Source organism: Lytechinus pictus, chromosome 2, assembly GCF_037042905.1.
Source record: "Lytechinus pictus isolate F3 Inbred chromosome 2, Lp3.0, whole genome shotgun sequence".
NCBI lineage: Eukaryota > Metazoa > Echinodermata > Echinoidea > Temnopleuroida > Toxopneustidae > Lytechinus > Lytechinus pictus.
Genome location: NC_087246.1, coordinates 11,090,190 through 11,234,368, shown reverse-complemented (window position 1 = coordinate 11,234,368; position 144,179 = coordinate 11,090,190). Strand labels below are relative to the sequence as shown.

The window sequence follows — 144,179 nt, the reverse complement described above, 5'->3', positions numbered from 1 at the left end:
ACAACATGAGAGAAAGAAAAAAATCATCCCAAAATTCTAATAAATAAGTAAGAGGAAATATATTAAAAAATGGAATATGAAAGGATGTCACGAGAGGGAAAGAAAAAACGGCAAAAAGAAACGGGGAAATGAAGTAAAATAGAATGAGCTAAAAGGTTAGGGTAAAAGTTGAATTTGAAAATGAAGAAAAGGGAAATTAAAGGGGAAAAAAAAGAATACCTTGGGTGCTGCCTATGAAGAATAATACACGCAGCAACCCCAATGAAATTTTAAGGGGTGCTTCAGCTCCCCCAGCAGGCTAAATTGTGGAAAGGGCTTGGAAACAAGATGCTGACATATGTTTTATAAATTAAGGCAGGAAGTTATCCAAAAACAGTTCATTGTTACACATCGTGTAATCAATTATCTTCCTCAGATCGTGTAATCGATTGTCTTCATCATCATCATCATCATCATCATCATCATCATCATCATGGTCATCACCATCATTATCCTCTTTCGTCTCCAGTCTAGTCTTTATCCTGCGATTCGTTTTTAACGTGATGTCGCCCTCTAGTGTACGAGCTATGTGCAATAATGTCAATAATGAATGAAATATTTCTGCACACTTTTTCGCGATATATTTCTCACGGATCGGATCCAAAGCGGTCACATGACATGACACACGGACAACCACCATTTCTTCAGACTACAAACACAAGGTAAAACAAATTGGAAATTGTTGATAATAATTGTTGCTATTATAATTGTGGTCGAGAAGCTTTGACAACCATTCTTTGATGTACGGCAGACTTGTTTGTGGAGCTCGTCTCTCGGTCAAGGACCCGGAGCACACGGGTAAGATGCATTTCGAGTAGGCGTTCGTCAGCGATGTAAACACTGTCTGCTGCAACTGCATACCGTATGATTCAGCGAAGTGCAAGCTGCTGCTGCATACATGCTGTTGCATACAGTCTGGTCTCCATTCAAACTCGTTGCTTGCGTGTAAATCTTAGACATGTAATTGTAAGATTACTAGTATGACAATTTGGGTGAATGTGTGTTGGTATTTACATTTTATGTCCATTGAAAATGCCAAGATTAATGTATTTTCAATATTGCCTTAATATAAAACTTGAAATAAAAGTACTGTTTGATTCGACTAGTGCTGTAGCCGAACCGCCGAACCGAACGGTAGTTCGCCGAACATGGCACTTCCGAACCGAACAGAACCGAACCGAACACTAAGACTTGGTTCGGAAGTTCGGCAAAAAAAAAAAAAACGGCTTTCAGCTAATAAATTTATAAGTTTACACCCTTTCTAATCATTATATTTGCGCATTCTCTATTTAATCTTCTTTGCAATTGTATGTTGGAAGTATGCGCTTATTTTGCGGTTACTAGATTTTGTTTTCATTTTCATGTTGACATTGTGGTTTTTACGGCCCTGATTAAGAAAGGAGATCCGATGAATGATGTTGCGCGAGCTTGCGCTATAATCATTTTACTGGCTTTCATCATCTCTCGCTCTGTGGCCGAATCGCCGAAGCATGGTAAAGAAAACCAAAACTGTATGAGTGTTCATTGGTTAAATCTAATTATCTAAAATATTGTTGTTTTTAGGTGGCGAACAAGATTCTTGTTTGAAAATCTTCAAAGTATTTTGAATGAACGAGCTCAATAAACTGAAAGTGAAAGATGAAGTACCATTAATATTACGAATTACGATACGATGTGATTAAGATCGTAACTCGTGTATTGTTCCGGCGGAGAATAAAGATCTGATTGAGGTGATTGACATTATTATTGAGGTGTCGGCTCGATACTGTCTAGTTTTCATGATTTTAGAGAGAAGTAAAGAGTTTTGAAAACGAGAGATCCAGTGAAAGTGGGAAATAAAGTGAGTGACTGTTAGAGATGGAAAGGAGAGACGCAAAACAAATAATATAGAAATGAGATGAGGTGAAGTTATCTTTTTTATTATTAACAATCAGATGAAAATAAAAATCAAACACTCATGAATGATTACGGTATAGCATATAGCAAGATCCCCTTCCCCTCGTTGACAAGTTGAATGAAGAAAAAGCCATGCGGAAACATTCATCTCTTGGGGGAAAATGACCCCCAATCTTTACTTTTTTTTCCCCTTTCTTATCAACTTCTCAAATTAACCATAAACAATTCGATGATAACTCTACTCCCCCTGTCCCATTACAGTCGTAAAACTTTGCATCCCACTTGGTCTGTATGTTCATGGTCGAATGAAATCTGACCAATGAAATCACAGAAATCTCGGGAATTGCTCTTCAATCAGTGAGCTGAGTTTCGCGAGCAGACAAAGCACGTGGCTGCATGTACCGATGCGACAATCAGCGACATGCGATTGGTGGTTTAGTTCACCCATCGAGCCAATTAGCGAAAGGCGCATTACATAAGCACGCTTTCTTCGACACGCCCCTGGCCCTACTATGCCTACAGTTCAGTGCACTGGCGCTGGTCGCCTCGTATGTGATGCAATTGCCAATCACGTTTGGCCGGACTGTATATATAAATATTCATGAGCTCAGAGTCCCGCTACAAGCCTAGCCTAGCCTAGCTGGTACGAGTGCGCGCGAGCGCGAGCGCGAGCGCGAGCGTAGTTTAATTTGGCAAGTATCCAAAGTGTGGTCCAGGTATGGACGACTAGGAAGAGTCGCCATTTTAGAACTGTGAGTTACCCAATAAATCTGTCATCAGATAATCAAATTCGAGATAACAGTTGATTCGTTGAGCGCTATAACTTTCATAGTTTCATGTCAACAAGATAGAGATAAAATGGTTTGATGTGACAGAGGTACACGCGAGCACATGCAGTCAATCAAGTACAAATTGTCTACCGGTACGCTACGTATACCTGAATGAGCTATAGCTTTATCAGTCTATCATTACCGAACCCCGAACCGAACCAATGTTCGGCAAATTTCTGCCGAACCTTGCCGAACCGAACCGAACCCGAACATGGCGCCTGACTTGCAGCACTAGACTAGATTCGACTGAGCCTGAGGCAGTAACCCAGACTAGCCTGGCCCTGGAGGCTTCTGGGCCTGGAGAGTAAAATTATTTCTACTATACGTAGGCTTACTCCCCATGAAGCCTGGTACGGCAAAGCATAGGCCCACACGCACCAAGTATTTTGGAGACAACAATGTTGCTCCAAAATACTTGATTTGTTTAACTTATCACACAATTCTGTAAATGGATAAGAAGTTCATTTCCCCCCATTAGGCACTTAAAACCTTATTTTTACACAAAAAATAATACAAAAATTAAGAAAAATCATGTAAGAAGATGAGCAGATACTCACAGATGATCTTGTCGCCATATTTACGTCTTTGTTCGTAGCCTAGTTACAAGACGCGTATAAGAGAGGGCGACGATATCATAAGCAGTGCCATTTTAAGTAAAATAAAAAATACTTCAATCGGCCGATTAATATCATGAATTGTAAAATACTTGCATTAGCCAATAAATATTATAAAATATAATATTTATTGGCTAATGCACAATGTACTCAACTACTCATATCGCATAAGCAGCTAGTTCACTCAATGTTCCTGTCTCCAAATTGGTGATTCAACTCACCTTTATTTCTTATTAATGTTATAAATTCATTGCCAATTCCAAAAGATTGCAAACTCAATTGGAAATACCTCGGGTGATGGCTTGTGTACGCTACTACACACCGTTTATAGAAATTATGTAGTAAAACTGGTCATGGACTTTACCAAAATAATTATTTATTTAGGCAGGCTACCGGTACATTGTTTGAAATATTGTTCAATAGTAATTTTATTAATGGATTTTTTATAAGGTTTTTGAAGCATGCAGTGTCTTTAAATACCCAAATCCCAATGCTATAAAGTTTTGGGTATAGGCCTACATGTTTAAAAGTATAACATGCATCATTTAGACTATTCCCACTTTTTTGCTCTGCCATGTTTTATTCTCTTGTATAGCAATCATATGATCCATTGTAGATTCGGACACTCTATTCTCTAATATTGTGTAACATGTAACTAGATTCAGTCCTTGTACTGTACATGTACTATGGTTGGTAAAGTTGAAATGAAATCATTAAATTTTGAAATGATTTGGTGGGGCAGGTGACTGAGAAAAGCACATGTCAGACATGTAAGATTATTTAAGGATGTTGATACTTTATAAGATTGTACATGTATAATTCAATGAAACCTCTAATATCTGAAATTCTTTTTCAAATTAGTATCGAGCTAATGTTCTTTTCATCTTCTTGCTGAAAAGTACTATGTGTAATTTTGCATTAATCACAATACAGGATTCTGTAACAATGAATGATGTTTGTTTCAGTTACAGTTTTGAAACAGCTCATACTTCCTATTTACGTCAATTACGTGTCATGCACCTGTATACACTATACTTCCTATATGTTTGATTATGAAGGCTGTATTGGCTGGTTAATAAATAGGCTACTTCTTGTTCAGTGTTTTGAACAGATCGTTTGGCCTGCCCCCTCCTACCAGAGCTGTGCACCGCCAAAGAGTCTTTAAACCCCAAAACAAGACCACCACTGGACAGGACTCGTCTAGTGACCCGAGAAGAAGAAGTGTTTTGAACACGCGATCAACTTTATTTGCAAACCTTTACTCTGATGTTCTGTTGTAAAGGTGTAAAAGATTAACATTGCATCTCCACATGTGCATGGTGTGTTTTTGCTTACAGGTCTGTTTACCTGTGAAAATAGGCTGATGGAATAGGTACATGTAGAGAGAGTGATAGAGAGAGAAGGGAGAGAGAGAAAGAGAGGGGGAGAGAGGGATACCCCTTTCATTTTTACTGTGCTTTTCCCTAGCGAACTTCGCCAGTGAAGGGGAAAGTGTAGCCTACAGTATAATTTTCTTTTCGTTAGTTCTGCTGCTGCATGCAGGTGCCGTGCTGATCAGCTGATATGTGTTTACCAGCCACCATCTCCAAAACTTTATCTGATAAATTTAATTAGGTGTCTGCAACTACATGTATTTATTAAAAGGAAAGAATGCGATTAAAATTTAAGTAAAAAAAGCGCGCGCCTTCATTGACACCGGATCTGCACTTCCGCCCAAGCAAAACACTTCTCGATTTTCGCCGGGGAAGAGATGTCAGTGCAAAAGGGTACATTTTTTTCTTCGCCGGGGAGGTGAGGAATGCATGCCGGAGAAGTTCGCCAGGGAAAAATGAAGAGGCCAGTTTCAAAGGGGTATTAGAGAGAGCAAAATGGGAGATAGCAGAGAGAAAGAGATAGAGAAAGGGGGAGGGGGTAGGGGGGTAAGGGAGAGACAGGAAGAGAGGAAGGAAAGATGTATGAAAATGAGAACAGAAAAACAATTTACACACAAAAGTCTACTCTGAACCATGTCTTTCAGCAGGACCCCCCTCTGATCACCCTTTCTTTGCCAATCCTTCTATTTCATCATAATAATGAAAATTTCAAAGAAATTTGTTGTTAAAGACTTGTGTCAGACTTGGCTAAATGATGGGGTACGAACTTGTTTTCGTAAAGATGAAGGGAGAGAGAGAGGGAGGAAGATACGGAGAGGGAAAGTGTAAAGCCCCGTTTTAATAGACAGTGCCCTGGCAGAGGGCGGGTAGAAAAAGGGGTGGAATTCTGAGGCAATAAAACCATAGGTGGTAGCCTCCATGCTCCATCTTAACAGACACTCTCTTAAAATCCTACCCTGGTAAGGTTTCCATGGTAATGAATGCCCCCCCCCCTCCGAAAAACAGACGAAGGAGAACTAAAGGAAGAAAAAGGGGAGAAGTAAAAGAAAGGAGAGAGGGGGAAAGGAAAGAGGAAAAAAGAAAAAGTGAAGGAAAAGAAAGGAAGGGAGAGGGGAAAGGAAAGGGGGATACAGAAAAAGAGAAGGAAAAGAAAGGAATGGAAGATGGGGAAAGAAAAGGAAGGAAAAAGAGAATAAATACATGAAAGGGAGAAGGGAACGAAAAAAAGATAAGAGAGAGAAAAAGAGAAGGGAAAGGGAGAGACGGAAGAAATGGCAAAGGAGAGGGAGAGAAAAGAGAGGGGAGAGAGAGAACGAAACTAAGGGAAAGAAAAGAAGGGAAAAGAAAAGGGGAGTGAAAAGGAATGGAAGAAGAGAGAGGAAAGGAAAGGTGGGGGTGAAGGGAAGAAAAGGGATAAGGAAGGGAAGAGGAAATGAGGAAGAAAAAAGAATGAAGGGAAAGGGAGATATGAAATTTAAAAAAGGAAAGATAAAAAAGGGGAGAGATTAAGGGAAAGGAGAGAAAAGGGGGTAAAAAGATAAAGAGAAATGAGCGAGGAGAGAAAGAGAATAGATAGAAACATGCTTAAAAGAGGGAAAGAAAAGGAGAAGTATTTTTTGTTTGGTTTGGTTTTATTTACCGTATAAAAATCACAATAAAATACATTTCACAAGATATTAGATTAAATATAAATATGTACTGGTAAACATGCACATAAAAATATACGGATGGATCACTCTATTCAGAGCCATTGATATAATGGCTCTGTTTTTCCTAGAGGTCCAGTCAAGGTAACATGAGAAATAATGTGACACATATTATATAATGACACATTGATGATAACACGTATTTAAAATATTATTAATTAAAAAACAAAAATAAATACTACACAAAAGCGAGTGGTAAACAAAATAATAATTAATAATTAGACACAATTACACAATAACAGTCCTAAACCTTCCCTATTCCTAAGGATACCTTAAACCTTAACCCCCCGGTCAACCAAAAGTTTAAAGATCAAAGGTTTTTGTCCATTTATCAAGGTCAGTTTTAAATAAAGTGAGTGTTTTGGGTCTGCGAAGATTAAGTGGGAGTTCATTATATATTTTTGATCCACGATAAGAAAATGTGTTTTTTACGCCTAGTTTTCAGGGTTTCCCAATTTAAAAGTTCGTGAATTTGGAATATAGATGTGTGAGTGTAGGGACTTATTCCGAGAATTATACGCCCAGCCCTATTTTGGAGTGTTTGAAGTTGGTCCAGAAAGATGTTTGGACATGATTGCCATACGGTATCAGCGTAATCAAAATGAGGGAGAATAATTGGTTGATAGATTATATTGAGATAGGACTCGTTTAGTGAGTGCTTTAACCTGCCTAAAAAGCTTACAATTTTCCCTATTTTCTTGATTAGTTCGTTTAGGTGGAGGTCCCATTTCAATTTGGAGTCAACTGTCAATGATCATCCCTAAATATTTTATATGATTTACCTGATTTATAACATAATGTCCTATTTTCAAGTTCAAGTGACCTTGTTTATTAAGCATGGTGTTATTCCCAATCAACATACACTCATACAGTCTTACCAAGGATACACTCATACAGTCTTATCATAATTGATAAATAGCTTGTTTTCGGACATCCATTCCGAAAGAAAAAGGTAAATGAAAAGGGGAGAGAAAATGAGGAATAGAGAGAGATAAGGAGAAGGGAATGGGAGAGATGGAAGAAATAGCAAAGGAGAGGGAGAGAAAAGAAAGGGGAGAGGGAGAGAGAAAGAAAGGGGAGAGGGAGAGAGAAAGAAGAGAGGACGAAAAAGTAAGGGAAAGAAAAGGAGAAGGGAAAAGAAAAGGGGAGTGAAAAGGAAGGGAAGAAGAGGGGAAAGGAAAGGTGGGGGGGGGGGGGGGAAGGGAAGAAAAACGATAAGGAAGGGAAGAGAAAATGAGGAAGAAAAAAGAATGCAGGGAAAGGGAGATATGAAATTAAAAAAGAAACTAAAAAAGGGAAAAGAAGGGAAAGGAGAGAAAAGACATGAAAGAGGGGAAAAAAGCTAAAGAGAAGTGAAAGAGGAGAGAAAAGGAAGAGGATGGAGAGAAAAGAAGCAACATGCTTAAGAGAGGGAAAGAAAAAGAGGAGGGAAAAGAAGAGGGGAAGGAAATAAGGAATAGAGAGGGAAAAAAGAAAGGAATGGTAGAGTTGTTTTTCTACCTCGCTTCCACCCTGGTCTGAGCAGGCCAAAATTTGGAAAAATCCTTCCCTACACAGTCCTGCTTTTCTCCCAGTGGGAGCTTCTTAATAGGAAATGGGGATTTCTTTCGCCCTGCTTTTATTGGGGTAGGGCAGTCAGAAAAGTGTCTGTTAAGATGGGGTATGAGACTCAAACGTGTTTTTGGAAAAGGAGGAATACTCATGTTCAAAATGTTGACACCACAAAGCCTGGGCATTGCCCCAAGTTTCCTCGTACACGTGTTCAAGTGCACGTAATCGTCTCGCTTTACGCTGTCAGTTGGCTGTGTCTTTCCTTTCCTATGATCAAGTGTGTGTTTGTGTGTGTCCTTGCTAGGCCAGTTGAAAGTGGAACTCTCTGAATCATATCCACATTGAGGTTGGTCTCACCACACTTGTATCACCTTCAGTTAATTTGTGGTTTTTGATATGTCAAGATAAGCGTCCTGTTGTAGCTTCCAGTAGAACGATTATTTTGAAGAACCACTTTTCACAAGAGAAGTCCTACTTTTGATTATAAAAAAAAAATTGAAAAAAATGTGTATTAGGCCTTTTGTCTATTCCTAATAAGACCTACATGGATTTTATTTTCAAAGGGGATGAGGCCGGTATTTACATGTGCCAAAGTTTGCAGATAATCTGAATTTGACTTAATTTAGTATGCAAATTAGTGTCACTAAAGTAACTTAGGTGTATTGTGTATAATGTAGTTCTAAAATTTGTTTTATTTATCGCAAAGGAATTGCAATATTCTCCTCTTTCATTTAATAATAATAATAAAGCTACATTTCTATAGCGCATAATACACAAAGTCTCTATGCACTTGACATATACATGAATTAAATATCTCAACTTATAATATACAATATGAATAGATTACAAAAGGATTAAATGATTCAATGAGTATATAGCATGGCATAAACCATGCAATTTATGGTAAAACATATCTAACAATACAATAACTTACAAGATGTTAGTATATACTATATATACATGTAGTAAGAATTCTTAAGTTGCATTTCCCAAAAGTCAAATTGTTTTATTCATTGGAATTCATGGAATATCTGTAATCAAGAAATGAAGGTATTGATTGCCACACAGAATGTTCTTTTATCACTTCCTCTTTGCTTGTCATGAGCTTTTGTCTGATTCATTGTCTCTCCAGTTACATCATCAATTCAGTGGATTGTAAGCAAGGTCTACTGTTTTCATCAGTAGCAGTGCCCCTGAGTAATGCACAAGATGGATAAGGTATCTAATAACGAAAGCATCATAAAATGATGACACTGTGACTGTCAGAGTCATTAAACCTTCCCATCAATATTCAAATGTCAGATTTTATTGCCCAATCTTCTCCCTATCAAGTAGCAGCACCCATCTTCTTGCCATGTGCAATGCGCAAAGCATTGAAAGAGACAATAACAGAGAAAGACAAAGTGAGATACATTTAGGGTGAAAAAAATGGTTTTGATGAAAGAAATAAGTGCTCAATTTCGTCGATTTTGCAACATTTTTGAAGAATATCACAAATTTGTTCCTCAGTTCAATTAAAATACGTGTAGGATTAAAAGCAGTAATCAATATGGGGGATAATTCAATTTGTGGAACATAAAGTTAGTTCCAACTTTCCAAGTGACTATTCAGTAGGTCGATATGTCTTCACTGTCATCAGAAAACTGTATGCCAGTCAAAATGATTGATGCAATGTGTATGAATACGCATTAACCAGTATAGATTATTTTTCAAAAAAAAAAAAGAATTTGCATACATGTTATCTTGAATGGCTATACTTCAAGATGTTATAATGAATAGTGCTTTTATTTGATTTCTGTAAAATTAGATATTTGATCATTTCGTCCAATAGAATTTCTTTAAAAGTGTGAAAAATGTAATCATCGATATCATCGTTAACTTATCATCATCATCATCATTATCATCATCATCATCATCATCAATCATCATCATCACATTCACCATCATCCTCTGCCTTTGCCGGCACTAGGTGGTTTCAGACCGCCTCGAAGTTCGTCAGTTCCAGGTATTCTCTGATCGGGAAATTTACCCCGATCAGAAAATACCAGGTATTTTGGTAATGTGCAAGCAAACTACGCGTAATTTCCCCCGAAAGAAAATACCCGCTAAATAGTAGGTACTTGGCGAAATTACGAGAACTTTCGCGGGGATTTTTCCAAGGTCGCAGGTATTTTGGCAATGTGAAAGCAATTTACGGGAACTTTTAGCCTAGCGCGTCGTTGGGCGCGGGCGCCGTGGGTGGCTGCTGGGCTAGTGGTTTTAAATCTCGCGCCTTGCCTGCTTATTAGACCATACTGCGCATGCTCCTAACTACAGGAATTTATCTCGAAGGGTATATGTTTCGGGGCGATGTGAATGCAGGAATAATTAATGGGTATTTTTTAGCCTAAAAATGTTCTCGTAATTTAACGGGGATTCTTGTGATCGAGGCGGTTTGAAACCACCTACTGTGAATTATTGAACTTTCAGTTTTGTACGCAATCAGTGTCCTAAAAGCAACAGTAAACAAATAAGGACCACACATACATGTATACATGTACCGTTATCATAATACTATCCATTTTCTTGATGATCTGAGAACCATAATGTACAAAGCTTTATTCCATGGAGAGTTAACGAGATTAAAGCATTGATTGGTGTGGTACGTGTGTGTCATTAGCTATGCATTGTCTAGTGAATGATGCAGCGACACAGCCCACTTATTATTTTGGTAAATCAATTGATTGAATTAAGGGGGATCAAGACTAATATTTCATCTTTTTGAACCAAAAAGTTCATCACATCATTTTTGTCTCACGCTTTTCATTAAATTTAGTGTAAATTGTGTATTGCTTTTCATTTACAACTCCTTTTTACTTTTATTTCATGAAATGAAAAATTATGACATACTGTATACATGTACATACTGTACAAGGAATACTGAACATTTCTATTTTGATATTGGAGTGTCTTTTTGTACACTGAAAATAATGATAAATGCATTAATTGAGATATATGTACATCTGAAAATTCCAGTGAGATACCAACGTGGTATATTCTGCAGCTGCTACATGTACATGTAGCACATAAATTCACATTATCAAAACTTTGAATATCTATTTTCTGTATTAAATGTTTTGTTTTTTGGTCAAACATTTTTCGTTTACATAAAATTGAAACTAACTTAATATGTAGTTTGTGACTTTTGTTTGCATTATTTGTTCTGTTATACATACATGTATGCAAAATAATTAATAGTGTTCAAAGTTACAGAGATGGTATAGAGATAAGAGAGTAAGTAAATAAAACATGTTGTTGGTAGTCAGTCCATAATGGGCTACACTGCAGCAGGCTTTATTTGATTTATATCAGGGAATAATTTGCACTGAGCATTTTTTGATTTTTGGTCATCAAAGAAAAGCTCTCACACCTGTATTAAACTACATTTTGAATGGTCCTATGGAAAAATCTGCCACACTTAAGGCTTTTTGTGTAGCAGTCATTTAAATATGTGGAGCAACTTGAGATGCGATGCGATACTAAGAAATTTATCCAAAGAACATTAGGATGCATGTTTTAACTATAGGCCTACTGTATAGAGATGTGCTAAGAATCATACAGCGCAATGCCCCTGGCAGCAGAAACTTACCGGTATACTATTAAAGTGAGAGAGTTGATGTGCTGTAACAATCAATAGTTTGTTACTTATTTATAGAAAACTCACCTGCCTTGGTTATATTTCAATGGGATTATCCTCACATTTGTGTGATTAATCATTCAGACAGCTTTTTTTTTTTTTAATACCTGTACCATAAAAGGGGAGTATATAATACATGTACGTGTTACAAGCATCTTTAATAGTATAAAGATTCATTGATTTAATCTTTAAAAAATCAATGAAAAGTCAATAGCCTCATGAGTGAATATGAAGAATTAGCAAACTCAAATTCTTTTCAGAGATGTTTTTATCCATATAAATGCCAGCAAAACAGAATGAGATTAAACCCTACTTTATTTGAAATACTCAATCTTGATCAAATCATCAGTTTTGGTAACCCGTATTGACATTAATGTGTAGGCAAACACAGGCCGCTCTGTTGTTTTGTATAGGTACATATTGGCCTATGAATTATTAGTTTTGAAACAAGAAAATGCACAACTTGGTTTTGAAAGATGACCCATACACTGACAAACTAATTGTTATTTTTACTATTCTATTACCAGCAACAGACACCGCTCCATTTTGAATTATTTGACCACTTTCTTTTTTAGACCCTGTTGGTTACCTCCCTCACCTTCCTATTCTGTCTGGTTCTTCAAGCCTGACCATGGACTATTGTCCAGTGAGCACCTTGGATTGACAAAACTACCCCTTCCAGTGACTAGACACTCCGCAATACAAATGGAATGGCATTGTATTGTACTTGTTAAAAGATAAATAAAGCAGCTCTTACCCCCTACCATGCCCCATACTCTCTCTCTCTCTCTCTCCCCTTTCCATTACACCTCCCCTTTCATTTGCCTATCACTCATTTCCAAGAATTTCCACATCTTAGGGGTTTATTTCCAATTCATCTAATGCCACTTTGTCCAATTGCCAACTCATCTACTATCATTTGGTCTACCATCCTTTCGTCCACTCACCTCATGGTCTACTTTCATTTAGTCTCATGCCATTCCGTCTAATAACCAGTTGGTCCAATAGCCATTTAGTCCATATACCATCTGGTCTAATTGGACTAACTGTTAAATTGTGCAAAATGAATGAAAATGAAATGGATATTAGACCAACTGGTTATGTGACGAAATGGTCATAGATGAAATGGTGATTAGACGAATTGATGATTGGACCGAATGGTTGTTAGATGAAATGTTGGACAGAATGGCATTAGACTAAATAAAAGTAGACCATGTAGTGAGTGGACAGTTGGCAGTAGACGAATTGGCAATTTACCTTTGTATGCACTCTCAGGGTATTGTCCCCCCTTTCAGAAAATTGCTTACAAGTTGGCCCAGGGGCCCATTTCATAAACAAAACAGGAACATTGGAAGCTACATGTACGTAAATCATTCAACTTGATTGGCTGATACACCTGATAGTAAGCTGTTTTATATATTTTTTATTTTGTTTATTATGTTAACAATAATTGTTTATAAAATAGAACCATGGTATACACTAAATGGTGAAATTTTCAAAGCCCAGCTAAAGCAGTATTAACATTATAAACTATCAATGATATGAATTATAAACTACTCTCATTTAACATGCCATTTTATTTTGTATTCTCTGAAAATTTTCAAATTTAAAATTGTGCCCTCAATTGGTGATTTTTTTATTTTTTTTTCTTTTAAAATGGTCCTTTGAGCATTTACACATATCTGAAACATTTAGTAATTGGATATCAGAGAGCTGCAGAGTATAGACAATTATTATATCCTGAAATCATCATCCCATTCCATATCTTGGAATATGATTTATGAAAAATAAATGCAGATTTTGATTGGGAACCTATCAAAGTAAAATTTTCATGTAAATTTGCAAAATTTATCCTTTAACTCACATTTTCACTTTATGTCTTTTCACACCGTATTGTTATCCATATTCATACACATATTTATGTATTAAAGAAGTGAAATATTGGTAAATTTTATATGCATTTTGGGGAATTTACCAAAGCTAAAGAAATGCTTTAAATAATGTTGCAGGCCAAAATAGTGGACACATGCACTCTCCCCTTCTTTTTCTGTTACCCATCTTTTACTTTCTCTCACTTTTTACTCATTGTTTGTTTATAATTTTCTGTTGTATGCCTCTTCTGTTTTATTCACTCATCTTCTCAATTCTCTACATTCTGTTGCTATGACTATTTTACTGTGCTTAACGCTGAAAAATGTTCACACTGAAGATCACAAACACAGATAGGCACACGTGGGACAGTGTATTATTATTGCTGGAATAAAGACCCGACGGAAGTGACCGAATCCGCGCTTATTTTGCTTATTTCTCAGCAATTACACAATTTCTTCCAGAATCCTTTGGCACATATTTTTTATTCATACAAACAGACACTTGGGTGGTCATTATATTAGATTCTGTAAAAAGTCATTTTGAGATCGTTACCAAAACTGGAATTTATCTTTAAGTCATTTGCCTTTTACTTTTAATACTCTGGACTGTGGCTGATAAGTTCACATATTTTCTACATTTTCAACAGTGTCTAATTCTATGATTTACATGTATGTACAGCATATTTTTGTGCATATGATTTATGTAGGTCTTCATTCTTTTATGCATTAGGAGTAGAAACGAGAGCAAGTGGAGCTGACAATTGATTTCTACTTGTATTGTTAGATTAGAGGTTGTTGCACTGGAAAATAATTTACGCATGACCCCAAGGGTCATGTTCCTATTATTAGGTTTTCCTCTGTAATATTAAAGCTGTGTTCAGGCAGTTGCAGTATTTGCACGTAGGCATACAGGCCCAATGCAGATTTATCATTATTTTTTTCATAAGATGATAATGTTTGGTGAGGTACATGTAGGTTACACGTAGGTTATTTTCCTTGTATGCTGCTGATATGAATAAAGTATTGCTATTGTGTTTACCATTGAAAACATTCCTGACATAGTGGATGATAGAGGTAGGTGGTATTTGATAGAGTGGTTTTATGTTGGATATTTATTGTTCATATTAGAAGGATGTTCCAGAAAAAATACAAACTCAGGAATGGATGTATGTAGGAAACAAAACCAGACTCAGAGTTAGAGTAATGGAAAAAAATAAATAAAATAAAGAAAGAATAAATGAAGTACCATATAAGAGGAAAGGGCTGACTAAACAAATTATCAACTTCATAAAAAAAAGAGCAAAATATAGAGGAAGAATATGAAAAATAAGGAAAGGGCTGACCAAGCTAATTTTTAAAGTTTTGCATAAATTAACCACCCCAATATTATATTGGGATAAACAGAGGAAGACAATTACAGAGGGTATTGATCAGTATGAAAACAAACTACAGTAGTAGTCAAATCAACAGTGGGCTTTACTAGGTGTCTATGCAATTTTTGATAAGTTCGAGTCATTTGAGTTTTAAAGTTCTATTAATTTTCACTAGATTTTTATTTAATTTCTCAGCAATATCTAATATTAGTTCATATGAATGTGTGTGCTTGTAATGGATTTCCAGATCATTTGTAACTCTTTGTAAGGTGCAGCCCTGATCTGCTGGTGTAGAAGGAAAAAATATCTGCAGTCGTTGAATTGGAAACACTATCCTGATCAGTAAAATAACAGGTATTTTGCCATGGAATTAGATAAATGTTCCTGCAAATTCGTTGAACTAATAGAATCCTGACAAAGTTTGCAGGAATTTGTTTATAAGTCACAGAGATATCAGATACCCTTTTTACACACGCTAAAATTTCCTTAACCCCGTACTATAGGTGGGGCTAAATTGCCATTTAGCCCCACCTATAGTACGGGGTTAAGCTTAGCCCACTTTCTTTTTACACAGCATTTTTGCAAAGTGGGCTAACCCCACCTTTAGTACGGGATTATTTGGCCCTGCAAAAAAGCAGGGTTATCCCAGCAATTGCGGTGCTAAGAGCGATAGTACGGGGTTAAGATCGCTAGTGTAAAACGAAAGTGGGCTAAGCTTAACCCCGTACTATAGGTGGGGCTAAATGGCAATTTAGCCCCACCTATAGTACGGGGTTAAGGACATTTTAGCGTGTGTAAAAAGGTACGAGTGAAGTACTTGTACTACGAATGATCGACAAAAACCACTAGTCCGGGGTTAGCGAGTTTCGTGTGTAAAAAGCAAGCATTTCTTATCCGGGGTTAGCGATTACAATTTGGCATGTGTGAAAAGGAAAAAAAATAGTACGGGGTTAAGGATAGTACGGGGTTAGCGATAGTCCGGGGTTAAGAAAATCCTGTGTAAAAAGGGTAAGAGTAAAAACAAATTACCACAAAGAATGTTCATCCCTTGCTACTGTGTAGGAATGTAGGAGTCTCGTCCAGGCTCATATTCTCCAGGAACTTTCATGCTTCAGACAGGTTTGAATGTACAAAATAATCATCAAGTATATTAGACCTGATTACCGTTAAGTTCTTGTACAACAAGTAGGCCTACTTTATACTTTTCCTGGAAATGGGAGGTGTGAATAAGTTTTTTTTGGTGGTTTTTTATTTTCCGCTTTTAGTTCACCTCATTCTCTTGGGTGTTTTCCCTTCTGGCTTCAGACTTCATCATATCACTCCTATGTGTATTTCTCTACTTATTGTGCATATAATGATCTCTTCAACATGTTTTGCATGATATTTCTTTATGTGTATTCGAGGTCAAATGAGCAATTTGCATTAATTATTGCCTCAATACAAGAAGGGAATTAAAAATGGGTCGGAAGAAGATTTTATTTTTTTGTGGTAAAGTTGTGAACATAACAAAAGAATAGAGAAATGTCTGTATTCTACACTTAAAAATTCAAATGAAATACAGACTTCAAGTGGTCTGTGACCACAGTGAACTGTGTAATTCTGAGTGTAGTTGTATTAAAAAAATACATTTAGGCCTGCTACATATGCATACATGTATGAAGTAAAGGCTAACATTTATATAATTTATCACCTCTTTCCCTCTAACTACATGTATAATGTACATATTGGTAATTTCTGTGAAAATTATATACAGCTCCATACCACTATCATACAGCCCCATACCACTATCATACAGCCCCATACCACTATCATACAGCCTACAGGTTAAAATACCCACTCCATTCAGTAAATTCAGTAAACAAATTCAGTAAACAATGCAATTTCAGCGTCGTTGATCAAAAAACGATGCCAGGTCATATCCTCAACATGGGCCTACGTGCATGGCCAATTGGCCATAATAATATTCAAGCAGACCATGTAATACAAGAAATTGAAATCAATCACTTAATGATATGTCCAATGTCGGCCAATGAGAATATTTTCTTGGAAATCTCTAATTGCTGGCAAAGTAGCAAAGTTTTATTTTGATTGACCTTGAACTGTCATTTAGCAATAACAGTCAGATTGGCATTGAGACTAGGATGATTTCTTGGAATTCACCAATCATTTTACTATTCTATTACCAGCAACAGACACCGCTCCATTAATTTGTCACTAATTTGTAGGTGCAAACGCACTCGGGATTATTTATTCACGGCGTCAGACCATAATGCATCGATGCCTTGCTCGAGCAGGAATTTCTCTTCTTGCGATGGTGGAGACGGGGTTTCTTGAATCTCGAGATTAATCGCGAAGAGGGCCGATCAGGCTAAAATCTCGAGATTGAGCAAACTCGGGATGGTGCAGCACCGCCTTATGAACATATATTTATTGAATTTGAATTAAGTAAAATACCTCTGCCCCCTTCCCCAAGCAATTTCTTCAAGAATTATTACATGTACATGTCTATGCCAGTATTTTGTTTTGAATGAGATACCACCAATATGAAATTGTTGATGGTTATCCACAGAAGACATACCATTACTGTACATTTGATATACTAGGCCTGCAGTAAGAGATGTGGAAGAAATCTGGCTAAATTCATTATTGGAGAATGATGTGTGTGCAGATATGAAGTGTGTGTCGTGTGGTTAATTACCTGTTTTGTGTTCACAGATCTGATGGTGAGTGAATACCAAATGGTGTGACCTAGCAACTACTGCTGACTTGGAAGCAATAATATGAATGTACTTGAGTCTTGAGATCCATACTAAGGTACCTTTTTTACAGGGCTTGCTAACGTTTTGCGATGGTTTTGCAAGGACACAAATGTAAAAAAATGTTGGAGTCCAACATTTGTATTTTCTGCGACAAAAGTGAGAATATCGTGCACTTAAATGTTTGGAAGCTTCGACATTTGTTTGTGGGGGTTGCTTTGAGTCACCTTTCGTTTGGACAAAAGATTTAAAGATTTTAAAATTACTCATGAATGGAATGCAACCCCTGCAACAATTGGCGAAGCTTCCAAATATTTTGGTGCACATTTTCCGCACTTTTGTCCCATAAAATACAAATGTTGGACTTTTACACTTTTTTGACATTCTTGTCCTTGCAAACCCTTTGTAAAATGTTTGTAAACCCAGTGAAAACTGGTGCTTTAGGGTGTGCAAGAGAGGTGAAAAGTGAGGGAGAGAGAGAAACAGACTGACATATAGGGAAAGTTAGAAAATAAAATGACAGAGCGAGATGGAGGCAGGATGGGGAGGGAGACAGAGAAAGAGAGAAAGATCTACCTTTTTTTTTGGGGGGGGGGGGGACGATGATGAAAGTAGACTCTACACACATGTACTGTATATGCTTGCGATTTATTAAAAATCTAGAATAACTGAAAAAGCTACAAGTATATTTTGTTGATGTAGTACAATGGGCCTCAATGTATGATGAAGATCTTAATATTCATACCTATATTTCTTTCTCTCTCTCTCTTCCTTTCCTCATCTGAAATCAATAATGGACATTATCTTCTTATTCAGACCTATAAATACATACTATTCATTTGTTGTACATAGGCACTGTACATGTATGGCAGCGTATTGTTCCAGATTTCCAGCAATTTTTCTGCAACCTCTAGTTCATGGAAAATGTTTCATTAGTCTTGAATGATAGCCTTTGTACATGTGTATAAAATAGCCATTTTTGAAAAATTTATCTATCTAATAAAATGATACCTGTACCCCTTAATTCACAGGATTGATATTCTTAACCAAAAAATGAATATCTTTTTAACAAATAATTGGTTGCATGAACATGTTTATCAGATGTGGTTGATGATAGTCCATTGTATTTGACATGCAACAGGGAAGAGACCTGCACGTACATATACCTCCATGATGTAATGTAATACTGAAACTGTTGCTACAGTATGTACATGTAGCTTGCTTGTCAGTGGAATACCTTCATTCACAGTATGTTTCATAATGCATTTTTTGGCATTGCTAATTTATCTCATGTCTGAGGAAGTCTAAGTGATTATTTTCTAGTAAATTATTAAAGGAGCAAGTATAATTGATTTGTCATAAAAAGTTGCAGTAGGCCTATTTGCTTTTATAGATAAAGTGATCACAATTATATTTCTAATCTTACATGTACATGTACATGTTGGGAAAGAGTCTGAGCATGTAGACTACTATTCATTAGACTGTGTAATTAACATCGATTGTTGCCTAGTAATGGAGATGAATAATGTAGTGAATCAAATAGTGGAAATAAATCTCAATAATTGAGTTTGCAATCAAGAGATGCTTTCAGGATGATATTGTTATGATAAAAATATATACATGTGTGATGATATACATTATGTATTGTATGTTTCGTAAACAATTTAGTTGTTTGATACGTCTACATGATGTTTGCTCTTTTAATGAACCTTGGTTTTGTTTTGCATTTGAAACCATCAAATGAGGGAATTTTCCTCAAAGGAAAAAGCAAATCATTCTAATCTACAATGTCCATGTGCATGTAAATATTGGATTATCATATTGTGGTTGTATTAGAATGAGATAATATTGACTCTTGAAATCATTAAAGGAGAATCATTCACTTTGTATGATGGCTATGCTGTATTGTGTTCCACATGTAATACATGTAGTAGGCTTATATTGCATTGTGATTGAACGGTCTTTAAAAACAAATATAAGTTTGTTGATCAAGTGTACAGGAAAAGTTGAGGAAAAAACTTTGCATGGTTCTTTAAATGTGAACAGGACCTGATAGCCATTTTCAGGGAATTGTATAAAGTTTCATTTGATTTCTGATTTAATACCGAAACAGACCAAAGATCTGTAAATTCAAATGGCTGCTGAATTTACGGCCTTTACAGGTGAATCTGCATAAGGCAAATCTTTTGGTACTGCAGAAATCTGTTTGACTTATAATGCAATATTTGACTTAAAATTTAGATTAAACATATATTGCATTTTCTGTTCTGAAAAAATGCCTTGACTTAGAAAGTCAACATAGCTGAGTCTTCTCCTTTATTTCCATTTACTGCAGACACAAGGATCACTTGTTAGTAATGATGCTACCTTGTTTCAGACCTTCATTTTTTAGGAGCGCAATCGCGTCGGCACTCCAACCGCGCTCCTAAAAAGAATAAGGAGAACAAAATATCGCGCTCCAAAAAAAAAAAAAAAAAACCTTCACAAAAAGTTGCTGAAATTTCACATTTTACATCTTTATATTCATGAAATAGGCATCTATTTTCCATAATTCCTTGAAATCATTTTGATATAGTTGGAAGTTACCAAAAAAATGAAGAATATTCACCTCTTTCATGACTCTGATTTGATGTTAACGTATTGACCCAGGCCTAGTTTCACCACAGATTAATTAATAGCTACACAACTATTGCATTTACAATTTTAAGGAAAATATACAATTTATCATACATGTATTGTATTGAATTGATTTAAGCTCCTCAAGGAGAGCGATTCTGAGTAGCTCAATTGAGCTCCTCGAAAAAATAAGGAGAGCGATTTATTGAGCTCCACGAAATTATAAACGTGAAGGACTGTTTGTTTCTCATTAAATGCTCTTCATTATAGCCTTTGTAAAAGGAAACTTGTCCATGATTCATGATTACCATTTTCTGTTTTGGTTCATTTTCAAAACTGAATGATTGAGATTGGATGTACATGTAGGCATAGTGTATGAAGCCACTTTCCCCCCTTCTCCCTTGTTGTTTGTGTACATGTAGTACTATTTATGATGCGATACCAGGAAAAATATTCACTAATTATTTCTCCACCCGGAAATTACATAGGTCAATCCTCATCTATATACAGAACATATAACAAAAGTCCACAAAGGATTGGAATCCGAGTCATTTTATTTTTAACCCTTTGTTTTACCCATTTGATTTGTATAAGTATACTGTATGTTCACTGAGCACCTACAGTATTTCCAATCGTTAACAGGTTAAACTTGGTTGGACTTGGAATAGAGATGACTTTTGGCTGATGCCTTTCCAAGTCAAATTTGTCTCTGCATGGAAGAAAAAGAGAATCTCATAAATTTGCGTTATGTGGTAGAATGTATAATCAACCCTGAAATCAAGGCCTCTGTATTTTTCACCTTGGATAGCTAGCTCTGGTCAGCTTGTTGTACATGTATGAGGCGAGGAAAAAAGTCGGACAGAGGGAGAGAAAGAGGTAGAAAGGGAGAGAGAGAGAGAGCAGAGAGAAGAGGGGAAGGGGGTCTACTGATCATGGACATCACGTAGAGACCATCAGAAGTTCATTGCTACTCATCAATCATGAATCCTTCTGGGCTGAGCAAAATCGGACAGTACCTTGCAGGCTCTGGCAATATGATGTCTTATTAAAGGGACACTGTGCCCTAATATGATGAGTTCGAATTTGACTACAATGTACATTAACTCATTGAGCTAGTTTGGTTTGGTTTGGTTTGGTTCAATGACGCTAGTATGTTTTTGCATACCTGCAGTACATATTTTGGGGAAAAAAGTATTGAAAAGAATATAGGTCGAGTTGAAGCAAGGAGCTTTGGTTGAAGAGAGTGGTCAAGAGGTCAAGCATCTGATAAACACTGAACACTGAATATTTGAAATATCAGTGGTGGACTGGAAGTGTTGTGGTGGAGCAGTTCTGAGGGTTGTGTGTTTGAACCCCACCAAAGTCACTAAGGTCCTTCGGTTAGTTCAACACTTGGAAAATGTCTGTAAAACAACCTTCTAAGGCATCGCTCTGATGTGATAAATGCTGTATAAAATAACATGATTATTGATATTATGTACAGGTCTGAACTGCTTTTCTTACTATGGCTAAGGATTCATGTTAACTTTAAGAATAATTGGTGCATTGCAGGGGCTGTGGAACGGTTTTGAAAGTGGAGGGGCTGAGCCAAAAGTGGGGGGGGGGGGCTGACCATGCCAAAAATCACAATAAGATGGTCATTTTTATGTTTTTCTACACGGTTTTGGAAACCCCCCCCCCCCCCGGTTCCGCAACCAGTGCATTGGTATTAATAGGTTGAATCACTTAATGGTATCGTTGCATCAATAAGCGGGTGATACACCCCTTAAAAACAAACTTCATGTTTTTGCTTCTGAACTGTTTGATGTACAAGTGTGTACAATGGCTGTTTACGGGGCTCCTTGTACCAAGTTTGGTCTTTCAATGATCGAGAGGTTGGGGTTAACATGTTGTAAAGTGCAGGAGACTGAGTGTGAATATGATAAATAGGTGAGAGATGGGAGCTGGAGAAAAAGAGAGAAAAATAGTGGGAGAGGGAGGGTGGGAGAAAGGCACTTGAAATTAAAACAGAGCAAGGATAATGGAGGGAGGGGGGGGGGGGCTAAGCAAGTCATATTTATTTGGGTAAATTCCCTTATTTTCTTTCATAGTTCTATTCATTTCCCTCTAGATGTCTACTGACTTTTCCATTAAACTATATATTCACTGTATAAATGAGACTCACAACCAAATGAAAATGTATCACAAATCCAAACTACATGTTTTGATAGGTTGATAATAAAGTTGTGTTTGATTACATAGGAATTGAGTTTAATTTCAACTGTTTATGCAACAGGGCCCCACTCAGGATGCAGTTACTAACAGAATCATGATTTTTCTTGTATTTTACAATGTTCCACTTAATTGATTGAATGGCATAAGTGGCTTCAGTCTCTATTTTACTTTGATATGATACACATGTTAAATTTTATTATTATATTGCAGAACTGAAAGCTAAACTGAATGGTGAAAAACAATTTTTATCATCAGGTTACTGCCAGCTGAACAAAGTGCTATCTTTTAATAGTTAATAGATGATATTTGTTTTGGGATATCTTGTGTTGTACACATGTGTGTGTTGAAACCCAGATCTGCAGTGCTAGTCATCCTGGATGTGTAATCTTATAGATGTTTGTTCTTCTTGTGTATATTGCAGGTGTTTTCAAGTTTATCCTGAGGACAAGTAGGGCAAAGAGAGAAAAGTAAACAAGTGATATCCATCAAAGCTAAGGTCAAGGAGAAAAGGGTCACCTAAGAGGAGTCTCAAGGCTCTTGGGAGGACATCCAGACAGGATTTGACCTCAAGAGGTCAAGGGTCATCTTCAAGATTGGAGTTCAAGTTGGGATTACCACAGAGGAAGAGAGCGGCGTAAACTCCCAGCAACAGGTCGCCCCACTGCCATGTGAGCTGTGCTAGCATTGGCAAGCCAAGCGAGACACCAGGCATCGGGTTACCAAGTCTATTAATACAAGTGCCATGAGCAACATGTAAGGTGTTATGATCTCACACAAATCTTACGCTGATAAACTTAACAACTCGCCCGCTATCACCATCACTGTCGGCTGGCATCCGTGCTAATGATATGCCACTTTGTCTCACACGTTGTGTCAGAGCCATTTACGTGCCTCTAATGAACAGCTACTTTTGTCTGTCACGGCTCCAGCTCCAATCACCCTTCCCAGGCAGTCTTCTCAAGTTGGTTCGTTTTTCAAACTGACGGATTGAGGACGAGGTGTAGTTAATCACACATCTGCATCTCAGGTTAGAATACCCCTTGATTGGGGTTGCAAAGTATCATTTATACTATAGCCCACTAGAATGCAGTTGTAGCTAAGCCCTGCATTTGAACCTCTTCTTTGGTATTTTAGGTGTCCTATAAACAGTAATCTTAGGAGGGAATCATTTTATAATTTTTTTCTTGACTCATGACAATTTGGTATCCCCACTCCTCACTGTAAATCCTTTTTTTTATGACAAAAACGCAATTGCGAAGATGCTAACCTCTTGACTCTTAATCATAACCATGAATCAAAATTTGCAGCCCTCACCTCAAAAGGTTTGATATTGACTGGCAATTTCATGATTGAACTTGGAAAGAAATCAGATCTATTAAACAAACCATCATAATCTGTTCACCTAAAAAAAAACCAAACAAATTAACAAACAAGAAACAAAAGGAATTCCTACATTAAACATGAAAGCTTTATTTTAATTGGAAATGTTAACCCCCAAATAAATACATTTGAATTAAAATCACATCACAATTCCAGCCACAAAATCTTTACCCTTAGCCATTTTGTACATCTTATGTGTACCTTTACAATGGCTAATATGTAATTGATACTATCTCTCTTTACGGTAACCCTATAAACCCTTGAGAATACATGCAATACTCACTCTGTAAGTTTTGCAGGACATTGCTCAAATCTACATGTAGCATCTATTAAAAAGTAACAATATCTAATTTCTGTAATTCCACATGTACAACTTCCAAGTTGACAAACGAAAGCTAGATTATGTCTTTAAAGCAAATAGGATTGATCTACAGGTCTGCCATCTAGGTTAATTAGAGGCCTCAAAGTTGATCTTCATTAAAATAACTTACATACCAAAGAGGAGCGCTCTCTCTCGGGATGTAACATTGAGAACCTTTCTATATCATAGTTGTAATGTACACATATGTCAATCTGCAGGTTCATGTAATAGTCCGAACACTCTCAATTGGTTTACATCCTCTTGGTCTAAATAGTCGAGACTCGTCATGGTTTAATTTTGTCAACCACCAGAAAGGGGAGGTGGGGGGTGTAGTTGATACTCAAAAAATTTCTTCCAAGTACACTATTCTTCTATGCACATGGCCATAGACAGAAGGTCTCCATTTATTTAGATGAATATCACATATAACTGAATTTGATTTACACCATACATCAACAATTCAGTCGACAGCATTATAGGAAATTAATTCCATTGCTACAGAAACAGACAATACGAAAATAGACTGAAGATGATGAACTGTTTATGGATTATGCATGTAGTGGAAACTGAATTTTGTATTTTTTAAAAGGGCAACTATTCATCATAGTTTGGGGTGTGAGAAGTGTCTCAGCAAGCATTTGAACTTGATCTACTTATCTAGAAATTTATCTGCAAAGAAATATTTAATTTGATGATATAGAAATATAAGAGGTCCTTTGCTTGTTTATATATCAAAATTTGCTTAATACTTGTATGTACATGTAAATAATCTTATGAAAGTTTTGTTTTATTTATAAATTCTCATAAAAACTATGAATTATCTAGTGTGGGAAAAACTACTGGATCTAGGTTTGTACATACATGAATGTTTGTTTTTCTATCATTTTTTTCTTTATTCAATGTTTATTTATTCACATGAATTTTATTCTTATTTACTCATTCATTCATTTCATTCTATTTATTCATTCATGTTTTTATTTTTGCATTTGTTTTTATTTATTTTGTTTGGGGTGGGTGCTAAGGCAAACAAAGTAGCACTTCGTCTTCTGTAAATTACTTTGCCAACAAAAGTGTAATAACATTTTGGTGTGGGAAAATGATATCCAACATATTAAAATAATATATACCTTGATATTGAATGTAGAAAGTTCTTGCATTTTGTTTCAATTGACTTGTTTTTTTTGTTTTTTCAAATCAATTTATTTTCAAGTTTACTTCCAGTGCCAATTTAACGACTTTACTCGGTCTCCACATGACTTGTTTTTATCCTGGCACCCTCACCGTTCATATAATTTGTTTTATCATCTTTTTTTTTTCACAAACACTTTTCTCCTATAAATATTTACTGCCAGTGCTACAATATTCTGTGTTCAGGAGTAGAGAGGCCCCATGTTGTCTGACTATACATTCATCAATGCTGCAGTACCCTGTTATCCCAACGATCAGATGAATTTTTAAAAACTCAAAGTGTTCTTTATTCCAATTACATTTCAGAAATGTGAAAGAAAATATATGATGGTGTGAATAATTCAAGTAGTTTAGAAGCATTGATATTGGGCAATTTTGGTGGTCATTCACACTTGACATGGTCATCTAGTTGATTTGATTGGATGTCTATTCAAGTATTATCAAAGCTAATTTACTGGGAAAAAAAATACTGTGATGAGTAATAAATATAAAGTACTAGGCCTAAAGATATTTTAAAATTAACAGAACATGTAGCTACATGTACATGTATATTAAATAAAGGTAACCGGGGCCTGCGATTCGTGAAAATATATGTAGGCCTACACCAAAATAAAAGCTCTTACAGTAGGATGGGGGATCGGGTGTCCGGACACTTTATATTTTTGAAGCCTTCTTTTTTGTCTTTGGATTACACTAAAAATATGAATTCAATAGTTGTAATCATCTTCCATTTTGTTCTCCATAATATTTCCTTACATTTTGTACGAAAAATTGATGAAACTTCGCTTGTAAATTTTTCCAAATGACTTTCTAAAATTGATCGTCCGGACACACAACCTGTCCGGACACACAACAACTGGGTATACATGATCTGTATCTCTGTTGGGATTTCTGTGTGGTAATAAGGAATTCCGTATTAATCTTTTACTACATGTACACAAAAAATATGTAATGAGAAGATTTCAATGTTGCAAATATCTGATGTCTGTTGCCACATAGATTTATATCTTGAAGGTACATATAAATGATGCAATCAAGAGAGTAGATAATACAACCATAATTATGATGCAATGGCCCTTCTATCATGTGCTTTTTATGCTTAGTCACCTTCATTCAGATTGATGTAGCTACTAGGAATTTGCAAATTGAGAGAGGAGAGTCAAGTGATTCCTTAACAAGTAGGATATATCGTAGATAACTTGGCAAAAAATTGGCAATCTTCTGAGATTCTTGAATGGTTAGCCTGATATATATTGCATTTTTGTGTTCTTGTACACAAACATGTTTGTAAACAAATTCTGGTGGGTTTTTCATAAAGCTGTTTGTAAGTAAAGAGCGACTTAAAGAACGACTTGTGATCCTTTCTTGTGGTAAATGGTATACAACAAAATGTTCATTGGCGATGGTTTAGCGCATAAGATTGACCAGTCATTCTTATAGTCTCTGAACTTCCGATCAGCTTTTTGACCCCCCTCTGGTTTTAGACTGAGAGGCATTATTGTTAGCTACACTGTAGGATGGGGGGTCGGGTATCCGGACACTTTATATTTTTGAAGCCTTCTTTTTTGTCTTTGGATTACACAAGAAATATAAATTCAATAGCTGTAATCATCTTCTGTTTTGTTCTTTATAATATTTCCTAACATTTTGTACTAAAAATTGATGAACCTTCGCTTGTTAATTTTTCCGAATGACTTTCTAAAATTGATCGTCCGGACACACAACCTGTCCGGACACACAACAACTGGGTATACATGTCTGAGATTGTGTCTGATTTTGTTGAATTTGATTTATTTTTTACTCTTCTTCCATCTCCCTTCCTCTCATTCTCTGCAGTGTTGGCCATCCTCACCCTTGAGTAGCTGCTTTCTTGCAGACATCCTTTTCCACGGAGACTGGACGTAACCTGCTGCTGAGGGCAGCAGACGCATGTATGTGGCCGGCCTGGGTGCCCGTGCTCAAACGTAGAAAGAGAGGACCAGCTTATAGCGACCAGCAAGACGAGGGATCATGCAACAAGATGGGGGCAGGTGGGTCATTCTTGTAGGGTTCTTTTATTGGGGGTATTGAATTATTGGCGACAGGAATCAAGGCCCTGTCTTACCTAGCCTTGAGAGAAGGTTTCATGAACATAATTTGTGTTTTTCACTATACAAGGTAATAAACAAATATGGCTGACAAAGACCACTTTATGGTCACAAGCTCTCTGTATCCTGTGTCTTGTATCTTGTTAGCAGGGTAATGACAGAAGTATTTATTGCTCTATACTCAGTTACAAATTACAACAATCGACCAAACAAAATAATGGGCCCTTCTTGCTCCGCATTGTCCATAGTTGTATCCCCAAAGTTTGAACAAAACATGCAAGTTTTGTTTAAATTTATATCCTGGAGATAAATCTGCTATTTCTTAATTATTGAGTTATGAATTTTTTTTTAAAACTTGTCTTCAGATGTTAGGGTTTTCTCCACTGTGAAGAAAGCATGTGAATTCTTGTAGAAATCATAGGATTGATGGCCTCATAGGGGCTTGGTAATCAGGGAGGCATGTCATAAACATCTGACAAGTTGTCAGAATTTACTACTTTCCTCAGCTTTCATTGGTCGAGAAGCACAGGTACATGTATCTGCCTGTTACCATGGTAACTGTTGGATAAAACACCTGATGAGGCTTATCATGAAACACTCCAAGGATAATTCCTTAAAGAAGGACACTAGTTCATCCTCTTGGCTTGGGAATTCGAATATTTTTCAGCTCTCAGCTGATCAGAAATAGATGATATCACACAATTACTAAGTATTTGATTCTTAAAAATAGCAGTAATAGTAAAAGTAATATCTAACGCAGAAAAGGATTCAGATTTTATCACGAGGCAATAGTGTGTTGGAATACTCATAGACAGTTGTCTATGGGGGTACATGTTTTACGAGTTATAACCTACATGTCCTACATGTTTGTTTGACCACGCACTAGGTATTGCAAATTTGCAGTTAATATGCTGAATATTAGAATGATTTGAATTCCTTTTCCATTAAAATTTGAATGAATAATTTTGAATTTTCATTGGTTTTGACCTCATATTACCCAAACCCTGTGTCTGTTACAATCTTTAGGACTTTGAAAATGATGTCATTTGTGTGAATGCTAATATGGTCACGTAGGCAAGGGTTCAAAGTCATCAGATATAGCCTTGATGGTACGTCATGACTAATGTTTATTTAAATGATTTATCCATGTGGTTTTCAGGTTCTATTCGTATTTTGTCTCTGAATGGAGGATCATCACATCATTTACCTAGAAGTAGGCCTATTTGGTAGTATTCAGACTTGTTTAGAATTAAGAATGATTGTTTTCATTCATTTCAAACATGCAAATGCCAAGTATTCTCATTAAATTCAAATTGAATTTGTTAATTTTGTTTACTCTTCTCATTCAAAGAAATAAAATTTAAAAAAGAGATTCATTGAGAGTGCTGTGTGAAAAAAATAGTTTTAAATTAGTTTCAACTCTCAATATAATATTACATAATTCTAAAAGGGATTGTATATTTAAGTAAACAGGTCTATGGTGGCACTGCAGTTCGCGAATCATCCCTGGTGATGTCATTATCTTGGATAAATTGGAGATTTCAAACCAGATTTTCTTCTCTGCATTAATTATCCCACGTATACTGTTGGTTATCAACCCACACAGAAATAGCAGGTCTGCAATTATGCATTGTCTTGGGTTATTCAGAAGTTCAGATTCAGGTGAAAGTTGTGGTATTCATCGAGTAGTTGTTATTTATTCATTTTATTATACTCTTGGTGGGGCGATGTACATGTAGTCAACAAAATTAGATGGTGCATTGGGTAGTTGAAATGAGAGGGGTTAGGGAAGGATGGGTGCTTTTAGAGATGCTGCTACTTTTTTCAGTATTTTTTGCCATGAGCTTTTCCCTGAAAATGTGAAAATGTAAAAAAAGTATTATTGTTCCCCCCTTAGGGTAATTTTTTTTTTACCCAGCCAAATGTGATTTTTAACTGAAAATTTTGCAATGCCATTTATATTCTTGATATTACTTACCTTTACACTGGTACAAGGCGATAACCATGACAACACAAAAAAAAATCAACAACTATACTATAGGCCTACAATACTATCATCGATTTACAAGTGAAAAAAAAGTTTTGATTGCTCAAGATCTGTATTGGAGTTCTGTAGTCTTTATTAAGGCTCTTGTATTGTAATTTGTAATTGTAATTGTAATTTGTAAATTTGTAATGTAATTTGGCATTTTGGACACCATTGACAGGTACATGTAAATATAATTAATGATTCAGGGAATTTCTTTGAACTTTAATAATATAAATCATGGGGTAGAGATTGTAGAGTTTTTTTTTTTTTATCGTATATGTTTCTCATCGTAAATTTGGTGTTGTTTCATACATGCAGTAGTGGGCACAAAGTTTATCTATTGGATGCTGTTGGCAAAAAAGATGTTTGGCAAATTTGTAAAGAAACAGAATATTTGCCAGCTGTATAGACCCATTCAGTTTAGGTATTGTTTCTGGTGATAATTTACTACTGGGGGTTTAAGTATTCCTAACAAAGGATAATTCATGCAGATATGATACATCACTGACATAGCAACAGACCTAGCTCATTGCATAATCCATTGAAGCCCTTAGTTATCACCACCATTAATTACAGAATGAAGGTCCCATGGTTACATTGGTCTGAAGTCAATTTCCTCTGTAGGTGTGATGAATATATTTGAAATGACACCATATTTTCGCTGTATGACCTCATTTATGCTCTGCAGAGAATCAATCAATTACGGTATGTATCTGACAATACTGAGTATAAATTCATTGTTTAATTTATGCTGGTATAATAATCATTCCTGGCAAAACATGTTGTTTTCTTGGAGCATATCCAAGTTTTTTTGACCTGCATTCAGCATTCATTTTGTTATATGCATTTGTTTTTAATTGCTTTTCATTTTCTTGGAATAAAAGTATATAAATGACATCATAAAAAGAAAAATTACCGACAGGTTAATAGTTCCTGCTCTTCCATGATTTTTGTCTCGCCCCCAGAGGTGGAGGCGAAATTTAGGGATCCAAATGTCGTCCGTCGTCTGTCACGAATATTATGACACATAACTCCGCAACCGTAAGTCACTTTTCAACCAAACTTAGATGGTAGATGTACATAGGGGACCTACATGTTATGCTGCAGTCGGAGGTCACATGGTAAGGTCAAAGGTCATTTTCAGGTCAATGTTAAAGTTAACATACAAGACTCACAACAAATCTTATCCCAGTTATTTCACAATGAACTTTTGATACAATTCTGTTGCGTGCCCTTGCAAATCGCGATATTTCTGGTCATTTACACAAGTGGGTGAGACACAACATTGCTTATGCATTGTTTTCATAGTCTTCATTTTTCATTATCACAGCTTTATCATGTAACTTTTTTACGTTAAAAAAATCTCAAGTAATATGTACTTAGGTGAAGAGAGGGAAAAATGCTGTTGTAAGAAATGGACATCTACTTCGAGGATGTAAACACAAGCAATAATGAAACTTATAGCTCCTCTTTCTCATACACTGTAGTATTTTTTAATAACATTTATTTCTATGAAATATCTCTAGTAGCAATTAAAAAAAATTTAAGATTTATCATTTGAATTACATTGCATACTTGTACTTTGTCTCTCTGATGTTTTTTCTTTTGTATTTGGATGTTTGTTTCTGAACAAATTGATTCCCTTATCATGCTCCATGTCCTTATCTTCAACCCTGACCTTGTATTGTATACACTGTACCCAAGTGTAATACACTATCCTGTTTATTTCTTTCAAGTAATGTTCAGCATAATCAAGTTTATAATGTTATGTGATTTTAGTTCACCCATAATAGTATGAATTACAAAGGACCCCCACCCATGTAAAAAAAGAATGCTTGTGCACTCTAAAAACACAAAAGGAAAACGGATGGAAAATGGTGGAAAGGCCCTTTTAAATATGTTAAAGGGTGATTCACCCCTTTCTAGCCTTTTACTTTTAGAGTATGGTGCTGTATAAAATAAAGTAGTGGGATAGATGATATTATTGCATTTACCCAACATTCTGATTGCATGCAGGGGCAAGAGCCCAATATTCTACTTACCATTCTGAAACTGTTAATAGTAACCCAAGTCTAGTTTTTATTGAATATTTTTTTTGTTAGATTAAAATGTGGTTTTTATTGTCCTTTAAAAGTCTATTTCTGATGTTGTCTTTTCAAAAAATTACAATATGGTCACTGTTTTGCACTCCCTGAAATGGGCTCCCATGGCATGTTCCCATGTGCCCCCATAGATTTGGAACTGGATGGATTCTTATTTCCATGCCCACTCATACCCATTCTTGTACCCAATGAATATGGTCTCAATTGAGATAGATTAAAAGTTCCAATCATCTGTTGATTCCACATCATGAGTTTAAAGTTGATAAACTGGTATATGAACTTAGCTCTATCTCTCAGTTTGCACGGTTTCCAGAGTTTGCTTAATAGGTCTACCTTACCTGGAGTTCAAAGTCTTTATTTTGTCAGGGTTTGTGTCAATAGTCTTATTGACTTGTTTAGTCTGTTATTGTGCTCATATGTGACTCTGCTCATGTACCCTTTTCAAAGTCATTTAGTGCTTCCAGAGGTATAGTCAGGATTGGACCATATTGCTACTTCTCTCAACTTTACAGCTTTTGGAATTGATACTTGTGTGCTGATAGGATTTTTTTTCAGTGGACACCTAGAAATTATTTTAGCTGGTAAGACCTAATCTGCGATTGTTCATATAAGTCTACAGGGTAATTGACTTCATTTTTTATTTTTTAAGGTGTTTTTCGTATGTAATGGAGCTGTGGTTTTGGTAAAGGGCAGTATTGTTGGATAAACACAACTACTCAAAAAGTAGAATCTTATGAGGTCTGACCCGCAGTATTTCATTATTGAAATATGTTTATTAAATATAAAAAAAAAAACATTGAAAGAGCATTAGTTGCCTTTTTCTCTTTAAAAATAATCCAAAAACTTTAAGTCAGAACCTGCCATTAAACTTGTTGATGATGGTAGCTTTATAACTCTAGGTCATTGCAAACTGTAATCGCATACGTATGAGAGCTTATTCATTTGAAGGTGCAAGCCTCAAGGCTAGTGTTTTCTCACCATCTGTCCTAAAATATGGAATTTAATGTGATGATTTGTTAGAAATTCTTCATTGACAATTGGAGATTTGAACATTGCAAATACCTACATCTGACTAGCATATATATTGCACTTATTTAAAATACCTTGAAATATTTTGAAATTCATGAGTGTTCGGATACATCATGACCCACAAGGAAGATTAGTGAAAACCTCCAAAGTATCCTCACCAGCGGACCAAGATATGAATATTAAGATGGTTAATTTGATATTTTTTCATATCCATATCTCTGTGCTTTCTGTGGCTCTATTCACACCAGCCTGATTATAGAAAAATGTTACACATTCTCACCCACCTGAACTAAATGGTGAGCAACAACATAAGGATGCAAACTTATAAGTGCCTCACCGTATAAAAGCTTGTAATTTGCTATTTATTTCTGCAACCTTGATAAAAAGCTGTGCAAAAATTGTAGTAATTTGGGAAAAAAAGCACATACTTTTTTGTAAGGATTTATGTCTCGGTATATTACTTTGCTTTTCATATTTATAAAATATGAGGTTCTTTTCTGACTTGGCAGGTGTGAGTACTTCTTATTAGACAGCACCTTGGACTCATTCAATGATTGACCCATTTATACATGAACTTTGTATACAGGATGAACATTAGTCTTGTAAACAGTGTACAGTACTAGTATAACATCCAATCATTTGGGACATTGTACACATGAATATGGATTATATTTTTTATTCTTCACATTTTAAAATATTTTCCTTCATAATCAAGTCATCATGTACCTGACTGTATTCGCATCTTTGATAATGAATCACCCCACAGTCTGACATATACATGATAAAACAAGATTATTTCTGTGCATTCTTTATAGATGTATGAATCCATGTTTATATAATAAGATTATTGTATTAGACTTAAATACAGACACAGTGCTATCATCTTATCCTGAACAGTTTCCAATACCATTGTGAAAAGGGCCTTGTTCAGATGCACATGAATGGTTTCTCATCAAATGTGCACACCTTGAATTCGATTGGTCTTCTCGGGGAAGGCCATTTCCTATTCGGCATATTTAAAAAGGAAAAGTAAAAAAGAGCAACAAAAATGTATATTTACCCAAAGCAAATGAGAGAGGCATAGAGGGAATCAATCGTGGAATGATGATGAATATTTTTTTCAAGCAGTGGAGTGAACATGGCCTTTTAAAATCCAGCGTTAATAGGATTGAATATATGTTTATATATTTGCAGGGAACAGTGCCACTATCTGCGATAAGTTTCGCAGCAGTAGTTCCTCAGATCTCTCTCCTGGAAGCAGTGTAGATCAACATCCAGCCACACACAAAAGGTATGTTTCTACATTATCTTTTTTGTTTTTACCTTTTGCTGGCTATCTTTGAAATCATGATAAAAGAGAATTTTCATCCTACCCTCCATGTTTATTGGGAGGTGTACATGAAGAATAAGATTGTGCATAATTTATATTTGAATCAGATATTATTGTATTTGGGGGCGTCGTGGTCTAGTGGTTATGACTCTCGTCTTTCAATCAGAGGGACGTGGGTTGAAATTCCAGCCATAGCATGTTTTCGTTCAGCAAGAAATTTACCCACATTGTGCTGCACTCGACCCAGGTGAGGTGACTGGGTACCTGGTAGGATTTATTCCTTGAATGCTTTTAATATAGCACCTATATGGCGGCTCAGCTACAGCCGGGGTAATAATATGATACCAAGTATCAAGCGCAGTATATGCAATTATAGTATCTGCGCTATATAAATGGACCATATTATTATTATTATTATTTGTCTATCTTTTTGTTGAATAGGACACTTTTTTAGACATTGGGTTACTGCAGAAGCAAAACATCAATGACAGCTTTAACAATGTGAACTATCAAGCCTTTTAATGCACATCTTTTCGTTCATTAACTGTTTGAATGAAATTAAAAATATTGTGTGATGGCCTTTTCATATGAGCTGTAATAGCGGTTTATTACCTCATTACAGAATAATTTTGGACTTAGAAGACGTAAACAAGGAAAATTAAAGCAGTTGCACAGATATTTTGGTAAAGAAATCTTACTAATGAAGCAAACTACATGTAGATGACACAACTTTCACAATTTCATGAAGGATGATATTATACTTGTGCCTCAGGCATTCAAATACGTTTTTTTCTAAAAAAGGAAGAAATAAATAGATATTTTCTTTTCCCCATTGCTTCTGATCATTTCAAATTACCTCATGTACATATTCCAATGGTATTGATGTTCCTTTGGGAGACTTAATAGCTCCACTAGCATGTTTTACTGCCTCTGTATAAACTGTACAATGTATTTGATTTTAAATGTCACTGCTATAATGAAATTCACTATTGTTTTAAAGTTAGAAATTTCTGGGAATTGAATCTGATATCCAAAGATTGCATACTTCTTGCAATTCTGTAGAGAAAACCATTGATGCTGCATTTAGGTCGTTCCTTCCACTCTCCCTCTCTTGAACAAAGATCATTAGCATATCAAGGGATAGGCCAAGATTATTTATTGCAAGGGTTGAGTTGACCAGAAATCAGGTTATAAACAGTCGCCAAACCTTCTTTTGTGCAATGAAGTACTAGTAGTGATCAAAGAATGACTTCTCAAGCTGTGTTATGGTTAATGAACTCTGTTATCTCGAGGGTGAGAGTGTTTGTATATAGTATGCAGAATTTGTTTGAACTATTTGTTAAAAGCCATCTGTTGCACAGCTTTGAAAAATTCAAGCATCAAACCGCATATATACATGTACCTGTAGGCCTCCATGTACAATTTCTATCAATGAATAAATATGATGCACAATTGAAGCCCTGAAAAATACACTATAAAAGCAAAGCCATGTTCTTCATAATAGAAAAAAAATCCATAGTTTATAAAAAATTCATTGTTGATTTATGACAAATGCATAATTGCAGGGTTTTATGAATTTTTGCAGGCATTACATGTACAATTTTCCACTTGGAGAGTAGTTGATATGTGTACTATATAATATAGCCTACATGTTGCTATGTAGAACATAATTATGAATGTTTGTTTCTTTGGGTGTGTTTCACCAAGATATAGTTTTTCTAAAAACCTCATTTATTTCCCTGATACATGTAACGCATCATCACATTTATTAGTTATATCATACTCAGAGAATACTGAATTCAATGGAAGTTCTTGATGGTAATATTATCAATATTAAGATAAATGTATGATTTGCGTACATATGTAGTACCTGACAGTTGGAATGTATTATAATTAGAACTGTAACAAATATGATTTAAAAGGATATAGAGCAGTTGGTTACTCTGAAATATTCCTTATAATATATCATAATTTTTGGTACAAGAAAAAGATTTTCAATCTCTCAAGATCAGTTAACCATGTTATGTCTTAATATGCTACGCCTGTAATTTCTAATTTTTTTCTTTATGCTAATTTGAAATTTGTTTTTGTATCTGTTTTCAAGCCATGTTCTTTGTAATTAAAGAAGATTTGGTAGTAAAAAATCAGTATCTACATGTGTACCTTGATGAATTTAGCTAAATGAGATTGAGTAATGAGAGATACTGATTTGAAGTCATTGAAAAATGTTGATTATGTACCATAGAGTGTGCATGTTTATCTTAAAAGATTGGGAATCATCCAAATTACCAAATTATAAGAAATAAGATAGACATTCACACACAGATACTGGATTTTTTTTTGGCATGAACATTTACGCTGTTTTGGGTCATAGCTTTAAATTAAAGGCATCTTACATGTAAGAGGATACATGTATCTCTGGTGTGTACCTTTTACAGTACATGATATTGTGAAATATCATGAAAAAACATTAAAGAACACAATTATTCAATCTTCTGTACAGGAAATTCCCTGAAGATTTTTCAACCTGGAGTTCAATTACTTTATGTACTCAGTTTATTTATTTATTTCATTTTATTTATGCAGGGTGGCCCTTTCAGTATTCTAGGAACTGTTTTTCAGGGGGCCCTGTGAATTAATTGATTTGAATTATTCATTTGTTTTGAATTCTTTGAAAGGCTGCTAATCATGCAGAAGAATTTGTATGTTTGCTATATAAATGTAATTATAAAAATAATACAAGTGTAAACACCTTCTGGCTTCAAACAAACATTTATTTCTATTTTATAATGTGAAAGCATAGGGTCACAAGATTCTTGGCACCATAGAGACTGTTCTCACTACGTTCCTAAAATTAGTTTACTGGAAACTAGTTTAGTGGAAACTAGTTTAACGCGTAGTGAGAACGGTCGAAGCGGTCTTGGAAGCGATCTTCCAAACGATCTTCCAAACCAGTTTGGAAAACCACCTCGCGATGTAGTTTTCAAGATCGCTTTGCCTCGTTAAACTGGTTTTAGCGTAAGTGAGGACACAACCATTCTTCGGGAAGCGATCTTCACACATTTTGAGCGCGCTACTCCACACGACAGGTGTAGAATGCCCATGCTGCGGTTTCGAATTTCGCGCGAACGTGTCACCCCACTGAGAGCGTTTCCATAGCAACAAAAGTGCTTTACGTGAAGTGATTTTGAAAACCGCTTTCGTGTTATCAAGTGGGAACGCTAGCAAAGCGATCTTCCAAAGTGGTTTTTTGAATCGGTTTCCAGTAAACTAGTTTTAGAAAGTGTAATGAGAACGGCCTCTTAATCATACAGTTTGGATAGAAACTACCAGCAATCATTCATCCCTCCCCTAGATATGACTGAACTGCATCAATACTTTACAGTTATCATTAAATAGTGATTGTACTGGCAGTCCCTCAAAAAAAAATAAGGAAGAGAGAGGCAAAATAAGGCCCTGTTTTTATATTATATACCGTGCATTGTGATTAATGGGTCCGTGGGTCTTCGAAAAATACTGTACTCCACCACCATGTTACAAGTTGATCAAAATAAATTTGAAGCTCATCTGGCCCTACAGGCCAGGGCATGGTGTGTACCATTTGTTGTCCGCCCACAGTTTGTAAATGCTTCTTCTTCGTCATTTCATGACCAATTTCAATTCTTTTGCTTAATAAATTATAATAGCAGTAGGCGGGAATTCAAATCTACACCAAATTTTTAACTCATTATGCATGCTAATTTATGCACATTTTTCAAAAAGGTAAAAAAATGTAGTTTTCTCTATTTGTTGATCAATTCAAATGTTTTTAGTTCCATCTTTTAGAGTAACATGAGGTTTATCTCATTTAGCTCTAACAGAATTCTTTAAAATTTAGTAAAAAAATGAGGCCTTCCTCCATTGACATTTATATAACATTCATTTCCCTTTTACTACAGTGTAAAATAGGCTAAAATTAAAAATTGTATTTATTTGCCAGATGCTAAATGTTAGCACCAGATCAGATATGTGGTAGTTTTTATGACATTATTTTCTGATGTTTTATATTATATCTTGTCTTTATTCTTGCCTTTGAATATCACTGAAGTACACTATTCACAATCTAACAATGACTTTGAAAATTCATATCATTTTAATAGAGAAACTGCTACTCTATGTTTAAGGTAACTTACTAATTAATACAAGATTCATGATAATCATTTCATCATACTGAATATACAGTTATCATAATACAGTAACTATATTGTAAAAAACTAATTTGACAAAATGTATTTTTTTTTTCTATTTAGAACTTCTCTAGTTAGTACAATATGCAGGGCTTGAATGTCATCCAAGGTATTCAAGTGACTTGCAGTCTTCCTTGCTGTCATTTTAATTAGGAAATATAGAATTAAAAAAGAGGAATTTATCAATGCTTGCTTCTCTGGAAAGAATAAGTTTGAAGCTCACCTGGAAAAGAATTTTTTTTTAAATTTATTTATTTTTCAAAGAGTCCTATTTTTACAGTAATAACCTCCTATAAAAGATGTTTGAACAATCTATAAAACAAATGCTGGATACATCCCGACTGACTGGCTCATATCAGGCAAAATGGTCACACTCACAAGCTTCCGGGGGGGGGGGGGGGGTCGTCTTAGGGTATACTTATTGGAGGGTGTGAATAATGAACAGTCTAACCTTTGAAGGGTTAGGAGCATGATGGCAAATTAATGTGCTGATTTTTCAAGTTTATTACAGGCGGGCAGAATTATCCCATGATCCTTTAGGAAAGCTGGTGGTGTTCATGACGACCTACATACCGGGTTGTGAAATAATAATGATCTTCTTTGCCCACTTTTATTTTATTGCTAAGGGGGGGGGGGGCTACCCCCTCAGCCTCTATGATGATGACTTTGAATTTTACATATATCTTTGTGCCTTTGCCTTTTTACTTGACACTTGATTTAATTTTGCTGGAAAGTTGCTAGGGGCATTCACTCTCAAGCGTTTGGTGTTTTGAATTTACATTTGTTATTGGGAAACAGATGATTAGTTTTAATTATTAAATCATGATTTACTTGCTTGGTTTAATTGAAAGTGCTATAATCCTGTTTACAATGTATATATAGGAAAATATGATAGCAATGCACCGTGATATTTAATTATGATCAAGTAACACTGAAAACAAAATCATAAAAGTCTTCTACTTTTACCCAGCTCTAAGGATTGACAAAACCTTTTTATAGATTAGCTTCAATTGAATAAAAGGTTCCTTGGATTACAATTTACAATGGAAATAAGATGAAGAATAAATGTGATAGATATTCATAGTGATTGTAGTGCTGTGTTATGAAGTAAAGATAGCGCTTCAAAGGTTTTTCAACTACAATCTATTTATACTGAACTTCATCTGTACAGTGAGTTGATCTGGGTCCCGTAACACAAAGGTCAGCGATTGATCATACGCTTGATTTTCAAGATTGATTGTACATTGTAGTCAATGCAATCAATCATAGAAAATTGTTCTACGATCATTGCTAAGCTTTGTGTTACAGGCCCCAGATGTTATTGTAATAATCATTCCATTATAAAACAATTTTTTTCTGTGTACGAGATTTTTATACCTCTCCTCTGCCCACAGGATGGTTAGATGTCAGAGGCATAATGTTTTCAGGTTGTTACCCATTCTCATTTTTGTTGATAGCTTCAGAACTATATCGTCTGCGGCCATCTGAACCGTCGTATCAGTCAATTTTGGTCAAAAAAATTGATTTTGAGATATTTGCAGAAAATGAAAGTACAAGTCCTACTCTATTCATTACTAAATTTATAGGCAGCAATTTATTTTATTTTCTGACATATGAGAAGATTTTCACGGCGATGCCATACAAATTTTTAATAAAATGCGTAAATCCCATTGGAACACGTGTACTGTAACAGAGCGATATGATGTTTTGACTGACCGCGATTTCAATGCGCGCAGTCAACCAAACCGTCGTATCGGCACTGGGCACTTCATTGACTTTGCACGTGAAAAGTGATACAACGTTTTGACTGATCTCGTGCATTGAAATCCCGGTCAGTCAAAACGTATCGCTTTTTCCCTATGGCGATTTTGTACAGGGAAATCTAAGTCGCTCAAACCAAAATTACAAGCATGTAGCTCTTTTGCCATATTTTCTCGGATCCTTAAAGATACCAATGTCAAGCAATTTTCTTGGTCTTTCCAACCATGTATTTTTCAAGCAATGAATATGTTGTAAGGCTGGGGAACTAAGTGAAAATTATAGTAAACTTTGAAGTCGATTTTCTCTGAAATGGGTTTGCACCGTTGTATGTGTGATTCGACGGTTCGGATGAACGATTCAGATGACCGCCGACAATATGATGGATTACATGTAGCTTCATACTTAGTCCAAGTATGCATAAGAGTGGAAATAATATTAGGAGATTTAGGGTCACCATGTTATAGGTAGAAATGTCTTTGTTTTGACATTTAAGAAATCAGGTGTGTAACACCTTTCCGGTCTTGCCATTAAGGGAGGCATGAATTTTCATTTTAAGCAATCATGAATCCATTATATTGTATTATATTGATTATTTATAGCAAGTAGAATGTTAAATCATTATTGATATCTGATGACTAATATACTGCTTGTAGGTGTGATCAATATTTATATTGATTGCCAATATTCCTGCGATGGACTCTGTTTTAGCAAACAATTTAATGATATAAAATCTTTTTTCTTATTTCCTTCCAGTAACAGAAATGGGAAGCAAGTCTTGTCTGAAGGGCAAATTTCATTTGGTGTTACTCCCAAATCCTTAGCAGCCAAAGAGCAACATACAGCAGTGAGAAGAGAGAACGGAGACGGAATGGAAACAGAAGATGCATCCCATGTAGCGTTGCTTAGCGACCACACCAAGAGTACTCAGGAGGAAGAGGAGAAAATGGACACTATGGAATCAGAAACAAAAGTTGTTTTCACGGCGGGTGATGCGGACGACGACGATGATGACGATGACGTGACCCTGTCAGAATCCACGCCGAACTTTCAATCATGGCAGCAGCACCACGAGCTGGTGCGAGGTCGTCCATACCTGGCGTTGGACACTAGGATACGATCCCACAGCCAGTCAGAGGTGGAGGACTGTACATACCACCATGGGGTGCGACCTGTTAGCAGTGCCATGCCCATCGTGGATGTCACTGGTAGGCCCTTGAGCTGTGGGCCACGTGACATAACATCAACCAGTCCACGAGGAAGAATAGTTGTTAAAAGTATCAGTGCCGATAATCCCACCCAGATCCTTTCGTCACAAATGCTGTCTGTCCCCAACGGATCATCTTCAAGTGCTCCAAAGCAAGTGCCTGTATCGCGGCGGATCTACCCGTCGTTGCCCTACTCCCCTTATGGTTCACCGTCTGGATCCCCATGTGCCTCACCCCGCACCAAACGGCCACCTACCAAGGAGTCCAGAACCATCTCCATCCTAGACAAATTGGTTAGTATCTTGTACCTTCCTCACTCAAACTTCTCAGGACAAATTTGTCAATTGGATATCATCATAACCAGATAGACATGGTCTTCTGACACATATTAAGCTAGAGCTATTTCCAGTGCCACTGATAGCTTTAATTCAGCTGAAAACATTTTACCTTTTGAGTCCTCAGACTTCCTCTTTTAAAATTTATATTGTTTGTATATTGCACGGCCTCTCTGAAAACCAGCCATTGGCTGATCGAGGGCTTTTTACCGTGTTTAAATAAAATATATCAAATCAAATCAAAATTCATCCTTAGTGGCCTCAACATGTTTAGAGTGCTTAATATGCCAAAGAATAAAGAACAAGTTCTTTATATTTTTTTTGAAATTCTAAAGCAACTTCATAAAAAAAAAAAAAGATTTTCATGCATTTGTGATCTAAAGTAGATGTGAAAGTGTTAATACATTTTTTTTTAAATATGAAAGATTTTTTTTATAGAAGTGGTAGTATTATAACTTTATATCCTGATTATGTTTTAGAATATGACATTTTCATTCAATTTAGGGGATTCCATGTTTGTTAAAAGAAATGTTCAACAATTTGTTTTTTAAAGATGATGCTTGTTCTTAATTGTTTTCTTTTAAGGTGATGTTTGTTCTCAATTGTTTTTTTCAAGTGTTGTTCTGTCTAATCCAATACCTGTAAAATCGTTTAATGAAATGCAAGTGTCTTATGGACAGTTTTTGTTGAAATCATATGAGTTTTTCAATTGTTTTTATTACTTTATCTGTCAATGTATTAAAAAAAAAACATGAAACAGTTCTTAAATGCAGTAGTTTTTCTCCCATGGTCTTCTGCACCCACCCCTTGGTTTTATCCACTCAATAGTTCCCAGGCTTAGGCAAACAATTAATTTCACCTCTGCCTTGAGACAAACTAGATTTGAGAAATTTCTCCTAGAGTGCCCAACCAATTTCTATTTCGGGTAGGTCTCAGGTGGGACCTTGTCAACACTGTAGTACATGGCATTGAAATAACTTCCTCTATGGTTGGACCCATTATAGTGCATGCACACAAAATAATTCTTACCCAAAACTATTTTTTAAAGAAAAATTGTAAAGGAATCTATTACCTTATACAAAGGCATCACTTGCAAAAGTTACTCTTGTTCATTCGGATGATTTTTTTTTTTGCAAAGACTGGTGCAAAATATTAGAGTCTTTCTCACATATGTTGCAAATTTTGCATGATAAACCTTGTGTTGTCATATTTCTATTAACTCTTTGTATGCCATTATTGCACATATAGGCACCATGTTATACACTTAAGTACCATAAAGCTACAATATTTATGGGATGTTTGAGTTTAAAATGCAGCCTGTCATTCAAATCTAGTTGTGAACCCTATTCTACAAAGCTTAATTGATAGAATTTTGTACAAATAAAGAAATTGTGGTGGTGTAAACAGGGGCTGTTTCAAGATAGTGTGTTGTCTTGCTTGCTCTCCGTCTATGTGTGTTTGTCTGTTTTGATACATGTCTATTGTGTTCTGGCTGTTTCCTATCATGTCCTTACGTCTCTCTTTGTGACATGCTTTCAAAGTGTGGTATAATTTTGAAATGAACCATGCAATACATCCTTTGCAGATCTGCATTCATTCTGCTTTTATTTTTCTTGTTTATTTATTTGTATGACTGATCATTCCCCTTAAAGTGATTACCCTGGATTCAACTTCCTTTCTGAGATTTAAAAAAATTCTGTAGAAAAGGAATAGATGTGATTATTTTTATTTTGTGTATAACATACAATAAAACTGGAATCTCTGCTGTGATATATAATATATCTTACACTGGAAGAACACCCCAGACTTGTTCAACACCTTCGTAATCTAGAATAACAGTCTCCTTTCTTCTTTCTCTCATTGTCTTGAAATGTTACCAGAACTATGTGCAGCTGAATCAGTACCACTTGAAAGATGAGATCGGCAAGGGTTCTTATGGAGTAGTAAAGCTGGCCTATAACGAGGAAGACGATACACACTATGTAAGTAAAACAAATACACAACTCTGAATATTTCCTCCATTAAAGGGGGCACTTACATTCAATTGGCCTGAAAAGCCCTCCAGTCAAGCTTTTAGACAGGGTATCAGAAGTGGATGTCCTAATTGAGAAATCGGAGGGGGGGGGGGGCTGGAGGAGTTCTCATAGCCTTAGAGGATGTTGCAGGAAAGTTACTAGCAATCAGTCTCAAATGACGTTTGTACATTTTCAATTGATAGATCAAAATTGCAGAAAACAAGGTTATTTGGGCTTCTAACATAACAGCTCTTTATTAGTACTCTGTATCATTCTTTATTTTTATTGAATCAATACATTTTCTCTTGCAACAATTTTTCCAATGGAAATCTGCTCTCAGCTGTAGGTCACACTTACATGTAAAATATATAGTAACTCTAATCCTTAACCTCACTTTATTCTGAAATGAAACTTCACAACAACCCTATAGTTCCCCTATTATCTGTAGAGATATAAGACAGAAGCTATTGCTGGGAAAGCTTTAATGAACTATTAAAAAGTAATTCAATACTAATTTTCACTTCCCTTGTAAGATTTTTATCATTTGGAATGATGAGATCGAACAAGGGCATGAATGGTTTCCTTTAGTTTTGATTTAATTTTTGTTTACCTGTGGATGTGCACAAAATATTATGTTATGATCCAAATTACTGTGAAGTAAATTAGTTCTGATGTTCTTTTGCATCTACATGTAAATAGTAGAATAAAATTGTTGAATAAATTTGGAAGAAATGATATTTAATACACCACAATGTCAATATCACTTAAATATTTAAAGTATTCCATAAGTTGGTGATATAAAGAAACTTGAATAAACTTTCTTATCTACGGTATGACTTTTCCCCAATCTCCTTTTAATATTGCCACTCATTTTTTAAAAGAGCTGTGTTATCAGCAGACCTTTCCTTTAAGTATATTCATAAAAATGAGTATCCGGTGCAACATAGAATGCGGTCAAGTGTCCGCGATAGGCCGACATGCCCTTTCTCTCAGGAGCATTTCATGTGTAATTAGCTAATTGCAAATTGTCTGTCAATGCCAAATAAGGCTCACTTAACTAATGGCACCTTCTTTGCTTTCCAATATCACCCTGTTCACATGTGAAAGAAAAATTGTTGGCTTTGTCTAAAAACCCTTGTTTTGCCTGCTGTACATACATGTAGAGGTTGAAATAATTGTATAGCAAATAAAGTGCAATATTAATGTAACTTTGTTTATTTGAATGTTTTTTTAGGATGGTGTTTATCATTTATTTTATTTTTATTCACCTAGTACAATTTTTATATAAAACTGTACAAAGATCACATTAACATTTATAGATAAAAAAGCTTAATACAAGTATCACAACAACACAACAGGGGGGGGGGGGGTAACATGGTTGGTAGGAAATAGTAATTGTTACTTTGAGAATTCTGCTTGTTATTCTACAAAGAATGTTAAAGCAGGGGTAATAATATGCAGCACTTATGTGTATTTAGGATCTACATGTATTTATTTTTATCATTATTATTCATGAAATTGATAAATCATGCTAACTTAAATCATATACCCTATCCAAATTTGTCATTTTTTTATTTATGATACAAGCTTAGTTGTGAAGCAATTATACTTTTGGAAAAAATGATTAGTTATGATTGAATAAAAAAAAGTTTATGAATGAACTGTAAATTAAGTGTGGAATAATCCTGAAACATTGCTCAGTTATATGTTCATGAATTTGTATGTATTCATGGCATCAGAAATAGTGTGCAAAACTTTAGGTCATTACCAGCTGTATTCGCAATGTGAGACTTGCTGGGAACAATAATATGTTTTATATTCTGTTATGGATTGAAAAAGTGACCACAACTTCTGGATTTTAGGTATGTATCTTGGTCTTTCTCTTTTCAGGCAATGAAAATCCTATCCAAGAAGAAACTTATCAAGAAAGGAGGATTTGCAAGTGAGTAGACGGGTATAGGCTTAAAATGATGGTGGTTCTGATGATGAGAGAGAGATTATAAGATCATGGTGATGTTGATGATGATGAGGAGGAGGAGAGAGTGGTGATTGCAATGACAATGACAATAATAATAATATAGGTATATTTACCCAGGGTAGCCACTTCAGTTTCGAAAACTGTTCTACCAGCGGGCCCTGCTATTATTATTGATGGTAGTGACATCAGGCTGAATGAAAATAGCCTTAAATAACTTTGCCACCGTTTAGAATCTCTTTCTGAGGACAAATGCACGAAAGAGTGAACATTTGATGCAAGCCTTTATGTTGACAAGGGCATACAGATGCAGTAACTAGTTATTCAGTAGTTTTTTTTATTTAAGTCATTTTTGTAAACAAAATATTTTGGTGCTGAATATATTTTAAAATTGTTTATCTCCATGCCCTATCTATCTCTCTCTCCCTCCCTCTCTCTTTAGCCCTGTACACATTCCTGTATCTCTTATTATTTTTTGTTATAACCTATGCATATAGGTTATTTAAAAATTTTGGCTGTCCAATCTTCAGAATTATAGGAAGCAGTTAATGTCTGGCTTTAAGACAGGTGGATTATCATTCTAAAGCCCCACATGTCTGTGTGATGTCATGTCTATTTGATAAGCAAGAGTCAGAATGCTTGCCAAGTTGGCTGAAAGTGAAATTGACGAATTGAGGGATGTTCACTGTGGATTAACATTAATCTCAAACTTAGTCAAGGGAAACTCTTATTCAGTGTCTTGATATATTGATTGACACACCTTTCTGCCACTAATTACATGTCCTTATAAGAAATAGTGTTCAGTTATGGCATGACGCATTGTAAATCCACAAATAGTGTGCGTCATATTTGACAAGTCTTTAGACAATACCTTTAATTTTTATACTTTTGTTTTTCTGGTTCAAGAACATTAATTCTTGAAAATGAAATGTTTTGACAGTTACATAACACATTCTTCTTCAGATCTCCAACAATGCCATAAATTGTTTGTTCATATAAAGATGATGTATCTCAGCACATAATTTCCACATGTGATCAGCCAATCAGGCAGTGCATTTAAGGGTCAAACACCAGTGCTATTCATTATGGCTTTTAAATGTTAAAAGAGTTTACATTAACAAAAATGTAGAATCATAATGACTGCATTCTCATAAATTTCCGAGATATAAGGCAAAGATAATATGATTTAACATGTATGTATTTTGATTGATGGGGATATATCCAAATGAGAACAAAGTTTCAGTGAATCAAAGAACATGTAGGAATATTCATTCATAGAAACAATAAAATTCCTTTCTTTCTGTTATACCTACATGTATTTGCCCCCAAGAATTTTTTTAGATGCTTGGATATATAACTAAATTTGCATGAGAATTTCAAAGCAGAAAATGCTATAATGAAAATGTGAATAGAATGCAAAGGGGCTGTAATGGTGACACTCAAACACCCATTCTCTACATATGTTTTTGTTTTCAAAGTTCAAATCATGCCTTTGTAGATAGGACCCTAGGTTCAATTCACACATGTGAACAGCGCCTGCAGAGATTGAAATGCACAAGCCGCTCACTCGCACTCGGCCACTTATCGCCAGTCTGAGAATGTGACAGAGAGGATCTGTGTGTCTATGTGATTGGGCATGTGGCCAACCGATTAGGGATGTGTCACACATAATTCCATCTGAGATAGGGCCCCCATCCAGGCTCTGCCCTCTGATAACCCTCAATTGGTGTTAACCTTCACCATCACCAGTAGGAGAGGTCTTTCAAGGGACACTGGGGATACCCTTGACCAAGGATCTCTCTCTCTCTCTGCATTGGATATTAGACTCCTTAAACACGAACCATAGATTAAATACAATGGTGGGCTGATAGCTGAAAATAGTTCAGTATGGTTTTTAAGATCAAGAATGGCTCGAGGTTGTAGATGACATTTATTATCTTGTTGAAGAAGTAACATTCATTTAGAGGTGCAGTTCATTTTATGTCATGAATCTGTGATGTGTAAATTAAAGGATCCACAATCATATAAATCTAAAACATATTGCTTCATTCCATCCTTATTCTTCCAACTTCACTTTCTTCTGAACATAATCAGATGTCAAATATTTGTTTTACAACTACATGAATACTTTAATTTGTATCCTTAAATGGATTTAAACAACTGAACTCTTATTTCATCGACAAAGAAGATGTTTTTGGAATGCTCCTTCTCCCTCAAAAAGAAAAAGAAAGTAAAGAAACTGTTTTTATGTCCCAACTCCCCATTGTGAAAAGTTAAGTTTTGTCATCTTTAATATATCAATGCCTTCTTCACTCCAAACTCTTAATCAAACATCATTTTTACCATCTTCACCTCTTCCAAATCAAACCCAACCCTCCTCTTACCCCAGCACACTCGCTATCTCCATCATCCTACAATAATTAAATTAAACAAAATCATCCCAAGTATTTGAGCCTTTGCCATCTCTATCGACTCCTAGTGAGAAAAAGCTTCCCGAAGTCACCAAGAGAGAGAGAGAGAGAGAGAGAGGTTGGCATTTAGCTTTTGCCAGTGATCTCATTCACAAGATCAAATCATAACGAAAATTTATAAAAATTAATGTAAGCTTGTTGAAATTCAGGAGACTCACTGATATAAGTATGAATTTCAATTGGTGAATAATAGATTCTCAAAGGCTTTGATTAACTTGAAGAAATTACCAATTGTCATCAGACAATGAATAACTTATATATAGATCAGAAATTTCTTTTGCTTTGTAAGAGGTTTTTTTCTTCTTTTTGTTTTGTTATGAGTGTATTCCAGCTATTCCTTACACTTTTTTTACACATTTTTTGTTGTTGAATCGATATATTCAATTTAGGATGGACAGAACAATAAGAACAGTTTGATTGTTTATTATTGTTCGTCTAATACATGGAAAGAGGAATGTTATTATCTAGGTACTAGAAATTCAGATAAAACAACAATCATATGATAATAAGAAAACTTTAAAGATGATAGACGGCTTCACCTTCAAACATTTGTTGTTTTGATAAAACACATTACTGGTATAGATGTGTTGATTCCACACTTTCCCCTTTCTCTGCACATCCTTGCTTACATTTTCTCCTATGTACAACCCTGCTCTTTGAAATGAATTCAGAATCCCTTTTTAATTTGTTGTTTCATAATACACTGTTGATGCTCTTTGCTCTAGTTATCCACTGAACTTCCTGTCATAATTTGTCTGCGCATGCATGCCCACTTGGTTGTGGCTTTATGTAGGAGGGAGATTCGGGGATAACTCTTAAAATCATTGCATTGCCCGGCTTTGACCTTCCGTGCCTTGGAAGCATGCAAGCGGGATAGAAATCCACACTGTGATGTCCATATTCATGGATATTTGCCCAGTGAGGCAAGTGTGAGCCTGCAAAGGTAATGTGTGCCAAATTGAATTTGGGTCCGTAATCTTGCCCTCCGTGCATGTCATTCCAAATGTGGGTGATAAACTGTGCTCCTGTATTCTGCCGAATCTGTGTGGATGGATGGTGTGTAGAAGTCATCTCATGTCCTGAGCGAGCGAGAGAGAGGAAGAGAGACGGCGGAGGAGAAACGGGACATGAGGGTGTGTGTGAGAGAGAGATAGTGATATCGATAGAGAAAAGAGGCGTGAGGGAAGGGATCGATGGTAAGGGGGGCGATAGTGGGGGACAAGGAACTAGACACAGATATGGAGTACAAAATCTTGAGGCATTGGAGGAAACAATAATAATAGTGATGATAATTATGTGACTTATAAGTGCCAAATCCACTCAAAATGCCTAAAGTAGTCAAATGAAAAGGAAAAGGTTTTGAAAGACCCCCACAGAGATACAACGCATGAGCAAAGATCTTTCCTCCCAAGTTTTGACAACTTTGGGCATTACGAGGGAACTAAAATTGACGAGCTTTGGTATGTAATAATTGACCAAAAAAAGGTTGTACTGGGATGATGATCCATGCAATGAAAAGTAAACAACCAAATTTGAAAATTATCTAATCAGAGGCTTGTAACACAAATCTTAGCAATGATTTTTCTACGATTGATTCCATTAGCTACAATGTACTATCAATCGTGAAAATCAAGCGTACAATTCATCGCTAACCGTGTTGTAAACTGAGGGAGTAAAAACATACAGGTAAAGAGCTAGAGGAAGGGAAATGTAGAGAAAGGGGAGGGAAAGACCAAAAGTGATGTTGAATGAGAAGAAGATCGGAGGGAGAGAGAGAGAGAGAAAAAAAGAGGTATGGTAGTGACAGTGGGATGGGATGCTTTGAGTGTTATCTCTTTAGTTCTAGAGGTTCTATTTTAGGATTTAAAAACACTTCTTATAAGAGCATTAGAGGAAAGGAAACGGGGATAGAGATGGAAATAAGGGTCAAATGGAATGTAATAGAGGGGAAGGAAAGGGGCAGTGATAGAGAAGAGGAAGAGAACAAGAGGACAGAAATGTAAGTCATTAAAGAGAGAGAGAGAGAGAGAGAGAAGATAAAGGGAGAAAGAAGATAAAAGAGTAAAAAAATCAATAAAAGGGTATTATGTAAAAAGGGAAAGAGAAAAACTGTATGAAGGCAAAGTCAGGTAAGAGAAACAGAGAGAGAGAAAGAAAGAAAAGAAAAAAAATCAAATTTTCAACTAGACAGAGACAGAGAGAGAGAGATAGAGAGAAAGATAAAAATAAAGAAGTTCAATTCTCACTTGGAATTTCATAAAGACGAAGCTGGATTCTTGAAACCAAGTTTAGAAGAGGATACATGATATGATTTGCATAACTGACACCAATTGATTGTCCAACTTATTGAGATTTTATAACATTTCAGAATAACATTGGGTAGATGACAAGCTACAATAGACCTATTACAAGATCCACATAAAGAAAAAAACAACACATTATTACAAATCATTTCTTTTCAACCTGATACACTTAACTGACCATTTTGCATTTCATTGTGCTTTCATGAAGTGGCTGTGAGCAGATTATTTGCAGCATCCATTAATTGATCTTTGCCTTTAATACCAGAAGGGCACATGGGGCACTGCTGATCCATAATTTGCAGAAGGTGTTAAGTTGTCTGTTTGGCTTGTCTGTTGACATTTTGATGATGGATGTGACTGTCAGTGATAACAGACTTTGAGCTCAGTCACATGACCATTACACACAATGTGATGGCAGAATTAAAGGGACCAATCAATTTGGGATCAATAGACCAGTTTGTAGTTACTTCATGGGCAATTTTGGTCAAATGACCTTTCATTTCTTTTAAGATATTACGTAAGCATGCCTAACATAGCAGTATGAAGAAATTGAATAGACTAGGTGACTAGAATAGCACACCAATGAACACTCTATGAAGGTATTGTTGCATTTTTACTTTGAATGCATTTTATAGCACGTTGTACAATGTACTTGACGTTGTACAATGTACTTGGCAAACTGAAATACCAGTCGTTTGTTGACGCATTGTTTTTTGGGGGGATATAAATGAAAAACACGATGCAAAAGAATTTATGAATAATCAAGACATCAAAGTTGGTGCTTATCTCATTAAATTTTAAATCACCATGTCACCTAAGTACCAATGACCTTCCTCTGATCATGTGCAGAGTGGAACTACGAACTGGCTTATATGATGTGTTATATAATTATCAGTTTATTTATATAGACGATTATACTTTTTTTTGCATGAAAGTGATACTTGTCGTATAAAGCTTGTAGGGTAATCTGAATTCTTTTCTGGAATTTTCTTGGATAGGTTCTTGGAATCTTTAGTGAAGTATATATTTGTGGTATAAATAAACATAGTGAAACTTAAAATCAGACACTTTTTAACGATTGACAATATTTAATCAAATTAATTAGGTGTCAGTTTCACAGTGTGAAGGCAATGATGGTACAAGTTGGTCTTTATTTCTATTTTATTAGGATAATTTTCTGAAGTTGATGAAGTGTAAAGAAGGTGTAAAAATAAGAAAAAAACAATCCTATAACAAAATCTCTTACTTTGATGAGTATGAGTATTATAATATTTTATGTCTGAGGTATTTTGGTTTTACAATTTTGTTTGTTTTATATATATTCCTGCTACATGTAGTTGTACCATTTGTATTTTACGATAATGATATACTTCAGGCATGAGAATTATCCGATTTTTTCCCATCAAAATCTGTGGTCGCCGAGTTTGATGTGAATGTGATATAATATCTGGGGGGTAGCGAGTCACCGCGAGGCTGAATCCTTACCGGGCCGCGCCGGCGGGGAACGCACTGATATGATCGATCCGTTGCTGGCTACGCTAGCTCAAGCAGCAACACGCACGGAGCGCAAGACTGCACCGCGCACTACTACTACTTCGGTCGCACCACTGACATGAACGATGCGAGCGAAAATCGTGCGGTGGCTTTAATTCAGTCTCTAGTATCAAAATGGCGGCATCCACACCGAAGTTCGTTGATCGCGATGGGGGAAAAGCGGACCCGAAAGAGATAGATAAATCCGTCAAAAATAGATGGAACTGGTCGTGGTGTGACCATATAATTTTGGAAGGCACTTCTGATCAACATTTGGCCGGGGATTGTTTTCGTAAGCTGTACAATCCCGGTGAAGCTTGGTGCTTATGGTGCAATGACAGCATAAGGTATGGCAACAGAGGTCTTAAAACACTGCGTCAGCATGCCACTGGAGACAAACACAATTGGTACTCCAGAATGGCTTCCTATACCCCCTTTAAATGCTAAAACCCAGGAGCTTCAGGGGGCGCTGCCCCCTGAACCCCCGCTGGGGCGCTGCCCCTGGAACTCCGTCCGTAGGTTTAATTTCCTTTCAGATATTTTTCAAGAAAATCATTCTCATGCCTGATACTTATTCAACATGGCTTCAATGATCAAATTTGCTAGGATTCAATGAGTGGAATTGAATAAAAGATAGTGGGTCTGCTTAGAAATGTAAATGTTTTTGAGTTAAAACGACTAGACAGTACTTGCCTTGATGGCTTTAATTATTTGTCAGTGATTTGCCTATGCTTATAGTCAAGGAGTGTCCATTGATGCTAATTGTGAAGCTCTCAAACCAAAAACTAGCTTAAGAGGGAGAGCAATACCTAGATAGCAAGGAATAATCAGTAAGATCTACTACCCCTTGCCTCATTAAGTGTCTTAAGGCATGTGATTAGTCTAGCACCTCCCCTTTCAAGCCACTTTAAAAGCAGCATGTTGCCATGGCAACTATTGAACCTTTGTTAGGAATCCGGTCCAATGTCAGTGAGACATTATTCCTGTAATTTCTGGAGGAATAGATTGCTAAACATGGGATCCTTAATATCCAAGTAGACTTTTCTTTATGAAGCTGATGTTGATTACGGGACAGTCTAATGAGGCATTGTTGAAGGCAAAGGGCCTTATTAAAGGTACATGTTTTTGTTCACAGAGCTGAATGATGATTAGAAACAGAACAAGGAAAAACAAAAGAGAGTTTTTTTTTTTTTTTTTTTTTGGGGGGGGTACTGTAGTCCATGAAAGTATTGTCAGCTTTCAAGTAGAGCAGTCTTAACTTTGCCTCTCCTCATGTTTCAATAGCCAATAAAACTTACAGAATGATTTTATTTTTTTTTTATATTCTACTGCATTTTTATGTCAGATCCATCTGATATTGCTGATGTAATCTGTTTAAATTATTAGATAGTTGTTAATTTATCAAAATTTCAGGAATAATTCAAATAATTTTGCAACATTTATGTACCATTTACTAATTTAAGGTTAAGCTTAATATTATTATCCCTTATTAAGCATGGAAATCATCAGGTTCTTGATCAGTCAAGGAATTTCTACCTACTTATTTTCACCTGGGTGGGGAGTGGCAAATGTTGGTTAATGTCTTACAAACAAATGCGAGTGCTGTGTCTGGATCGGAACTTCAAACCTTGTGGTTCAAAGCCCAGATTATATCCACATTCCACAAAACTTTGTTCCTACCAATATCTTGAGTAAGTACAATATAAACTCGGTAGCCCATCAAGAAAATAAGCCATCTTCACCCACCCATAACTTATCACCAACACTTAATGTTACCTGGAATGATATCAGGCAGAATTGACTACCAATTTCAAGCTTGACAGATTTTGATTAAGCTTACAGGAGATGTTCTCTCGTAGACATAAAGAAAAATGGAATTAAATATTTATTCCTCCTTGTGAGGAGAGCACCCATCATCTACTCAAAAGTAGATAAAAGCAAAACCCTGCAAAGTACATGGCGGGGGATACGCAGCCTGCATTCATTGTGGCCAATATACCCATTAATATGGCTCATGTGCATCGTGAAAGTATTCAGTGCGTTTCGAAAAGCCGCTTGTCACAGGTATTTTCACAGCTGTTTTATTGCACATTACTAGATAATGTATTGAACTCATCAAGTATGTGTTACACTTTGTGAAGAGAGAGAGAAAGAAAGAAGATGCATTGCTGAACCTTTTCTGCCACGTCTAGCCTTGGGTTCAACTCGTGACATATATCTTAAGTCACCATATGCCTCAACATAATGTCCTATAGAGTTATGATTTCTGTGGCACAACCAAGGAATGAAACATTTTCAAAAGCAGCAAATTGCTTCTGATAGAATGAGGGGTATACTGTTTATTCCCTCGTGCATAATCACATATACCTGAAAGTTTTAGATAAAATGAAAATCCTACTAGCTTAACAAGTAACGCACAATTGAGGCCTGCTTTATGCTGTGCCTGAGTGCATCCAGCATGTAGAGTATGTGAATGAGCCAGATCAGGGACATGGAATACACCAATGTCTACCAAGAAAATTTCTAATGATATGTTTTACACTATTGAGACATGAATTTGCTATCATATCTCGATATATGAATGACCGTTTAGTTTGCAATACATTCATATCTTAATTAGATCCAGCAGGAAAACAAATTAATTTGAAAAAGAAAATTCTTTTGATTTTTTTCACCACGAAAGTCACAAGTTAAGATTAATTTTTGGACAGTCCCTTCCTATTCTCCTAAAAATGGATAAAGAAATTGCCCAATACATTTTGGAAGGTATAGTGAACTCGCTGAAATCTATGGAAAACATGTGTTACGGGACATCATTCAGTCTCAAAGAGATTAAACAAATGTCTTACTACATGTACCGCAGATGCTGAATATTCATTGGTATTATTTCCATGAATTTCGTGAATTCAACCACTAAAACAGATTTCTCTACCTCATATCTGTTTAGAAAATTATTCTTTAGATAAAGTTTGTAACACCTGATCAAACCAATTAAAATAATGAAAATAATTTGGGAATTTTCTGTTGTGATTCAATATCTTGATAAAATGTTACATGCTGATTCTTACCAACCCTCAGTAATACTATAAAGGAATGAACAAGTTTACAAATTCAAGAGATTTGATGGACAATATACCTATAAACAGGGTAAAAATTCAACAGAACAAAACAAACAATAATTGCAATATCTTCTAAAATCTATCTGCTATCAAACTTGATGAATTAGTAGACATATGTCCCCCCCCCCCCCCCCCCCCCCGGTGATAAACCATGATTCTAGACTGCCTCGGTTGGATTTTAAAAGATCTCCTGTTAACTTCTATTAGTTTTGTTAGGAAGCAAAGACATATTCTCAAACGATTATTTTGTAATCTCCATTTTGATACCACCAGGTATGTTACACTTGTCACAGCACATATTTGACCCTCATAGAGAATCTTGGAATTTGATAACATTAAAGGAGTGAATCATAATGTTTCATCCATTTGCTCAAGATATTGTTCTTCCTTTGGCAGATATACATGGAGAGATGCTTGATTTCATTCCTTTTTGGTTATCTTCATGTTGAAATGCTGTAGTCATATACGTTTGTTAATATCTGTGGTAGATTACCATGGTTTGACATTTTGAAGGGCTTTGTACCTGCAATACATGTTTTATGTTGTGTGTTTAAAGGTTACTTTAGATTTGATTTGAATCCTTAAAGATTAGTTTGTAATGTGAAATTGTTCAGACTCAAGTCTTGAAAGTTTCAATCTAAATCAATTGTTCAGATGGTCACAATGACTACATCTGATCTGGATTTTAAGTCTCTAAACTTGAGAGTCTAGTAGTCACTAATATTTTCAAAATTTCTTACAGGATTAAAAAATTGTGGATGTTTATATAATGTTAACATATATTCTCTTAAAGAAAATAGATAAAATGTCTGTACACAATTTATATCCCAAGTACATGTGTGGCTTAAACCTGCAGTGATGCTTTCATATCTTCCTTAGATCATAATCTCATTTTCGTTTTTTCATCTGTTCTTTAACGTTTTTTTTTTTTGCGTTATACAAAATACAGGTATCAAACAGCTATTTGTGAGCTTGAATGTATAAATCAAAATCAAGATATAAACAAATGCCATGAAGAATTGAAGCATGACATGGGCATTCATCCTGCAATATTTATATACTTTATTTGTGTTTAGTGTGATTGCTTACTTACAAATTGGAGTAAATTAATTTGGGAACATCTCTGATCTTATTTGATACATAAAATGTTGAAGTACACAGCTCTTTGTTATGGTTAAGAATTTTTTTTCATTTTCTTTAGTTAGAAACTGTTTTGTTTGTGCTAATTTCCCTATTGTAGTGGTCTGAACATGGATCTACCTCTTCAATAATACATGGGAAGAAAATGCTCTTTAGAACAAGATTCTCCAAGACACAGTCACAACTCATACATGTACATATTCATTTATGAGTCACTTCAGACAAAATGTTAAAAATGTAGTAGTTGGTCAAGCCTTAATAACGTACCTACCAACCATGAAAAGTACCATTTCACAACCATTCCCATCAAAATTTCCTACTTTTCTCAGCTAATGCAACAATCATCTACATCTGTATCTGTATAAAGATGAGATTGAACAGAGATGTGGATATAAGATGAAAATGTAATGAAGATTAAAATAAAGATTGCTGTATATGTCTTGACTTAGGATGACATTTGACAATCTTGCCTGTGGTAACCTACTTATGGTTGCCACTGACAACTTAGTATCTTTGCTAGGTCTGGCTTTGCACGACAGGTGTCCATGTATAAGTGACTGGTGGTGGAACATGTTGGATGTTCACATTTCCCACATATTTAATGTAGCAAGATGTTGTACTAACAGCTATTGTAGAATGCAGTATCACTCTTGAACTATCTTCATGTCTTTTTTCTATCGTTTTATTACTGTGTTTCTTCGTTGCATTCTTTATCTCTCTCCCCTTCTCTCTTTGTGTCTCATCTTTTTTCTTCCTCCCCTTCCTTTCCCTTCATCTCTCATGTTAGTTGTTTTTCTTTCTCTCTCTCCCCCTCTCTTTTCATTCATGTTTTTTTTTTTCTCTCTCTCCCTCTTTCTTCATCTGATGAAAAATTTAACAAAAGTTGCAGCTTCGTGAAGCCTACATACCTTTTACCTTTCCAGCTCTAAGCCAATGATCCAATGTGCATCCTTTAAGACAATAGCTAGGATATAAATTTGTTGATCATGTCAGAAGGAAAATCATTTGGTCACAGTCTCTGTCTTGCCTAATGATGCGATTATCAAGGAGAAGAACATAGATCACTATTTTTCATGGTTATACCCATAAAAAGATGTTTCAGTGTTCCAATGTACAACACTATGGACTATGAAGATGTGTGTAAATAATTCAGCTTATATCATGGCGTACACTAAGAAAAGTTGAATTATGAATGTGCACTTTTGGCAAATGGCACCTAATTGATGCGTGATAATGGGTTTGTACTATCATACAATCTCTTTTGAGAATATTGGCCAGTATGTTAAGCTTCCTAGGTTTCTTGTATGACAGATTTGTTACAAATGACTGCTACATAAAATTCATTTGAGATAATGAATACATTGTCATTGGAATTCTTGTATGGTCAGCTTTTAACCTACAAATTTCCAACATAAATATTTTTCATACAAAGCGACTGTTTTCTTTTAGATTATTTATAAAAAAATATGGGTTCAATGAAAATTGTTTTAAAAGCTACAGAATATATGTATGGACTAAAGCAAAAATTCTTCAAATTGATCATTTAGGAACGCAAAAATGTTTGGTTTAGGCTAACTATGAAATTAGAATATTCATTTTTGACATTATGCTGTTCCCTAAATAGTGGGTTTACATGGAGGTATAGATAGGTTTGCAGATTCATGATATTATTCTTACATGTACTTCATAAACTGTCAAGTCTTAACTCTTGAATAGATACATTTATGTATTAATGAGAGGAAAAGTATTTTCTATTTGTTCATGAGACTAATTTTTATTCCTTCATGCATAAGCGATTTAAAATTGATTGTGTAATCTTGATGATAATTTTTTAGATGATGACAGAGCAAAGCCTTGAAGTTTGAAAACCTCAAGTACTTGTTCATGGAGAGTTGCATGCATCAGTGTTATTGATACTATGTTTTTTTTTGTATGTTACAGAGCGCCCACCACCTCGAGGAGGGAAGCCTAACAAGGCACCTAAAACACCTCTTGATAGAGTTCATCAAGAGATTGCCATACTGAAGAAGCTGGACCATCCAAATGTTGTAAAACTTGTTGAGGTATAGTCATGATGTATGTTAATATTTTGGATGATTACATAATTCATTAAATGTGATCATGATATCCAGACATTAAAAGACATAAAGTCTTGTCCGCAAGTTTCACAAGACAAGGTATTTACATCTTTGCATGATCATACCAGCCCGATCAGTTCATGTGTGTGAAAGTTCAGATTGACAACACACTTTCTCTCTTATCTTTTCCCCTGGTTTCATGATAATGTATTATGTCTAAAGAAGAAAATCTTTAAAACTTAATGCATTTCAAATAAGCTTATAAATAGCTACTTAGGCAAAATGGAAAAATGATAAAAAAGGTAATTCATAATGAAATTGAAAATCAGTCAATATATTGAAAACGGAAATTGGCAGTGTTCCCATTATGCTTGTGAAATGCTGTAATGTTGATGTTGCTTTTAACTAATAATCTATCCTTGAATTTATGTTCTGCTCTTTGGGGATGCTTCGTATAAAGAATCTAGTGACTTGGTTAATGCAGTGGAAAGTATGCAATCATAATAAACACTGAAATCCTGCCTCTGTCCAATAATTGACACTTAGACAAGCAATTAAATCACACACGTACAACACCTGACAGCTTTGTCAATTGTAAATGCACTTTTTTTATATTACTTTTTGTGCTTGTTAAAGTGGCAACTGTAGCATATATATATATATATCCCTATGGCACCCTAGATAATCTACTTGGTTAATATAAAAGATATAGATAGACATTTGGTTATGCAGTAGCTGTTTGAAAAACAGTGTCTGACACACTTTGATTAAAATGTATATTGTTATCTTTTGTTGCTAGGTTTTGGATGACCCAAACACAGATTATCTCTACATGGTCTTTGAGCTTGTGGAGAAAGGGTAAGATAACTAATTTCTTTAACATGAACAAAAAGTAGGAGTTTTGTGTAATATGTGTTTATTTCTGTGTGTCAGCTTATATGTATCTGGCTCTTTCCTGTCATCTTTTCTATGTCCCTGTCTCCCTCCCCCTCTCTCCCTATCAATCTATCACCCCCTCTTACTCTATCTCCCCTTATTACCCCACCCTCTTGCTTGCTCTTTCTATCTCTGTCTCCCTGCCTTCCCCTTTGTTTACATTTGTATGTCTTTCATATAATAATATATATAACTTTATCTTTCACTTCCCAATTTATACTCCTCTCTTCAAACATTTCCTTCCTCCTTTGATTTTTCTTCTGTTCCCACACCTCAATCCCTCCATTGCATTTTCTTTCTTGATTTCTCAATCTGTCTGTCTCTCTTTTCTTTCACTCCTCTCTCCCTCGCTCTATCGTCTTCTCTCTTTCTCTGTCTCTTGACTCTCCTATATTCTATCTTTTCCAAACCTGAGATGAGATAATAGAATCAACGACTCCAGTGGAGTGTATATATGCTGCTCTCACCATCTACTGTATGTATACAGGAAAGAGGGTGAATTGGTGCAGGAAATCTCAGCCTAATCATTTTAAGAGTTTTGGTTTTCATCCATATCTGGCCCTGATCCATTCAGCAGCAGTCTTATTTCCTGCTCATGTCTCTATCCAACCAGTCTTAAAGGGATATGTCACCTTATTGAATAGCATCAATAATGATTTGTCTTAGTTGAAATGGAATGAAAATTGGAAATAGATCAGCTTTCACATTGCACATTTAAAGCCAAATTAATTTGCTCTGCACATAGGGAGAACTAATTAACTAAAATTATAAATGGCAAATAAAGATGGTGATTATGATGAGACTAGGGTATTTCTTTTTTTTCATTGTTGTCATTGCTGTGATTATTGTCAATGTCACGATTATTGCCCAAAGAAGATTATATTACCTTAGGCACAGTAGGGTGTCATAGAAACCTGATGAGTTTGATAGTGACAGTGATGATAGTTTCAACTCCCTAGTTTTCTGTGATACAAAATATGGAGGAAAAAACTGTAAAGAATTCAGAAAATACACAGAATTCGCAAAATTTCAAGGAAAACGTGTTTATTCAAGCCAAGAATTTTCAAATAACTAAAATTGCAGTGAAATCAGGAAAATTAAAGCAAAATCCAATAAACCAAACCATGCTTCAGAGTTCAGTGGAAATCAACCAATTAAAGATGTTTAACAGTGAACTGTGGGGACTTTACCTTAGTTCATTGAAGACAAGTTTACATGTTTGATGATGCATGATTTTGAAAAAAAAATTCCAAAAGAGGAAGTCTAATTAAACTACATATTATCGAATTCACAATACATTTGCTTTTGTCCAAGATTTCACCTACACAAATCAGTATTCTGAATGATCTCCTGGTGATATAGTTGTAATGAAAGGTTGTAGCTGCTCAGTAGAGCACTTTGTGTCATCTGAGAAGTTATCAGATCTGACAATCTTTCTTAGTTTTGATTAGATGAGTTGGTGTCTGACTGTAAATATGGTCACTGACGGATAAATCATACTTTTTGAGATAAAACATTTGGAGTGCTTTATGAAAGGACTGGTAAGATGTTTTATTTGACAATGTGTGTTAAGTCCAATGGTTACCAAAATATCAGTCGGATGCCTGTCCTTCTTAGCCAATCAAAATTAAGAGAAGTTATTAGATCTGAAAACTTTCCAGATGACAAAATGTTGATTGAATGCTTCCCAGATGCATTATGCACTAAATAGTCATGATTATTATTGTGTATGGTTATTATCCCTATGTCGATAAAGGTTAAGAATTTTTCGGTTTTAATTTTTATTTCTGATTTTGGCCTTTGTCCTTTGACCTATGCAGGCCTGTAATGGAGGTGCCTTCTGACAATCCTCTGAGCGAGATGTTGGCTTTGACCTACTTTAGGGATATCGTACAAGGCATGGAGTTCTGTAAGTACCGTCATCTCTCAGCCAAAAATATGGTGCAGATGTAGTCCTATATCAATTAAACATCCTAATAAACGCAATGCTCAAATATTAATTATCCAATTGTGATGATTGACACTGTCATTCAAGTTTTTAATTTCTAGCATTTCATGTGTGTAATATCAGAAGCACATGATGGCCTACTTTGCTGTGCAGTTAAAGAGATTTTGAACAATTTTGTGTAATAATAGTTCAAGTAACAGCTTGTTTTAATCCCTAACTGGGATATCCTTGCAATTTCCTGGCAGAACGATGACTCTGCGTACTAATTCTATAAAAGTAATAATGCAGTCGCTGAAGTTTGTAATGTTACTTTGAGTGTCTGCATGTCTAGTATGTACAATTTTGTTCCAACATACCTAAAGCATGTTGCACTGTTAGAATACCCTGTAGTATGCTACATCACCGCTAACACACTCATCTGTGGAATTCATTTTGAAATTCCCATTCAAACCAATGGTGATATTTCTCTGGGAAAGTCATATTTCAGGTTGCCTGTTCTGGATTTCATTTTTAGAGGAGCTCTAATTGCTACCATTACTAGACAGGTTTAGGCATGACTAACAAATGTACCATACCTGAAAACTATGTTACCTTTTTTGCAGAAAGTAATTACGAAGAATCATTTTGTTTTCATTCTTTGACAGTGCATTATCAAAAGGTGATCCATAGAGACATCAAACCTTCTAATCTACTCCTGGATGAAGACAATCATGTCAAGGTAAAATGCTCAATCATTTAGCTATGTTTACATGACAGGTTGTAGATAGTTTCTGTAATTAAAGTACCTTCAGAAAAAATATGATGTTAAGCATTATGTTGTTGGCTTATGGATTTTCACCTCTGTTTCAAATATTCTGATTAAACATTTATATCTTCCCAGAATTCGTTCTGGAAAAACCATACACAGAGGTACTATGGATCAGTAGAGAAGTGATAACAGGAATAGATGACCTTGGTTTGATATACATTGATGTGCTTTAGCCCATTGGTTAGACATTATAGTACAGGACTTTGACCCCAGAAAGGAATTTTATCTGTCAATCCTGAGGTTACCTAATTTCGCATTTGTGCTTTCTCAGCAGTCAGATAAAACCAACACCAATCAACTTTTATTTCATGTGGCTCATTTGTCTTTCAGATTGCAGATTTTGGAGTGAGTGACAAGTTTGAAGGGATTGATGCTCTTCTTTCAGACACCGTAGGTACACCAGCATTTATGGCTCCAGAGTCCTTGCTAGAGGAATCAAACAAGTATGGTGGACGAGCCTTGGATGTATGGGCTATGGGATGCACTCTTTACTGCTTTCTCTTTGGCCAGGTAAACCATGCAAGAAACAAGAAATCGACTTTGATTTCGCACACAACCTTTTTGAGAAGAAATTTCATTTAAATCCAATATTCAACAATATTCATTTTACAGGATTGGATGAAGAACAAATGAAGAGAAAACCAAGGAAAATGGTTATTGTAAATTAGAATCATGAATAGTTTCCCTCATCTTAAAAGGTGCTAAGTGTTGTGAACCTCAAACAAATTATGTAGTCGTCTGTTTTAAACAGATTTTATATTTTGATTTGCATTTAAAAGCAGTAAATATAGCAGGTGGGTGTTTCATAAAGCTGCTCGTAAAGTTACGAACGACTTTATACGCACGACTGGAACATGTTCTTAGGTCATAACTCAATCATATAGGGATATCACATAGCATAAGAAAGGATCACCAGTCGTGCGTAAAGTCATTCGTATCTTACGAACAGCTTTATGAAACTCCCTCCAGAATAGTACATATATATATATATGACCTATCAAAGTAAAATATTATTCTTGTTTTCCGTCGTTCTTGCAGGTGCCGTTTCAAGACAACTTTATCTTAGGCCTTCATAATAAGATTAGGACTCAACCTGTCATGTTCCCTGAAGAGTGAGTATAAATATCACCTGACTGATTTCCCAAACCATAAACACATTAATACTATTATTGATATTTTCTCTTGTCATAATGTTTCTTCATGCAGCTTTCTTATCTTCCTCTTTGTCTGTCCCCATCGACTCTCTAGCCATTTCTTCTTCCTTGTCTTCTCTCCACTTATTGATTCTTTCCACTCATTTCCCCTTTCTTTATCTTTCCTTCCTCTTCCTCTTTCTTACTCCCATCTCTCACTCTCTCTCTCTTTTTCTTTTTTTCTCTTTCCTACTCTGTTTCTCTCCTCTTCTTTGAAATCAATGTCTTTATTGTATATCTAAGAATAAAGTGCCAAGGGCAAACGTGTAGATTCTAACTTGACCCAATGTGAGTATCATATTTAGATGATTATTAAATTCTTGCCTCATGTTTTGCTCCATATGTGGTCATATTAGTTAAACATAGATGTCTAGTGTAAGAATTAAAATTATCAAATTCATTGAAAATTAATAAATTGTCTGAAAAGGTACCCCAGCTGTAGATAAAAATAAATATGTAGGACTTAAAAACAGAAGTTTTGGACCCGAATTCTCTGCCTGAAGGTATTGGCCGACCCCCCCCCCCCCCATCGTTTTTGCAGCAAACAGAAATTTTTAATGATAATGTTAATTACATGATTTTTGTATGATGTATACAAAAATAAACTGAAGGCTCTATGTAATCTCCATTTCTTACCCTTGTATTTGAGGGGGAGGGGGAGGATGTCTTTACTGTGAAATTCTTTTTTATTCCTGTGCTTACTATGTGTCCAATTAATTTGTTACTTAGAAAATGTTATTGATTGGGAAATTGAAAGTGTATTTTTGTATGAAAAGATTGAGAATTCACCCCCCCCAAAAAAAAAAAAAAAAAAAATGATAATAATAAATTCTCTCATTTAAGAACTAAACATTCTCTAAAAGAATTTCTTTAAAAAAATTACTGTACCAATCAAACATATTCTCTTTCTCTCTCCCTCTCCTTCTGGTTGTGACTGCCAGTATTGATGTTTCTGCGGAAGTAAAACATCTAATCACCAGAATGCTGGAGAAGGAACCACAGAAGAGGATAACACTACCTGAAATTAAGGTGATTATCAATTTCATCAGAATGTTTCATGGAAAAAGTAAAAGAAATGAAACAGACAAGTAATGACATGTTGTGACATGAGGAGATGGATTTATAGTATTGAAGTCCACTCAAATGTTCACAGTATCTTCCATGTGATCAGGGTCGGTTTCAGAAAACTTGTTATCAGTATAATATGTAATAATTGAATTCTATGACAAGATTTGCTTTCAGCTGATCATATGTCACCATCCCAGGAGCTTATAAATTGAGATGGTAACTTGTCTTTGATAGCAAAACCCAGATATATGGATAAACAAGCCTGTTTGAAATATCAAGAATGTATGAGGCAATCATATTTATCATCATCATCACCACCATCATCCCTATCATCATTATATCACTATTATCATTACTATCATTGCCTTCATTATTATCACATCACCACTACCGTCATTGTCATCGTCATCACTGCCATTATCATCACCACCACCAAAACCACCACCTCTACCACCACTACCAACACTGTCCCCATCATCATGATGACGATCATCATTTCTTCTATATTTTCTCTCTCTGTGATTGTAGGAAGATCCATGGGTAACCCAACATGGCTATGAACCTCTGATGTCCCAGGAAGAGAACTGTATACTAGTAGAAGTAACTCAGGATGAAGTAGATAGCTGTATCAAGCAACTACCAAAGATTGAAACACTTGTGAGTAACATCATCAGAATAATCTATAGACAGCTTTAGATCTGCAATGCATCTTCGATTGTCTCAAGTTTTTGTGACAATGCTACTTCTTCCGACCCCCCCCCCCCCCCATTTCCCCTCAACGTCCCATTTACTTAAATCTATGATGAATTACCTGTTAAACTGTTCACCTTCTGGAGTATTGTTGCATCATCACATTGTAGGGAGTGTACTGTGGACAGTTCAGATAATGGACGTACACATTTTTACAAAATTGGAATGCATTGAACCTTACACTACAACTTAGAATGCCAATATCTCAAATTATGTCTTCACATAATCTAAAATAACTCTGCCAAACAATGCATGAAAACAGAATGTTATTCCAAACAGGTAGATTCAATGTCATATAATTAAACTGCCTATTGTTTTGATCTGAGTGATGTAAATCATAACTCATTGTTAAAAACTTACTATAAAATATGGTGATTGGATGTATCCAGGATCGTATCACTTGTGCCCCATTGACATTTTGTCTACGATCAACGTATGGTGATTGTACTGGTGCATGATTTTCAAAGAATCTATGATTTTTTTCACTGCAGATTTATGCAAATATTTCAAACTCGTAGAATTGTAGCCCTTGAATACATCACAGCGCCACCATAAAGTATACAGGGATTGTACAATCAGCAAAAAAGGGCATATTGAGCGTACATCTTACGATCAGTAGGGGGTTATTATACGATAAGCGTAAGATATCTGTAGTACCTCTATATACATTAGTCTTTGGTTTTAGTAGCTTACAACAATTGTCAGTGAAAGTCAGGGAGATTCGCATGGTGAAACATTCCCCAAGATTTCATGCTCAGAAGTGATTCTATTCAATTAGCTGATTGAAGGTGAATAGTTAAATATGTATCAAACTGGAAATAGTTGGGTTATTCTTTTCATGTGTTTTCTTTTGTTTTAGATACTTGTGAAGAATATGCTGAAGACTAGATCCTTTCATAACCCTTATAGGAACTCTAGGAAAGGAAGATTTGCACTTTCATCACTTGGGTAAGATTTGCAGATACCATTTCTTACAAAATAGTTGCTAAGTTTGAGTTCAATTAATTGTTTGTTTCTTGTCAGACTCAGTCAATGCTATTCACGTTTGATTAAAACATGAGTCTAATTCCAAGTTGTCATGTTTTCAATTAATAGATCCATGACATCAATATCCAGTCAGTTTTCTTTTACATTTTATTATATTATTCTATCTAACAGCAATTGTATTTCTTATTTAAAAAACCATATATGAAATTTTCGCACTGCCCATCGACTGGTTTATTTTGCACAGAATACTTGTGTTATAAAAAGATATTATTTTAACAAGAAAAAAAAGCGGAGATGGTGAGGAATAAGCCTTACTTTATGCATGTACTACTGACGAGTTCAGGAATTATCAATTAATTCCCACCAAACAGCAATTTACCTTATACATTTTGTTTGTTAATAGTGCTTAAAATGTCATTTGATCTTTTATCTTTATTGCTCCAGTTCCAGTGTGGATAGTAAGATGGAAGCTACAGTCAAATAAACCTACATCTTATCTTATAGAATTGTAGAGACATTTGAGGATAAACTGGCAAAGACTGAGAATTTGACTCGAAAGTCTTGGAAGTTGAGTGATGTCTGCCAGGAGGAATAACCTGGCTGACATATTCTTCTGAGAGTGGAGTTTAAGGATATTTTTTTTTGGAAGGCTTGAATAGAAATATTGATTATGATAGGTGTGGAGTCGTGATCATCTGGCAAGTTGAAGGATATTGACAGAGGCCACAAGATTGAAAGGAGGAAAGACGAAGTGAACAACAGCTGAGTGTGGAAAAGAAGAAGAAGGAGCAGATATTTATCTCGCCTGCATAGTAGAGCAAGACTATAGGTGCCGCTTTTCTGACAGCCTAGCAGAGTCGTCAAAAGTGAAATCCTTACCTAAGGTTATGTTTTAAAATATCTACATAAATTTGAAGGGAGGAGGCCCTGTTTTATGAAACTTGATCATAAGCTCATTCAAGTAGCACTGATCACTTTGTACAAGTTGCAAGTCATATGATCAATGTCAAAGGCCATTCAGGGTCAATGAACTTTGATCATGTTGTGTTTCCTAGTCAAGGTCAATGAACTTAGGATTTTATTATCACATGAATGTTACCCCCCCCCCCCTCTTTTTGATAAAAATTACTCAGTCAGCACTGCAGCTATATTGAATTGTGTCATGCAGGTGAGATTGCCAGGGTCATTCCACCTGTTAATTGTCAATCTATGTCATCTGTGGAAGCTTCAAAGCTAGTAAAGACCTGACAGCATCTTTTCATGGAACAAATAGTTTCAATCACAATTTTTATAAGCTCTTGAAATCCTTGCATTTGTTTGGCTCAGAACAAATTAATCAATAGAAATCACGTATAAGATACTTTCTGAAACACTCCACTGACTGAAAAAACAGAACCTGCAATAAAAAAAGTTATTTTTTTGTCTCTGAATGGCTTTGAGAGATTCATGTGTTTCCAATAATACTGTAGTCTGTGGCTTACAGAAATAAGTGCATCATATCCAATTGTTTATTTCATCACTTTTCCCTTGTGAAATTGATTTTTAAATGTACATTGATTAAACTTGTATTCAGTTTTCTTCTTCAATGTGTGATGATTGATTTTGTAAGGTTGTGTGACATATCAGTAGATTTTTAGATTTCTGTATGTGGTTTGTTTGTATTTCCAGGTCATATTTTATTTCTCCATTCTTGTTATGAAGTTAAATTCATTTTTTACACTCCATTCCTGCTAACTTCCTATTCCTTCTCTCCAACTTCTGTCTCTCTTTTTTTCTTTTCTCTCTCATTACGCTAGTACCACTCCTATTTCACCCATTGCCCCCCTGTTTTTATCTGTCTCTTCTTATCGCCTTCTTCACACCTCTCCCAGTCTCTCACTTTTCCCCTCCTCTCCCCCTCTCTCTTTATCTTTCTTCCAAATGCCCTCCTTCATCTATTTCCGTCTATCATTTTCCTTTTCCCTTGACCATGGTACAGTACATTTAGACTAGCTACAATCTTAAACATGCTTTATGTTGGTAAGCTGAACAAAAAAAATGCAATACTCTGTTGGTATATATGTGTGAGAGATTTTCTGCAATCTGCATGATATTCTACAAGGAGGAGTGGATCATTCCAACAAAGTGTGTGTAGTAGAAGGCTGTATGTAGCACCTATTGCTTATATCAATCAGACCTTTTGTTTATAGTGAATGTGTCTCATAAAGTTGTTTTAATTATTGATGAGGCTTGCACTAAATGCTTGAACAATGTACGTTTAGAATCATCCTGTATTGCTGTACATATATTTGGTGTACAACTCAATGGCGATCTTTTTATGCTTGTATTAGTTAGGCAGGATAAAACAAATGACATCATGACATTTAAAGCAAAAGTGGTATGTTGAACACTTTCCTCAAAATTGTAATTGCCAAGTGTAAGAGGGATTTTATGTACATGTAAATTAGTAAATTAGGCCTGAAGTTGACATGCACATGGTAAAATTAGAAATAATATCAAAGCTTCACCCATTTTTTCTAAATTTTCACTTTTTTCCATATTTTCCATATTTTATATGATAATTATTTTGTAGTTATTTACCAGGTATCGAAATTTACCTTGCTGAAGGTATTGAATTTTTGCCAAACTTCCTTTAATTTTATAGTTTGAATTGATAAGCATTTCAGAACATGCTACTACACAACTCATTTTCTTTGTAGTTTTGATACATGCATATATACCTAGCTTATTTCGGTTGAACGATTCAGATAGATGTACATTTGTTTAAAGCTGGGATGGTGATATCCAAAGTATTTTTAGAGGGTAAAGAGATGCTAGTTCTTAGTATAGAATAAGCAGTATAAAGAAGTGGTGATATTGAAGTTGAAGAAAAAAAACTGTTGTTTAAGTCAAAGTGTATCTATCAACCATTGGTGTTTCATGTTTTTGAACCAATTTCTGATGAGAAATGACAGGAATTTTCAATTTGGAAAATATTAGATTGATTTATATCTTTCATTGTTTGATATTTGAATGCTGCAGGTTTATGTTACATGAAGAAAGTTAGGATGCCATTTGAGGGGCACTAACTAGTCAGCTGTCATAGATAATTGTCAATTTTATTAGATTTTGTATGATGGAAATTGACATTTTTTCAATCATTCTATGGATGTGACCTTTTTACAAATTAATAAGGCTGATGTATTTTGTTGGCTGTGTATACAAGTTTTGACAAAAGTTTGAATTTGGGAAATAGACAGAGGGGGATGCTTAAAAAAAGGAATAATATTTGAGTTAGATTACTCAAAGTGTAATTTTCCTCAACTTTTTCTCTTTCTTCAAATCAGAAGAAATGAATATTTGGGGATATTTGTCTAATGGCCAAATAAAAGAACAAAGATTTTCCCTTATGTTCTATGTGGTTTGGAATTAAAAATTGCATGTCTTGAAAGTTAACAGCATTTTATTCATCTTGGTATATTCATGTCTCCATATCAGAGTTTCAATGTCATGAGTGAAAAAAAAAATGTTTTGTTGTGTCGAGTCATGTTAATAAGTTTCTAAGTACTCATCAATATTATATAGCCCATTTCTTCAAAATGTTTATTGTAAATGTTACTTCTGAAAGACAGAGACCTGACTGAACTAATTTACCACACTATTTTGAAATGTACGCAGTATCAGGTTACTAATGTGGGTTTAAGGTCATTGTTGTGCTTGGGACATAACATGTGTCTGGATTTTGGTTCATTGGGTCACATATTGTTTGTGTGCTTTGTCTAAATGCCGTTAACTGTATTTACTAAAAGAGATTGTGAATTGTTTGTACTATATACATGTATATGATTTGGTGCCGCTGTCAGTATACAATATCCTCAATGAGGGCTTGGTCTAAGGCCAAAATCTTATACAATCTATTTTATGTGCCATTATTACTTTCCTTCAGGTCAAAGATTTTGTGTCATTAAAAAATTCTTTATTATATATAATTCTCTGTATCATGGAACGAACAATAGTCCTTAATGTATATACTGTATATTTGCATTCTTTTATCATAGAAGTAAAACAAATTGTTGTCATTCCTGTTTATATAATTTTTTTAAAGACAAATTATTGCATCATCATATACATCGTGCTTGTGTATATATGAATCTTTTCATAAAGGAAACTATGTGTATATGTAAGACTTTTGTAATTTGTTTGTTCTTTCACTTGCTGTATTTACAAGCAAGTTCGCTTTGGTTTAATGTATTTAAAATGATGTTTGAACAAAAAACACCTAGTCATTGTTTCAGAATAAGTTCAGTTGCCTGTGTCATGTTTTCCTGAAGTATTGAATAACCCATGGATATACAGGAAGCTTCTTTTGATTTCAGAAAGTTTAAGCTCCAGGTATTCAAAGAAAGATTGTGAATGACTTTTTTTTTGGAAGAGTAGAAAAGAAATAATGATTTTATTACCTTTTTTACTATTCATTAGGGCAAAATGAACTGAGTTCTTTAACATCCACTATTACATCAAATTGACATATGTGGGTTTATTTTACTGAAGTAAATTAAAACTAGTCTATTCATGTCAGTTAAACTGGTTGTTTTATTGAGCTTTTGCACTTGATATTATGTTGTTGGCAGCATTGGTGATACAAAATGTCAATGAAACTTTCTTTCTTAAATTACTTGAAGAGATTTTAATTCTGAAAGAAACACCTGTTTAACAGACTTTTTAAAAGAAACTGCTTCCTCCCCTTTAACTAAAAAGCCTCAAATTTTGAGAAAAAAAAATAGACTTTTGTGTCCAGTGACCAAAAAACATAAAACAAACGAAAAGAAATCAGATGAAAGGTCACTGTACTTAGTACTTAGCTGAAAGGGAAAATGTTTTTTTATGTTAGTCATCAAAATTGGTTAAAATTGATAGACTAGATTTAACGTGGCATGAGTTTTCATATTCTTATTTTGGCAAGAAATACATTGAAAAATTTCTTACTTTTATTCACACAGATGCCAAATGTTCACATTTTGCATTATTTTGATGTTTTTTTAATAAAAAGACTGCATGTCTCATGAAAAGTATCCCTTTCCCCTAAATATACGATTGTCTGTAAGAGCTCTCTATAAGAAAAGTTAAGGTTTCTACTCAAATACTTTTGTCACCCATCAAATTACTGCATACTTTAAAGACATTGGCATTCCTGCATTAATTTCAATTCCATGGTTATTTGTTTCATTTTGAAATATTTGGAAAATGTATATTTATGTGTCAGGCGATTTGTTTTTAAGAATTGGATTCAACTGATGGAGACACAAAATGTAGATTACAGAAGTATTAAAATGTAAAATAACTGAATAAGTGTAAATCAACTTGATATGTATTAATTTCAAAGCTTTTGGATTTGTATTACAATTGCATTACTAAAAAAGTTTATATTTAAAAAAGAAATTTCCAGGTTTGAAAATGTGGCGATTTCCTCAGTAAATTAAATAATCCAGCATTATCAGTTTGCGACTTGTTTCACAGAGACTTAAGTGTGATTTGAAGTTATGTTCAATTACGCAACAATGTGCACATGATATTTAATGCATAAACTCATTAGTTACAGAATGATCTGACCAATGTGGTAATTATGATATACCACTAAACTTGTAATTCAAGTATGATTTTGAAGTCATTTTTAACTCGGTGATCAAACACCCTGATATGTGTATGATGGATCCAATCACTATTTTTAGTGATGTCATCGTTAAATTTATTGTGCATTCACATTTTGTTTATAAACCATATTTCAAAATATTGTTCTTGGTCGCTATTGCTCTCTTCGTTTTACAATTTTTCTGAAGTCATGATTACAGTAGATATCAAGATGGCCATGGTACTAATTTTTGTATATTCACTTCATTTCAATTTTCTGAGGAATTCAAGCATTGTTTTTTTTTGTAGACAATAAACTGGGACTTATTCCAACTTATTTTCAAAAGACAAATGCATTCTGCAGTCATACTCTGAATAATTGTTGATTTAGAATGGCATCTTTTTAAAGGGAGAATGAGTTGCGGTTTAGAATATGGTGTATGCAGTATTCCACAATGTAGATTGTATATGTGTATGTTTGTGGAGAGGTAAACAAGCAGTGGGTGTATATGAAAATGGCGAAATGTGATAGAGAAAAGGCAAAGAAAGAAATATGTAGGAGAAATAGGGATACAATAAAAGGCAATGTTCAGTGTTGACTTTGATTTTAACAATTTGATTTGCAAGCTCCTTTGGGTTGTTTGTATCTGTGTTAGGTTGTAAAATGAATTCCTGCAAAAAAATGACCCTAAAAGTGTCAAATCATTTATAAGTGCTTCAAAAGTGAAAAATAAAGTGAGCAAAAGAAAAACCATCCCCAATATGTTACAATTAGAATGCACATCATTAACTTCAGTCACAGATTTCTTGAAAGTGTCTGTAAGAATTAGATGTTTTTTTTTTAATTCTTGGTTTTATTTCATTTTATTGTTTTTACCATGTGGACAATATTAAATAAAATACACCACAGTTGAATTTTTTAACAATATCCCTTTAGATTGTTTAACTTTAAAATAGATAGGCCTATGTTAAGAGAGTGGAGAGGGGCAGAGAGCAAAGGAGTGATGGATAGAAAGAAAAGGGATGGAGACGAAAGAGAAGGAGGGAGAGAGCTATTTAAGATGCCAGTAGAGATGACTCTAACTCAAAATGTGAGGACATTGTTTGGACTAATTCTTATTGCTCCAATGGAAAATCTGTACGGTGAGCCAAATATAAAACCTAACCACCAAAACTAACTAAACCGTAGTCCATATCTAAATTTGAACATTATTTTGAACTAAAAACTCTATCAAAACCCTAACTCATATCCCATGCCTTCTCAGATATTAAGACCGGAGTAAAAGTCGCAGGAGCATAATTTAATATACACCATAGTGAAATATGACCCCAAAGCATAGAGGTGGATCCACCTCGATGCTCCATAGACACGTACACGGGCCTGGGGAACTACCTAAGGGGATTTCCCAAATCCGAACAATGCGCCTTGCTGATCAGAAGTTCAACGCACTTTTAATATATTGTTTACAATTTAGGTTGCGTGAAGTTTATTATGACGTAACAGTAAAACCGATCGCATCACAACGACGTCACAAAAAACCAAACGCGCAAACAGCGTTTCACCAAAGTACGTGTGTTTTGTTTGAACAATATTTTGTAAGAATGTAAGCCTCTCAAGTGTATGACCAACTAGAAAGTTATAATCTACGATTGTACAAAGAAACAAATTTTAAGTTGTAAAAGGCATAAAGGTAAATCATATTGATTTGATATTTCCCCAATTGGACATACTGATAAAAATATTTGTTTTATATTTCAAGCTTTGTAATCTAAGACCTTATCCCAAGAGTTCATGTGTTTTAGCATCTTAACAACTCGGTTTGCTTGTCCAGTAGTTAACTGTCTTTAACAAAAATAGATCTAGAATAAAATAATAATAATAATAAAAAGACAGACAGCGATCGAGACCTCGCGTAATTCTATTGAATATAATGACATCTCATGTTGAAATTAAAGCATAATTAATGCTTTATGCGACCCTGTTATTGAGGAAGTTACCAGATTTGAATATAAACATGTGTTTTCCCCCTCGTAGGCCTATATTACTAACGCTTTTTCATATCTTCATTTCTCGTATTTATATCCACACATGTGTATATTTTGTGTGTGGGTGTTTTTTTTTTTTTTTTTTTTTTTTTTTTTTGGGGGGGGGGGCTTATTGAAAGAAAAAGAGACAGAAATAAAAACAAGTAGTGTCATGTTGTTTGGGTTGAAATTTTCGATGTTGAATTTAGATCGTCTTCCAGAACTGAGTTTGCACACGAAACAGATTGTGTATTATCTCTTTAAATGTAATATTTTAACATTATTTGACAAAATGCTTATGACAGAATAAAAATATTGGAGTACATAACGATGATGATGACAATGATAATGATTGTGATGAGAATTCATAAATTAATTAAAAAAACATTGTGATAAGAATGATTTCCTGGTGATCATTTCAATTCTTTAAATTTGGTCAAATAATACAGGATAACAGTACTGTGCGAGCAAATAATTTTGAAGGGTCACTAATGATATCATACATCACCCTCTTTTCTTTCTTTCTTCTTTTTTCTGTGTTTTTCCTGGTCATGAAAATATTGGGGGTTACATGGCCCCAAACCCCCCTCCTAATTAACTAATAAGTGGCAGTGTAATCTAATGAATTGATTCATGGTATACGTATCTGTGGTTGATTATTTTATTACTCACCAAAGTGACTTATATTTTTCCTCTTCATCTCTACTCTTTTCTTTGGGATGGCTATCCATTTAATTAAGAAATAGTTAAAAAGGGCAAGTAAAATGAAAGAACTACACTGCATACCACGCAGCTACATACAGTCGGTGTAACAATACAACTTCACCCTTCAAAGAAAAGGGAATACCGAAATACATAATGGTAAGTATGCATCCCTTTTTTGTTTGTTTATTATTCAACTGAGATTGTTTACATGTACTTTATAGCTTGATTGTTCAGCTCTGCTGAACAAAACTATCATAATATTGGAAAATCGGAAGTATTCAAATTCAAGAAGAATAATCTATGTCACTGTGTAGTCCATAACATTATGTGTTCTTTTGGTTTCGTGTGAATGTAAGACGACATGACTGTATAAACTCGGGTTTTATCGAAAACTCATGTTAATTAGAAAATCTTTGCATGAAATTTATAATTAATTCATATCTGTATTTCGATGAATATACACGTATGTTCTATTGTCATGTTCTGTATATTTCACACCTGATCATACCACATCGTAGATTTTAATATCAACCATATACTTTAATCACCATAGTACAACAGGTTACCTTTTCTCTAGATATCATTTTATGCAACTAATCTTCATGTTTTTGGTTGTTTCGTGTGTGTCTGCAGGACCATTCGATCATAGAGACCGCAGATTGCAGGCGACATGGCTACATCCTCACTGATAAAACACTGGGGTCAGGCACATTCGCAAAGGTCAAGCTGGCAAGGGTTATGGAGAGAAAGATATCGCAGACACCAAAATTAAGAGATGACTTAAGAACCAAAGGACATAATATGGTATTGGCAATGAATTAATGTAATTTAGATAGTGTAGCAAGGTGTAGTCTGCCAAAGGAATGACTAATATTTTATTTTGCAGCAATCGCAGAGCTTACTTTTATTCCTGTTTACATAAATAAATTAGGATTGGAAAGTAATCGTATCTCAATATGGGTAATGAATTATCTATAAGTTCGTCGGTTGAAATATATTGTGTTGGACTTTTTGTTTACATAGTACAAAGTAGTATTATCTTACCAAAATGGCAACATTGGACATTACGCGTTTGGGACCCCTTTTCACAAAAGTTTAGTATTTATATCGAAGCCCCTTAACCCCCATCTTTGTCTTCATTTCGTATATTATCTAGTCTGTTTTCTGATGATTTTGAATGGAAATTCGTATAATGAATGGAAATCTGTTGGCAATATGGGTAATGGATTCAAATAATTTGATTTTCATTACCGTTAACCTTGTTAAGCTTGCAAGTTTTTTAATAGGAAGCTACTAATGATTGTTCTGTTTTTCTCTTCTAGGTTGCAATAAAAATCATCTCTAAGAGGGATGCTCCGAGTGAGTACTTAAAGAAATTCATGCCAAGAGAGATAGATTCTATGAGAATACTGCACAAACATGCACACCTAGTAAGTCATCATTTGTATCTTTCATGGGTGTCGATTTGTGTTGTGAATCTAGATTATAATTGTTCAAGGGGGTGATATATTGTTAAGGATCGACACCAGTGGTATCTTTAAACTCATGCATGTCTCCATTTGGTTTTAAGATAAAATGCCCTGGAAGACAACTCCATCGATGGAAGGCTAGTTGATCTCCAAAGAGTTATCGTTTTAGTAAGGTGTCCTCTAGAGAATTCTCCTTTGAAAGGTGTCTGATCTAGTGGATTTTCGTCATGGTATGAGGGGATTTGTCCTTAAGGGGATTATGGTTGGTTTGTACAATCTAAACTCTAGAGGGTTCTATACTTGTCCCGTATTTGGAAACTTTAAAGGTTCCCTAAAAGGTTTTAAATTACAATACATCAAACAGTCACTTTGGAACCTTTTTAGGTTCTTTATAAAAACCATTTAAGGTTCTTGAGCACGTAAAAAACCCTTTTGGGAGCCCCTTTTCTCGAGGGACAAAAGGGTTCCTATTCGCACTTTTTTCTAAGAATGTACATGTATAATTATGTGAGAGAATATCAACATGACTATATATAGAGATCGTATTTTTATCACACTTGACCGAAATTATTTATCAAATTTCTACATTGTCAGATCCAACTTTACGAGTTTTTCCGAAGTGAACGAGGAGTTTATCTTGTTTTGGAATATGCTGCTAATGGTGATGTTCTGTCCTACATTAACGATAGCGTCATTGAGACAGGCATGGCGGTGAAGGAAGACAAGGCCAGACAACTTTTTCGTCAAATTGTGTCCGGGGTTACATTCTGTCACGATCGGAATGTGGTTCACAGGTATGAAGCATGGAGTGTGATTCAAAGTCCTTGTGTTATCGGGATTAGAGGGGTAATTCTCAAAACAATTTTTAACTGCGGTGAAGGGATGGAACGTTCGAAAAAAGGTCTTGTTCAGATTGCATACTCGTTTTAAGGATGAAATGTTATCTTTCTATGATGCAACGTCCTAAATGTAAATAAGAATGATAATCATGATAATTATATATATATATATATATATATTGTGATTATTTGTTGTTGTTGTTGTTTTTATTTGCTTATCAATTCAAATTTTATTTTATAATCAAACAATTAAAACAAAGACTATAGCAACGTTTAGTGTTCATATTTTTTGGTAAATATTGCTATCTTCATAAGATATGAAAATACTGGGTTATTTAAAATGTAGAGAAGCCATAAACAAATCCAATTACTGACTTTGTAACGCTTTGAACAATGTTTTAAGAATCAGGAACGACTATCTTCATAAGATATGAAAACAATGAATTGATTTGAAATGTATGTTGCAAACTCATAAGGTAGCAGGTAGCACAAATATTTTCACATACCATAAATGTTGATCTATTCATAAGAATTATGTAGGCCCCCACCACACTGGCGGATCCAAGGGGGCACAGCCAGCCCGTGCCCCCCCCCTTTTTTTTTGCTTGTCAAATTTGCATCGGGAAAATGTGCCTCCCTTTCGGAAAATCCTGGATCAGCCCCTGCCCCACCAGACCGAACATGAAGCGCGGCGCCATGGGGGAGCATTTCCAGAAAATTATTGTTCAAGCTATTTTTTTTCATTGTTTTTTAGGGATTTAAAATGCGAGAACGTTCTTTTAGATGAAAACTGGAACGTCAAAATATCAGGTAAATGAACGACAAATCAGAATTTTTTAATGATTTCGTAGCTTTTTAAAAATGGAAACTTCCTATTTGTCAGCTAAAGGGATCTTATACTATATGCAATGCAAAATACAAATTCGCCAATAACTAATCGGCACTCAAATGGATCGATTTGGTTTTGGGATGATCATGTAGTTTTTATTCACCGACTACATTGTTTGTAAAAGGGTTTCTTTAGTAAAATAAAATATTTGATCATAATATTGTCGTTATAATTTTTCTCCATGAATCATATTAATGTTTTAAAAATAAAATAGATCTACCGTTGGTCATTGGGTTAAATATACGACAATTTTTTAAGTTGACGTTCAAATTAACAGTCGATTTACAAAATGAATATGAGTGAGATGAAAAAAAAAATCTTATATACCTGATTATTCATAATGTTTACTGTCTATGTGTTGATAAGCAATTCCTGGAAAATATCGGAAGCTTCTCGGTAAAACTGATGAATCAATCAATCAACAGTGTGTGGACGGGATTTTGATACCCCCTGAAAATGTATGTAATCTTTGTTATCGCTGCTACCGATTGTGTCTTCTATCCCACCCCCCCCCCCCAAAAAAAAAATAAGAGTATAGTAAAGAAGTAATTTTCTCACGCTAATACTTCCCTCTCCTCTTATTTTCTCATCAGATTTTGGCTTTGCTTGTCGTTTTCCATCAAATCGTTGCAACATGTTATCGACTTTCTGTGGTTCTTATGCTTACGCTGCCCCGGAGATTCTAGCGGCTAAAAACTACGATGGGAAACTCGCTGATGTTTGGAGTCTGTAAGTGGAATCTTTATCTTCTTTTTATCAACGTACAAACTTAATGAAACACTCCAGGATTCAATCGAAGAAAATGTGTATTGTTTTCACAACACTAAGTATGGTTATGAACAATTGTATAACAAAAAAATAAAAATTTTCCTTTGAAATGATTGCCTAGAACTCGGGGATGAATTTTTTTGGTCAATTTGCTGATATTAAACGCAATGCTACCCATATCTTGAATCTTCATTTAGAAAGGTAACTTTGTAATCATTTTTTTTTTCCAACACATGCAGATGGTGCAGTAAAAATGATTAGCAAACAAATTTTCATAATCCATGATTTAGGCCTATCTGTCACCGTTATTTATACAATTTATACATAATATGAATGATATTTCTTTTCATCCCAAACTTAGTGGGATCATTCTATATGCCTTGGTGAACGGACGTCTTCCATTCAATGATCATAACCTCAACACACTCATGGATCAAACAAAAAAGAAAGTCAAATTTCAGCCTTGGGTTTCGAAAGGTAACACATGACTGTTACAATCTGAGTTAACAAGTATAATTATTATGTGCTTATTAACTTTGTGTGGCCTTCGAAGTACTCTATACCTAGTATATTTCAAATTCACCTATGCATCACCATTGGTTGTGTAGGCAAAATTGCTAATGTATATGTATTTTTCATTTTCATGCACTTTTTGCACAACATAGATCATAAGTATATGAAGTCCTCTGACCAACAACAATAGAAAACAATAATAAAAGAGAGAGGGGTTGGGGGAGAGATATATGATATCATATTTTGGCACACTCCCATACACCTTATTGTAATATTTCTCCTTAATTTTTGTCTGTGATCTTTAAGTTTAGGTCTATTTCTCTTTGACATTACTGTTCTAATGTCTAAATTTCTATATTCATCCCTCCAATTTCTTTTAATCTCTATCCCTCCTTCTCTCTATCTCAATCTCTCTTGTATCACGTTCATCCAGACTGTATCCATCTTATTAGGAGATTGTTACGCCAGAGACCACTCCTCCGAATGCGCACAAGTGAAATAGTTCACCATCCATGGGTTCGCCAAGAGCCTATATCTAATAGTTGGCATGACGGGGCGGCCGCGATGTACCAAAATGACCCCTCCTTTAATAAAGAACGAGTAAGTAAAATTAGCTATTTCCTCTTATGGTACTGATCGGATCTAAAGTAGGCCTCATCATAGCATAACCATACTCATGTGAATTATATTAATTCATCACTATCTTTCAAACTGATAACCATTATCATGATTATTATATATATATATATTTACTGCATTTTGACCCCAATAACATAAGGCATGAATCGAAATCATTGTCGTATCATCATGTGAAATGTCACCATGGTTAATTTGGATTATGATAACTGCAAATTATCCAGTAAATGTTTGAACTTTTCATGGGGAAATTACACAGTCGGGTAATCCTCTTCATCCCAGACAAACTTAGTGCATTATTTACAGCATTTTGACCCCAGGCAATATCTGGTCAATTGGTTTACTGAAAACTTCGAAGATAAATGTCCAATTCTTAATTATAGTACACATACCCACAATTATTTCAAGGAGTGCATGTGGGAGACCTTTAATTTCCATATAATTTACTTTGACAAGCCCCGCCCCCCCAGAAAAAACCCCACACACACACATATAAATATCCCACTCATTCTTACACATATGACAAGAAAAAAAATACACGTAAGCGCCAACCTCTAATTTCTTTCCAGTCTTTTATTCGATTTATGACGATGACGGAAAGCATGCATCAGCGACAGCGACAGGACCGTCGATCAACCATCCAAGACGCTCAGCAACAATCTATGAACACCTTAGCGATACCGAAGACGATTGAACCAACGAAAACGCCAACCATGACTTTGTCGATGGCGCCTCGGAAAGACCTTGTCCGAGGTAGATCGTCACCATCCAAGACACCGGTTCTTCTTGCTGATGGTCGGATTGTGAAAAGAGAGCTGAAGGGAACAAAGGGTAAAAGGGAATATCTTTTTATCGCTTTAAGATCTTGTTTGGGCTTTGATGAGGAAATTTCAGTGTATTTGAATGTAACAAAATACTGAGGCGATTTCGTATCGATTCAAGATTATCTTATACCATGGGTGGATCGAGGTTCAACACTATTTCCATTGGGGTAGGGGTAAGATATTGAACTAGGGCATAAGCTGTTTTGAGCAGGGGAGGTGCACACCCTGGGGAGGTGGAACTAAAGTTTGGAAAATCAACTGTTGAAAGCAGAAGAAGGGGTACAAATTTCGTTTTGCTTGCCAGTGTCAAAATTCCTCTGCCTCGGCGGGAGGATGTATGTGCACAAATTGCACCTCCCTACGCCATTGATAGAGCTGCAAAAAGAACACCATTAGAAATCCATTATTATGGATTGAAACAAGAATGCAATTTTTAATAGGAGTATTATGGGTACAGTCGTACAAAATAGACGCCTTATAAGAAATAGGCCTACTTAACAATGATTTTTTAACAGCAAAAATCATTTTAAACCGTTCACAAACGATTTCAATTGAAATGATGACCAAATCTTACCATCATTTTTCTCATTAGTGGACGAAAAGACGAGAACGGAGGAAGCTGAACGCTATGAGTACGGCCCAGAACATAACAAATATTATGGCAACAAGTTGGCTAACCTCAAGAGGAAATTAGCAGCGGCAAAGTCACCCTCGACTTCGCCCAACTACGCCAGCAACATGCGAAGCCGTATGAGGAATCTATATCGTCGCATTCTGGCTTCGAACCCACACGGTGAGCAGCTCTTCGACATGGAGAATGAGTCCGGGAGATATTTGGTGTCGAAGAAGTACGAACCTCACGACCGGGTTGACGATGTCGATGAAAAATACAACGATCAAGCAGCACGAGCTATAACGGGAAAACACCGAGACAAAGGGATATATATTCCGACTGAGGTAAAGATTGAAAAGATTTTTAAACAAAAATCAAATGAATTAATCAATTTTGTTCAAATAATCTTACGGGAAATCAAACAGAAATCTGCATGAATATTTAATATTGAACCTAATTATGTGCTATGACAACGGCTGAAGACATGGAACCCAGGGCCCGGTATGACATACAGTATTTAAAATCATAAACTTTACTCCATATCAAGGATTCAAAAATTTATGTTTTCGAGAAATATTCTCTAAAAGCTATTTTATTCATTAGTATTTTCAAATGACTTGTGCCGGTGGTAACATCTGTATCAGAACTAAAAATTTTCATTCTCCCATTGTTTTGTTTTAATCCTTTTTAAAGGCAAGTGTTGAAACCTTGAATGAGACAGCCTTTGATAGTATTATACCTGAGGATATCAACATCACCCCTCCACTTCCAGGAGAAGATACGGCCATACCAATCGCCACAGTTGCAGTCGCCAACAGACTCCAAACCAGCGGAAGTTGTCGTCAGTCTTCGGTGATACCGTCGACAACAGCCAAACGACTTCCGACGCCAGTTATCTCAAATGAACTGCAAGACGACAAGGACTTAAGTTTGTGCTCATCGAGCCCGCCTTGCAATGAAGGCGATAAGCCGAATGCGACGACGAAAACAATACCAAATAATGAGAAAATGTTGTCGAAAAGGAACATGGTGCCGAAATCGAAGCTAAAGAAGTCACGGCCAGCACGTTGCACCTTTGATGATCAAAGAAGCACTGGAAAACAGACCGTAATAGCAGCCATGAAAACAAGCGATTTATATTCGCATGTGCAGAATCTCCCTATGTTGAAGAAAGTGGCTGTTTAAACTAATGATAGTTTATCGTCTTAAACAAGAGCAACGTCAGTATTGGAAATATTTCAAGGCCCAATCAAGCCCCGGTTCCTACATTATTTTGGGACAAGATAATGCGTTATATAAAGCTCATTGAGAGTCGCATATGAAATGCATAAAATGTTGATGGGAATAACACCATGAACATGATGAAGAAAGTAAATGGTCCTAGAGGTAAAATGACTTGCCGTCAATGATGGTAAAACATGTACGGCAGTGAATTTAAAGGAAATGGATGTTGATAAGAGCTCATTCTAAATATTTTGGAAACATGTTCTTTAGATCACTACTATAAATACATATATAAAAAAATCAAATGAGAGAGGCGATGATGAGAAGGGTTTGTTTCCTTTAATTTTAGTTTGATTTTGGTAGCAGCCACTTTCTTACTGAACACACCCCTGTTGTTGGGTTGATTGTTGACGGATATAGGAAACACGCCATCTTGCGTCGAATTTAATGAGTTCGACTTACCGTACGTAGCTTCATCCAGTGAGGCTCTGACCCGGGGCTCTGATCTGTACACACTCTAATATGTTCAGATCAGTGGGCTCATCATTCTGTAGTGAAAATGAATTCGATGCTATATTATCCAAAGATATTAAACTAGAAAATTGTTCGATTTATTAGATTTACATAATTTTATCAACATTCGACAGTTAGGTAATGTAGGAATATTGCTAGTCATAGATTTTATATTTCAAGGAAATATAGTTGGGAACAAGCCATGAAACAAAGGATAACAATACCCCCACTTGCCATAACGTAAACTGACAAATAACTTCAAACGCATCAAGGTACCAGTACATATCAATAGAGAGTCTAATAAATCACTCAATATTACTGGTCATTTGCTTTTTTTTCTTGTCACTGATATAAAGATTAAGAAAATACAATAAAGGGAAATGAAATGAAAGAAGAAAAGACACCCACACATCACATGCTTTCTTACCTCTCCCCGTAGCCACTATAGCGTATGGGGGGGGGGGGGGGGGCAGACTGCCCCCCTGACGAGTCACAACTCATGCAGGGGACGTATCCCTGCCCCCCTGACGAGTCACAACTGGTATTAAATTCGTTTGTTTTGGGGTTGAAGACCTTTTTTTTTTTTTTTTTTTTTTGCTTGTCAAATTTTTTCGCCGACGAAATATCCTCCATGGGGCCCTGGGAACGATTTTTTTGACAGGGGGTGCTGATGTAAATTCAACAAGCCAAAAAAAAAAGGTTTCACCACAAAAAACAAAGTCATAACTAGATAAAAGTGGTTTCACTACAAAATGTATTTCATTTTGATTACATTTCTCCATTTTGTCACACCATAATTCCGGGGTGTTGCGGCCACCCATGGAGAATATTACATGCAGCACCCCCCGGAAAATGTTGGGTGCTTCAGCAACCCCTCTTTCCGGGACCATGCAATGGAACAGCATTACCCTTTTCTTCTCCTATCTTTAATACATTTTTATTACAGATAAGAGAGGGGAAAAGGGGGTTAGAATCTGCCGGTCAAAATCGTCACATTTTTCAAAGTAATGATAGCATATTATACAATTAAGTGCTATCCCTTTTCTTCAACATGATTTCTTATACTAAAATTTATCTCACTTTTTGGCTATTATAAGTGTATTTCTTCTATTTAGAAATATTTTTTTTACAAACAAAATTACATGATTCAATAAATACATGTACCTCTTCCCTACACCCCATTCAGCTCATGGCGCAGTAGAGAAAAAAAATGAGCATCTTTTTTATGACTGATACCGGCGTACTACTCCATTTTATTATCATTATTATTACGAAACTCTTCCCAATTCAATTCAAGTTAGTGCATCACTTGTCTTTATCCCTCAGCGAACAATGTTCACATGTCATTAATTACGATATTATGTTTCTCTCTCGAAGGAGCAAAACACTGAAAATCAGGCCAAAACAATACAAATCCCATTCTCGTTAATAATCTCAAAGTAGGCCTACATTTTCTTTGTCCGAGAAAAAAATGTTATTGTAATGACTGTTTAATAGTATTAAAACCAATTGAGAATATAGTTCTATTTATTTTGAAACGATGTACATTTTTTTTTCAAATATCATGATTAAGTTTCTTCCCCGGTTTCTTCCTTATTTCTTTTTGTTTCTTCTTCTGTTAAATGCAAAATGCCTTTTCTAATAAGGCGGAGTTAAAAAAAATGTTTGTGCAACCTGCAAGATATTTACCATCTTTAATATTTAGCTTGCATTTCCAATTTTATTTCAACAAACCGCCTCGGGACGTCGACGGGACCGCCTCATTTCTTGCGCTCATCTGCGCTGCATCATCGTGTGTTTATGGTTTATCCACTGTTTTGATGCATGCATGACGTCATATCTCATGCACTTTATTCTACTGCTGTCTGACCATCTCAGTTATCCGATCGACGGGTAGAACCTGGAATTTGGAACAAATTTTGACATGGAAAAGTAAGTTATTTTTTTTTAGCTTTTCATAACAAATGATTTGTAGTATTTCCTGTTACCCTGCCAATGCTGAAATTGAAATCATGTATGTTTTACCCGCGGCATTTGACATAGTTTAAGGGAAAAAAATTGAGTTGTATTTTAAATGCAGTCCCATATGTGACTTTTCTTGTAAGGTCAGATACTCGGATGGCCAGATCCAGACTGAGTGAGAGTGAGAAACAAGTTTTGATGTTTGTTTAAAAGGTTAACAAGTTAAATAACCCCAAAACATATAGGTTTTAGTGTATACAATTATTGTTTACATCATAATTCATATACATGTTTACAGTTCACGATATTCTTTTGTTATTTTCTTCTTTTGCTACTTTATTGTCTTTATAATATTTTTTCATTTTTTTATTTTCATTTTATTTCTTGTTTTTTTCTTTTCTTTTCTCTATTTTTTTTCTAGATCTATAATCTAGATTTACTTTTTCTTTTCCTTTTCCCCCCTTTCTTTCCTTTTTCTTTTTTCTTGTTCTTTGTCCTCTTGTTTTGTATTTTTTTTGTTCTGCATTTTGTTTTGATATCGAGAACATTTTTTCTGAAACTTTGTTGAAATATGCTTCAGCAAAGAAAACAGAAGTGAACTGGATTTGGGGCCTGAGTGAAAGATTAAAGAATGAAAATTGTGCAGGAAAGAAAAAAAAATGCATTGTTTAATAGTATACTATACTTTTATAGGCCTACATAGAATAAGGTCAATTTCATTAAATTCGCTTCCACAATCCCAAGATGCAAGTGCTACAATGTAGCCTTTTGCCAAGGTCTTCTGCTGTATTATAATCTGTAGTGAAATTTCAGGTTGGATAATGATATGATTGAGGCCGTATATTAGTGAAATGTAAGAAAAGGTAGCCCACAAACTTTTTTCACTTGTAACAAAGTTAGTTGCAGCAGTTATAGGCTACATAAGTTGTCAATCCATTTTTTTATCTTAAGTTAGACTGTTTAATGTTCGGTTTCCAAATTTAAATGGCAACATGAATCATGATTAAAAACATTATTACAAAACGAGGACTCTTAGAAAAAAAAAGTGTGTTCAATGTCTGTCATTCCCGGTCATAAAAGTATTTGTCTTTCCAATCATGATTCAAAGGAAAATTTAAACATCGAAAAAGATGCATACTTATAAACAAGATCAGCTCAGATTTTACGACCTTCAGCATCGCGAATGCGACATCAATTTTTGAAATGTCTTTGAAGGTCAAGTCCACCTTCAAAAAATGTTGATTTGAATAAATAGAGATAAATCAAACAAGCACAACATGAAAATATCATTAAAATCGGATGTAAAATAAGGAAGTTATGATACCGGTATTTTAAAGTTTTGCTTATTTTTCACAAAACAGTTATATATGCACACTCATTAATATGCGATGAGACAGTCAATGATGCCCCTCACTCACTCACTCACTCATTTTTATTTTTTTTTTGGAATTATACAATATTTCATTTTTTACCGATGTGACAAATTGCCAACTTGACTGAACCATAAAATGTTTAAACAATGGTATTTTTACAAATTCAGGAAGGAACAAAACTTTTTTTCACAGGACAAAGAGGAGAAAATTAGTATGTTATAATACAAAAGAAATATTAAGTCAGTGACATAATCGGTCACCTCATTTGCATACCAACCAAGATGTGCATATAATTGTTGAAATTAAGCGAAACTTCAAAATATCATAACTTTCTTTTCTTATTTTACATCCGATTTTGATGGCATTTTCAGTGTTATGCTTGTTGGATATTTTGTCTTTTTATTTGAATCAACTTTTTGTTAGGGTGGACTTGTCCTTTAATGGGGAACCCACAGAGCTGCCAACCAGTACGTTTTGGGCGTATTTACTACGTTCTTGCAACCAAAATACGACATTACGTTATTTCTTTAAATATTGCGATTTTTTATTTTTTTTTACAAAATCGTAATTTATTGAGAAAAATCATCTCTATATGTCTCTATTTCATAAAACTTACACAAATATGGTTATTGGATCAATGTAATTTCAGGTAACTTGTTTTGTTTGTCAATCATTTTGTTAAAACCAGTTTAAATGTTTTTTTTTTTCCATCTGCAAGAGCAGTGTGCATTTTAGATTGCATGCAGCTTGAGCGCCATGCATTTTATTATGAAATACATTTTTTTGGGGAAAATACATTTTTTAAAATCACAGAATACAATTTTTCATTCCCAGAGGTTGGCAGGTTTGAACCCAGCCTTGGTCATAAATGTTGTGTTGGAAAGGAGAAAAATAGATTAAACAGAATGGTGAAAATTTGAAAGAAATCAGACAAGCGATAAGAAAGTTATGGCTGCTTTGAATTTGAGATCTGTAAGACTATAGGTGGTTTCAAACCTCCTCGATCATAAGAATCCCCGTTAAATCACGAGAACTTTTTTAGGCTAAAAAATACCCATTAATTATTCCTGCATTCACACTGCCCCGAAACATAACCTTTGGGATATTATTCCTGAAGTTAGGAGCATGCGCAGTATGGTCTGATAAGCAGGCAAGGCGCGAGATTCAAAATCACTAGCTAAGCAGCCACCCACGGCGCCCGCGCCCAACTACACGCTGGGCTAAAAGTTGCCTAAATGCTTTCACATTGCCAAAATACCTGCGACCTTGGAAAAATCTCCGCGAAATTTCTCGTAATTTTGCCAAGTACCTACTATTTAGTGGGGATTTTCTGTTGGGGATATTACGCGTATTTGCTTTCACATTGCCAATATTACCTGGTATTTTCTGATCGGGTAAATTTCCCGATCAGAAAATACCTGGAACTGACAAACTTCGAGGCGGTCTGAAACCACCTAATGTAGATTTCAAATTAGAAACTGGTTAAAACGGGCAAGGACAACTTTCCCATAGGCCATGTACTTAATTATCAGGGATTTGTGGTTCTCTCCTAAGTACCCATTCCCCTGAGGCAGAAATCTAAATTATAACCCAGGTAGTGTATTGTTTTATGTCCTCATGAAATAAAAATACAATTTGAAGTATAACTTAAAAAAAGAAGACATTCTAGCAATTTTATGTATTAGAGTACATGGAAGAGTAGCCCTTGCCTTACATTTGCTGCCACATATGCGGCCAATTTGAAGTCTCCATGGGTATAGTGATTACCAATTTTTACACCTTTTAAATATTCATAACTTTCTTATTGTTTGTTTGATGTTGTTCAAACTTTCACCTATCAACTTGTCTGATTTTTCTTTTTCCTCTAAAAACAAGTTTTTATTTGGGTTGGATTCCCCTTTAAATTTGGTCTCGCAATGGAAGACTACACAAGCAGGTACCGGAATTGATCTTTCTTGTGATCGGTCAAATTGCGCACTTAAGATGTGCTAACGAAAGCGGAAATTTTATGATGATCGACAAATATATCTATAAATATTCGACACTGAACAGTGTACCGTTGATCGTGCTTGAGTTTTGTGTTTTGTAATTGAGTTTTCAATCATGAATCAAGTTGTTGTTTAAATTTGAAAATCAACATTGGACACACCCTTTATAGTGGAAAAGATTTTACATCTGTTTGTAATCAAATACATATGTACTCAAAATATGCAATGATATTTGCAGCTCTAGCAGCATGTTGTGATGTGTCCCTCAGTTTGGTGTTTTGTTTCTTTCATTAAACAATTATATAGGCATTTGTAATTGAAATATGAAACATTTGAAAGAGAAAGTCAGCTTGCTGTATATGTATAACATCAATAGATCACTCAAAGTTATTTTCTCACAAACTGAGCCTCAAGATAAACTTGGTCATCCAATTTCTACTTAATATTGTTCAAGCTTTTGTTTTGGGCTCAACTTCCCTTTTACATGTTTTGGGTATAATCTAGGCTTAAGCTTCTTAGTCAACTAATGTTGTTGCTCAATGGCCTATATATCGATTGCACAGTGTATAATTAATCACTTCCTTTATGAGAATGGTGCAGGATAAGATGAGTAACTCCCCCTGGTAGGTACAGAGTTTTTGGTATACATGTATGGACACCATACATGTATGCAACTTCACTGACTGATTTTTTTTATTTATTTGATTCCTTGTTTATTCATTCATTTTTCTTTATTATTTAGTTTTTATTGATTCATTTACATGTATTACTTTTAAAGGACAAGTCCACCCCGACAAAAAGTTGATTTGAATAAAAAAAGAAAAATCCATCAAGCAAAACACTGAAAACTTCATCAAAATCGGATGTAAAATAAGAAAGTTATGACATTTTAAAGTTTTGCTTAATTTCACAAAACAGTTACCGTATATAATTATGCACATTCTGGTTGGTATTCAAATGATGAGACTGATGACGTCATCCACTCACTATTTTTGTATTCTAAAAAAATACATGAAATATGAAATATTCGAATATTCTCCTCATTGTCAAGTGAAACAACGATTGATTCCTCCATGAACATGTGGAACTATCATTGCCTAAAACTATATGATTCAGTCAAGTTGGTCCCTAATTGTCAAATCTGTAAAAAATGAAAAAATTCAAACAATAAAAAACAAAAGAAATACATGTTGTGAGTGACGGACATCATTGACCGTCTCATTTGCATGTCACTGAATTGCGCATATCACTGTTTTGTGAAAAATAAGTGAATTTTTAAAATGTCATGTAACTTTCTTATTTTACATCAGATTTTGATGAAATTTTCAGCGTTATGCTAGTTTGATTTTTCTCTATTTATTGAAATCAACATTTTGCTGGGGTGGACTTGACCTTTATACTGTATTCATTAGGTGATGGATATTTCTTATTTATTCATTGTTCTATCCTTTTTTATATTTTTTCACTAATTCTTTCTCTAGTTATATACGGTATATTAATTTCAATTTACATGTCAATTTATGTATCTCGTAATACCACTCTTTCATGTTGTACAAAATATGAAGTTGATGTAAAATCTTCTGTTAATAATTAAAATAATGGGGATTTACCTTGGAATTAATATAAGTATTCAATTTTTCTTATTTGATAATTTCACTTTTTTGTAATTTATTGGTGCACATATTCCATAAGTCATTTGGTCATCAATGTTTTTTTTTTCAAAAGCTTTATAATATATTGTATACTTATGTTTTATTTGCAGAGTAGGCCTACATGTGGCTATAAATCTTTGAAATAGAGACTGTAGGTGGTTTTAAACCGCCTCGATCACAAGAATCCCTGTTAAATTACGAGAACTTTTTTAGGCTGAAAAATACCCATTAATTATTCCTGCATTCACACCGCCCTGAAACATACCCTTCGGGATAAGTTCCTGAAGTAGTTCCTGAAGTTACGAGCATGCGCAGTATGGTCTAATAAGCAGGCAAGGCGCGAGATTCAAAACCACTAGCCCAGCAGCCACCCATGGCGCCCGGACCCAACGACACGTTGGGCTAAAAGTTCCCGTAATTTGCTTTCACATCGCCAAAATACCTGCGACCTTGGAAAAATCCCCGCGAAAGTTCTCGTAATTTCGCCAAGTACCTACTATTTAGCGGGTATTTTCTTTCGGGGAAATTACGCGTAGTTTGCTTTCACATTACCAAAATACCTGGTATTTTCTAATCGGGGTAAATTTCCCGATCAGAGAATACCTGGAACTGACGAACTTCGAGGCGGTCTGAAACCACCTACTGTATACATGTACATACATGTATGGGTATCAATGTCATGAGTTGCAATCCAGAATCCAAATAAATTAGAAACATTTGATCTCGCTCTCATTACAATATGAGTGGTATGAATGGGATGCAGAAATAAATGAAGTTGTTAGTTTTGTATAAAAAGCCCATTAATTCAGCCAAACATCGCATTATTTTGGTAATTTTAAACATGATTTTTTTTTTAAAGTTTGAATTCTCTGTCAGTTGGAATAAAAGAATATCATGATTCGTAAGCCACATTTTGTGTGAAAGATTTGATCTAAGAAAGCAGGTAAGAAGTGAAACACTTTATTAACAAACGTAATAACACCACTGATAGTAGCCACTATTAATCTATTTGAAATGCCTGGTACAAATTTTCACAAAGAAAAAAATAAGTGACATTAATATTGGTCACTACATTTCTGTAAGATTGAATGTTAGAATTATAACCCAATTTCATTAAAAAATAATACTCAAACATGCATTTTTGTATTTATTTGATGCAATAGTGTCCACTTGAAGAGAAGAGAAAGAATAACATCCTGCAAGTTAAATGATTGTTTCCATATTATGTTAGTGACCTTGATATTTGAATCCATGGGATCAGTTGTTAACACTTTGCCTGGGTGTGACTACTGTCAAGTGATATCCAGCTTTGGATATAGGTTTCTATTTAAAACTCATGATCTGTGTTATATTATGCACATTAAAACATGAAAGCTACTTGGTTATAGTACACTTCAAACCGTAAAAAATCTGTCACTTGCTTATATGTCAAACATGAACCTACATTTTCAATATGTATGTACATGTATGTACAGTATGTCACATATGTAGGTCTAACACAATGGAGCGAAGTAAACTGAATGATGTATGTTACAGCCAGTATTCCAAAACCGTGTACAAAAACATAAGAATGACCATATGATTGTGATGTTTTGCATGGTCAGCCCCCCACTTTGAAAACCGTTCCGCGGCCCTTTAATTGTATCAATGTACCTTGTAATGGGGCCCCGATAACAAAAAGATTGGCAAGTACTGTAGTTTTCTTAAAATTGCTCAATTCTAATGAACAATTCTAGTGATCCATCAAACAATATGGACACAATAATGATCTTGATTGGCCATTGTCATTTTGTGATTAATTGCAAACCTTCGTGTAACAAAACTCAGCACGACTCCCTGCTGATATAGCGCCTGCAGAGTTGTCAATCTGAGGATGGAATTGTTTTTATATAGATTGAGATTGATGTTGTTTTCATGGTACGATGTCAATGCTGATACTCCCAATTCAAAAAGTCATAAGCAATGATTGACATAAACACATGGGATCAGACATGACCAGAGGGCTGTTGTGACTGCAGACTGAAAGAATTTAGGGTTTAGTTTCTGTACACCTTGATGAAATTCAAATTGACTAGTCTTGCAGAGGTTTCTTTTGTTGAGTACAGATTTTATTAAGTACTGTAATTGGAAATTCTTATATGAAACCATATGTAGCTTAATACTCTTTCGATGAGTTGTCTTGGCAATAAGTCCAAGCATGGATATAGACTGTATACAATGTACATGTACATGTAGACCTGCTGTATTACCTTTGATATTGTATATGGGCAATTCCATGGAAAATGTTCACTTTCGAGAAAAAATGAAGTTTCAGATTTCACTTAAGCAGTCAAATTTTCTTAAAAAGTAATCTATAAAGTTTCAATTTCAAATAGAAAAATCACAATATTGATAAAATTTTGTGGTTTTTTCCATCATCAAAAAAATAAAATAATAAATTGCAAAATCTAAAAAATGTGGCTATTTTTAAACAATTCATCTTTCCTGTCTCTACTAAAAGCAAATAAGGTCCCACAGGTCTCTTTTAACTTTTGTATAGATGATTAATGTTTAAATCAACAGAAAATCATTGTTATATTTCATGCCATTCATCAATTTTAGAGAAATTGATCTTCAGATTAATGTGATTTCTTTACCATTATCAGTGTCATGTCCGTTACGTTTTTCACTTAAAGTTTTCACAGCTTACAGGAAATTTGTCTGAAGGTACTGCAGATTCAGATTCTATGTTAGAATTAAACCCCCTACCATGTGTAGCAATCATTTTCCCTGACCACTTCTCATTTTCATAAACATGGCGTAACGGACATGACAATTCGCGTAACGGACATGACACCTAATATATGACAAAAGGCAGGATTCACAAAAAAAAAATATTAGGCTCAGTGTCACAGACTGTGGTCAGTCTCAATTGCTTGAGGATAGCTGGATGTAATAACTCCTAGAATCTGCATGTCATTCTAGCTATTTTTAGAAGTTGGTAAATGATGAAAGTTCAGCTCTTGTTCTGGTATATTTTTCTGAGAATTAACGGTATGCCACATAATATTAGGATAAGATGCAGCTAAATCTGGCAACATACTCAGATCACAATCTGCATCATTTGTGTTTGAACAATAATTGATTATCTTAGGTGTTTGCACTACAGTTTGGAGCATGATAAAACTCCAACTTGTGAATTCATGAGATCTTTGATGACATTGCTTCAAAGTATCTGACTTTCACCAACCCTCAACTTCTTCAGTGATGGCACTGGCTCACATTTAAAACAAGTTTGTAAATATTCAGATATCTGTGTTACATGATGTAGCTCTATGAATCTACAGTGGCACTTCTTAATATCACAAAGCAAAGAGGCTGTGGAAGGAATGTGGCGCGATCAATAAATTATGTCATCATAGTATTTTGGTCAGCCATAATCATGAATTGAATGATGTATCTTCGTTTGTACACAAGCAGCGCAGACAATACAATGAAATTAGATACAGCCACATTTGTCAGCAAGCAAGATCGTAAGATTTAGTACATCCAAGATTTGATGAAAGGATGATTATACCCAGGATCTTTATTTTGAATGAAAAAAATCTCAGAAGCGATTTACAAACATTCCGATTACCTTATAACTCGTACATAATCGATAATGAAAGACTGGTTTCCAGGTACTGCTATTAAAATTTAAAATACTTTTTAATATCATTTTTTTAATCTTAAAATTGACATTAATACTAGTACATATTCTTTATCATAAAATACATTTTATAATACAGGTGTATGTTCATCTTGGATTTAATCAGGTCTGGTACATTTTGTTTTCTTCTCACAAAAAACCTGATTTGCTCTTCTCAGTGTGCCTATGGTACTATTAAAGCATTGTATTCTATATAAAATTATCATGTGGGCTATAGCTATTAAATTAATAATACCTGCCAAAAGTGCCAATAATATCTACATTTTTTTCTTAAGAATGTTAGTAAAGGTACTTTGCTGTTACATAATTACATTCATTATTCATATTTCTTTCATTTTGCAACTAAGAAGTGCTGATGAAGTTCACTTCGGAAGGGTGTCATGTCCGTTACGCTAGTGTATATTGTCAAATAGTAAGCCATGAATAAAAAATAATCTTTACTATCAACTTTTTCTCTTTTAATTAGATGTGGCGGATGGTAGTAACTGGAAAATAATCATAAACTGTTGTTAACTGGTGTAAAAGAAATTTTTCCAAATATTTTTTTTTTTTATAAATATTGTACGCAAAGCCCCCCTCTCAAATTGCAAAATAATAGGAGATATTACAGATTACCAGTTATGATGTGTGTCTCTAACCTCTAGCCTTAACAAGTAACCAATTAGACTTGTACCATATCTTGTAATAAAATAATTATATTCGCTTACAAAAAGTGGACGAAACTGTCATGTCCGTTACGCTTCATGTGTCATGTCCGTTACGCTACATTTTGAGCTATGAATACAGAATGCACTGTAAAACTTTTGTTAAACACCATTTTATGGATAGAGCATGATCTTAAGGTTAAATTAACACCAGCGTCAGGTGCATGCAATCTAAGAATTCACAGGAATTTTGATAAGCAATAGGAGGTAAAAATGCTTCGTCCATTTCGTGTCATGTCCGTTACGCTGACAAAGAGTGCAATTTCTGCGCAACTGTTCAACGAAACGATTTGAAATTTCATGTTTATGTAACTGATACTTAAATGTGTCTGATAAGCTCAGTAGCAATTATCAAAAGACTGCTAATTCTACTGTATAAACCTTTGAATTACAAAAATTTGTCTGAACGTCATGTCCGTTACGCTGGAATTGCCCATATATTGCACATCCAGAGGCCCTTTTGGAGTCAATGACAACAAGGCAAAAATCTGAGCCACCTGTCTTTAAAGTCTTTTAAAGAAATATGAATAATTTGTAAAACTTACAAAGTACACAGAGCTCTGGATTTTTTTTGTTTAAATCTATATTTGGAGTTGTTCCTATTTTTACTGTGTCATACCCTGAACTAGAAACCATGCTGATGATAGGCCTGATACTATACATATATGTACACTGCAATCGACATTTTCCGAGCCAAGATATGAAATCAATTTCTTTTTTAGATGGCTGTTGGGAAGATGGAATTTTTGGCCAAGACCCAAGGGTGACTCATCTCAGACATTACATAGATCCTGTCATACATTGTTGTAGCTAGAAAATCACATTAAATTGTATTTTGGATCTTACAGAAGGCCTACTTTGTGACACATACATATTTTTAAAATATAAATTACAGATAAATACCAGTTTGTGGTAACAATCTCAAAATGAGTTCAAACAGAATCCAATGAAATGACCATCCAAGAGTTTTTATGTATAAATAACAAAAAAATTGTGCCAAATGGCTCCAGAAAAAAAAGTGTAATTGCTGAGAAATGAGCAAAATAAGCATGTAATTCCATAAAATGTCAGGTATTTTTCTAAACAATATTATTACACTGTCCCACATATATGCCTTATATGTTAGTGATCATCAGAATTACAGGTTTTCAGCTAAGATTTCATGGTTTCATAAAGATAAGTTCATTTTCAATGTACCAGAACTAGATCTATGAAAATATGGTGGCATTCAACCTTGATTTTAAAGACGTTCTCATGAAATAGTTGTTTGTTGCAACTCAGACTTTCTTTTACCTTTAAAGGAGTTGTTTCATGCCTTTCTAACAGTTTGAGGCAGACATTTTTTTTGCTACATTTTCCAGGGTACTTTTCTATTGAACGAGTTACAAAATAGTGCTTTATTAAATGACTGCTGAAGCAATGCAGGGTAGGAAATAATTGTTAATATTTTACGGGCTATTTTTTTTTCCACATTAGGGCAATTACAGAATTTCTGTGGGTCTTTCTTTCATTTTAAGGATAAATATCATTATTCTGTCATTGTTAGAATATTGAGTTCTAAATAATCCTGAATAATTTTTGTGCCAGATCTTGGGATGACTCTACGAACAATGGTTGCCCCAAAGCATGCAGCTTGGGAGAATTTTAGGGGTGATTTGGGCTGTTCTGTGGGCAAAATCGCCCGTCGCCCTCATGTAGTTTCTACGCCAGCCTCTTGTCGAGGCCCTGTTGGCTGCTTTCCGAGCGACAATGGCTAAGCAAGGGAGAGAGCAAAGCAGAGCGCCGCGAGACAGGCCTCTTGACATCTGGGCCGAATTTCACCGACTTTCTTTTGTTTTTATTGTTTTTACCAATATTCCGACCAAGAACTGGTCGGTGAAAATCATCAAATGAGAGCGCGGGCCGCTATGACGTCATATTGAATATTCATGAGCTCATCTTGAATGGCGACCCATGGATTCTTGGCGAAGAGTGACGACGAAATATCAAAGAGCATTGAATATGCCTCTAAAATGCTGAATATTGACCGATTTAAGGATTTGCAAGTCGATGAAATTAAGTCTGCACTGAAAGGACGAGATGTTTTTGTAAATCTACCCACAGGATATGGAAAAAAGGTAATATTTCATGCGATTCCACTATGCATCGATTATCGATCTCCGCTGTGCAGTGAGGGAATGCTGTCCAGTTGCTTCCCCTTGACTCGATCGAGTCTGACAAGCGGCTGACCAGTATCTCCCGGGAAGTTTCGGGGCGGTGATGGGTCTGTTACTACGGCCAGTACTAGTAGTAGCAGTAGTAGTACCACTACTTGTAGCACCACTACTTGTAGCATTTTGCTGGTTACTAGTGTAACCAGTGTAACTAGTGTAATCCCCTTTAGTGTCCCGCAATTAAATGAATCCCCTGCAGAATAGTGGACTACTATAGTATTCCGAAACCCCGGACGAAACAGCTTTGACATTTCATTGGTTTACTAGGCCTAGGTGACCGCCGGTAATATCATGACTCATGTATATTCATTAGGAACACGTTCCTCATGAATATATAATTCAGCTCAGAAGTCAAGAGGCCCTGGCTCACGCCAAGCCTAATTCGCTTTGCGAATTAGGAAATCCCTCGCTTCGCTCGGGAAGCAGCCACCAGGGCCTCGACAAGAGGCTATTCCTACGCTGAAGCATGGACCAAGTAGGTCCATGGCTGAAGCAATGTATCTTCAAATACCTTTGGCTAACACCCTGGGGAGGGGGCCACTTCCATTGATGAGTGGATACCATGCGTGACCAAAAAACATGTATAAAGGATCTATTTTTCAAGATAGGGCATGTTACGTACATAACATAAGAAGGATGTCAAAAACACTAAAATAATGAAAAAAAGGATATATATTTCGCTAGGAAAACTTTGAGTCTACAGTCCAATTTGCGAGGGTATTGAAAGACTAAAATACTTTATAAAGGATGTACTTTTTTTTAAGGGGTGCATTTTCAGAACATGGAAAATACTTGCTTAGGGTGCTTTTCGAAACCCCATGGTCATCCACTCGTCAATGGAAGAATGCCCTCGTCAATGGAAGTGCGCCCCCTTAACACCAGACACATCAACCAATTTATTTGCTGTTTTGCTTGGCTTGTAATTCACAATTTCCATGAATGACTGTTCCTTTTGTGGTTAATAATCAACCAATGAAATTATATGTGCATGTTATCAAGCTTTCATGATATGCAAGAATGGGAATGAGTGGGGGCAGATTGCAAAGGTTTTATCACCAATTCCTTTAGACTTCGGCAAGTATAAAGAGGTCCTAGATCTTGTTTACCTGCCAAGTTACTATAGGCTTAGAATGCATTTATAATGGAAGGAATTAAAATCGAAGTGACTAACTGGAGGGTTTGTTAAAGCTACAGCTATACACTCATTGGCAATTATTAACATGTTTAAAGGTTTATCCAGTTGGTTGATAATTGAAGAAGTTGTTTGTGGTGGAATGGTAATTCCTGTTTAATGTTTGCTATCTTGGGGGTGGTCTCTGTAGGTCTATCTGCACCAGCCCGATTTTTCAAATAATTGCGCTATTTCTGAACAATCTTGAGATTAATACTAAATAGGTTCATTATTGCGGACTGAAATAATCGCTAGAGGGTATTCATTTGTCTCGCAATCTACTATGGTCAACAAGGAAATTTGTGATCACTCTCGCAAAAAGTGTTCACTAGCTTTCTAGGAAATTCGTGATCACTTTCGCACAAAGTGTTTACTAGCTTACAAGTTCACGAGCTTTCGAGTGCCGCTGCAACTCTTTATCAAGTGACGAAAATTATCTGATAATGTAATGGAGACACAATCAAGTCAAAATAGCTCGCTATTTACAAATTATCCTGCTAATTCGGGAATATTTATTCTTGGCGTCACACTATAATGCATCGATGCCTCGCTCAAGCACGAATTGCTCTTCTTGCGCTGATGGAGATGGGGTTTCTTGAATAGATCTTGAGATTAATCCCGAAGAGGGCCGATCGAGCTAAAATCTTGAGATTGAGCAAACTTGGCCTGGTGCAGCACCGCTTTTAATCTTCAGAGGGTGTTCACATCTGTCAGACATTTTCGTCTGATTGGGAATTACTATACTGATGAGAAAGTACCAAGCATTTGCCAGTGTGAACAGCAAAGTGATATTCCTAAAAGAAAATACATGTACTAGTAAAATAATTGGTACTTTACAAAAATGCAATGAAATTTTGTAGGGATTTGTCAAGGTCATTAATGGGTGCAGTTTGAATATAAATTGTAAAAAAGGAGAGGCCAAGAGGAATGCTTCCTTGCATGTAATTGGCATGCACCTAGTACATACAAAAAAATATGGTTCAGAATTCAGATGGGTATGAATGCATGCCATATATTCAATCATTTGGGTATTTTGAAGCCTGAATGATTTGTTTGATTGATCATGGAGGTATAAATAGCCTAAATATATACCCCTTTCATAAACCCAATAAAACCTATCCTCCAATTAGCCGCCTAAGAGTAATGCGGATAATTCAATAAAAATTGCGTTCACAAACTCCGAAAATTATCCGCATTATTTTTACGAGCGCCCGTCCTGAAAAAGGCGGATAATCGTCATGACAACTGGACACGCCCCCTCCGATGCGGTTGTGTTGGAAAAGGGTGACCTTGTGACCGCACCATGGCAATTATCCGCATTATTTGGAAATACGTTCATAAACTCAAAATCTTGTCCCGATGCCGCTATTATGCGGATAATAGCAGCATCAGAATAATGCGGATAACTCTTGTCCTCCTCTGATTTTACGACCAAATTATGCTGCTATTAGCCGCATAATTGGGTTTTATTGGGTTTATGAAAGGGGTAATAGAGAGGTTTTTCATTTTCATTTTATAGCCACCAATCTTGTGCTTCAGTATATATAAAGGATCTCTCAAGTATGGAATTGGTAGTTTTAACAAAGTAGTGTCTTGCACTGCCAAGTTTTTTCTGTTGTTCATTTGATGAGTACCGGTAGTTGTGATTGCATGCCATTACATGTAGGTCTGCTTTTATTCACTGAGCATATCTAAGCTCATCTTTTTGATGTTGAGAGGATGCTCTGCAGTTATAACCATGTGAGTATACATGTAGTACTAAGGGTGTGTTCAGTGTCGATTATCAAATTCAAACAGCTACATGAATCATGATTGAAAACTAAAATTCAGAACACTGAACACTAACACGATCAGCGGTGCACCGTTCAGTGTAATATATGTTGATCGTCTTTAAATTTTCCGCTTTCGTTAGCGCAGCTTTAGTGCTCAGTTTGACCCATCACAAGAAAGGTCAGTTCTAGCACCTATTTGTGTAGGCTTCCACTGCGAGAGCAAATTCAAAGGCGTTTCAAAACGAGCTGACCGCGTTTATAAACGCATCTTTTTTTTACCTTTAAATTTTCCTCCTAATCGAGATTTGAAAGACAATTACTTTTATGACCGGGAATAGTGGATACTGAACACACCCTTTGTTTCTCATATCTGCATTTTGTAATCACGTTTTCAATCATAATCTGTGTTGCTGTTTAAATTTGGAAACCAACATTGAACACACCCTTATTTCATTTTGTGATCAGTAAAAAAAACCATGAGCACATCTAAGTCTTATTTTTGAGGTTAGATGTGCTCAAAACAAGAGTTTCAGAATCATTGAAATCTGTATCATTCTGCTTATATTTTTTTTAAGAATTTACAATAATAAATAGGCAATATACTAGAGTACAGTCCAAAAATGCACCCAAAGTGGAAATTATTGACGCTAATCATCAGATCACTGAGGTTAATGAAATGATCAAGGCCAATATGAGTACTAAAGGTGCCCTTTGAAGCTACATGTATACTTGTACATATGACGATTTCGAACTTTATTGCAAAAAATTTTTTGTGCTAGTAAAATCAAAAGTTTAGGGCTAGCAGCATTAAAAGGCTTCTACATTCTATGAGCCAGAAATCCATTAAAAAGGTCTGTAAAGATATTTCTGATTACCTTGTGATGTGCATTGTCAATCTGCATAACTTGGGGTGTATGCATGTCTTCACTATACCTGTTTGATTGCTCTTTGTAATGTTATACAGCTTAACAAGACTTCAAACCTCTCATTTCTTCTTTAGATTGCATTTAAATATTACTTAGCCTTCATTCGTATGTAATACAATGCTGGCTTACTGCCTCAAAAGCAAATAAAACCATTTTATTTTTTGTGATGTCACAGACAAGCAGCTTCTTCATACATATGTCATGTAATATAAATTCACAATAAAGCAAATTTCTCAAAGTAATGAAAGTGATTTTATTTGTGCAGTGGATATATCATCACACGCATCATTTCATATCCCCTACTGTATGGAAATATTGTTCCATTCAAAATTTTGAATCTATGAAAATTGTATTGCATGATACACATGGGAGAGCTGCTGGCATGCGACGTCAGAAAAAAAAAAAAAAAATCGATTTTCATGAAATCTTCATTAATATTTTGTGCTATATTTCTGCTTTCATTAAAACCAACTTATTAGGGTAAATCTCCCCTCAATAGACCTAGGGTGTGTTTAGGCTTCCATTGCGTAGATAGAATCAGCGTTTCCAAACATTGTTTCAAAACGCTGATCGTAAACGTGGTTCTGGGAGTGCTGTTTATTCTTAAATTTTTAAAGGGGAAATCAAGATCTCCATCTGGCTTTGGATCATAATTTTTGTTTAACAGGAAAGCGAGATCAGATTGGGCGCGACCTTTTTCGAAAGTTTACCTTTTCCGAGTGTTGTTATGGTCGACTAAACATCGAAAAATGTCTGATATTTAAGTAATTGCATGGAGCTACTTGACAGCCATAGAATTTCCACCATGGTGATGAAAATAAAGAATATTAAAGTATACATAAGGAAATAAGACATCTATTTGTTTATGCTACTGGGGCTTCTGGCTCAGCGATGTCTCATCATAACTCATGTTCCGGGATTTTTGTAAATCCCTCAACATTCATGGTGATCAAGGAGGTGATATCTCCTTGTGGTGATGGCAAATTATGTTGTTGTTTTATACAGCGCGTATCATTCAGTAGCATTTGTGCCATTAGAAGGGTATAGTGACAGTCTTAAATTAATAATCACAAATGCAAATGTACATTGGTCATTATTAGAACCAGGGAGATGAGAGATAATTCCGTGGAGGTAAGTAGAACCATGTGACTTTATTTGACCGCGGATTTTCATCTCACCGGAAGCATGTACCAAATGACCCTATTTAAACACGTTTAAGATCGCAGTCCTGTTTATACTTCCCCAGAAAGCCTGATTCTGGTCAAACAACGTTTAGAAACGCACCTTATTGTAAGTTTACAATCAGCGTTCTGAAATGTTGTTTAAATGAAAGTAAGCATGGATGCAACTGTTTTGGACTAATCACGTGTGAAAACGCTGATTCTGGCCTGAAAAGTGGAAGCATTAACAAGGCCCTAGGCTGCTCTAAATTTTTTTTTTGTAGTTTATTTCCTACCATGTATTTTGGATTAATTTACACTCCAGGGAATGCATCTTGAGTACCATGTTTTCTTGAGTTTTAGAGTAAAAGTTAATTAGGATCAAGATCTATGTGGTATTGTGTATTAGAAGCCTCAGAGATTTTAGTGGCTTTTTGATAAAGATATCAAGCCTTGCATGACTTCATGCCTTCAAGCTAATCTTTTCTCCTGTATTTGCATCTATTGAGGAAATAGTATCATTGTGAGATTTATTAGACCTTTTTTAAGAGATACCGCAATTGCAAAGTTCCCCAAACAAGTATAAAAGAAAATACAACGTACTTCTCCCTAGAATGTGATTATGGTAGTCGTTGGTGATTCGTACATGTATTTGCCAATTATATTTCACAGACAATATTAAGAGAAATCGTATGTAAAAAAAAATGGACAAGCTAACATCCTTGTTGCATGTTGTGAGTGTTCCTTCTGGATGGTGCTTTGAATATTTATGTTTCTTTTTGGGGGTCAAATTTTGTTGCCTTCAGAGAGAAGCTTGTATTATAAGAAGTGGTTTTAATCAAATTGACAGCAGTGCAATTTTTTTTCTTTAGAAAGGGATAACAAAAAAAGCGTGTAGATCTATTTCTTATAATTGATTAAAGGAGAATGAAACTCTTGGAGCAAGTTAGCTTTTGTGAAAGCAGAAAAATCAAAGAATAAGATCAACAAAAGTTTGAGTAAAATAGGACTAGCAATAGAAGAGTTAGGAGCATTTGAATGTCGAGATCACTAATGCTATGGAGATCCTCCCATTGGCAATGCGACCAAGATCGATGATGTCACAGATGAACAACTCTCCCCTTTTGGACACTGAAAATATACCCCAAAACATCTCTTTTTGCTCATTCTAATCATATGACAAACGATTCATCAATGATATAATGTTGTGAAACCTCTGTACATGTGAAACCTCGGTACTCTCTCATAAAGAGAACACCTCACCTTGTGATAGACTCTGTAAAAGTGAGAATATAAGTGAAATAAGTACTAAAGTAATGAGGGAGTTGTACGTGTGTGACATCACAGATCTTGGTCGCATTGCCAATAGGAGGATCTACATGGCATTAGTGATCTCAATATTCAAATGCTCATAACTTTCTTATTATTCATTCAATCTTCCTCAAACTTTCAACAATATGCTTCTTTGATTTTTCTCTTTGATATGGATTCAGCTGGTTTCAAGGGTTTCATTCTCCTTTAATTTTGCTCATATCAGTTGCCTATAACTGCATGCATCTACTTAGCCTTTCCCCTGTATTCAATCACAATCAACAGTGTCCAGATTCAGTCTAAAAAAAAGAAAAATACCTGTTTAAGCATGGACCCACCAGTTCATGACAAAAGGGAGTCAATAGGTGGTTTCAGACCGCCTCGAAGTTCGTCAGTTCCAGGTATTCTCTGATCGGGAAAGTTACCCCGATCAGAAAATACCTGGTATTTTGGTAATGTGAAAGCAAACTTCGCGTAATTTCCCCGAAAGAAAATACCCGCTAAATAGTAGGTACTTGGCGAAATTACGAGAACTTTCGCGGGGATTTTTCCAAGGTCGCAGGTATTTTGGCAATGTGAAAGCAATTTACGGGAACTTTTAGCCCAGCGTGCCGTTGGGCGCGGGCGCCGTGGGTGGCTGCTGGGCTAGTGGTTTTGAATCTCGCGCCTTGCCTGCTTATTAGACCATACTGCGCATGCTCCTAACTTCAGGAATTTATCCCGAAGGGTATGTTTCGGGGCGATGTGAATGCAGGAATAATTAATGGGTATTTTTTAGCCTAAAAATGTTCTCGTAATTTAACAGGGATTCTTGTGATCGAGGCGGTTTGAAACCGCCTAATGGGTCAATGACCCGACTACAGACAGTCCTGACCTGGTAACTTCCTGTATGATAGTGTAGGATCTTCCTATGGATAAGATAGTGGCAGGTTGTACCGGTGGTGGTGAAACATTCTTGGGAGGAAACATTGTGCATAAATGTGTTAACTTCCTTCCTGCCTCCAGTCCATATTCTAGTCTGCTGTAGATTTCAGTTGAATTCACACAATTATAAATCATTCAAAGATGTGTTGGCTTGGAGGTACATGTACATATGTATGTATGTATGTACGCCGTAACGGCATCAGAAAGTTTGTGAGAAGAATGAAGTTTATGTTGTAATATAAGGAAAAGATGCAGATGAAGCCCATGAAGGTGAAGTCTCACTTGATGGATCATGAAATGGGGAGGGGGAGTCTGGGATGGGGTACATGTACATGTACTATTATGCTTTTCACATTGCATTTCCTTAACCCCATACTATCCTTAGCCCCGGACTATCCTTAACCCCATACTATCTTTTTTTTGGATTCACACTCTTTCTTAACCCCATAACGCCTTAGCCCCGGACTATCCCACAGCTCATGAATATTGATGATTTTACCATACAGAGCGTGATTAACGTGCAATTTCGACTTCTGTGATTGGCTATTGCTTAGCCCAGTTTTGTTTCACACTGCATCTCTTAGCACCGCAATTGTGGTGTTAGCACCACAACATGCCGGCTAACCCTACAGATAGTACCGTACTATAGTACTGTACTATTTACCGTACTATTTACCGTGCTAGCCCACTTTGCTAAAATGTAGTGTGAAAATGAAGTGGGCTAAGCTTAACCCCGGGAAATTGGTGGGGCTAAGGCCCCCCCTTAGCCCCACCAATTTCCCGGGGTTTAGGAAAAAAGTACAGTGTGAAAAGCATATATGTAGCATTAGGGATAGTTTGACTTGGGAGTCTTACCCCAAAAATATTCTTGCTACATTGCATGCAAAATAGGAAAAAGATATATATATATATACATGTATATATTGACATCATGTCTCAGACATCTATGAAAACTTTTTGTGTGTGTTTGTAGTGGATATCATTATTCCCCGAGAATAAATAGCTACATGTACCCATCCAAGTACTATTTGTAGAAAATGTTTTTAGAATTTTTAGGAAATAAATCGGACAGTGTCATAGCCAGGAAAATACGATTGTGTGAACTAGTCAGTTAAATTTGATGAATGAGTTTGCTCTTGTGACAAAAGATTTCAGCCCTCATCACCAGGTGATTGCTTTCCTTTATTCTTTAGAATATGGCAGACATTATGAAGATACTGGCATCTGCCATCTTGGCTTCAGATCAGTAGCTTTCAGACCTACTCAATCCTCAGAATACCTGTGTAGGATTGTTAATTTGTCATTTACCTATTTTGTTTATTTCCTTTGACTTGTGTTTTCTTCAGGTGTTTTACATTTATGTTCTGTCTAGACTTTAGTTCATTTGCATTTCTTTTCAGTACTGCCCTTGCAGTCTGGACTTAGGTTATTTGAGTTTAATGATATTCAGTTGTCATTCATTCATTCTACTCTGAATGCCTTTCCTGTGTTTCTCTTGTCATCTTCATTCCTTCTCTATTCTCTCTTCAGGTGTTCCACTCATTCCATCCCTCACCTGATTCCTTAGTTTCTACTTCCATTATTACATAATCACCAGACATCTTTGTCATCTCATCTCATTCCTTATTGGTTTATCTTATGAATTGGGTTCTTACATTTTAGTTCGATCCATCTATTTTCTTTAGTTTGATTGGTTGCTATTTCTAATTTAAATATTTATGTAAATTATAGAATGATTTGATTTTAGCTGAGGCAAAGCAGCCCAAATATTAAAAAGTGCACTACCAGACTTCTTCGGTTTAAGTTCTCTTCATTTTGCGTCTGTTTCACTTATTCCCCCTTCAGCATGATTGATTGAGTTTGTTGATTTAGAACTTCATTTATTTTCTACCTCCAAACATATTATTTTCTCAACCTTACAACTGGTGGCAGCGTCGGTTCGACACCTTCACGCTATTCTTCAACTTTCCTCGGTTCCACGATTCAGTTTTGTCTGCATGCTCATCCTTTATCATCTGCTTTAGGAATAAACTTTTATGAACCTCGTCTGTCTTTTGGTCTACCCGGTGCTATCCAACAGCCATTCGTCTTTCTGCTCAACTTACCTGGTGAGTGATGACTCCTGTTTAGTCCTGAGTACATAAACCTGCAGTACCTGGTCGAAGTGAAACCGCAATCATCTCTGAACTATATCCCGAATACCTATATTTGTCTGCTACTGCCTCTTTATTCAGCCTGAAGACTCTCTTCACATCTTTAAGAGACTCTACTCCTTTCCACCTGAACATTTATTTTGCCACCATAACAATTTGCTGTGATTTCAGATCACTATGTCACGCAACTATTCTTCGGACACTAATGCCATGCTATCACGTCTAGATAGTTTGGAACGAGCCCTTCAACATCTTCAAGGCAATGTTACCCAACTTCAGGCATTGTTGTCCACATCTGCCCGATCATCTCCAACTCATGTTGCCGCCACGATGTGCAATAAGACAACACAGACAGAGCCGTCTCGTGTGTCTGCGCCAATGGACCTTGATAATCTCAACCACAAAGTAAGTGAATGTCAGAATGAGGACAGAAATATTTCAATGCTGAAATACTTCCTAGAACATGACATTAAACCCAAGACCAAGGAGATTGCTGATTTTGAGCCCCAAATGCGTCGACTTCTCTGGCAATACCAACGTTTCTTCCTGAAGGACGGCAAACTTTTCCGCAAACGAATGGCCTCTGATCGCATAACTGAACACCACCAATTCGTCGTTCCAGCAAACATGATTCCTGATGTCCTGAATACTTTCCATCCTCTGGATAATCACAGGACATTAGAATGCTCAATTTCCACCATCTCTGCGCACTTCTTCTGGCCTAGCATGAAGCGAGACACTACTCAATTCGCAAGAACATGCAGCGCTTGTCAACTAGCACAAAGTCACGAATCATCAGCCAAACTGGACCAGATGCCAGCATCAGCCATCCGCACCGCAGTTTGCGCCATAACCGAACTAACGAAAGATTTCATCAGACGCACAGATCCACCTAGAAGTTTGAGACGGAAACGACATCGCAAGAATCGGCACAACAACAACAACAACTTTCGCAAACCACCAGCAGATCTCCAACCACCACGTTCACCTCCGAGAGATTACCAGCCGCAATCTCCAGAGAACCCCTGGAAAGATCTCTCTCACATGCGCTCTTATTTCGCTCATCCAGACCATGACACATCCTCATCGCCAAGAGACTACCACCATTCGCGATCAACTCGTACGAGGGACCATCACTACTATCATTCGCCACCAAGATACCGAGATTACTCACCTTCAAGAGAACTGTATCCTGAGAACCATACCATCAACTCACCAGATAGATGGAGAGACTCTTATATCAACCCACCAGATAGATTCAGAGACTCATCTTCCAGGTATACTTACCAACATTCCTCTCATGAACATTTCCCAGTTTGAACAATTACTCTTGAAATGAGAAACCCTTTAGTGAACTCGGTGCTCATATGTCATTTGCAAACTCTTCAAAATGTCAAGTCTTAATGATCATTGGTATGATTTTCTGATTCTATATATATATATATATAAATGTGCAATTTTACAAGAAAACATTTTGCTTAAGAACCTTTTTTCAGAAGGTGCCAAGCATTTCATGTGCATTTACGTGTATTTTACTATGAAAACAAATATATTTTGAGATGTTATGTATGTTTTATGTTCTCAAAATGCTTCAATAAAACCTTTACAAGGGCATCATATATTAAAAAAAAAAAAATTGAACTTCAACTGAAAATTTCAATTTTTTTTATACAGTACATAAATAGTCATATACAAAATTTTGAATTTGCCCCCCCCCCACCAAAAACCATCAAAAACTATGTTTTATTGTCAAAATAATTCTCGTCTATTTTCACCTTCATTACAGCTCTTAAATCAAGTTTACTGAAGCATTCACTTTTGAAAAGTTTTGAAAACATTTTTGTGCTTACATGTATATCTCAAAGTTACAAAATTTCTTCTTTATGTCATTGATATGTTCATTGCATGCATAATGTTTGTGTTATAGAAAATCTGTTTATCATAAACCATTCTAAATGAATAGCAAAATTTATTAATCAATTGAAAATATGCTCTTAAACATATATGCCCCCTCCCCCCAAAAAAAAAAAAAATGTCTTCATGAACAAATATTTGTATAACCACAAGTTTATGAACTGATGCCAGCTGACATTTTGGGCATAAAATAATAGGAAAGTTTTGAAACATTTATTTTGCTGTTGGAATACATTTACTGTTAATAAAAGAGGTAAATTTTTACATATTCTTTTGTAATAGTAAATGATCTACTCTTAATATGTTCAAGATTATGATTGGAATTCAGGATCTTTCAAGTACTAGGCTTGAAAGTTTTATTGCATATCTCTCCAATATAAAGTCAAAATTCTAAAAATGTTCCTTCTCTATTTTGAAGTGTCTTTAAACAAAAAAATTGAAAAATGAACTTAAATAATATATATTTGGCAGACCCACTCTGTCATCTACATATAAATGTTATTTCAGAAAATATGGCATATATAAATTGGGAGTTTTTATCTGAATATATTAGCTAAATTTCATATTTTTTTTTAATTTGTTAAACTTCAGTAGTATTTTATCTTTATTAAGTACTGTTTTTATCTATTTGTCTTGTAGTGCTCTCATATGAGTTATTGTTCCATTTTGTTAGAATCCAGGAGATATCATAATTTTTCAGTCAGTAAAATGTGTTCGAGATTACTTTGCAATGAAAAAAAAAAATGCTCATTGATAAATTGAAAGGAAAAAAAATGCATTTCATTACAAATTCATCTTTAAAAAAAAAAAACTAAAGTTGATAGATAAAATTTTGTTTTCATTTTCTTTATTGGTGCATTGATGCATTACATAACATGCAATTACAAAATGAAATTAATATGGAAGAATTATTTGCATGTGCACCCCTCCTTTGGACTAAATAATTTTTTTTAAAAGGCAATATTTTCATTTTTTTAATGAAGTTACACATAATTTGAAATTGGTATACACATTACAACTTAATTAATTTATTGTTCTAAAAAAAAAAAAATCCTTTTTGGCTACTCAATGCAAATAAGTTTAAAATTCTTTTGGGTTTTTCAAATTTAATTTTTTTGGACACATTTGTAATAATATGTTGTAAATAATGAATTATGTGATTTTTGTTTGAATATTATGTAAATAATGTTAGATGTTAAAATTGTTAAAATCTGGTTTTGCAGAAACTGATATTCATTATAGTTCTTTGATTTGAAAATTGAGGACAATTTTTTGGAAGGAAAAAGTTTATGTAGGATTGTTAATTTGTCATTTACCTATTTTGTTTATTTCCTTTGACTTGTGTTTTCTTCAGGTGTTTTACATTTATGTTCTGTCTAGACTTTAGTTCATTTGCATTTCTTTTCAGTACTGCCCTTGCAGTCTGGACTTAGGTTATTTGAGTTTAATGATATTCAGTTGTCATTCATTCATTCTACTCTGAATGCCTTTCCTGTGTTTCTCTTGTCATCTTCATTCCTTCTCTATTCTCTCTTCAGGTGTTCCACTCATTCCATCCCTCACCTGATTCCTTAGTTTCTACTTCCATTATTACATAATCACCAGACATCTTTGTCATCTCATCTCATTCCTTATTGGTTTATCTTATGAATTGGGTTCTTACATTTTAGTTCGATCCATCTATTTTCTTTAGTTTGATTGGTTGCTATTTCTAATTTAAATATTTATGTAAATTATAGAATGATTTGATTTTAGCTGAGGCAAAGCAGCCCAAATATTAAAAAGTGCACTACCAGACTTCTTCGGTTTAAGTTCTCTTCATTTTGCGTCTGTTTCACTTATTCCCCCTTCAGCATGATTGATTGAGTTTGTTGATTTAGAACTTCATTTATTTTCTACCTCCAAACATATTATTTTCTCAACCTTACACCTGTATATTTACAAGAACTTGTTTCAGGCTTCTAATGCACCATATCCACTATGTAAAATTCTCTACGGGAAATGAAAAAATTTCTTGAACTTGTGAGAATGTGCAGTATTTTCTTACTAACACTAGCAGATGTGGAGCGTGGTTGAAACTTGCACCCATACCTACTTGTAATTACTTTTTACACAAAATACCTAAGATTTTGGGAAAGATCCCTACGAAAAGATCAACAATAATTCATTGATAATCTTCTTTCAAGCAAGTTGGTTATATATCCCATGTACAATTACTTGAGTTGCAAAAGTTTCTTAGTGCAAGCAGCTTATCTTCTTCAGCTGTATTCTTGCGAGGAGATGTATTGTGTAATCATGCAGACAATGATTTAGCAACTCATCCAAATTACTTTATTGGAGTTAATACCATTCTTTCTTCCAAGCAATCCCCTTTTTTCAAATGCATGGATGTGTAAAGCTGTCTATTCATATGTGTATTGTTTACTTTACTATTCTTAACTCATCCATGATTCTCTAATTGTGAAGTCTTTATCATGAGTCTTTCTATAAGAGGTAACTGAAGTCAATAATTACAAATTGGGATTTTAAGGGGGTTTATTAACTTCATTTGGAGGCTTGGGGCCTATGTGTATTTTGGCATTTTAAATGCACTGCTTTGTTAAAATTATTCTGGAAATTCTTTTCCTTCTCTTCCTTCGGAGGGGAGGATTTATTTCATAATAGTGCAAATAAAGTTCATTTTCTTTCAGTCATTATATTAGAAAATGAACATAAACACAAAGAGCCTGTGAGTTTTGTTAGAAGTTAATCATAAACACTTCATGCCTTCAATTGTTTTTTCAGCTGCAGGAGGCAAAAGGGAGTAGGAGTAGAAGAAGTCTTGGATCAAAATATACCTGTCAGTTTAGTAAGTATAATATTTTTTTATCAAGTTTCCAAGAAAGAAAGAAAGCAAGAGAGAGAAATGGATAGATCTAATTTATATGTGGAAGAGAGTGGAGAAAGATATGGCAATATGACGGGCAGAGAAAGGGAGGGAAAAGAGGGAGGGAGAAGGGGCAGAAGGAGAATAAAAATGGCTGGTCTAGGTGAAATGGCAAAGGTAAATATAATTCTGTATTCTGTATTTATAATGTTTCCTCAATTTCAATACTTCAATAAAAAAGATATAATCTTCAATCACATTAACTTCCTGTCTACATGATTAATGGATTCAGACAGGAATACTTGTGATATCCCCATGGTAACATTTTTGTTGAACTATCAATTTCAGGATCTGCTGTCTGAAACATTCAACCACTGACCAACTATTTATTTGTAACTCGAGCTGCCTGCTGGATTGCAAAAGCATCAATAATTGCAGATCACAAACTATTCTACTTGTAATTATGTAAAGTTGAATAATAAAAAAAATAATTGCCTTTTAATAGAATTGAGTGAATGAATGAAAGCAAGCAAGAAAGAATGCATCAGCGGAATGATAGTTCAGCTGTTAAGCTGATTCCAGCTATTTTTGCTTTTGATTGTCTGCTTGATTTAAATTTATCTTAGCTTTCTTCTGTACAAAGTTATGGGAGCTCTTTAATTTTAGCTTTTAACTGCTTTTTATTTTTGATCATTCACTCCCCTGATGGATGAATGAATGAAAGGCTCAATGACATAATGCCTGTATGAATGAACAAATGATAATGATAATAAAAATCATTATTTTTCAAAAATAAAGCAGGTAAGTACAATATGTCTTGAGATCAACTCTAGTAGAAATGTTGATATACTGTATTGGTAGTTATGATATATAGACCTGTATAGACATACAGTGTGCAAGTTTGCACTTGACATTGTTAGAGGAAACTGGCAGCAAGTATAGTCATTGTGTCCATAGCTGACGTACTTGATTCCCGGTCTGACCGACTTGGGGATATGCTTGAATTGTAATCTGATTTGACCAGACTTTGATAACTTGGGTGAAGATGAAGAGCCGTGAAAGCTTACATCTTTGGATAACATGTGATGTGATCACGCTCTTTTCTTGCCATTGATGTGAATCTCAGACACCTTGCTCTTATGCAAAGAGTTATTTGGTGGTGGTTCTACCCCTTTTGGAAAGTGTATCAGGTATGAAGAGTCAGATGTTTCACCCATAGCTGAAGTGATTCTTTATTTGGAGACATCATATTCACCAAGCTTGTGCATTGTAAGTGTAGAAATATTATGTATATTTGATTGTCATTAAATATAACATACAGTAGTGTTATGTTTTAGAAATGTCACTCTTGAAATAATTTTGTTGCGATTAGAACATTTACTGGAATTTATCTGCATGTTATGTTAATCTTTGCCTTTTTTTACCTCCAACCATAATAGAACTGAAAATGTATCATTCTGTTTTGCTGGTTAATTTGACTTACTTTTCTTAGAAGTCCTTGTGAATTATCGGCAGACTGGGTATCAAAAATGTTAATAGTGGTACATGTAGATCAAATATCTTGCTTGCCTTTATGCCATTATGCCATTATGCAAGTCTGGAAATCTCCTTTTAAAAGTTAGTTTATAAACATTGTTATTGATCTGTCAGGATGAATAAGATCCCTTATCCTACCTCCATGATAAAAATAACACAAAAATTGAATTTCCCTATTTGCCCCCCAAATTCCTTGTATTTGTTTTGTCTGGTTGTCTTAATTCATGTTTTCATGTCAGAGTCAGTTTAAGAGGCCTTGTTGATGATGAATGTCGGAATCTGCATCATTCTCATAATCTTTTTATAGAAATGCACCACTCACCCATTTGAGGAGACCCTTTGTTATCTTTATCCACATTTTAACATGGTAATTGATCATCACACAGCCTACACTGTGAGGATCTGAAAACAGTACTGTACATATACAGTTAATGTGGAGCGTTGTGGCCCAGTGGATTAGTCTTCGGACTTTGAAACAGAGGGTCGTGGGTTCGAATCCCAGCCATGGCGTAATTTCCTTCAGCAAGAAATTTATCCACACTGTGCTGCACTCAACCCAGGTGAGATGAATGGGTACCCGGTAGGAAGAAATTCCTTGAATGCTTTGAGCGCCTAGGCAGCCCAGGTAAAGCCGGGGTAATAATAATAGCAGGGCCCGCTGGGAGAACAGTTTTCGGAACTGAAGCGGCTTCCCTGGGTAAATATACCTGTATTATTATTATTATTATTATTATTAATGTCAGGGATTATTAGTTATTCCATCATAACAAAGACAAATAGTGTAGTGTACCGAAATAATAATTTGAATTTGATACAAATCATTTTTTTTAAATGATAGAAAAGGAGAAGGGAGTACAAAATGATTATCCCTGGACCCTGGTCCAGGGCTCGCAAAAAAAGAAACTTTTTACGCTGTTACCCAGAGCATGGAACAATTACAAAGTCTATGCATTCCTCTGGGCATTTTAATAAAGAAAATAATTCTATTTAATAGACATTTGGAAAGAAAAAATACTCAAGGTAATCCCAGGGGGGCCTCTTCCATTGACGAGTGGATACTATGCGCGACCATGGGGTTTTGAAAAGCACCCTAAACAAGTATTTTCCATATTCTGAAGATGCACCCCTTAACAAGTATTGGCATGTGAAACCCTACCCTTAACAAGCATTGGAAACGAAATGATACACTTGGTAAGTATTCCCTGAATGACCCCCTAAACAAGTACAGCAATATTTTAATTGTTATGTCACGGTCTGGGTGTCACAGACGTCGGGTTTACCTTTACCTTCATTCGGTTTAGTACGGCCCCACCTCCCACACCTCGTGCAAATCAGACTCTAAACACGTACTGTAGTGTTGGGGCAAAAAGTACATCCTTTATGAAACATTTTAGTATTTCTTATACCCTCGCAAATTTGACCGTAAACACATGGCTTTCCTTGCGAAATATGCCGGTATAGGCCTACCCTTTTTTCATTATTTTAGTGTTTTGACACCCTTATTATGTTACATATACATAACGTGCCCAATCTTGAAAAAGAGACCCTTTTTACATGTTTCTTTGGTCCCCCCCCCCTGGGAAGGGTATACAGTCAGCTATATGTATTAACTGTAACCATGGACCTGTCCATGATCAAACAGAAATAATAACTATTGGTTTGGCTTGAAGGTTGAATTTACACTCAAGTCACAATACATGCTTCATTTACATTAGCTCCTGTTATCCTGGATTTACTCTTTGATCTTTATGTACAGCTCAGATATTATGAATAGGGTCTATAATAGGTATTCAGCTGGAAATTTCGATTGTGTTTATCACTATTATTTCTACTCAAATGGCGGCTTTATTTAGGATTGGATGTGGGATTTGAAAGCCCCCATCTCTTTTATAATATTGAATAGGGATTGAGCATTTGAATGTTGTTTTGATGGATTTTAATGTGTTTATTGGGAAATCTGACTATGTTTGTCATCTGAGGTTTGGGATCAATTGTATGTTTAGCTTTCAGTATGTCATTGGAATACCCCTGGGAAGTTTTGTTGATAGTATCGGATTTGATCCAGAAAGGATGTGTTCTGATCTCTTCTAACCTTCTTTCAACCAATGCAGAGGAAAGACAGACTGGGCCACATAACACATAACTTTGAGATTGATTTGTAGAATTGATTGCCTATTATGACCTATTCTGAAAACCAATCCTATAATCAATCACTATAGTTGTTGTGTTACATGGTCCAAGCATGTTGTTGATGACAAGGTAGTGTTATCATGCAAGATGTCATGTTACCATGGTCATAAAGTTAATCTTTTTCTTTGTTGAAAATGCGGAAGTTACTCTGGAAATGAGAAGGAGCAGATATGAAATTAAAACAAAAACACAGAAGGAGGAAAATGACAGGATGATAAAGAGAGGGAGTGAAGGTGGTGAAAAGTTAGGAAGGATCAGGAGAAACATGGGAGCAAAAATAGAAGAGAGAAAGAAGGAGAGTGGCGAGCAAGGGAATGCAGGTGGGAGGGGGAGAAGGAATGGAAGAAATGAAAATTGATGAAAATGGGGTTAGAAGTGTGGACAAGGAAATTTAACAGAACACTTCAATTAAGAGGGAGAGTAGAAAGAAGGTTAAGATGAAGAAAAAGTGATGGAGAAAGGCAGGTGAAGGTAGATTATTCCCCCATAAAAAAAATCATTACTATTTGGCATGATCTTGAGAACTGGAAATAAACAAAACAGAAGATTTGGAGATGGAATGCACCATACTGACAGATTTAGGGCATGCTTTTTTTTTCAAGTTTAGTCAAGAGGCAGAAAGTAAAAAATAAGATATAAAGATTTACATTTAATCTGTCTGTATGGGTTGCAAACATCCAAGATTTTTTGGAGATAGGAGTGACAGTGATTGATGCAAGCAAGTCATTACTGTCCCTATAATTTAATGATCCCATTGAATCATACATGTAGCAAAAACTTCAGAACTGTCAGAATTCATTTTCAGGAAAAATAGTACATCTGTCAATGCAAAAAAACAAACAAACATTAAAGAGACATTCACCATTTAAAAAAAAGTAATCAGAAATACTAGCATTCACATACCGGCCACACACACACAGGAATGTACAGTACAAACCCATCCCTGAGTGTACACTCAAAATGGGCACAAATAGTGCAATCGTGTCCTGTGAATGTTAGATCTCCATTTCTATACTTTTTTTAGAGGCCTCATATTTATTTTTTTGTGTAAACTCCCTCAAAAGTGTAAGTTTCGTTATTTTTAAGGAAAATTTATGATAATTCCAACTTATATGATTAAAAAAAAAGAACCTGGCTGTTATTTTGAAAAACAAACCAACCTGGCCAATTGTTTTATAAGGAAAAAAAAAGGTGGCTTCCTTCCCTCTTTTTGCAGTGTTACCTTAACATGATTCCAATTAGTAAATTTCACAACTTGATCACATGCCCAAATTATGAGGTGTGATACTTTTTGTTAAGCACTTAGGGAATAACAGCAGATGTTACTATAAAAAATACAACAAATTGTGTGAATATGCAGGGTAAACACAATGGTATGATAACTATAGCCAAGCTCCATCCAAGAATCATTGATTATACATGTAGATAGTAGATTAAAGTAGTTACATGTATGCACATGTGTCAGAGACAAAAGTATCATAGGAAAAAATTCTGAATAAGCTGGTGTGGCATTTATCCGCTTTCTGCCAGACTGTCACTTCGCTCCTCGCCAAGTCTACCACTTTTTTCATTCATCATCGTTGGCAGGTACAGTATGTGTTCCATTACATATTTATATATTTTTTTACTGAAATCAATTCCCTGGTTGGTTATAATTTTAAGCAGTTATAGTGATGAGCACATCATATAAAATGATTAGAATAGTCCTTCTTTAATTCCTAACGACACAAATATTTGTTGACAGTGTAAATCCAATGAATTCTGTAATGTTGACATGTGACCTGGCTGTATTTGCACAATCTATTTACAAAGTAAATGACACCCCGTTGGTTACTCTATTTCATTGCAGGCCTTTAAACCACATGCGAACAACACCACAATGTTATGCATACTGTACATTAATATTGACAATTCTGTTATATGGAATAAAATAGTGTTCCTGTGGACTATATAATTTGATATCCAGCATGTATACATTTCTGCTTTAATGTTTAATCATTGTGTATAATCTATAATGTATGTTGGGGTAAAGCAAAGGCTTGTTTTTTCCTCTTGTGATTTGACTCTAATTATTCTTTTATCATTAGGCAAGCTAGATGTAGCCTACCATCATGCTCAGAATATACCAACAAGCAATAAAAGACAGAAAACAAGTTTATGCTTGTTATCTACAAGCGGAGCATAACCTTTGATTGGTCATTTGACCATTTAGTGTTATCACATTCAACGGTTGATTCCAAGCCCGGGGGGGCCACTTACATTGACGAGTGGATACCATGCACGACCAAAAAAACACGTAAAAGGATGTATTTTTCAAGTTAGGGCACGTTACGTATGTAACGTGATAAGGGTGTCAAAAACACAAAAATATTGAAAAAAGGGTATCTATTTCGCTCGGAAAAATATACGTGTTTAGGGTCAAATATGCGGGGATGATAAAACAAAATCAAAATGTTTTATAATGGATGTCCTTTTTGCCCCAACACTACGTGTTTAGAGTCCGATTTGCGCGAGGTGTGGAAGGTGGGGCCGTACTAAACCAAAATAATGGTGTGTAAAGGTAAAACCGACGGACCCGTGACATAAAAGCAGGGTAAGCCGGCTTATTGTGGTGCTAGCACCACAATTGCGGTGGTAAGAGATACAGTGTGAAACGAAACAGGGCTAAGCAAAAGTGGGGCTATGCATTAGCCAATCACAGAAGTCGAAATTGCACGTTAATCGCGCTCTGTATGGTAAAATCATCAATATATATGAGCTGTGTGATTGCCCGGGGTTAAGGCGTTAACCCCAGCTAAGCAAATAGTATGGGGTTAAGAAAGACAGTGTGAATCGAAAAAAAGATAGTATGGGGTTAAGGATAGTCCGGGGTTAAGGATAGTATGGGGTTAAGGAAATGCAGTGTGAAAAGCATAATAGTAACGTACTATTTACCATGCTAGCCCACTTTGCTAAAACGTAGTGTGAAAACGAAGTGGGCTAAGCTTAACCCCGGGAAATTGGTGGGGCTAAGGCCCCCCTTAGCCCCACCAATTTCCCGGGGTTAAGGAAAAAAAGTACAGTGTGAAAAGCATATTAAACTATTATTTTTACAGCCCAGAAATGAGAATGAGGATTTGTAAATCTATCAATGTTACCAAATCTCTTGTAATTAAATAAAATCCCTTGTAGTCCTTTAAATCTTTCCCTCTATCTGAATGTTCACAATAGTATCATGTTGATCATTCTAGCAGTGTAAATAATACTACATGAATGCTTTGGTTGGGGAGGGGGGATGTAGGTTGAGCATAGAGTATTAGCTGTTAGTCAGGGCTTGAGACCATGCATGCAGAGTTTTGTGGCCGGGTATTGTATGCTCTCCATGTTGCATTCGTGTGTATGCCAGCAGAGAGTAGGGGATGTTACTTTGGCAAGCTCTCAAGTTCTGCCTCTTGTCAGATCAGGGGAATTCAGTTCTAGGTAGTGTGAAGTTGTTCAGCATCAGCCAGGACGTGCCAAGGGTTTCAGAGATTTCTTTGAGGATCAGGTAATTGGGATTGACACCTTGGGCTGACCCGAACCTTTAATACAGTTAGAGAAAGATGCCAATGGTAAATACAGCTGTCTTTGAGATGGTGTAGGTGAGGGGGAATGAGGAGCTTGATAAAAATGCCTATTGCATACCATGTACATTACTGAATTGATATTTAAAAGAGAGGGCAACAAAGAAAAAGATAGAAATGGAGAGAAGAAGACGGGAACAAGGAGATATACATGTCTTAATATTTTTTTCTAGTTCTGTCTTTTCCATTTCCATCCTTTTACATTTCCTTGATGGGATAGAGACATTTCAGGGCAGTTTTCATATTCATAAACATCAACACATGATGGGATCGGACACTTTTGCTTTGGTATTTTTTTTTCACTGTTAGACAAACTTCAATGTTTAATGATCTATTGCTTGAATTCTCAAACCGTATCTCGGAAAAACATGGTCTAGTGGTTCTGACTCATCTTTCAAGGAGAGACATGGCTTAGCAAGAATTTGAATTATGCTCCACTCAACCAAGATGAGGTGAATGAATACCCAGCAGGATTAATTCCTTGAATGCACTAAGCTCTAAAAACAGCAGCCTGACTGAAACCCAGGTACATAATGATAATTGTTCGCCTCAGAATAGATTATAGTTGAATGGATGATAAAGGCCTATTTTCATTTCTAAAGCAAGGGCTAATAGCCTTTACTGCAGTTAAAGTAAGTAGCTTAATATAGTCCTCATCCTCTGATGTCAACTCCAAGTTTCTCTTTTCACCTTTTCTTAGATAACTGAGATGGGGAGAAAATACCAATGGTGAGCTGATGACGTACCTACCAAGTGTAAAGTCCTTTTCCAAGGTAACTGCTTGGAAGCACAGTGGAAGCCTCCATGGGACACAGGGGACCTACCAACCTCAAGCAGTTCCACTGCTGCCCTTTATACTCTGCCCCAGGATGAGGGTGCTCCTTCGATTACAAACATACACAGTGGCAATTGCTCTATCAAGCCTGATCTCAGTCACACTCCTCCTCTACACAGTCAGCAGTGGGGGAATCAGAGCAACTGTCAAGGGAGGATCATTGTTTTCAAACTACCATCAGATCAACCATCTGGAGCATGCAGTAGAGACACTGAAGAGCAAGCTCTCAGAGGCAGAAGCCTATGAGAAGGAACTCCTGGGGAAGATTGAGGACCTGCAGGAGCAGGCCAACTCTGAACATGCCAGCACCATTCAGGTTCGGGGGAATGATGAACGAAGTGGATGGGAAGGGGTTGGAGACTCACCTGGTAATGCCCGTGGTAATAATGGCAACCAGATCCAGCAGCAAATTTACAGCTGCAAGCACACAGACATCATCAAAGTTGGTAAGACGATTGGACAGGGCCACACCAAGGTTGTCCAGGAAGGGACATTGCTTGGCCGGAAGGTTGCAGTCAAGAGCGCCGGGATGCAAGTTAAAAGCGTGAAGGATTGTCTTGAACGGGGTATCTACCACAAAAAGGAGGACTGTCTCCTTCTAGCTATGTATAAAGTACTGAAAGAAGCCATGATCCTTCGTCAGGTCAGGCACCCAAACATAGTGAAGCTGATAGGACTATGTGCTCGTAGTGAAATTGGGAGTCCAAACATCAAGGAGAGGGGTATCACCTTGGTCGTAGAGCTAGGGAGACCTGTTCATCTTCATGAACTGGTTGAAGAATCTTGGGCAAGGAGAGTCAAAGTAAGTTTTCCTCTAATCTTGATCTTTGCGAATGATAAGTTCCTTTTTAGGGTGTGTTTAATGTTGATTTTCAAATTTAAACAGCAACAGGAATCATGATTGGAAACACAATTACAAAATACAGAACATAAACACAAACACAACCAGGAATGTACCGTTCAGTGTCAAAAACATAAAGCTGATTATTTGTTGATCCTCTTAATTTCTTGCTCTCGTTGGCGCAGCTTACTGCACAATTTGACCAATCTCAAAAAAGGCCAATTATGGCACATGTTTGTTTAGGCTTTTACTTCGGGAGAAAATTTAAAGACGTTTGAAAACTGAATCGTTGTCATTGTCGCATTTCACTGCATTCGCGATGCTGAAGGTCCTACAATCTGAGCTGATTGCGTTTCCAAATGAACCTTTTTCGGTGTTTAAATCTTCCTCCGAATCACGATCTGAAAGACGTTGACTTTAAAGGACAAGTCCACCAAGCATAACACTGAAAATTTCATCAAAATCGGATGTAGAATAAGAAAGTTATGATATTTTAAAATTTCGCTTAATTTCACAAAACAGTATATGCACATCCTGGCTGGTATGCAAATGAGGAGACTAAGATCTCATCCACTCACTATTACTTTTGTATTTTATTACATGAAGTATGAAACATTCTAATTTTCTCCTCATTGTCAAGTGATACAACGATTAATTCCTCCCTGAACATGTGGAATTAGTATTGTTTAATACTATATGGTTCAGTCAAATTGGTCCTGATTGTCAAATCCATAAAAAAATGAAATATTATATAATTCAAACAATACAAAACAAAAGAAATAGTGAGTGATGGACATCATCGACTGACTCACCTAGTTGTGCATATCACTGTTTTGTGAAAAATAAGCAAAAAATTTCATAACTTTCTTATTTTACATCAGATTTTGATGGAATTTTTCAGCACTATGCTAGTTTGATTTTTCTCTATTCAGGTCGGCATTTTCCTGGGGTGGACTTGACCTTTAATGTATGCGTCTTAGGGTTGGGGACATTGAACACACCCTTTGCTTCTCATTAATATCAACATTATGTAATTGTATTTTCAATCATGTTTCATGTTGCTCTTTAAAGTGAAAAATCAACATTGAACACACCCTTTTGCATGTTATTGTCCATAATTTCACAAAAATTCTTTGTCATTGTTTTAAAAATGTATATTTTTCAGTAAATAAATATATCTTTCCTTGAAAACTACATGTTCATGTAAGAACATGTAACTACAGTACCGTTCTTGGCAAGCACTGGTCCATGTTTGGATGATTTTGATGATGATCTTTTAACATGGACCTACTTCATTAATTACAGCGAAGGTAGCCTGGTTTGCTGCTGGAGATGTAGCTAAATGGATGAAGAGATTTCCAGCTCTTCTCGAACATGTGAATACTTGATTGCAAGTTCCTGTATTTCCATGAAACCATCATCATTTTCTGTTCTTTGAAGAACTGATTATTAAAAAAGAAATGTCCATGTTTGAAGTGCATGGATACCTGTATGTAGAACTGTCAAGTTTTAATCATTAATCTTAGATGAACAGTAACTGTTTTTGTCTCATTGCTTATTTCCCCTTCCGTCAAAATACAAAATTTTGTTTCCTTTAAAGTCAATTTGATTTGTGTTCCTTAACGTGACTGGCCTACAAATTTTGCTGACTAGTTGGGTTTAATCTACATACTGTGCAGATTTAATATGTTTGGATTCAAAACAATTTTGAACTAAATTTTTTTTTTCTCTTTTATTGGTTGTTAGTTTTTATGTCTGGTAAAATACCCAGGGGCTGAAAATATGTCAGGTGGATAAAAACGTTTTTTTTTTCTCACCTGCATAGCAGAGTGAGAATATAGGCACCACTGTCCGACGGCGGTAGCGTCAACATCAAATCTTAACCAAAGGTTAAGCTAATGAAATGACAGCATAACTTAGAAAGTAAATGGACTTAGAAAGTATCTGAACTTAGTTCATGAAACTTGGCCATAAGGGTAATCAAATATTACTGAACATCTTGCCTGAGTTTCAAGTCACATGATCAAGGTCAAAGGTCATTTAGGGTAAATGAACTTTGGCCAATTTGGGGGTATTCATTGAATTACCATCATAACTTAGAACCATCATAACTGAATATGAATGGTGTTTTTTTAAAATAATTACTTTATAGTAGTTTTCAAAGTCAGCACTGTTGCTATATTGAATCGCATAATGCAGGTGAGACTGCCAGAGGCACTCCACTTATTTTTAAAATCGACCATATTAGATTAAAAATAGCCTAAATTACTACATACTGTATGCTTGGTTCAAGGAGAAAATCTTGTTTTCATCTCCCTATTTGTTTGCAGAAGTTTAATAAAGATTGTATAGCACTGGCTCAACACTGTGAACTTCTGTTGACGTTAAGTCCGTAAATGGACATTAATTGATTCATGTTATTTTAGTTGAATGATATGCACTTTACATAATTTATTGTTTTTAGCAATGTTAAATAATTTATCATCATTCCTTCAAAATGGTTTTGATAAACATGTGGCCTACATGTCCATAAATTCATAGCTAAAAAAATTACTTCCCTTCTGGTGTATTAGATGGAAAATTGTTTCTTTCTCTACAATTTAGTCTCCATACCATCAGAGACTTTAATAGAATTATTGGAACTGGTCCAAGCTTAAATGAAAACCGATGCTGTCTGATGTAAGAGCAAAGGTACATTATTTCCTTCCATCAACAATCTGTCAAACACCAGGGAGAGTCATACAATCCCTCACCTAATTTGAAAACCTGTTACAGGTTAAATTCAATTTTCATTTTTGAAATGATGTGCCCTTTTCAAAAGTTTGTGCTCTGTATTTTTGTTATTGTAGATGTAAAATAGATTTACATGTAGCGTCATACAACCAGTAAGCAAAGATAAATAAATGCTTGCAAAAAGGAAAATGTTTTGATTTTTGCCTTGTCTGCTAGCAGAGCAAGACTATCTAGGTGCCGCTTTTCCGACGACGACCGTCAATATTGAATCTTAACCAAAGTTAAGTTTTTGAAATGTCATCATAACTTAGAAAGTATATGGACCTAGTTCATGAAACTTGGACATAAGGATAGAACATTCTGCTGAGTTTCAGGTCACATGACCAAGGTCAAAGGTCATTAAGGCTTATGAGGGTCAATGAACTAGACCATGTTGGGGGAATCAATATCGAATTCTTAACCAAGATTAAATTTTTGAAATATCGTCATAACTTTAAAAGTATATAGACCTAGTTCATGAAACTAAGACATAAGGGTAATGGTGTATCACTGAAGATTCTGCCTGAGTTTCAGGTCACATGACCAAGGTCAAAGGTCAATAAGGTCAACGATCTTTGGCAATGTTGGGGGTATCTGTGGAATTGTCATCATAACTTACAAATTTTATGGATCTCGTTCATGAAACTTGGACATAAGAGCAACCATGTATCCCTGAATATCCTGTGCATGTTTCAAGTCAAATGACCAAGATCAAAGGTAATTTAAGGTCAATGAACTTGTTGGAGGTATAATTAGTTGAATTGGCATTATAACTTAAAAAGTTTACGGATCTACATGTAGTTCATGAAACGTAGGCATAAGGATAATCAAGTATGAATGATTGTTTTGCACATGTTTTTTGGTCCCATGATCAAGGTCAAATGTCATTTAGGGTCAGTAAACATAGCATTTTATCATCATGTGAATGGTGTTTTTTATAAATGATTATTCATATTCGTTTTCAAAGTCAGCACTGCTGCTATATTGAATTGCATAATGCAGGCGAGACTGCCAGAGGCACTCCACTTGTTTATTGTTGATATTGATTTTTATTTGAATATTTTGACATTGAAATTTATATTTATTTGTACAATTTAATACTCAAGATTGTCATGACCTTTACTGTTACTAAATTTGGTGCATATTTTCTTCAAAATTTTATTTTTATTTTTTTTAAAGTTTAAATCAAAGATTGATATATATATTTTTATGCGATATAGAACACCAGTAAAACAAAACAGTTCCATCAAAATAAGATATTGATATATTTTGTTTTATAAGATATTTTTAATATCAAAGTTTGCTTATTCCAGGTTGCTTGAAGTTGCATGTACCTGTACATCTATTTCAACATGAACACATAATTTCCCTTTGTGATATAATTTACTTTTACAAAGATAACAAAATTTTACAGAGATAAATCTTGGCCCTTACCATATACATGTAGGAAGCCAGATGAACATTTTTGTACATATACATGTATTTTGCTAGCTTAAAGTTGTCATTTTAAAAAGTTGGAATCAGTCATAATCTTACTGAATGTGAAAATAAATAAAAATTAGATAAAAAAAAAGGATTTCTTATCTCTTTTTTGTTGTCATATATTTTATTTAAGACTTTCGATCAGAAGATATTTAAGCTAACATGATGTGGATTTATAGTCAAGGAGAGGGTTTATTTTAGAATTAAACTGAAGCATTTTCAATTCAATTCACTTTCAATAGTGTATACATAGTTCACATTTCCTTCACTGGCTTTTACATAAATTCTTATACCCTATTTTTGTTTACTCATTTATTTGTCACCTCCTCCCAGAGATATGCTTTAAGCAAGGGATAATCCGAATAACAAAAACTACAAATCCTAGAGCATAACAGACAAGTTTAATACCATCCTTGATGCTAAGCAAGTTAACATTCTTATGAAATCATCACAGAATTTGCCTCATTTATTTCCTGTGTTGAGTGATCCTAATTCAAATTCCACATTTTTTTTCCATTTCCAAGTTCAGGGGAAAATTGACATTTCCTTTCTAAAGCAACTTGTTCTTGTAAAAATTCAGGTACACTCACGCATGCTGGGTTGGAACTACAGTGTATTTGAGAGAGAACAGAAACAATTGGAATAATGTTTCTACTGTCATGGTGTGGAGTTTTTTTTTAATATGAAAAATATAGGCACTTTTCAAGTTGCTAAATATATTTGATTATTTAAAAATAAAAAGGAAATCCCACAAAATGTGTAGCAAATAGCAACAGTTATGATTTCTGGTGTTCCCCTTAAAGTACCCCCTTGCCCCTACCATTTGTGTACTGTATAACGCACAAAGTAAGTTCCCCTTCCTTCCTGCTTCCCTATTCCTGGTTTCCTCTAAAACTGGTGTCAAACGGGGTCATAGTTTTTGTAGCTGAAAACTATTGTTTACCAGTCGCCATTTTCATTGTAATTTTGAATTTGATCATATCAATGTAAAGGATTGGCTAATTCATCTTTATTCACCCCCATCCCACCTTTAAATCTGTATGATAATCATAAACCTGTCTGCAAGATATCATTTTAAAGACAGGAGAAGGAGGAGGAGGAAGCAGACTTGTCATGGTGAAACCCATCCTTCCTCTTTACGATCATCAACTTCTCAGGTTGAAAGAGCACCCATAGAATTTAATCTGAAAGTTCAGGAATATTTGTGTACAGTACATGTATTTTACATTAGAATAAAAACCCTATAAGGCTAAAGTTCAGGCATGCAAAGATGCAAGGTGTCCTGTTGCATTCACAGGTTTTATGAAAGCCAAGATTTTAAAAAAATTTCAAACATGTTTAGATTTACTATGAAGTTTAAAGTTTTGCTTGGAATATTCCTGTTTTTGGTCAGAAACTAGCGAAGTAAAACCTTATAGTTGCAGTTTCTATATATTCTGTTCACATCCTAGGCAAATAAAAAAAAATTATGAAATTTTTGCAGCAACATCATGGATTTGTTCTCTTGAACAGTGGGGCAATTTCATAAGATATGTACCTCCGACCCCCTATATGTGAGACCTTCATGAAATTGTCTGTCTCTGATTTCTTGTTCTTTTGAAAGTCCGTAATGTTCTCAAATGACCATGACTTGGTCAGTTCATTAAGTGTGAAGTAAAACTGTCAAGAGAAAAATGGGGATTGGATGTACAAAAAGGTTGATCATTTTATGGAATTGCACAGTGGCATAAATGAACACCCTATCAAAATGGGCTTTTTTTATTACATGTATATTAATAAGGATCATAGGCCTACTTATATTGAGATCTTGGTTTTATATGACATGCATAAACAGGGTATCTGTAATGCTGGTCTATACTTCTAGCATCAACAACTATGAATTGATTTGTTTTGACTAAAATTGACCAATGACTTGGAAATTCGTGACTGAAATTTGCAACTATTTGCACATATTCCTGAATTTCAGCATGTGAACTCGTGCTCATTGGAAGAAATCTGAGAGTGAAATGATATGATTTGAAATTCAATAAACATGATACATAAGTATCTCACTAAATACATGTACATACACTGTAATGTGAGCAATACACATGAACTCAAATTTTTAGATATATTGACCTGAAAATAAAAATTTTGTAATCTTGAACATGAAATATATCTCCCATGAATAGGAGAAAATTAGAATCATGATGCAAATCAAACCAAACTGTATTTTAATCTGCCTCACATGTTACCTGTCCCTGTCTGTGTACAAGTGATTATCTGTCTTTCTAAACTTGATGATGTGTAGTCGGTTATCCAATTGGAATGATCCCGACTTGGTGTCTAGAAATTATATTAAATTATATCTTTGATCCCTCAAAGATAGAATTTTGTCTTGTTAGAAATAGAAATGAAAATCCATATTTTTGAAAATGAAAATCCATATTTTATTGTTCGAAATAGACATGAAATGAAATACTTTGAAAATTTGCTTTGCCCAATTGATCGTGGGCCCGGCAGCCGCAGCTGTGCAGCGCCAGATCGACGAGGCTCTATCCCTTTAATCGTTGAACGCAAAACAGGGTAGCAGCAACTCCCATCTTTTAACGTCTTTTGGTCTGACGCGGCCGGAGTTTGAACCCCCGACCTCCCGGTTGTGAGACGGATGCTCTACCAACTGAGCCGACACACCGTTAGAGTAAAGACACTTCATTAAAATATAATGATCTAATTTTTTTTCATTATGAGATAGACAGAACTTGAAACATTTCATTATATTTTGGGGAGATATCTTAATAAAAATAAAAATCAGTGTTTACTGTTACTTCACTTTGAAATCATTAAAAGTGAAGTTTTAAAAGAAAACCTTTTTAGAGCAAAGTCTAAAAAAATTAATTCTTAATTCTTGGATCAGTGTTTGGATTTGCTTGTATTTTTTCAATTGAACTCAATTTAATTCCATTGATTCAAACTTAGGTTTTAAGCCAAGATATAGGCCTGCATGTTTTATACATGTACAGCTGTAAGCAAAGGGGGGGGGGGGTCAACAAGTGCTTTCCTTTCATTTTGCTTCACAACTCAATTGGTAAAATCATAAGAATATTAGGCAATTAAAGATTAATTTGTATTATTCGTAAAAAAAAAATTAGGAAATGTTATCAACTTATTTATTTCATAGCTGTTTTGGGTTACTGATTTTTGTTTAGAATTTCATCCATAGGCAATCCTGAAATATTGTCATTTTACCTGGATACTTTCTGAAATGATATACAGGAAGTGAAATGTTTGTTTGATAACCCATTTCTTTAATCCAATCTCATATCATGATTCCATATATCCTCAAGTTGAGCCAGATCTAATTTCTGAAGTTTGATATCGGTCTTATATTTGCAGTATGGATTAATGCATTCTGAGATACATTTCATGTGTTCTGTATTTTGTGACCCCAATCCAAGGGTCACCAAGTCATGCAAAGTTTGGAATTTGTTCAACACCCACTGGAATGAAAAATGAGTTTAGAAAAGAGAAATGAATGTTTTTTGTTTACATGAACTTGTCAGGTTTTATTTTGTTTGGTTCTTCTGTAAATAATTGATGAAACAATTGACTTTTTGACCTGTATACAATTTTGTGTATCATACCTTTTTTTTGTTTTAATTGAAATATATTTACTTTGCATTTATGCCTTTGTGTCTACTTCTTTCTTTGTTTCATATATTATTATCAAATATTTTATCTTTTTAACTTTTTTTAATTGATGTGGCTGTTGATAAATTTCTGATGCAGTGGTTCTCATGAAATTATAACAAAATCAAAGTTGTCTTCAATTGTTTGGTTTAGCATTCTTATCTTATTATCTCCTTGCTGTTTAGCATGTGAGATGAAGAGAAAGTTATTGAGTCAATACCAGGTGGTCACTGCCATTGAAGAATGGACAGCATCTCCAAGAATTGTCTTGAAATGAGCACCCTTTTAAGGATTCAATGGCAGGCCACTAAGACACTCTCAACATGGATTTTGTGCGGATGACTTAGATTTGCTCATTCAAAAACAAGGATTTTTTTTAGTGTTCCAGTTGCTTGATAAAATTCTAGAGCACTGGCAGTGATTACATTGATATAAAACTATGCCTAATCCAAATCCTTTGGTGTTCTCTTAAGCACGGACTGCGGAACCAGGGAAGGGGGGAGGCTAGTTGGTTTTCAGCCCCCCCCCCAACTTTTTTCCCAAAACCATACTAATTGGTGGTGGTGATTTTTTTACCTGACTGCTAAGAAAGCATGAATGCTTGTAAGCAAGCAACCAGAGGACCGACGGCTTAAGGTCCCCTCCGAAGGACCTGGTACTGAGGATTAATGCCTTACCAAAGGGCACTAGCGCACCAAGTGGGAATCGAACCCGGGTCACCGGAATACGAGTCCCCCGCTCTACCGACTGAGCTATCGCGCCTACATGTACGAAAAGGTAAAAATGATCATCTGATCGTGATTTTTTGCATGGTCAGCCACCCCACTTTCAAAACCGTTCCTCGGCCCCTGGTAAGAATGGTACTAGTTAGTGTATTTCAGGCTCATACAGACAATACGTATAGGCCAGCAAATAGGTACCTCATCCATGAAATTTCTATCTTATTCTAGACCATACTTTCCTCTTCTATCTTCCTATAAATGTAGTACTGCATCGAGATCGGCAGACTTCTGCAATATCTTGAGGATTCCCCCATGGGTAGCACAGCTATAAGTGACTTCCGGGACGAACAGTTTGTCATGGTGGATGGCGTCCTCAAGTTGTCTGATGTAGATGATCTGAGCAGCACAGAACCGGACTGTGATCAAAATATGGAGTGCCTGGTCAACGGAAAATCAGCTGGTTAGTTGAAATCCTTTCTCTTCATTAAAAGTATTGTTTAACTTTGTGAGCAGCCGATTAAAAAAATTCTCAAACCAAGATGAAACATGTGTACAAGTGCATGTATTAGAACTAATAAACCCTGAAAACAACCATTATTGAGAATGAAAAGCTAAAACTACAAGGCAAACCCCGATTTTGTAAATAGGCGTCTATAAGACGCCTAAATAGTACACATAAGTGTATGGGATGAAATTAAGATGGTGTTTTCGGTCACTTTATATTTAAATTTTTGAAGCACTAAATAATTATTTTTGAACGCAATTTTTTTCTGGGCTTCATTTTTGTAACATATCACAGACACAGGTGACAAGTGTGACCTTCTAGCTCAGATTTTTTAAAAGTCAAACCAATGTTAACCAATCACTTTAAGCAATAAAAGTGATTGCGATGGCGAGTTGGGAATGATTTCTACAACATAGAAACCCTATTGAAAATGCCCGTCAAATCACAATGAACAGCTGAGAGGTCTTTGTCGAAAATTGCTGAACAGGACAGCTGGTGAAAAATTGCAAATGCATCATTTATCCAGAGTCTAGGACGAAACTGCTGTTTTTATTCACCAATTTTTGACAAAGACGGGTTTGTCATGAAGGGTTTTTTATAATAGATTTTCTATGTTGTTTAATCTTTGCCCGTTACGATAACGAAAACTCCCTATTATGAAGACACAAGATAAAAGTAATATTAAATGGTAACATTAAAGATACCATGTCACATCCAACTTGAAAAGCATCAACACTTGTCCTGAACAAATAAAAATCTCCCTGAATTTCTTGTCCAGAATACAAGATTAGTCTCTCTACAACAATTTCAAACTAAATATGTATGTTGCTATGGAACAAAAATGATTATTGTTTAAAACATTCATGTTTTCCAATATATCAATATTAAAGCTGTAGTGATCATTGTCCTAGAATTCACACTAAAATGGGACATTTGTCAAGACTAATTAAAGCTTTGATGGGATGCACAGTAAAAATGCTGTTGAAAAATTTCATAGAATCATGTTGTTTAATATATGAAATACAGCTGTTGTTTAAAAGTTTTGACAACCATGCTTAATTTATTGATAATGAAGTATGCAAAGTTAAACTTTGTTGATAAGATTTTAAACACTTTTTAAAAAACTGTTTGAATAACTAAGTACTGTAAGGGCCATATACTGAGTAAGCAGTGTTGTATCAAAACTTTAAACAACATTTTTACTGTGTGAGAGATTTCTTGAAAGGACAGTGCATCTTTAAAGATAATGCCAGTTGTGGTAACGATATCAAAATGAGTTCATACAGAATCCAATGAAATGACCACTAAAGTGTCTGTTTGTAAAAATAAAAAATATGTGCCAAATGATTCTGTAAGAAAATGTGTAATTGCTGAGAAATTAGCAAATAAGCACGGGATTCGTGTCAAGCGTCGGGCGGACATTCAAAGCAATGATAATACACTGTCCAAAGAACATTTTTCAGCGTAGATTTCAAGATTTCACAAAGTTCAGTTTATGTAACTGTACCGGATCTAGATCCTCGATGATATAGTGACAATTAAGCCTGGTTTTACAGACTTTCTCGTGAAATCAGTGTTTACTGCAAATACATTCATTTATCTTTAAAGTTGGCCTACTCTATAGGCTACTTGATTCATGCATATAGGAGGCATTCATTCCCTTCATCCAGTGATTTGACTATTTTCTCTTTGTGTGAGATATTTTTAATGCTTATTTTTCTTATACTTTTAAAAACCAAAATAATACATGATGTAGAGTATCAAAATGAGCATAGAATCTAAGAAGAATGATTTTGAATTCTGGGTTGGAATGGGAAATCCACAGAACAGATAAGAATTGTTGATTCACAGGGTTTAAATTAATATCTGTATATGGTATAAATTAACACTCAAGGAAACATAATTTTTAATCCTAGCTTAGGATGTTCTTGTAAAATATTGACCAATGTTTCATCATCAGTATGATGATAGTGCAAGGATTTTATGTCAAACTACACAATGGCTTAATAAGAATCACCTGAATTGCAAAGCAGGTCCCCATACTTATACCAAGTAGGATACATTCTTTGAATGTTTCTGTTACTCGCACGACGACAATATTCTGAACTTGAAAACAAATGATATACATGTAAACAAAACCACCCTCTCTACTTTACAGTATATTCATATACAAAAAGAAACAGAAATCTTTACAGTATATTCATGTATAAAAAGAAACAGAGAAAACACCCTTTTATAAAAACTTCATACTTCTTTTGATGACAGCCAGACATATAATAATGTCAAGAATTCCACCTCTCCCCACCCACCAGCTTTGTATAGCCTTGTAGCACTGCAGGCCTGCTGTGATTCTGACAATGCATGATGCCTATTAACGGCAGAAGGTAGCAAGTCAGTGATTGGATCTGTCATAGAAAATGTTGTGGTTAGATTAGTATGGCCAGGCACACCCAACATTGATATCATTAATGTTGACCACATATCTGTTGGACTGAAAGGGATCTGCATGAATATGATGAGATATTCTAAAATACATAAGTTTCAATGATATGTTCATTACTGTATCATCACATTTCATGTTGCTGCCTTTTAGCAATTAGATTTACATTTAGGTGGCATTTATGTATATCAGGTATATTATTTTGAGGGGCGGTTTTGACACAAGGGCAGATCTTAGACTGAATTTTATGGCAATAAAGAAAAGTTCTAGATTCTTTATTTTTGCTCAGTTCTAATCATTTCATAAAAAAGAGAATAATTTAACTTGCATTTAATTAGATTTCAATAACTGAAAGACTCTGATAGGCCCATGTTTACTGGTACCAACTCCCTGCTGTTAGCATAGATGAATAAGAGACCATATTAGTATTACTTTTGTTGCATAACATTTGGAATTAGCAATGTATAATAGAGGTTTAGTAATGTCATACATTGTATCTTTTCCTCCATGCTTGTACTTTGGCCTGATATGATTATTGAAATTATTATCAACTAGTGTTTTAGATTTAAAGAGGTCCTTAAATCTACTGACAGAATTGAACATTTCCTTAACTTTCTGAAATTAAATTGATGCTTGTATTTATGTACAAAAGATGTATTTGACCTTTTGATTTGCATCCTCTCCATAGGACAGGGTGATTGTGGACATTGTAGGTATCAGTAGGATGTTGACTTTTAATCAGGAAAAGAGTCTTGCTTGATTTCTTTCCTTTCTCAAGAACACACTAATATTTCTCACACAAACATGTGTCAAATCAATGGTCACCAACCCTCCATGAATAGGTCAAGGTGGATTGAGAATTGGTTCAAATGGGAATGACTTTGAATTTGAAAAGGAAATGATTATCTGTCCCATAAAAATGCTTTGGCACTGTTTCAGACTTTTACCTTCCTCTTGAATTATGTTTTCCCTTCAATCATCTCCTGCTGGTTCATTTTTATATTGGACAGCGTCTGATTTGTCTTGACAGGTGAATTGGATGGATACTTAAAACTATAGAAACTGATTACAGGGGCCAATAGAGGGGATATGATAGATGAAAGAACTGCAAACAGACTTTACGATACCACAGAGATGAGACCAAAAGAGATAAAAGTAGCATATTTTATAAAACATACTGGTTGTTATACCATGCATGGCAGGAACTCTTTGTACATAGACGTCCACCCCCAACAAGAAACGGGGATGATTGAGAGAGGAGGGGGTTGTAGGCAGAAAGGATGGAAGAGAAGGTTGAAAGGGAAGGGAAGGGATGGAGGAGAAGGAGGCGGAAGAGGAGGAGTAAGAGGCCAGTGTTTCCTTTGAGATGGGTCCATTTCTAAGAAAAAAAATCAGTTTATCCAGGGAATTATTTATTAGTAAATGTCACTCTCTAAAATTTCATCTTTTTTCTTTTCACTTCACCCAGTCAAGTGCTCGTCAAACATGAAGTGTGCTGGACTCAATGCTCATCTCAATCTCCTCCATGCCTATGAGGTCTTCATTGGTCCTCTTCTCAGTAGGGATGTACCCCCCTCACTCCAGACGGCTACCAAAAATCTACTGAAGTCACTCAAGAAAGGAGAGCTGGATGCCGAGGGAATGGTCTATAGACTCAAGAACTTGCAGGCCATCCCTTGAAGGTATGTATGGCTATATCGTGTACTGAAGGTTTCACCATTTTGTTGTGATACTTGAGGCCCGGGGGGGGGGGGCACTCGACCAAAAAATTGGTAGGTGTGTGCCGTGGGCGAGACAAAAACCGGGGGCCTTGGAGCGGACTTATTGTAAAAAGGAGGGTCCTCGGAACGGGCTTCGGAACTACAAATGCCCTTAAAAAACGGGGGTCCTTGGAACGGGTCGCTTGCGTGTGCATCCCTATGGAACGGGCATACGTGTATGCAGCTAGCCCAGAGGCCCGGGTGCGGGGTGCAGAGGCGATGGTCGGACAGCGCTCAGCGGCCGCTTTTCACCAAAATTGCAGCTCATTGTGGCGGATCAATAAGACCGGAACAGCGTAACGAAAAATATGCGAAGCTTTGGAGAGGATTTCTTTCTTCTTTTCTCTCGATAAGAAGAAAATGCTATGATTCGGAGCGGCTTTCTTAGTTCTTTTTCTTAAAAAGATGAAAATGCTATGCCCTGGAACAGAAATTTGAGTGTAAAAATGGGGGTCCCCTCCGCGGCACATACCCACTGTGCATTATATACTGAGTGCCCCCCCCGCCCCCCGGACTTGAGGATACATTGTGTACCACTCATGAGCTAGAAACCTCATCTGAGGGCATTTCTAGACAGGGGCTCCACAAACTACTATTGGTGAAACTCTAACTAAAAGAATGGAGTTATTTGGCTAAGTCTGAAAAGCATCTACCTGCAAGATCATAACTTTAAGTCCCAAGGATCAAAAATCTGAATGCTCCCTAGCCTTTGAAATTGAACATTCAGTCAGTCAATCATTGGCCCGAATTCACTATTAAAGGTGGTTTTGAAAATCCACGGTCCAATCCATGGTTTATGCAGATTTCCTGTATAAATTACGCTTAATTTAGCGCGTATCGGGCGTGTGTATAAAAAATATCCAATGCTGATGCGCGCTTTTGTCACAGTGCACCAAATTGACACCTGTTACCATGGTGAGATACGCTATTTTATTCATGAGTCCACTGTTTGAAGAGTGGACTCATGAATAAAAACAGTGGACTCATGAATAAAATAGCGTGGATAACCACGGCAACAGGCGTCAATTTGGTGCACTGTGACAAAAGCGCGCATCAGCATTGGAATTTTTTATACACACGCCCGATACGCGCTAAATTAAGCGTCATTTATACAGGAAATCTGCATAAACCATGGACTCAACCATGGGTTTTCAAAACCACCTTTGTGAATTCGGGCCATTAAGTTTGTTTTATGAAACCAACAAAAATAGCTATGACACCAAATATATATACAAAACCTTTAACTCCAACCATCATTTCTAGATTTGATTAAGATGTTCCATTTTGTTCATAACATTTGAAGTACTGCAAACTACCTTTTGGATTTGATACTAGAGATCTTGTGATCATTAGATTAAAATTCAGCAGACTACAACATGGATGTACAATGGATGCATTCCTAGATCTACCCCCTGACAGGTTAAACGCCAGTCAATGGGTTTATGTTTTTTATGTCCTAAGGGTTCTTCCATCATGTTTGTGACAGGTGAAGGTTTGGTAAGCTATCAGATGCTCTATAATTTGTCTCCTGAAGGTGTTGATGATAGAGCTGTGTACTTTCATACCATGGAACTGACGATTTATTTCAGAATTGACATTTTTTAATACAAATTATTTAAAGTGTACTAGTTTTCCTGGTTAAAGTAAGAGAATTGGATTTAGTACTTTTGTCTGGTAACTCTTTGACCAGCTATTGACTTTTTGAAAGTTCATTTTGCTATTTGGGAGTATAAAAGACTTGCAGGTGATATGATTGAGCCATTGTTTATTCCATTAGGATCCACATCACCATATAATAATACTAACTAACAAAACTAACAACCCAACTTGTAATTTGGAGACCCCAATATATCTGGTCATCTTTTGAATTTGATTCTGAATAAGTCATTTGTAAAAGGTTGGCATGCCATAGCCCCATATCTTCTGCTTGTTACCTTAGCCAAGTTCTTATCAGGAAATAGAAATGATTCAAAACAAGGCATGTTAAGTGTTGCCACATGTTTCAGAGTGTTTTTAAACTCCAAGAAATCTGTACTTCAATCCTGATACTTTAATTCCCTAGTTCCTTTCATAATCCTAACCCATAGCACAAACATTAAAAACAACCAAATAAAGAAGTAAAAAAAAAGAAAGAAATTGATTACTTCACTAGATTCCATGACAAAGCCATCAAGCGATCTCATGGGAAAGCAATCGTCCCACCTTTGGAATCGTAAACAGGGAGTAATGCGTTCCGAACTTGAACCTTGGGGCACACCGCCAAAGAGTGGTAACAGATTGAGAAATGGGTGATGACTTTGACATGTTGAGGAGATATCAGTTGGGTTTAATGTAGGTATTTATGGGTGGGTGGTTGTCCTATCACTACAATCAGTTGAGTGGGATAGATTTGTTCATTTTCCAGATGGCTGTCATGTGCCCAAACTGATTAAGTGCAGAATTGTCATCAAATTATTTCATTATTTATATATTAATCAGCTTAACTATCCCCTATCACTTTTAATTTGTAATTTGATGGATTAGATGGGTTGGTCAGTTTAATATACAGATCTATCCAGGGCTCCGTAACACAAAGATTAGCAATCAGTTGCTATTAAAATGAATTGACCATCAAGATCAATGTTACACGCGCATTTGGCGCAAAATACTGACCAGGAACCAATCAGAAGTGTTCTTTCATATTTGCAAATCATTGCTTATCTTTATGTAACGGAACCCAGATCTCTTTTTTTTTGTATTGTTTGTTTTTCACTTTCTCTCTCTCTCTCTCTGTTTGAAATTCTTTACTCATTATGCATCGCTTTACCTAATCTCGCTCCCCCTTCTCTCTCTCTCTCTACTCTCCTCTCTATTTTTTATTCTTCTCACTCTATGTTATTTGTCTCCCTTGTCTGCCTGAGCTCATCCATTCTTAATGTATCTATGTAAGTGTATCTTTCCTTCTCAGCTAGTCTAGATCTAGATGTCAGTCCTTATTTGTTCGTTAAACCCTACACTCGCTCATTGCACATTGCATCCCGAGCCAAATTTCACCTCATCCTCCATGTACTATGAGAGAGTGGAAAGTTGGAGGACCAGGCATATCGGTGTGTATACTATATGCAATGAGTGAGTGTAGGGCTTTCCGAACAAATGACTAGTGACGTCCAGACCTAGACTACTTCCAGCCCGTATAATTCAGTAAAGGTTTACTGTCATATCCAATAACTATTCCAATGACTCTATGCCTCTAGTACTACAGAAGCCATCTTTCATACACTCATTAGCTTCAATTTAAGAGCTCTAATCACTGGAATGCATACACAGACACCCAACTTAAATTAGGTTATCTGCCCTTAATACACTCTCCATGTAAATCAATGGATATGTTCACACAACACATTTGTGATTACATTTGCAAAACTTTGAATTTCAAAAGTGAGTCCAGATATCTGTAACTTTGTCAGTTCCCTGGACTCGTAAATGTCTCTGAATGGTTTGAAATATTGAATATTCAAAGCAAAAGGAATGTATTGTGCATGGATGGTCTTATTAAAAAAAAATAAAAAAATTTGAGATAAACACTGTAGTTTCAACCAAAAAATTACTTTTTTTCTTTCCAGGGCTCTTTTTGGAGAAACTTAAACATTTTCCAGGGCTACTTTTTCATTTTCCAGGGCTCTTTTTCCACTTTCCAGGGCTACAATTTCTGGAGCTATTTCGCGGCTTTTTTGCGTTTGTGTGTGTGTCTGTGTGTGTGTATGTGTGTGTGTGTGTATATATACACGGTAGCTAGCATATACGGTGTAATCATACGCGTGTACTGTACATGCGATCGCGACGAAGCTTCGAAGCAGCGTGGCGCGAGCTAGCGAGAAGTACGTACCGGTACCATCTCGAATTCATAGGCACATGTACCACATGCACTATTCACGCTCGTAAACAGAGATTCACAGGTAAGTTCTCTTAGCTGACACGATCCTATGATGGACTCGCGTGCGCTGAAATGAGCAATGTTATTGTGCCACTGTATCTTGTATTTGCTTGTGTGACTCTGCGGGCAGCTCCGTGGTGATTTACGTACATATATACGTGATGTTCGCAACTGCAGTCGGGCAATGAGTTTGGGATTTTGTAGCACAATTGGTGTGCGCGTAGGAAACAGCTCAAGATTGTAATATAAGCGGTCACACGCAAATGCAAACAAGTACACATTTAAATGCAATATAATGTATAATGTATAATTTAAATGCAATCACGTACGTATGCATGAAATGCTACATAAATATACAGTGTTGACGGGGGCGATTATGAGTTTTGCAGTCGCCCTCGTGTGAATGTTTTTAGCCCTTTTCCGGGGCTCTTTTTGGACTTTCCGGGGCGAATTCGCCCGCCGCCCCCGTGTAATTTTTTGGTTGTGTAGTTTGCTTAACTTCAGAATTGCAGAATGTCATGTGAACATAGTTTCTAAAGCCCTTCGTGTGCTCTGTAATAGATTCAATAATATGCCCAAGTCTGATGGGCCACTCTTCAGCTAATCTCAAATTCAAGATGTTTGAAAAAAGTAATGCCTACATCAATGATATGTAAAAAGTAAAGAAGTTTAGAAATCATTTGTGCAATTTCAGTTTATTTATTTTTTGTTGCTGAAGCTATGTTGGCAATCGCATGAATAAGAGGCTGTTCTCACTACGTTCCTAAAACTAGTTTACTGGAAACTAGTTTAACGCGTAGTGAGAACGGTCGAAGTGGTCTTGGAAGCGATCTTCCAAACCAGTTTGGAAAACCACCTCGCGATGTAGTTTTCAAGATCGCCTTGCCTCGTTAAACTGGTTTAAGCGTAAGTGAGGACACAACCATTCTTCGAGAAGCGATCTTCGCACATTTTGAGCGCGCTACTCCACACGACAGGTGTAGAATGCCTATGCTGCGGTTTCGAATTTCGCGCGAAACGTGTCACCCCACTGAGAGCATTTCCATAGCAACAAGAGCGCTTTGCGTGAAGTGATTTTAAAACCACTTTCGTGTGATCAAGTTGGAACGCTAGCAAAGCGATCTTCCAAACTGGTTTTCTGAATCGGTTTCCAGTAAACTAGTTTTGGAAAGCGTAATGAAAACGGCCTCTAACAGTGCTTCTATATGTTATTTTACAAATCAGTTACAATATACAAATAGCGAATAGGCAGGAGTGCGATGGTGCGAGATTTCGCATGAGGTGAAAGAAAGATGCTCTTTTCACCGAGGCGTTAGCCGAGTTGAATAGAGCGTCTCTTTCTTTCACCGAATGCGAAATCTCGCACCATTGCACAAACAAGAATATTTGCTATTTGTGTTGCACAACGCCTCGGAATCTAGCGAAAATATGAAAAAACAAGAGTTTTTCCCTGCAGTTATCTATGAAAAGGGAGCAAAAATATTGAAAGCGTAAAGCAAAATCCCACAACCGCACTTGACCTTGGGCAGCATTGCGCATTTAGCCAGCAGGCTATACACGTATTGCACCTTCATTTTTACTGAGCGCAATGAATAAAATCGTATTGTGATGTCACCTCCTAAAGCCGTGCAACGGTACATTTTGGATGGTACGTCGACGTCGTGCGTGCAACGGTACGAATGTTTGACATTCAGTCTGATCCATTTGCTCGCGTACAAGCTAAGTAGGCGTTGTACAATATAGTTTAGCAGTAAGCCACAAAGAAATATAATTATAAATGTGCCTTCTTCTAACTGATGGTCCCATCTCACCATGAACTTGGATCTTGCCTTATATTTGTGTAAGCACCACCAGAATCTTTATGTGCAATATATGGATATATCAAAGTTTATTTTATTATTCTAGTTGATACGCTGTAGATGCAATATATTATAAGAAGGCATAAGTAAGTTTTACCATCTATGATAAAAGTCAATAAAAATACCTGCTATGAGGTTATAAGTAAAATGTGATATTAAAGACCAGTTTTGAAGATTTATGTATTCACATTTTCTCTTTAATTCTGTTTTGTTAATACTCTAACAGATGGCCCATCCATTGAAGGAAGAACGGCACACCCCAAGAGGAAATAACACCTTAATGTCTTAGCATCGCTGAAAGAAACGACCATTAGGACTACATTCTAGTGGTAACATCTTTCCACATCCACAATGAAATCTGCAACAGATGGTGAAAATCTACCTGCAGTGGAATGCTAAGCATGGCAAGAATTCATCCAGAGGAATGATATAATCATCAGAAGAGCACATGGATAGAACATTACAAAATTGTGAATACATGGGGCATGTAGACAGCAACATTTAATGTTGACTGGCTCTGTCACTGGCATTTATATTCTGAGTTGCCTCTGGCTCCTGCAATCTGTTTACCATAGGATAGAGTTTTTGTAGAAAAATCTTTCATTACGTTGAAATATGCTGTGAATGGTTCAAATTCAAGCAAATGAGAAACCATAGAACACTTTTAAAAAAATCTTAAAAATTAAATTTTGAAAAAGTGCTGCCATTCTGATGTAGGCAAAATCATGTTCGACTCTTCCTTTTTATTAGTACTTTAAAATTGGCAGCGATATATTTTATCTGAAAAAAAAAGAAACATAACATCATTCTGATGCAGCAAGAAGAAAATTTTGACTAGTGAGATTTGGGAGCATTTCATGAAACACTTTTTCACTGACAGTTTTGCTCTGAGCCATTCAGAAGCAAGAATTTCAGTAGCTTATAACAACTAGTCAATGAACATCACATAGATATTTGTTTCATGAAATAGCTCCCAAGATTAATATAGTGGTGTAAAATGAGTTTAATGCAGCTTCCTAGTAGAAGAATCTTACTAGGATCCAGAATGTGAATTTGATTAAAGTGAAATTTCTAACCAAAGGCTTTTAATCATAAACCACCTCGAATGTGCAATTTGATTTGAAAGAGATTTTATACACAAAAACAAAAATTGACTATAATAATTGTACCTTTTTATGTCACGCCTTATGTTTCTGATCAGTTTCATTTGTCCCTTATCAATATTTTTGCTCATTTTTTTCATTTTCTTACTGTTTTTTTAATAATTTTTTTCCTTTATTTCTTTCTCTCTGTCTTTCTTTATTTTTTACTATCTATCTATCTATCTATCTATCTATCTATCTATCCCTCTCTTAGGATTTTCACATCATTGTCACATAGCAACAGATTCTACAATTTATTATTCAAACCCAAAATAATAGAAATTGTGCACATCCCTTGAGAAGACTTGTTATGGCAGATAATGGTATGAAGATCATTCCATAGCCCAGGTTGTTTTGATTGAAATGTGTAAGCAAATATTTTTGAAAATATTTGTACTCGTCAAAGCAGACCTGCCAACCAGTACGTTTTTGCAACCAAAATACGGCAGTACGTTTTTTCTTTAAAAAATAAGTTTTTGTAAAAATCGTAATTTATTGAGAAAAATCATCTCTATAAATATGTCTCTATTTCATAAAACTTACACAAATATGGTTATTAGATCAATGTAATTTCAGGTAACTTTTTGTTTCCAATCATTTTGTTAAAACCAGGGTGAGATATACACATGTTTCAATGTTTTTTTTTCATCTGCAAGAGCAGTGCGCATTTTAGCTTGAGCGCCGCGATGAGCGAGTGCGCCACACATTTTATTATGAAATACATTTTTTTGGGAAAAATACATTTTTTGAAATCACAGAATACAATATTTCATTCCCAGAGGTTGGCAGGTCTGTCAAAGGACATATTATCATTGATAAACCCACAAAAATGTTGAAACCAGTGTTAGGGAATTATCATTAAATGATGATTTCCTTACAATTTTATCAATTTATAATTCATGTAATGAATTGATTTCTTTGTTGTATTGTCTGTATATTAGAAATTTGCTTCTGAAGCTGTTTGGGAATGGGAATATGTAATTAGAAAAAAAATATATTATTTCATATCTGTATTGCATTTGCGACCAATTCAATTGCATTTGTGATTATAGACATTTGTTTTATTACCCTTGGTGTATTTTTATTCATTATCCTTTTTTTCTTCTTCACATTTTGATGTTCTATATTTTGGGTTAATGATTTGGTATGATGTATCGCCAATGTTTATTATTTGAAGTAAAGGTATATGTACATGTAATTTGTTTTGAACTTGATTTTACATTCTTTTTTTACAATATTTCATGCAGCTTTTTTCTTGATTCGAGAATTTCTATGTGTGTGTTTAAATATATATTGTTTCAACTGTAGAAGGATGCCTGGGAATGGAGGGGAGAGAGGGCGGGGAATCGTGATGGTAGCAAGGAGATTGAATGGTTATTGGGGTAAGTTAGATGGGAAGGGCAGTCAAGGCATAAGGCACATTAATTGGAAGCCAATATTTAGCTGAATAGTGACAGTACAGTATATTTATTACCAAGAGAGTAGCCATTATGCCATTTATTAATAATGCCATTGTAGGTATATACATATTGTTTTAAACATCTTCTTTGACAAGTAAGTGGGTAGAATTGGTGAGAAATCCATCATTCATCTTAAAGGTTCATTGATCAAATAATCTCTGAATCAATTTAAATAGGTAGTGTGTAAAAACAGGTTGATATCGTGGCACCTGAATGTAGCTCCACACCAAATCTTTTTGAAAGAACACAGCAAGCGTCTTTTCATCACTAATCCTCACAGTTCTTCAGAGACAAAACAATAAGGGATATTGGAAAGCTGAGTGTGTGACAGTTATATAGCACCTCAGTAGTGGGATTCATGCTAAAAGACTTCCCACAGAATATTTGCTTAGGTGTCCTATTTATGTGATTTGAAGTATGTCCGATTTGTAAATTCTGGAATATATCACTACCTTTTTATCATTGTAATGTATTATATGCAAATTAAATTGCTTTTATAGAAAGTGAACATTCCAGTATAAATATTTTATAATTGAAGAGGAATATGAGAATGAAATAGTGTAAAAACTTTTAAACAAGAACTCTTTTTCAAGGTAAAGAAGCATGGCAGCTGCAAAGTCATATTTAATGCTGAATATATAAAGATTTTGCTTGTGAATATGTCTAGGTGTTGTGGCTCGGCGAATGAGTCTGTGGATTTTGAATCACAAGGTCCCGAGTTAATCTACATTTGTCACTTTCCACCAAGGTTTAATAAATGGATACCCCAAAAGAGTGCATTCCTTCAATGCTGAACGAGCTAGCCATGCTTAACATAAAGTCATGGTAAGAGTATGCTATATAGATGTTGCATATTCTAATCAGTATAATACCACATGCAAGCTCATTTAGCAATCGTGGCTAAGGTAAATAATACCACTTCCCTTCCAAAATATTAGAATAAATTGCAAGTTGCAGTGCACTGTCTGTTTGATAACAAACATTGTAAAATAAACAATATACTTTTTTTGGGGTAACCGGTATTATTACAGGTTTCATGTTTTCGTGTCACAAAACATTCATGCTGCATATTATATTTAATTAAATCAATAGAAAATTGCATAGTTTTATTAGGCCTTGTGTAAATATTCATGTTGCTATGTAAGGCATTCCTTAGACACTGTACTAGTGAGAGAAAATGGAAATGGACAACATTTCTTATTTTTGATGTACATGTATATGTAAGTTTACTTTAGTTCATACATGTACATGTATTTTCTCTTTGTAATGGATATGCTCTGGTTCATGGTCATGAATACATAGTGTATTTGTTTAATATTTTGTATGTGTATATACCAAATGATTGTGTAGGTCAGCAGTTCTTATCATGGGCATCCTTTAATGCAGATGACAGATATAGAAACAAAAATCTCTCCAACAAAGGGCAATTATTCATCAAATTTGAACAAAATTAGTTTTAACGTGGAGAAGGTTTATGGTTCACCATGTGTAATATGAAGAAGGGAAAGGAAATACAGGCAGAAAAATTGAAATGGAAAGACAAAGGATGAAAAGAGGAAATTAGAGGTATTGTTTTCTTGAAAGAGTGAAGTCCTGAAAAGGACTGTGAACCAGATGAGATGAGCTGAATATAGCTTGAGAAGCGATGGTTTGAGTAGAAGCAGGTTGAAGTGAAGAGAGGTTACTCAACGTTTCGTGCAGGTTGACTGTCCGTCTTCAGGAGTTTAGTTTTATTAAAAAATGTTGCCATGATTTCAGTCCCTTAAAATAGTTGTTTTTAACATAACTAGTGATAGGTTTGGTGGAACATGATTCCAATACAATTTTTTAGTTATTCTGTTGTTGGAGGGATTATTATTGCAAGATTGTGTATACCATGAAGCAGAGCATTAAATCCAAGGGGCTGTTTCACAAAGCTGTTTGTAAAGTTATGCATGATTTTAGTAACGATTGGAATATGAAGTACCAAAGTATGAGCTCAATTTTTATCCTAAAACATTATCGAACTGATTGCATATCAAACAAAAATATTCTTTACCTTGAAAAAGGATCTATTTACTTCATCAATAAAGATGCACATTTCAGATTTAGCTGTTGCGAATTATAAACGTTTGAGACATGCTTCTGTTTTGTTATATTCTGATCATTTGTAAATTTGTGCATAACTTTACAAATAGCTCTCTGAAACACCCCCAAAGAGCTTGTGTCATGTTGATATAAGCCAATTTCATATTATCTTGTGGAAGTTCAATTAGAAATGAAGTGCAAATAATGAGATTGTGATGACGGAGTGTGAAGAAAATAGCAATATTTATATTAAGACCAACTGTAGATTGCTCATGATGTTTTGGGGCTTTAGCAACTTGCCAATATTTCTTTTGCGTATGTTCGTGCAAAATCTTTTTTTTTGCTTAAATTGCTCATATTCAAATATTTTGGAGTTATGCTCATCCTGCAAAACTTGTGTGAATGTGGAGTGTGAATTTTCTTATTGAAAAATGATAAAATTTGCCTTTTTATAATGTATTTGTATATTACAGCAAAACAATAAATTTATAGTATTGGTATTCTATTTGATTGTATTTGGTGTTTCTCAAATTTTAGTTTCTTCTCTGGGAGTGTCTACACACCTCTCTCTCCACTTTATCCTATTAATGCATTCATCCCAACCCTTTCTCAACATATCTTTTCTCTCTTTTGCTGTCTATTAATGTGGTCATCTCTCTCTCTTTGATCCCCCATGGGTACCATTTTGCTTTTACCCATCCAATTCTTTTCTTTGTCTTCCACCCCCCCCCCCCTAGTGATGTTTTGTAATGTTATCTTTCTAACCCGCTTTCACTCCATATCCTCAATCATTATATTTCTTCCTACTTTCCTCTTTCTCTCCTTTGGTTTATTTCTAATTCGTCTTGTGCCAATTTGTCCAATTGCCAACTCGTCTTCTATCATTTGGTCTACCATCAGTTCGTCCACTATCCATATGGTCTAATTGCCAATTCGTCCACTATCCATATGGTCTAATTGCCAATTCGTCCACTCACAATTTTGTCTAATAACCAGTTGGTCCAATAGCCATTTAGTCCATTTGGTCTAATTGGACTAAGTGTTAATTGTACAAAATGGATGAAAATGCAATGGTTGATGGATGGAATGGCATTAGACTAAATGAAAGTA

At 35.5% G+C, this 144,179-nt stretch overlaps 3 protein-coding genes across 12 annotated transcripts; all 3 read left to right on the top strand.

Annotated features, from left to right (window-relative positions):
• Positions 1–22,934: 22,934 nt before the first annotated feature.
• Positions 22,935–71,831, top strand: LOC129253556 (calcium/calmodulin-dependent protein kinase kinase 2-like). 4 transcript variants are annotated; one of them, XM_064109352.1, is made up of 16 exons: positions 22,935–23,542; positions 27,281–27,474; positions 33,886–33,982; positions 40,768–41,506; positions 43,429–43,530; positions 45,454–45,505; positions 58,046–58,167; positions 58,982–59,040; positions 60,939–61,027; positions 61,711–61,784; positions 62,205–62,384; positions 62,913–62,986; positions 64,009–64,096; positions 64,664–64,792; positions 65,745–65,833; positions 66,317–71,831. In XM_064109352.1, the coding sequence occupies exons 2-16, from the start codon at positions 27,378–27,380 to the stop codon at positions 66,354–66,356; spliced, it is 2,031 nt and encodes a 676-aa protein (XP_063965422.1). In that variant the 5' UTR covers positions 22,935–23,542; positions 27,281–27,377; the 3' UTR covers positions 66,357–71,831. The 4 variants fall into 4 exon arrangements, with proteins under 4 accessions (XP_063965422.1, XP_063965415.1, XP_063965431.1 ...); XM_064109345.1 differs by having other exon boundaries at positions 40,762–41,506; XM_064109361.1 differs by lacking the exons at positions 22,935–23,542; positions 27,281–27,474 and adding an exon at positions 32,116–32,243.
• A 2,739-nt stretch (positions 71,832–74,570) lies between these two features.
• LOC129253559 (testis-specific serine/threonine-protein kinase 5-like) lies at positions 74,571–79,323 on the top strand. Its single transcript, XM_054891991.2, has 8 exons — positions 74,571–74,576; positions 74,843–75,013; positions 75,532–75,639; positions 76,273–76,472; positions 77,272–77,327; positions 78,000–78,135; positions 78,536–78,651; positions 79,121–79,323. Exons 1-8 carry the CDS (start codon positions 74,571–74,573, stop codon positions 79,321–79,323), a joined length of 996 nt encoding a protein of 331 aa, XP_054747966.2.
• Positions 79,324–84,145: 4,822 nt separating this feature from the next.
• LOC129254837 (extracellular tyrosine-protein kinase PKDCC-like) lies at positions 84,146–143,574 on the top strand. Of its 7 annotated transcripts, none has more exons than XM_064109307.1 (6): positions 84,146–84,429; positions 110,193–110,256; positions 118,303–119,239; positions 128,188–128,383; positions 132,337–132,550; positions 138,627–143,574. In XM_064109307.1, the coding sequence occupies exons 3-5, from the start codon at positions 118,340–118,342 to the stop codon at positions 132,546–132,548; spliced, it is 1,308 nt and encodes a 435-aa protein (XP_063965377.1). In that variant the 5' UTR covers positions 84,146–84,429; positions 110,193–110,256; positions 118,303–118,339; the 3' UTR covers positions 132,549–132,550; positions 138,627–143,574. The 7 variants fall into 7 exon arrangements, with proteins under 7 accessions (XP_063965377.1, XP_063965381.1, XP_063965388.1 ...); XM_064109311.1 differs by lacking the exon at positions 84,146–84,429 and adding an exon at positions 98,831–98,988; XM_064109318.1 differs by lacking the exon at positions 84,146–84,429 and adding an exon at positions 109,905–109,977.
• Positions 143,575–144,179: the final 605 nt, after the last annotated feature.

Excerpts from the sequence above, each read along its gene's own strand:
- LOC129253556 (XM_064109345.1), top strand. The coding sequence starts at position 27,378 with ATGTGGCCGGCCTGGGTGCCCGTGCTCAAACGTAGAAAGAGAGGACCA. Across the intron at positions 58,168-58,981 it reads ATGTTGTAAAACTTGTTGAG|GTTTTGGATGACCCAAACAC; the intron begins GTATAGTCATGA and ends TTTTGTTGCTAG. Across the intron at positions 65,834-66,316 it reads TTTGCACTTTCATCACTTGG|TTCCAGTGTGGATAGTAAGA; the intron begins GTAAGATTTGCA and ends TTATTGCTCCAG.
- LOC129253559 (XM_054891991.2), top strand. Across the intron at positions 78,136-78,535 it reads CTCGCTGATGTTTGGAGTCT|TGGGATCATTCTATATGCCT; the intron begins GTAAGTGGAATC and ends TCCCAAACTTAG. Across the intron at positions 78,652-79,120 it reads TCAGCCTTGGGTTTCGAAAG|ACTGTATCCATCTTATTAGG; the intron begins GTAACACATGAC and ends ACGTTCATCCAG.
- LOC129254837 (XM_064109307.1), top strand. The coding sequence starts at position 118,340 with ATGACGTACCTACCAAGTGTAAAGTCCTTTTCCAAGGTAACTGCTTGG. Across the intron at positions 119,240-128,187 it reads CTTGGGCAAGGAGAGTCAAA|TACTGCATCGAGATCGGCAG; the intron begins GTAAGTTTTCCT and ends CTATAAATGTAG. Across the intron at positions 128,384-132,336 it reads GGTCAACGGAAAATCAGCTG|TCAAGTGCTCGTCAAACATG; the intron begins GTTAGTTGAAAT and ends CACTTCACCCAG.